At 37.9% G+C, this 144,179-nt stretch overlaps 7 protein-coding genes, 1 non-coding gene and 1 pseudogene across 15 annotated transcripts; 6 read left to right on the top strand and 3 right to left on the bottom strand.

The window, feature by feature from the left end:
• Nucleotides 1-4,526: 4,526 nt before the first annotated feature.
• On the top strand, nt 4,527-9,836 carry LOC131348284 (reticulocyte-binding protein homolog 2a-like). Of its 3 annotated transcripts, none has more exons than XM_058383097.1 (10): nt 4,527-4,830; nt 5,409-5,422; nt 5,551-5,585; nt 6,722-6,753; nt 7,289-7,486; nt 7,570-7,754; nt 8,150-8,201; nt 8,339-8,967; nt 9,347-9,380; nt 9,492-9,836. In XM_058383097.1, exons 3-10 carry the CDS (start codon nt 5,569-5,571, stop codon nt 9,524-9,526), a joined length of 1,182 nt encoding a protein of 393 aa, XP_058239080.1. In that variant the 5' UTR covers nt 4,527-4,830; nt 5,409-5,422; nt 5,551-5,568; the 3' UTR covers nt 9,527-9,836. The 3 variants fall into 3 exon arrangements, with proteins under 3 accessions (XP_058239080.1, XP_058239079.1, XP_058239081.1); XM_058383096.1 differs by lacking the exon at nt 4,527-4,830 and adding an exon at nt 4,975-5,002; XM_058383098.1 differs by lacking the exons at nt 4,527-4,830; nt 5,409-5,422; nt 5,551-5,585 and adding an exon at nt 5,786-5,803 and having other exon boundaries at nt 6,723-6,753.
• A 1,161-nt stretch (nt 9,837-10,997) lies between these two features.
• LOC131348267 (microtubule-associated protein 1A-like) lies at nt 10,998-17,673 on the top strand. Of its 2 annotated transcripts, none has more exons than XM_058383064.1 (11): nt 10,998-11,883; nt 12,046-12,083; nt 12,492-12,505; nt 12,623-12,657; nt 13,848-13,879; nt 14,443-14,640; nt 14,788-14,909; nt 15,469-15,520; nt 15,645-16,273; nt 16,359-16,398; nt 16,496-17,673. In XM_058383064.1, the coding sequence occupies exons 2-11, from the start codon at nt 12,071-12,073 to the stop codon at nt 17,056-17,058; spliced, it is 1,698 nt and encodes a 565-aa protein (XP_058239047.1). In that variant the 5' UTR covers nt 10,998-11,883; nt 12,046-12,070; the 3' UTR covers nt 17,059-17,673. The 2 variants fall into 2 exon arrangements, with proteins under 2 accessions (XP_058239047.1, XP_058239046.1); XM_058383063.1 differs by having other exon boundaries at nt 14,725-14,909.
• Nucleotides 17,674-31,269: 13,596 nt separating this feature from the next.
• On the bottom strand, nt 31,270-35,752 carry si:dkey-17o15.2 (UAP56-interacting factor). Its single transcript, XM_058383111.1, has 9 exons — nt 35,452-35,752; nt 34,031-34,189; nt 33,743-33,828; nt 33,477-33,571; nt 33,302-33,371; nt 33,136-33,185; nt 32,952-33,026; nt 32,285-32,402; nt 31,270-31,948 (listed from the first exon to the last, which is right to left on the bottom strand). The coding sequence occupies exons 1-9, from the start codon at nt 35,528-35,530 to the stop codon at nt 31,721-31,723; spliced, it is 960 nt and encodes a 319-aa protein (XP_058239094.1). The 5' UTR covers nt 35,531-35,752; the 3' UTR covers nt 31,270-31,720.
• A 1,487-nt stretch (nt 35,753-37,239) lies between these two features.
• Nucleotides 37,240-93,196, top strand: lrch2 (leucine-rich repeats and calponin homology (CH) domain containing 2). 5 transcript variants are annotated; one of them, XM_058383044.1, is made up of 24 exons: nt 37,240-37,561; nt 53,697-53,841; nt 54,420-54,546; nt 54,967-55,072; nt 55,323-55,459; nt 57,322-57,452; nt 57,967-58,054; nt 58,142-58,238; nt 58,655-58,752; nt 58,931-58,995; nt 63,006-63,113; nt 63,781-63,849; nt 65,218-65,277; nt 65,985-66,033; nt 66,897-66,935; nt 67,184-67,324; nt 72,031-72,078; nt 72,527-72,590; nt 74,786-74,898; nt 83,082-83,219; nt 84,415-84,492; nt 86,144-91,889; nt 92,804-92,922; nt 93,060-93,196. In XM_058383044.1, the coding sequence occupies exons 1-22, from the start codon at nt 37,324-37,326 to the stop codon at nt 86,261-86,263; spliced, it is 2,259 nt and encodes a 752-aa protein (XP_058239027.1). In that variant the 5' UTR covers nt 37,240-37,323; the 3' UTR covers nt 86,264-91,889; nt 92,804-92,922; nt 93,060-93,196. The 5 variants fall into 5 exon arrangements, with proteins under 5 accessions (XP_058239027.1, XP_058239026.1, XP_058239028.1 ...); XM_058383043.1 differs by having other exon boundaries at nt 92,800-92,922; XM_058383045.1 differs by lacking the exon at nt 66,897-66,935 and having other exon boundaries at nt 92,800-92,922.
• Nucleotides 41,570-41,642, top strand: trnam-cau (transfer RNA methionine (anticodon CAU)). The gene has a single exon. It is a non-coding gene; the product is annotated as a tRNA-Met (tRNA).
• il13ra2 (interleukin 13 receptor, alpha 2) lies at nt 92,916-99,669 on the top strand. Its single transcript, XM_058383807.1, has 7 exons — nt 92,916-92,922; nt 93,060-93,211; nt 95,070-95,223; nt 96,568-96,688; nt 96,879-97,063; nt 97,204-97,355; nt 99,493-99,669. The coding sequence occupies exons 1-7, from the start codon at nt 92,916-92,918 to the stop codon at nt 99,667-99,669; spliced, it is 948 nt and encodes a 315-aa protein (XP_058239790.1).
• A 6,050-nt stretch (nt 99,670-105,719) lies between these two features.
• On the top strand, nt 105,720-108,604 carry si:dkey-111e8.4 (uncharacterized protein LOC793802 homolog). The gene is made up of 2 exons (XM_058383141.1): nt 105,720-106,320; nt 107,842-108,604. Exons 1-2 carry the CDS (start codon nt 106,175-106,177, stop codon nt 108,221-108,223), a joined length of 528 nt encoding a protein of 175 aa, XP_058239124.1. The 5' UTR covers nt 105,720-106,174; the 3' UTR covers nt 108,224-108,604.
• A 22,763-nt stretch (nt 108,605-131,367) lies between these two features.
• LOC131348671 (GTPase IMAP family member 4-like) lies at nt 131,368-133,563 on the bottom strand (annotated as a pseudogene).
• Nucleotides 133,564-136,403: 2,840 nt separating this feature from the next.
• Nucleotides 136,404-137,540, bottom strand: LOC131348304 (trichohyalin-like). The gene has a single exon (XM_058383126.1). The coding sequence runs from the start codon at nt 137,421-137,423 to the stop codon at nt 136,767-136,769; it is 657 nt and encodes a 218-aa protein (XP_058239109.1). The 5' UTR covers nt 137,424-137,540; the 3' UTR covers nt 136,404-136,766.
• Nucleotides 137,541-144,179: the final 6,639 nt, after the last annotated feature.

Genomic DNA, 144,179 nt, shown 5'->3' with positions numbered 1-144,179 from the left:
ACATTATTGTATTTCTAATTAACTGATTAGGAGATTTTTTTTAGCATGTTACTCATAGTCCTCATATGTATTTCTATTTAATTTCCACTTAAAATGTCTTAGCTTTATTACAAACAAAATCTCTGTTCCGATTGGCTGCCCTGTATCACACATCCTTAACCCACTAATCAAAGATGAGTCTACGTTTATTATCACTTCAGTGTAAATGGCCGCTGCTGTGGACTAAATCACAGTGATATGGAAATGTGGAATCATTAAAACATGGACTGTAATTACTGCGGTAAATGAAATTTTGACTATGTTTACATTGTACATCAACATTTTATGAATAAAAAATGTACCTTTTTTCTCATCTATCATAAAGAATACAGTCAGTCTACTTCCTGTCATGAATTTGTTTTAGCTATCATAGAAGAGAAGAGCTGGGAAAGATTACATACGAAAACTTGAAGTGAGCTGCTTAAGAAGAAACAGAAAGAGAAACAGAGGGCTGAATAATACATTACACCCCATCCATGTAAAGTACAAAGTGGTTTTAACATCTATCACACTTTTTTATATAAAAGTTTAACGTGTATTTTAGCTAAAGAGTGTCTGTGTGATTTCAGTCCTGGTTTATTGTGTATTAATATTTAGATTTTTAATCGTGTGTGATGTTCCCATCATTTGATTTGATTATATATCATGCTGTATAATTGTTCTGTGATACAATCCATACAGTCATTCTGAATGGTAGTCTTCTCCACAGGAGAATAAAATAAATTAATATATGTATATGTGTGTGTGTGTGTTTCTGTTTGCGCACATTGATCGGCACATCACAGACAGGCAGAGAGCTGCGAAAGTGAAACCCTCCCTCCCTTTGCAGTTGTGTTTGTATTGGTGTGGAGGTGAGTCGTAATAAACAAAAGACTAAGCTACCTGTGCCTTGAATTTACAGCTAATTATCCTATTAATTAAAGGCAATTTTTCTTTCTAACATCCATGACTCATGAGCTACCATGTAATAAGTTAGCTAAAGTTTAGCAAAGACAATATATCATGGGCATAAATGAATGGAGAAACGACAGCTGAATGCACTAAAATTAATAATGTCATCAGAATCGCCACATTGATATGCAAATCAGGCATTAAGTAATTAAAATACACTCATTTGCATCCATTTGACACAAGGCATTGCAGATGAATAGGATAAACAAAATAAATAAAGCATATAATCACAGAATTTCCCCAATTTATTAGTTAATTGCTTACATCAAGGGTCTTTTCCCTTTGTTATGCTATGTTTAAATATGCAGATAGAATAAGCAAACAGACGAGGGTAGTAGGTTTAATACAAACACCTTAATGTGTATTTTGGAAGTTTCCTTTTCATTAGAGCAAAAGAAGACATGGAAGGAAAATAGAACAAAATCTCAAAATTGAATAGTACATGAAGTATCCTGCCTTAAACAATAACTTCATAGTTTTAAACTCAGGCTCCTCATCTAATAACTATCCATTTTATTAGTAATGTTGTATGCTGATAGATCCCTCAAAACTGAAACAACGTTATTGTCACCATCTGTTTGTGTGTGTGTGTGTGTGTGTGTGTGCGCATGGTACAGTGTGTAATTATAACAATAATCTTTCGGCTGCTCCCTACATGTGTGAGGGGTCACCACAGCGGACCAAGTGTGAAGCAAGAAGTTGAAAACAGAGCTCAGGGTTTTTCATGCCTCTTTCCCAACTGCATCCACCATGCAGGAGATGTTAAAAAACAACAATAGACAGGATAGCTTCCCTTCTACCGTCTACCTTATTTACTGGTGGAAATAATAAGAACTAAGAGATGAAGAGCTTCAGGAGAAAACACTGCTCAAACAGACAAGCGCTGAACTGGACAAAACAATTAGGGAATTAGAGTGAGTGTGTACAGGTGTGTGTTTTAGTCATGTGGTGTGTGAGTGTGTACAGGTGTGTGTTTTAGTCACGTGGTGTGTGAGTGTGTGTACAGGTGTGTGTTTTAGTCACGTGGTGTGTGAGTGTGTGTACAGGTGTGTGTTTTAGTCACGTGGTGTGTGAGTGTGTGTACAGGTGTGTGTTTTAGTCACGTGGTGTGTGAGTGTGTGTACAGGTGTGTGTTTTAGTCACGTGGTGTGTGAGTGTGTGTACAGGTGTGTTCGAATTAAAGCGGCGCTGTGCAGACTGATAGGTTTCACGATAGTCGCGATAAGTATCGCTAGACCAGTTCTAGATCATATTCAAGCGCACACGTATTGCATGTGTGTGTGTGTGTGTGTGTGTGTGTGTGTGTGCACACGCTTGTGGAGAGAGATTCAAAATCGCCTACAGTAAACGGCAACAGTGCTCAACTAAACCGATCAAAATTTACTTAATTCCTCTACACTCCGTTGGCAAAATTTGGGATAAAACATTCGGGGCTAGATTAGACGCCCCTGTGACAAATCATGGAGTAATATGTACAAAGGTTGGTTACATGTCTAAATAAAACATTAAAAATACAACAGAATTTATGTGTATACGTATAGACGGGATTATTTATTATACATATCCAGAGGTGGACGAAGTACACGACTTCCTTACTTGAGTGAAAGTACAGATACTACTGGTCAAACATTACTATATTACAAGTAAAAGTTGTAAAGACAGATTTTTACTTATGTAAAAGTACAGAAGTACTTGTTTTTAAACGCTCTTAAGTATCAAAGTAAATGTCAGTTATTGTTGCATTGTTGTATGCAATACTTACAGTACCTTTTGTAGCAGCCTAGTGAATATACTAACCAGTTTGTAGTATCTGTGGAATTAAGAGCTTTTAGAATGTTACAAAACCAATAGAAATTAAACAACTGAATTGACAAAAAAGATATAATCATTTTATTTATTTTTTTTTTATTTAACACTCCTACCACCCCCTACAAATAAGTACACATTTACATGTATCCATTCATGGACATTTGAATCAAGTGGTCTGTAAACGCAGACTGATCAGAAAAAAAAATCCAACCTGCTTTAAAACCCAGCTACACAACTGTAGCTGTATAACTGTCCAACAGCAACACAGCTTTAACAAAGAGCAAAACAGAGAGACTTATTTGCCATCAAAACAAAAAATTTCAAACCATTAGTTGTGGGCAAATATTACCCGTTAGACTGTGCATCGTTCTGCACTTTGAATTTCTCCCAGAAGTAGAGGACCATCTGAGAATTTTTTTGGAATACTCTTTTCAGCATACTACGATTTGGGGCATACTAATTCTATTTTCGAATACTATTTTGGACAGATAGTATGAGAATTTGGACGCAGCATACGTTTTTGCGTGTTAACTGACATCATTGCCGATGTGTTGGTGGTGTATATGCAAAGCTATGGCAACTATGCAAACAAATACATAAAAAATAAAAAAAAACATTAGTAAAAAGTACAATATTTGTCTTTCAAATGTAGTGAAGTTAAAGTAACAAGTTTCCAGAAAAAAATAATACTCAAGTACAGATACTCAAAAAGTGTACTTAGGTACAGTACTCGTAACTTCATTACTGTCCACCTCTGTACTGTCCATCCCAAAATCTAAGCCCTAATAATGGAAAGCAAATCTTTCTTTTTAACTAGTAGTGCATGATGTTACCTTTCCTTACTTTCCCACACAAAGCTGTACATAATCCCTTTTGAGGCTTGGTCCATTTTCTACTTATGTATATACAATGATGCTTAGCCGATATTTCCAGTCAGACCTGCTGTCTGATAAATGCACGGTGTGACTGGGTGTAGAATAACAAAGTGAAAGCAGTGGAGTTTTCCTGGTTGAAAACTAATTTTAAAAAGTGTAAATTAAAAAAATTACACTAAATAGGTGAATTGAGTACAGGAACCAGGCTGCTACATCTACAGTTACATCTACAGCCATCCATCAGAGTAAGAGCACACAGGAGCAGGTGGCCGGAAGGAAGGTGACTGTGGTGGACATTCTTGACTTTCACTCCTGGAAGTTAAGACAGGACGTAGGATTCTGTGTCTGTTTGTCTACTCCAGAACCCCAGTTTTGTGAAAAAGTGAAAAATAAATAAATAAATAGTTAAGGATTAATTCCTGAGGCCTGCACACTTCTACAGTAAAAATTCTACAGTAATTGCACTCTAAGAGCATAATACTGACTTTACTTGGTTCCTCCACAATGGGGCAGAATTTGCACATGTATGGGGAAGAACATCTGCCATAGAAGAAAAGGTAAAGGAACAGCTTCATCTCAAAGTGTCCATAATGCTGGGAACTACTACCTGAACTTACTAACTAACTAAATATCTAAATAAAGACAGAAATAAGCAAAGAAATAAAGAAATAAGACCTACTATTTATGTACATGGTTACAATGTCACCTTTACTCTTTAGTCTGCAGTCTGAATCTATTGTTCAGTTTATATAAAAATCAGTGCTGTACTGCAGCCTATGGGACTCAGGCTTCCTAATTCTAACCACATTTCTGCCTCCTGACTTCTGAACATCAACATTGAATTTAGAAACTTAACACCAGTCTCCAGTGTCCTCAACACAGAATGTGGACCTTGCACCAGGTTCTTCATGGTATTAATTATACACTGTAGAGGAAAAAGTAGACGTTTTAAATTAGTGAGGTTTAAATTCAACAACAGCAACATACTAAAATCAACAACATACTAAAGTTAATATGAAGCCTCTTAGACTAGAACAGGAAGAGAAAGGGGCAGAGCTTTCATACTGAGCCAGCGAGTGCAGTGAAAGTGTAAGGAGTTCAGCTTGAGTTGCTCTAAAGCAAAAGATCAAGAAAAGCCTAAGGAGAAGTAACAAAGGTATGAAGAAACAAGTATAGTCTTGTTAAATAATTGATCTAGACAGAAAAACATTTTATTAGAGCTGCATTTTATTATAGACATGACGCTGAATTCTCTCTCTCTCTCTCTCTCTCTCTCTCTCTCTCTCTCAGTCTGAACCTATAAGAAGATATAAAGATGTCAATTTCCAGTAAGTTAGATATACAGAGGTTTAATGACTGCCATTTCTGACCATAAGATGGTAGAATCGATTTCTACTGTAAAAAAAAAAAAAAACGTAAAAGTGAAAAAGTGAAAGTAATAAGTAAAAACAGTAGGACAATATAAAACAATACAAAAATACAAAACCATTATTTACTATTTTTGGGTATGACCATTCAGTCAGAGGATTTTATCAGTTGTCACCAGCCAGTTAACCTTCCAGAAGAAAAGTGTGTGTCTGATAAACTCACTGGATTCCTTTTGCACAAAACAGCATTTTAATCTAGCATTCAATGCCTTCATTTTTAAACTGTTGCTCCGTCTACAAACATAATAAAAATGTTTTCTTCATGATGTTCTCTTAATATAATTTTTCTTCCTGATGTTTTACACAGGTGTTTCTTCAAGGGTAGGTTTATATTAAGATTTTGCTTTTTTATTGATGGTAATGATAGATTATTATATGTTTGTCAGATTACATTTTAACAGAGAGCAGAGAGAAAGAAGTAATAAAATTTACACTGTATTATTCAACAGTTCTGGAATCTTTGGGGGATGTCTGAAGAGTCAGGTGAGTATTAGACTGTCTAATAGAGAAAACTCTTTATAAAGGTTTATAAATCTAAAACTTCATAAGACTATACATTCTACAGATTTATATAGGTTACAAAACTAATACTATTCTATACTTTACTATTGTTTACTTATGGTGTTTTTCCATTGTCTTCTTTTGCTCTGCACATCATTACAGGGGTAAGTGAATAAAACTACTATTTTTCTCTTTTGAATGGTAATTTACTTAAAATGATTTTATACACTTTTTAATCTTTTACATGAAAACACTATCGCATTTCCAGACAATGGTATATACCATATTTAAACAGATATTGTCATTCATTTTTGCAGACGTCATTATCCAGAGCAGCTTAAATGTGTTCAGTTGAGTAGTTGAGTAGCATTAAAGGCCTTGCCCACATTTCTCTGTAATACTCCAACAGGGTGTGAGTGTGTATCTCAGAAAGGCATTTATGTGTCATCATGAAACTTGATCTGTGTCTTCAGGACAGATCCTGAGTGTAGCAAACAAGTTTTGTGACTGCGCCTCCATGTGGTCAAGAACTGTAACATCTTTATTTTTATCCCCTTATATCATAATTTGTGCTCAAATTTTCTGGAGTATACTGAAGTAAACACACAACATTTGAAAATCAGGTGTTCTTCCTGTCAGACATTTTTTTTTTTTTAATTATCTTTAATCCTCCTAAGACTTTTGTCCAATATTTCTTCATTGTTTATTCAATTTTATCTCTCAAATGCTGATTAAATCCTAGATAACAAAAACGTTTTGATGAAAATATTTTAATAACAGTACAGCAAACACAGCTGAATACACAATCCACAGATCAATATGACTGTCACTGGTTTAAAAAAATAAGAGATCAAAACCAGAGTATATTTTAATCTTAAAAACAAACTCCAGTTAATGGGGTAGGGGTAAAACATATGAAGACAGTCAGGATTTACACAACAGTCAATATCATCAAGACTTCACATGAATATCCATGTTCTTTTGTAGAGGTCAAGCAGGAAGAAAACCAGAATTGTGTAACAACAGAGATTTCAGTAAAGTGTGACCTCTGCTGGTGAAGAGAGGAAAAATCCACCTATACACAGAAACATATTAACTTAAGTGTCATTTATTTCCACAGGGTGCCTCTGCATCTAGGAATGAAAAGCCAAGTGAGTATAAAAAAATCCTAAATATTCAGTGAAAGCAGACACAACATTGATCCTTTTATAAAGATCCTATAGAGCATTCTTCCTCTGATTTCTGTTAAGGAAAGAAAAAAAGCATAAGCAGGTTTCTCTGCCGACAAAGTTGAAGAAACCTGCTATAATCATGTTCAATTAGATGTTCAACTAGATTAGCCTGATTTTTATTTGAATATGTGGTTCACAGCCTTTTAACTCTTTCTTTCTTTCCTAATTCCTCTTTATATAAATATTTAGCTACAACAGTCCTATTAGGAAGCTCTTTTGTTGGGCTTTTTATTAAACTTTTAATTTTCACTGGTGACTTAAGCAAAAACAAGTTACATTTGTTTACTGGTGATCATGTACCAGTAAATATTATTAAAGTGCAGGAATTTATAAAAATTATCGTCAGTATTAGACCTAAATTGCCCACTTCATCTGTTAACAACTGAATCAAGAATATAATTATTCTTTAATATATAATAAAATACAATAAATGTTTTTTGCTGCTTCTTCACAGATATAAAGTGTTTGGTTTATACAACTGGAAAAACACTGGGTTCCCACAACAACTTCATAGATTGTCTTAAACAACAAGTTCACCTGCAGGAGGTGTCTACAGAGGATGAGTGTGATTTCATTCTGTGTTTCTGCCCGATTGTGTTACGAGCTGGAACTGACATTGAAGCAGCAATGAAAAAGCTGCACAATATTCCAGGTATTCACAAAATATTCATTAAAGTTATGCATTCTGTATGTGGAATTATTCTGTATATAGTAAATAATTTTTTTTTTTAACAGACACCAAGCCTGTAGTCCTGGTGGTGCTCCATCACACGTTTAATCCAGAGTGTGTTGTATCAGACAGCAGCAGATCTGTAAACAGAGAGAATATGATCACAGTCGACTGTCTGTTCTATGAAGATTCTGGATTACTGCAGTGTCAGAAGAATAATGAAGCAGTGACCAAAACTTTACAATATCTGGTACTTGTCATTTTTTTTAACTTAAGCAAATATTATGTTTTAGATTTATTCACGATTCAGTCATGTTTGCCAAAAATAAAGGCATATATATATATATATATATATATATATATATATATATATATATATATTATATTATATTATATTATATTATATTATATTATATTATATTATATTATATTATAATAATAAGATAATAATAATATATAATAAGAATAATAATAATGTGTTTTTTTCTTTACACGCACAAAGAGCACTTTATTGATTTGTCAGCATAGCTGCTCTAAATTGTGTATAATTCACTTTACCTGATTGCACTAGTACAAGCAATATCTACCCCACATGTATGTAATTATTTGCCCCTGTGTATTAAAGTCTTCTGCTTTATTTAACAGGAGAAAAAACTTCATATAATACTGAAAGGGCAAGTGGAAGGTGAAAGGTCAGGTGAGTGTGACAGATTTTGTTTCTTATCACCAAGTTGACTAAGCTAGTAATGTAAAAAAAAAAGGTATCAATCAATCAATCAATCAATCAATCAATCAATGTGTGTGTGTGTGTGTGTGTGTGTGTGTGTTGTATAGAACCGAGAAAGAGTGCAAGAAGCAATGAAGCGAAAGATGAAGGAAATAAAGATATAAATATGACACATATGATACAGAGTAATGAGGCACAGGAAAGCAAAAATACTCCACATAAGAGAAATCACCAACTAAACCAAAAAGACATTTTTGAGAAAATTGTGAAAAGACTTGAGATGCAGAAAATATTAGTTAAGGAAAATGAAGAGGATTTAAAGGATTTACAAGCATGTTTTAACACTGAGCTGCAGAACAAGAACGAGCAACTACAGGAGATGATGAACGTAGTGGAGCAACAGAAAAGTGACATAGCAGAAAAAAACAAAGAGCTTGAAGAGAAAGAGAGTCTTCTAACTGAGAGAGAGACACAGCTTCAGGAGAAAGACAGACTTCTGACAGAAAATACACAAAAACTTCAGATGATGGAGAAGACACTGGAAGACAAGGAGAAACAGCTCAGAGAGATAGAAGAAGAACTGGGAATAACACATAAGAAAGTGAGACAACTGGAGAGTGACCTGATGGAAAAAGATGAAGAAATTCAGAAGAAAGACAGACTTCTGGATGAAACTGCACAAAAACTGCAGATGAAGGATGAGACCCTGGAACAGAAGGGCACACAGTTCAAACAGGTAAAACATAAAGTAGAAAAAATAGAAGTGAAAAGAGAATTAGGCACAGATGAAAAGTGTATACAGTGTGTTGAATGATTATCAATCAAAAAAGATTATTATTATCATGCTTATGAGCCATTACACGATTGTCTATAATGCCGAAATGTGGAATGTATAATGTTTAGGTTTGTTAAGAATTTTGCTACTCTATCTCCTGCCCACTTTAATATTACTATAAATAATTCATTATCAGTGCATGTGTAATGGTGGCACACCACTGGATGAAACATTAAGCAGGATAGACAAAAAGTACATTTTTGCATATCCTGAAGACCAAGCAAGCAATCTAACCAAAGTATATGTATTATTATGTAATTATGTAACTGTATTTTCACAGGAGACAGAGCAAGAAGAAGAACGTCCAAACCAAGGTAAGTGTGAGAGATTCAGTCAATCAATCAATCAATCAATCAATCAATCAATCAAGCAATTAGTGTTTAAGTTTATATTTTTGTTAAGTTTATTTTTATTTCATTTTTTAGGGATTGCAGAAATACATGGTTCAAAATCTTACTGAAAGTAGAGAGTAAATCACGGGAAAATAAAGACCAACAGAAGGAGATTAAAAGAAAATGAAAACACAGATGAGAAAAACAATGAAAATCTCACCCAAGAAAAAGACACATTATCTAAAGATACAAATAGAGAATTAGAGAAAAATATATCTCCATATGAGCGACATCAAGGTAGTTCAGAAGGACACACAGATACAGAAATCACAACCAAAATTGGAGGAAACAAAGAAAAATGTGGAGAAGAATAAAGAATTAAATGGGAAAAAAGAGCATCAGAAAGTCCAAGGCCCCCAGGTGAAACAGAAAGAAACAGTTCAAAATGAAGGATTATTTGTACAGAGGTTTACAAACAAGCTTTCTGACGCAGATGCGATGTTAATGGAAAAATAAAGAACAGCTTAAGCCTGATACTCAAAACCAACAGCCTGATAGGAGGAGTGGAAGAGTCTAATCTAAATGAACATGAGACACAGGAAGAGGAAAGTGACAAACAGAATGAGGAGAAAGACAGACCTCGGTTAGACAATACAATTAGGGAAAACAACCAAGGAAGTGTAGGAGACACCGATGGAGAAGAAAGAGCAACAGGCTAAAAAAAAATACATACTTCAAAATGAGCAACTGAAGCAACTGATTCATCCAAAAGTAACAAGATCATCACTTTCAAGATCATCAGTCATGCTTCTATTTCTATGCCACTGCAGTATGATGATGATGATCATTATTATTATTATTATTATTACACCTGATGATGTGGTTACTGACTATATCTGTATCTTTATCTATAATCATTTAATCTGTAATTTTAAGGTCTGGTGAGAAATTTCTCTCTTTGGTCTATCTATCTGTTCTGTAGCTTTGCTATAAATATTTAATTGTTATTCACACTGGAATATGATGAACCACTATAGAATGAGACGATTGCGAAAAATCTAAGCTCTAATAATTGAAAGCAAATCTTTCTTTTTAACTAGTAGTGCATGATGTTACCTTTCCTTACTTTCCCACACAAAGCTGTACATAATCCCTTTTGAGGCTTGGTTCATTTTCTACTTATGTATATACAATGATGCTTAGCCGATATTTCCAGTCAGACCTGCTGTCTGATAAATGCACGGTGTGACTGGGTGTAGAATAACAAAGTGAAAGCACTGGAGTTTTTATGGTTGCTTTTATGTTCACAACAGATCATCCGCCCCAGAGAGAGCTAGAGTTTTTCTGGAAAAATCAGTGGGTAAAATATGATTATTAAGTATGATGTTTAATTTATGATAAATAAACTCATTTGAAAAAAGTGAGTCAAACATTTTATTGCGAAGACGTTGCAAAGACGTTGTAGATCATTTGCCTTTTCACTGATTTTGGGTTAATATGATTATTAAGTATGATGCTTTAATTATGATAAATAAATCATTTGACTCTCTTCTGTTGACCTCTCATTCCTGCTAATAGCAGAAAAAAAGTGAGTCAAACATTTTATTGCTAAGACGTTGTAGATCATTTGCCTTTGACTCTTGACTGGTTCTGTAGTGGAAGTTAAGAAAGTACGTAGGATTCTGTGTCTGTCTACTCCAGTACCCCAGTTTTGTGAAAAAGAGAAAAAAGACTTAGAGTAAATTTCTGAGACCAATTCAGAAGATTCTACGGTAATTGCACTCTAAGAGCATAATACTGACTTTACTTGGTTCCTCCACAATGGGGCAGAATTTGCACATGTATGGGGAAGAACATCTGCCATAGAAGAAAAGGTAAAGGAACAGCTTCATCTCAAAGTGTCCATAATGCTGGGAACTACTACCTGAACTTACTAACTAACTAAATATCTAAATAACGACAGAAATAAGCAAAGAAATAAAGAAAGAAATAAAGAAAAAAGACCTACTATTTATGTACATGGTTACAATGTCACCTTTACTCTTTAGTCTGCAGTCTGAATCTATTGTTCAGTTTATATAAAAATCAGTGCTGTACTGCAGCCTATGGGACTCAGGCTTCCTAATTCTAACCACATTTCTGCCTCCTGACTTCTGAACATCAACATTGAATTTAGAAACTTAACACCAGTCTCCAGTGTCCTCAACACAGAATGTGGACCTTGCACCAGGTTCTTCATGATATTAGCTGTATAATGTAGAGGAAAATTTTGAAATTTGAAATGGGTGAGGTTTAAAGTAATAAATAATGTTTTTACTAAATTAAATATGAAGTCTGTTAGACTAGAACAGGAAAAGGAAGGGGCGGAGCTTTCATACCGAGTCAGTGAGTCCAGTGAAGGTGAAAGTGAAAGGAGTTTAGCTTGATGTGCCCGAGTTCCTCTAAAGCAGAGGATCAAGAAACAACCTTAGGAGAAGTAGAAAAGGTAGGAAGAAACAAGTCAAATCTTTAAATAATCGATCTAAATATACTATGAAATCATGTTTTATTAGCCACGACATAGAAAAGCATTTTATTAGAGCTGCATTTTATTATAGACATGACGCTGAATTCTCTCTCTCTCTCTCTCTCTCTCTCTCTCTCTCAGTCTGAATCTATAAGAAGATATAAAGATGTCAGCTTCAGGTAAGTTTGATATACAGAGGTTTAATGAATGCAATTTCTGAACATAAGATGGTAGAAAAAAATTCTTTTGTACAATTTCTACTGTAAAATAACGTAAAAGTGAAAATAATAAGTAAAAACAGTAGGACAATATAAAACAATACAAAAATACAAAACCATTATTTACTATTTTTAGGTATGACCATTCAGTCAGAGGATTTTATCAGTTGTCAGTTAACCTTCTAGAAGAAAAGTGTATCTGATAAACTCACTGGATTTTTTTTTGCACAAAACAGCATTGTAGATTTAATCTAGCATTCAGTGTTTACATTTCTAACCTGACGTACCCACTTCATCTACAAACATAATAAAGATGTTTTCTTCATGATGTTCTCTTAATATAATATTTCTTTCTATTGTTTTACTCAGGTGGTTCCTCCTGGGTAGGTTTATACTAAGATTTTGCTTTTTTATTGATGGTAATAAATAAATACATTTTAATAGAGAGCAGCAGAAGATGTAGAAAGAAGTAGAAAAATTTACACTGTATTATTCAACAGTTCTGGAATCGTTGGGGGAAATCTGAAGAGTCAGGTGAGTATTAGACTGTCTAATAGAGAAAACTCTTTATAAAGGTTTATAAATCTAAAACGTCATAAGACTATACATTCTACAGATTTATATAGATTACATATTATAAATTTTATTTCTGTACCTTAAATAGATGTTGGTGTCCTGTCTGTTTATAGACAATATTGTAGAAAAGTAAATTTGAAATATATATATATATATGTGTATATATGTGTGTGTGTGTGTGTGTGTGTGTGTGTGTGTGTGTGTGTGTGTGTGTGTGCTCATCGAATTTCCATTGTCTTCTTTTGCTCTGCACATCATTACAGGGGTAAGTGAATAAAACTACTATTTTTCTCTTTTGAATGGTAATTTACTTAAAATGATTTTATACACACCAATCTTTTATATGAAAACACTCATGTATTCACTATTTCACATTCAGACAATGTTATTTACTTTATTTAAACAGATTTACATTTATTTTTGCAGACATCATTATACAGAGCAGCTTAAATGTATTCAGTAAGGCATCTGTGATCATCTGAAACTTGATCTGTGTCTTCAGGACAGATCCTGAATGTAGAAAAAACAATTATGACTGTGCCTCCATGTGGTCAAGAACTGTAATATCTTTATTTTTTTTCCCCCTTATTTCATAATTTGTGCTAACTAGCCCCCCCCAATAACTTTCTGCAGTATTCTGAAGTAAACACACATTAACATTTGAAAATCAGGTGTTCAACATTTAATAAATAAATAAATAAATGAATAAATCTTATTCATGTCCACTGTTTATTCATTGTTGATTACATTTTATCTCTCAAATGCTGATTAAATCCAAAAAAAAAAATGTTTTGATGAAAATATTTTAATAACAGCAAACACAGCTGAAAACACAATCCACAGATCAATATAACTGGTAATGGTTTAAAAAATAAGAGAGAGAGATCAAAACCAGAGTATATTTTAATCTTAAAAACAAACTCCAGTTACTGGGGTAGGGGTAAAACATATGGAGGCAATCAGGATTTACACAACAGTCAATATCATCAAGGCTTCACATGAATATCCATGTTCTTTTGTAGTGGTCAAGCAGGAAGAAACACAGAATTGTGTAACAGAGATTTCAGTAGAGCGCCCTCTGCTGGTGAAGAGAGGAAACGTCCACCTATACACAGAAACATATTAACTTAAGTGTCATTTATTTCCACAGGGTGCCTCTGCATTTAGGACTAAAAAGCCAAGTGAGTATAAGAAAATCCTAAATATTCAGTGAAAGCAGACACAACACTGATACTTTTATAAAGATCCTATAGAGCATTCTTCATCTGATTTCTGTTAAGGACAAAAAAAGCATGAGCAGGTTTCTCTGCTGACAAAGTTGAACAAACCTTCTGCTATAATCATGTTCAATTAGATGTTCAACTAGATTAGCCTGATTTTATTTCAATATGTGGTTCACAGCCTTTTAACTCTTTCTTTCTCTCCAAATCTGTTAGCATAATTTCTCTATAACCTTTCCTCTTCATATGAACATTTAGCTACAGCAGTCCTATTAGTTGGAATTTTTAATAAAGATCTTGCAAACTTTTAATTTTCACACTGGTGACTTAAGCAAAAACAAGTTACATTTGTTTACTGGGGATCATGTACCAGTCAATAATATTAACGTGTAGGAATTTATAAAAATTGTAGTCAGTATTAGATCTAAATTGCCCACTTCACCTCTTAACAACCAAATCAAGAATATAATTCATCTTTAATATATAATAAAAAACAGTAACTATTTTTTGCTGCTTCTTCACAGATATAAAGTGTTTGGTTTATACAACTGGAAAAACACTGAATTCCCACAAGCACTTCATAGCTCATCTTAAAAAACAAGTTCACCTGCAGGAGGTGTCTACAGAGGATGAGTGTGATTTCATTCTGTGTTTCTGCCCGATTGTGTCACGAGCTGGAACTGACATTGAAGCAGCAATGAAAAAGCTGCACAATATTCCAGGTATTCACACAATATTCATTAAAGTTATGCATTCTGTATGTGGAATTACTTTTGCATATAGTGAATAAGGTTTCTTTTAATCAGACACCAAACCTGTAGTCCTGGTGGTGCTCCATCACACGTTTAATCCAGAGTGTGTTGTATCAGACAGCAGCAGATCTGTAAACAGAGAGAATATAATCACAGTCGACTGTCTGTTCCATGAAGATTCTGGATTACTGCAGTGTCAGAAGAATAATGAAGCAGTGACCAAAACTTCACAGTATCTGGTACTTGTCATTTTTTTTAACTTAAGCAAATATTATGTTTTAGATTTATTCACGATTCAGTCATGTTTGCCAAAAATAAAGGCATATATATATATTTGTTATATTATATTATATTATATTATATTATATTATATTATATTATATTATATTATATTATATTATATTATATTATATTATATATTTCATATATAAATAGCACATACAAAGCACTTCATACTCGGTAGTGAATTACTTGGTAAAAAAAAAACTATGAGTAGAGGAATAAACATACATTTCTGGACTTATTATATTGCATAGATAATTACAAAACATTATAATAGTATTATATATTATATATATTATTATATACTACTACTAATAATAATAAGAATAATAATAATAATAATGATGTGTTTTTTTTCTTTACACGCACATAGAGCACTTTATTGATTTGTCAGCATAGCTGCTCTAAATTGTGTATAATTCACTTTACCTGATTGCACTAGTACAAGCAATATCTACCCCACATGTATGTAATTATTTGCCCCTGTGTATTAAAGTCTTCTGCTTTATTTAACAGGAGAAAAAACTTCATATAATACTGAAAGGGCAAGTGGAAGGTGAAAGGTCAAGTGAGTGTGACAGATTTTGTTTCTTATCACCAAGTTGACTAAGCTAGTAATGTAAAAAAAAAAAAAGGTATCAATCAATCAATCAATCAATGTGTGTGTGTGTGTGTGTGTGTGTGTTGTATAGAACCGAGAAAGAGTGCAAGAAGCAATGAAGCGAAAGATGAAGGAAATAAAGATATAAATATGACACATATGATACAGAGTAATGAGGCACAGGAAAGCAAAAATACTCCACATAAGAGAAATCACCAACTAAACCAAAAAGACATTTTTGAGAAAATTGTGAAAAGACTTGAGATGCAGAAAATATTAGTTAAGGAAAATGAAGAGGATTTAAAGGATTTACAAGCATGTTTTAACACTGAGCTGCAGAACAAGAACGAGCAACTACAGGAGATGATGAACGTAGTGGAGCAACAGAAAAGTGACATAGCAGAAAAAAACAAAGAGCTTGAAGAGAAAGAGAGTCTTCTAACTGAGAGAGAGACACAGCTTCAGGAGAAAGACAGACTTCTGACAGAAAATACACAAAAACTTCAGATGATGGAGAAGACACTGGAAGACAAGGAGAAACAGCTCAGAGAGATAGAAGAAGAACTGGGAATAACACATAAGAAAGTGAGACAACTGGAGAGTGACCTGATGGAAAAAGATGAAGAAATTCAGAAGAAAGACAGACTTTTGGATGAAACTGCACAAAAACCGCAGATGAAGGATGAGACCCTGGAACAGAAGGACACACAGTTCAAACAGGTAAAAGATGAACTGGAAAAATAAGACAGAAGTTTAAAGAGAATTAGACACAGTTGTACTGTAATGTCCTCTACTAATTTTACAGGAGAAACAAGAAGAAGAAGAAGAAGACCATGCAAACACAGGTGAGTGTGATAGATTTAATAAATAATCAATCAGTCTGTATGTCCTATGTCTGTCTGTGTATTAGTGTGTCTCATATACATTTATATTTTGTTCTAGGGATTGGAGAATTACAAAGGACAAAATCTCATCTGGAATTAGGGGGTAAATCACAGGAAAATGAACACCAACAGGTAGAGAAGATTAAAAGACAACAAGGGAATGAAAACACAGATGTGAAAAACAATGAAAATCTCACCCAAGAAAAAGACACATTATCTAAAGATACAAATAGAGAATTAGAGGAAAATAGAACTCCATATAAGGGACATCAACAGCTGGTTCAGAAGGACACACAGATACAGAAATCACAACCAAAGGTGGAGGAAACAGAGAAAAATGTGGAGAAGAATAAAGAATTACATGGGAAAAAAGAGCATCAGAAAGTTCAAGGCTCCCAATCGAAAGAGAAAGAAACAGTTCAAAATGAAGGATTATTTGAACAAAGTTTTACAAACAATCTTTCTGATGCAATGTTAATGGAAAGTACAGAACAGCATAAGCCTGACGTGGAAACGTCTAATCTAGCTGAGCAAGAGAAACAGCATGAGGAAGACAGATCTCAGTTAGGCAATAGGGAAAACAACCAAGGAAGTATAGGAGACACTGCTGGAGAAGAATGAGAGTGAAAGGAAATGGAACAGGTTAAAAAGGTTAAGGAATTTTCCCCTGGGATTAATAAAGTTCTTTGAATCTTGAATCTTGACTCTTGAAACTGAAAAAGACACAGCAGGTTCAAGAAAAAATCCATAATTCACAAAGAGCAACTGAAGCAACTGATTCATCCAAAAGAAACAAGATCATTACTTTTTCATTTTAGATTCCATTTATTACTATTATTTATTAATTAATTAATTAATATGCCTGATTATACCTTGTACTGACTATATCTTTATCTAATCTGTAATTTTAAGGTCTGTTGAGAAATTTCTCTCCTTGGTCTTGGTGAAAACTGTACTATCTATCTGTTCCACAGCTTTAATATAAATATATACTGTTTTCCACACTGGAATATGATGAACCATCACTGAATGAGACATTTCTGACAGAAGATAAATTAGTAGCTTTGAGCAATATTTTTATTTTATGTGTGCATCATGAAAATATTCTTGTTGCCTCAATTTATTAAATAAATATGGCAAGGGAATGTTTGGCATTGTGATCTCGTTTGATTAAAAGATAACAGAAGTTCATTTCAGCGGCAAATAATCTAATAAATCCATCCACTTGTAAACAAACTCAGTGTCCTTTTCTTTCTTTCAGTATCATTTAACTGCTCCAGCATTCTGTACTGAGAGTTAGCGACACGCTCATGCTCACTTTAGAGAAAGAAAACATCTTGCAATTCCACCATTTGTGCTTGAATTTTCATCTGGTAAACCACGTAATAATTCAAACTCGATTTATAACATAAAAATTACATAACATTTTAGTTGTATAGAGCTTATCAATAAACATTGTCACAAAGCAGCTTTACAGGAATATGAAAATCTGAATATAAATTACAAAAATGTAAATTTATCCATACTGGGCAAGCCAGAGACAATGGTAGGAATGAAAAGTCACTGAGACGATATGAGAAAGAAACCATCCTCATCTGGGTGACACTAGATTACTGTAATAATTTTCATTCTGTAACTGTACAGTATTGCAATTGATCTTTTGAGCAACTTAAGTATGATCCTCAGAATAATATCTGAATTCATTAAAGTTTTTACATGAGTTCCTTTCATGATTCCTTTCAAATGTTCAACGATGAGCGCAACAATAATCATGAAAATAGCATCACTTTTTCACCTGTAGTGTGAAACAAAATGACGTGACATGAAAAAGCTCACTGCAGTGAAAAATGAGTTGGTGCCAATAAATTGAGATTAAGATTTCAAACACTTTTTAATACAGTTAAATGAGCTTAACTGTTTAGTGCAAAGTGGAGATAATTTATTAGTCATTATTATTAATAACACTAAACAGATTATGTAGCTATCTATAATAACAAAACTATAAGAGTCAGGGTTAAAAACGGAAAACAGACAGAGTCCGGAATCTCGCAGTAAATACACACGGCTTGGATCACTGAAACGGAGCGTTTACCTCACAGAGATGAACTGAAAACAAAGTGTTAAAAAAGGGTGAGTACAAACACATGAACAGGGAACTGGTGATCGTGATTAAAGGTCCAGTGACTGAGACTGAGGGAGTGCTGATGCATGCTGGGAGTTGGAGTTCATGACGGCAAAACGGGAGCTGTGACGTTACGTGTGAAAACAATATATTAAACAGACTCAATTGTGAAAAGTACTTTTAAGTATTTTAATTATTAAAAAGTACTTACCTGATTGCATTAACACAAGCAATATCTACTCTACATCGATGTAATTGTTTGCCCCTGTGTATTGAAGTATTCTGCTTTTTTAACAGGAAACAAAACTACATCTAAATCTTAAAAAGCAAGTGGAAGGTGAAAGGTCAGGTGAGTGTGAGAGATTTTGTTTCTTATAGCCAAGTTGACTAAGCTTGTAATGTAAAAAAGGAGCAATGAATGAATGAATGAATGAATGAATGAATGAATGAATGAATGAATGAATGAATGAATGAATCACTCACTCATTGTGTGTGTGTGTGTGTTTTGTATAGAGCTGAGAAACAGTGCAAAAAGCAATGAAGAGAAAGATGAAGGAATTGAAGATACAAATATGAAAACAGAGAAGATGGTACAGAGTAATGAGTCACAGGAAAGCAAAAATACTCCATATGAGAAAAATGAAAAAAAAACCGAGATGAAATTTTTGAGAAATTTATGAATTCTCAGGAAACATACGTTAGGGAAAATACACAGAATTTAAATTATTTACAAGAATGGTTTAACACTGAGCTGCAGAACAAGAACAAACAAGTTCAGGAGAAAAACAAACAGCTTCAGGAGAAAGACGTACAGCTTCAAGAGAAAGACAGACAGCTTCAGGAGAAAGACAGACAGCTTCAGGAGAAAGACAGACAGCTTCAGGAGAAAGACAGACAGCTTCAGGAGAAAGACAGACAGCTTCAGGAGAAAGACAGACAGCTTAAGGAGAAAGACAGACAACTTCAGGAGAAAGACGGACAGCTTCAGGAGAAAGACGTACAGCTTCAGGAGAAAGACAGACAGCTTCAGGAGAAAGACAGACAGCTTCAGGAGATATACAGACAGCTTCAGGAGAAAGACGGACAGCTTCAGGAGAAAGACGGACAGCTTCAGGAGAAAGACGGACAGCTTCAGGAGAATGGTGGACAGCTTCAGGAGAAAGACAGACAGCTTCAGGAGAAAGACAGACAGCTTCAGGAGAAAGACGGACAGCTTCAGGAGAAAGACGGATGGTTTCAGGAGAAAGACGGACAGCTTCAGGAGAAAGACCGACAGCTTCAGGAGAACGGTGGACAGCTTCAGGAGAAAGACAGACAGCTTCAGGAGAAAGACAGACAGTTTCAGGAGAAAGACAGACAGCTTCAGGAGGAAGGCGGACAGCTTCAGGAGAAAGACAGACAGCTTCAGGAGGAAGGCGGACAGCTTCAGGAGAAAGACAGACAGCTTCAGGAGAAAGACAGACAGCTTCAGGAGAAAGACAGACAGCTTCAGGAGAAAGACAGACAGCTTCAGGAGAAAGACAAACAGCTTCAGGAAAAAGACAAACAGCAACAAGTAGAGGAGATTGAAACACAGAAAGACAATGAAAACACAGATGTGAAAAACAATGAATGTCTCACCCAAGAAAAAGGCGTCATATCTAAAGACTGAAACAGAATTAGAAAAAATAAATCTCCATGTGGGAGATATGAACAAGTGGATCTGAAGGAGACACAGACAAGAATCACAACCACAAGTGGAGAAAACAGGATAAAAAGAATAAGAATAAAGAATTAAATGAGAAAATGTTATTGGACAATCATGAAAAACCTCAGTATGATACTGAAAACCAATAGTGTGATGTGAGTCTAATCTAACTGTTCATGAGACACTGGAAGAGGAAAGTGACAAACGGCATGAGGAGAAAGAAGAAAGAGAGTGAAACAGGTTAAGAAACTGACACGGGAGGTTCAAGAAATATTATTACTATTATTATTACTATTGTCATTATTATTATTACTATTGTTATTATTATGCATGATGATGTGATTACTCTTGTCCCTGTTCTGCAGCTTTACTATAAATATTTAACTGTTATCCACAATGTAATATGATGAACCTCTACTGAATAAGACATTATCTATATAGATTACAAATTTGATTACAGATTTGTTTTAATCACTGCATAATGAAAAAGTTCATTTCAGTGGCAAATAATCTAATAAATCTATCCATGTGTAAATGAAGACAGAAGACAAAAGTGTATTTTCTTTGTCAGCTTTCTATCAATATCATTTAACTGCTCCAACACTCTGTACTGAGAGTTCACGACACACCTCATGCTCACTTTAGAGAAAGAAAACATCTTGCAATTCCAGAGCTTGTATCTGAATTTTCATCTGGAAAACCAAGTAATAATTATAACATGAAAATTAAATAAAAGTTTAATTGTGAACGAGGCGACCGGCCTCGTCTTGTAGGGGAAATCGCTATGTAACCTTGGAAGAGCGAAAGGATCCTAGTCCCCACTTTTAGTCTCAGTATGCACTGTGTGTATATGTTTTAGCTTACACTATGGTGAACTATTGGACTGGGAAAAGCAGGCTTCAGGCAAGTGAATGTCTGTCCGGTGGCTTTCTGAAGTGTGTTCACGTGAGGTAGATCATTCAATCATTCACATTCCAACCCTCCTAAACCTAACAGTGTAAGTGAGGCACCCCTACTCCAAGGCAAGTTACACTAATAATATCGTAGACTGTCAGGCCAGTTAACAAATAGTCATTTATTCTTTTAAAGAATTGAGTTGGGTTAAATAAAAGAAAAATAAAACAATAATTAACAACAGATTATCTGAAATTGCAATTAGCTTAAAAGAACCGTTCATCCCTCCCATTTATCCTCTGGTTAAACTGGACTCAAGAGCAGCCAAACTTCAAAGACACATCTCTATAGACCTCATTAGAGCTGTGGAATCAGTGATTGAGAATTTAAATGTCACTTCAATGAAATGTGGTGACCTGATGGAAGACACAGTGGCAAAAGCATGCGACACATTTCATGATCGAGTTCAGGACTTTCAGAAATTCTGTGTTGAGTACAAGCAAGATTTCATGAAAAAACTGGAATCTGTCCTGCCAGAAATCTGTGGAGGTAAAACAGATATAAAAGACCTAAGTGAACTTCTAGAAGCCCATAAGAAATATCCATTTAATAGCCGTGATCTTCAGCAGTGGATAACAGTGAAAGAAAAAAAATCCAACCAGATGAAAGCACTGCTGATGCAGCTGCAGGAACTTGGAGCAGAAGTGGACGCTGACAGAGACAAATATCTATTAGACTTGAAATTGGAGAATTTGGTTTCTTACACTTTCACCTGTCTTCATCACCCAGAGCCTCTCCTGACCAAACAAGAGATCTACCTGAACCCTTCAAAAACAAACGATCCCAGTGAAAATACACTTGGTGAAGATTTTCAGGAAAAATCATGGACCTCTGAGGAGCTCATGTGCATGAGGAAAAATTTGAAAATCTTTAAGGATTTGATCACTTTAAATAAAAATAACAAAAACATGAAGTTTATTGTAGAGAGTGTGCCTCAAACACCAGATAAACCCTGTTCCTGGATCCTAATGTATGAGAATGGATGCAGTGAAGCTACCTGTTTTGTTCCTCCATCAAAGCCGGCATGTCCAATCATTGAACGTGTCACAGATAACAGCATAACAGTACAGCTGAGGTCTTCATGTGCTGCTACACTGAAGAGGCAACTGCTTTACAAAATGAAACAAGAGAATGACTGGAAATCTCAGACTGTCACTGAAGATAGAGTTACACTGACAAAGCTTAAAGAAGGCACTGATTATGAAATAAAATGTGCAGCAGTAGGAAAAATGGACTACACCGTTGAAAGTGATGTAACTTTAACTACAACTAGGAGGCAGGTGGATGGTAAGTATACAAAAAAATCTTCAAAAAATGATTTCAATTCATATGAACCTTTAGGTACAACAATCATATTTAGAAGCTCATTGGCTGAGCTGTTTATAGAGTAAATTCTTTGACTTTATAAAACCCCTGAATAAATATATTATGCCTCAAAAGGCCTTAATGTTGATCTTTGGCTTTTGTCCTTACAGTAAACATTATAGTTTGGATTAAACAAACGTTTGTCTCTATTTGGTCAGTTTTGTTACATTATTTTAGGAAGTTGTTAAATATGGTGTGAGAATTCATCATGATACTTGTACCTATCGGTGGAAAGTTGTAAATCTCAATTTTGTCAATGGTTACTTAAAGAAATAATTTTGTTTATTGTGGATCATGTATTAGTGAATATTATTAAAGTGTAGGAATTGATAAAAACTGCAGTCAGTATTAGACCCAAATTGCCCACTTATCTTAATTTTCTTATCACCAAGTTGACTAAAGCTATTCCATCAATCTATCAATCACTCATTGTGTGTGTGTGTGTGTGTGTGTGTGTGTGTTTTGTATAGACCCAAGAAAAAGACAGGAAACATTACTAGAAAGTTTTATTAGAATACATGAGGAAAATGAACAGGATTTAAAGAATTTTCAAGCACATTTTAACACTGAGGTGCAGAAGAAGAACAAACAACTACAGGAGAAAGACAGACTTCTGACAGAAAATACACAAACACTGCAGATGAAGGACAAGACACTGGAAGAGAAGAAGACACAGCTCAGAGAGATAGAAGAAGAATTGAGAAAAACAAATAGGTTGTTAGAAAAAAATCAGATACATTTGGAAGACAAAGAGAGACAACTGGAGAGTGTGGTGAAAGAACTGGAAACCAGTAAAAAGAAACTAATAGAAAAAGATGAACAGCTTCAGGAGAAAGGAAGATATCTGGTTGACAATGCACAAACATTGGAGAATATGAGTAAACTGCTGAGGGAGAAAGAAACACAGCTGAAGAACACAGATAAAGAGCTGGAAACCAGTACAAATCAACTGGAGACACTGGGACAGGAGCTGCAGGACAAGCAGAGACAACTACAGGAGATGATGATCGTAGTGGAGCAACAGAAATCAAAGAGCTTCAGGAGAAAGAGAGATTTCTGACAGAAAGACTTCAGATAAAGTATTTCAAAAAGAGCAACTGAAGCAACTGATTCATCCAAAAAAAAAAAACAAGATCATCACTTTTTCAGTCTTTTTCCATTTCTATGCAACTCTAGTATAATGATAATGATGATGATGATTTTTATGATTACTCTTGTGCCTGTACTGACTAAATCTGTATCTTTATCAGTATTCTGTAATTTTAAGGTGTGGTGAGAAATTTCTATTGTTGGTCTCAGTGAAAACTGCGCTATCTATATTTTCTGTAGCTTTACTATAAATATTTTATTGTTATTCACACTGGAATGAGACATTATCTGTATCCCTGTAGATTATAAAAAGGTCAATTCTGTAATTGGTAGCGAAGCAATAAATGTTAGAAACTATGGGCTAAACCTGGAAATTGTTGGCAGGTGGAGAAAACACTGATAGTTTAGAGAGATAGAGGGGAAGTTAGACGAATGAAGTTAAATTAGTAGCCTTGAGCAATAGTTTTATTTTTACTTTTATTTATTTGTGTTAACCACTGCATCATGAAAATATTCTTCCTGCCTCAATTCATTAAATAAATATGGCAAGGAAGGGTTTGGCATTGTGATCTCCTTTGTTTAAAAGATAACACAAGTTCATTTCAGTGGCAAATAATCTAATGATTATAATCTATCTGTGTGTCAATTCTTTTCTTTTAGTATCATTTAACTGTTTCAACACCCTGTACTGAGAGTTAACGACACGCTCATGCTCACTTTAGAGAAAGAAAACATCTTGCAATTCCACCATTTGTGCTTGAATATTCATCTGGTAAACCACGTAATAGTTACATTTTTTTAGCTGTATAGAGTTTATCAAAAAACATTGTCACAAAGCAGCTTTAGAGGAATATAAAAATCAGAATATAAATTATAAAAATGTAAATTTATCCATACTGGGCAAGCCAGAGGCAATAGTGGGAATGAAAAGTCACTGAGACGATATGAGGAAGAAACCATCCTCATCTGGGTGACACTAGATAGTGTGACTGTAATAATTTTCATTCTGTAACTGTACAGTATACAGTCAAGTGCAGTTGATCTTTTGAGCAACGTATAAGCATGAGCGCCAGCATAAGATCTGAATTCATTAAAGTTTTAACATGAATTTCTTTCTGTTGAAATGATCAAATGTTCAATGATGGGAGACTTAAGCACAACAATAATCGTGGAAAGTGCATCACTTTTTCACCTGTAGTGTGAACAAAATGATGTGACATGCGAAAAAAATTCGCTGCAGTGAAAAATTAGAGTTAGTTCCACCATTTTGACATTTTGTTTTCAAACGCTTTTTAATACAGATACAACAAAGCAATCGGAGTCAAAAGGCAAGGTCCATGTTTTCTAAATGGTTACAGTATGAAGTTTACTCTTTATTATTCTTTTTAGTGTATAAAAATGAGTGCTGTACTAAAAAATTTGTGATTCTGTATTATGAATTATAAACATTATACCAGAGGCCAGTATCTCAAACATAAAATATGGACTTTTGGAAACCGTAGCTATTGGGTATACTTCACACTGAAATGAGAAGAAGAAGAAGAAGAAGAAGAAGCAGAAGAAGAAGTATTATTCAGTAGAAAATAGGGATTAAAATCACTGAAACATAAGTACTAAAGTAAATTATGAAGAAGCATGTTATACATTAACAGGAGAGGAGAGGTGTGGTCTCTTTCTCAGCTTTTTAGACTGGGCCAGCAACTGCATTAAAGCTGAAAATGAATGGAGTTTTAGGGTGAAAGGTCCCAATTCCTTGAAAGCATGAGAAACAACCTTTGCGAAAAAATGAAAGGTAGGAAGAAGCAAGTAGTAGGAACAGAAGATGGTAGAACTTGAACAGGATGTTCTCTGTGGGATTAGTGATTATAAATGGGTTCATTCCCATAAATAATAGATTTTTGGAATACAGTGTATTGTAATTTTATTTTTTATATACACTACCGCTCAAAAGTTTGGGATCACTTGCATATTTCAGCTTGATTTCAGCTACGGAGGAAGACTCCATCAGCCAATCCATCTTGTGGGAGATGCTCCAGGAAGCATGGGGTAAAATCTCATCAGATTATCTTGAGAAATTCACAACTAGAATGCTCAGGCTGTAATTGCTGCAAAAGGTGTTTTTTTTTGGTTTTTTTTGATGAAGGCAAAGTTTGAAGAAAACATTCATCATTTCCATCAAAATCTAAATATTATGTAAAACTTAACATGGTACTGTGCAAAAATCCTCAGTTTATAAGTCAGTTTCAAATCAGTTTGCTTTTTATACATAAAGCTTGCAAGCCAATTTCCTTATGAAACTGAGCAAAATGTATCTTAAACTAGTTGTCATTTTAAAAAGTCAAAAGATTTGCACAGTATGTTTTAACTTCATCACTGTTCATCACTCTTTACCACTGATTATAGCTGAATTGCATTTTCCCCCATTATATAGATTTTAAAATATGCTTAAATATCATCTACTTTAATTAATCATCTACTCATAATTAAAGGCCTACTACCTAAGGCAAGGTTAAAAATAATATAGAAGATTCACAGTAGGTGAAAGGTCAGACATCTATAGTCCACAAATCTAAAAAGGGGGTTTAATTCATTTATTCATGATGTCATCTTAAAGTAATGTTCCGTTTTTTGATGTTTTATAGAAAGTGGTTCCTCAGGGGTAGGTTTATTCAATAAACATGCTTTCTTTTTTCATTGAAAATGAAATCATAATCCTGATCGTAATCATAGATTATATCAAAGATTTACAGTATATGCTTAGCAATTTTTTTTTTTTAAATAGAGAGCACCAGAAGATGTAGTAGAACAGTTTACACTGTATTATTCACTTCCTTAGAGGAATTGGAATTTATTTGGAAACAGTAAAGAGAGTCTAGAGAATAGAAAAACACTACAGAGCTCTATAAATCTATACACACATCATGGCTCTATAATGTCTGAGGATGTAAGTTTTCTTTTCAAATTTGTCTTGATATAATATAAAAAAGTACTTCTTTAGGCTAAATAGATGTTGGTGTCCTGTCTGTGCATAGACTCACTAGTCAATATTATAGAATTGTGTTGAAAGTACTAAAATTGCTTACTAGTTATATTTTGTTTTAAAATACTAAAATACTTTTGTATTTTACAAAAAAAAAAAAAAAAATTATACAGAAAAATTGTATACAACAAATATTGTTTTTCCATTCTCTTCTTTGGTCAGTTTTTGCAGGGGTGAGTAAATGACATTACTGTTTTCCTCTTTTGGATGATAATTTACATGTGTGGCGTTATCCAGAGCAGCTTACATTTATACAGCTGGGTTTTGGATAAATTACATTAAAAGAAGAAATAAATGGCACCATATATCCTGTTTAACAATTATCTCTATGCCATTATGGTAATTATTCCTTCTTCTAATAATATTCTAATAATATCCAAACTTTTGATAAGCAACACACTAATGCCAATTATATATTTATTATTTTACCCTGTCTGCTTAGATGACAGTTTTATGCTCTGACATGGCCGATGAGTTCATAACATAAATTAATCTCAATTTTCCTTGATGTATTAATTTAAACATCATGTGGCAGAGCACAATATAACAGCACAACCATTCTCATATTCTGCCACTACAAAGATCAGCTGAGGCCATCTGTAAAAGCTGTTTAAATGAATAAATCAGCTTATATGGACACAAATAATGTATCACTAGTAGTAATACTACTACTACTACTAATAACAATATTAATATAATGAAAAACAGTGCCACTTACTGGTCAAAGGTTACAATAACAAGGCAATAATGTTTCAAAGTGGCATAGTGTGTTTACAGAGGATAAATGTGATTTCATTCTGGGTTTTTGCCCAATTGTGTCACGAACTGGAACTGACATTGAAGCAGCAATGAAAAAGCTTCCATATTCCAGGTATTCACAAAGTGGTCTTTAAAATAATGTGTTACAGGGAAAACAGGAAATAAATGGTTTTTTTTTGTTTGTTTGTTTTTTTACAGACATCATTACATGTTTTTACAGACACCATCACACGCTCTATCACACCTTTGATCCAGAGTGTATTGTACCAGACATCAGCAGATCTGTAAATTAAAAAAAAAAAAAAATACGATCACGACTGTCTGTTCCATGAAGACATGGGGCTACTGCATCAGTCAGAAGAATAATGAATCACTGGCTACAACTTCAAAATATATATATATAAAATGCATACATACATAAATCATGACTGAGCATGTTATATATTTATATATATAGGTTATATATGTTTCCAAAAAAACATATGTGGCACATTTTTGTACGTCTGACACACATTTTTGTATGTCTACAAAAATTACTGAACAGATTAAAGAGAAACACTCTGAAGTGACGAATCTGAACAAAGAGAAAAGGAACACAGCCGAAGAACACGGATAAAGAGCTGGAAACTAGTCGTAATAAAGTGGAGACACTGGGACAGGAGCTGAAGGACAAGCAGAGCCAACTACACGGAATGATGATCATAGTGGAGCAAGAGTTAACAGGAAAAAAAACAAAGAGCTTGAAGAGAAAGAGAGTCTTCTAACTGAGAGAGAGACACAGCTAATGGAAAGAGACAAACAGCTTCAGGAGAAAGACAGACTTCTGACAGAAAATACACAAACACTGCAGATGAAGGACGAGAAGGAAAAACAGCGAGAGAGATAGATGAAGAATTGAGAAAAACAGATATGACGTTAGAAAGGAATCAGACACAGCTGAAAGATAAAGAGAGACAACTGGAGAGTGTGGTGAAAGAACTGGAAACCAGTAAAAACAAACTAACAGAAAGAGATGAACAGCTTCAGGAGAAAGACAGACTTCTGACAGAAAATACACAAAGACTGCAGATGAATGACAAGGGCACACAGTTCAAACAGGTAAAAGGTGAACTAAGAAAAAACATAAATTAAAAAAAGAGAATTAGATGCAGTGGAAACATCTTGTAGACATCAAGAGTGCCTACAAAGGCTATGTGTGGAATATATAATTTTTAGGTTTTAGGGAAGACATTCTCCTTTTTTTTCCATCTGAGGAAAGGAAGCTGCTTTATCTCCTCTACACTTTAGAATAGTTTACTACTTCTACTACTACTACTACTAATAATAATAAAACTATAATGATAGATACATTAATGACAGCAGGATAGATAAGAAAATTACAGACAGTACAAGAGGAGTATGATACAAAAAACATAAGCCTGACACAATGGTTTATATGCAGCAGGATAGTTATACAATCACAAAATCAGCATTTTTGCATATTCATGCAAAAGAGCAAGCTAGATCTGACCAAAGTATATATAATTAATATAATTTTATATATAATAATGTCCTCTAATATTTTCACAGAAGAAAAAACAAGGACAAGAACACACATAGGTGAGTGTGAGAGATCATTCAATCAATCAATCAATCAATCAATCAATCAATCAATCAATCAATCTGTGCCTTACCTAAGATTATGTTTTTTCTAGGGATTAGAGGGACAAAATCCCCTCAGGAAGTAGAGAGTAAATCACAGGAAAATAAACAGCAACAAGTAGAGGAGATTGAAACACAGCAAGACTAAAAATACAGATAAGAAAATGTAAAAGGCGCCATATCTGATGATAATAGAGATAAATAGAGCTCCACATTAGGGGCATCATCAGGTGGTTCTGAGAAATACAAAGACACAGGAATCACAACCACAAGTGGAGGAAATAGAGAATATGGGAGAAAAAGAAAAACAAGAAAAGGAAAAGAAAAAGACACACAGCAGGTTCAAGAAAAAATAAATACTTCAAATTCATCCAAAAGAAAGAAGATCACTTTTTCAGTCTTGCTTCCGTTTCTATGCAACTGGCAGCAAACCGATAAATGTATGTAACTATTGGCTAAAACTAAAAATTGGAACTGGAAATAAATATTGCGAATATGGCATATCCTTTTCTTTCTATAAGTATCATTTAACTGCTCCAACACTCAGTACTGAGAGTTAACAACACACCTCATGCTCCATTTAGAGAAAATCTGTTGTGTTATTTATAACATGAATATATGCCCGAGGGAGCTTCTGTGTGGTGTTTTGGTTGAGGATGTTCAGCATGGAAACACAATTATAGGGCAGCTATCAGCGTATGAAGAGGCTTGTTATTATTGTTTCTACTGGAACTGTAACCTTTGGGATTACAAACAGCATTAATGACATACCTCATGTTTTTTTTTTACAGAACTGTGTCACTTTCACTGTTTACTCTGCTGCCTTTTATGTATGTGACATATGTTGTTTAATTCATACCCAGCTGTAACAGGAATGCAGAACATGAATCCTGAATTTTTAAACATGCTCCTAAAGTTCAAGGTCCAAAGAAAATATTCAATTATTATTAATCGGACAATATAATTATGCACTAATAATGTTGATGTTATCAGAACAGTAAGTTCTTTCAATGAAAGAGTCTGTGTGTGCTCACAATAATAGGAATATGTGACAGGCTTTTTGGGGGACATGAGGCTAATCACCATGAGGCCCTCATTCCATTCCATTGTCTGTACCTCTTATCTGAGATATCATCAGGTCACAGGGAGCCTGTGCCTATCTCAGGCATCATAGGGCATCAAAGCAGGATACACCCTGGATGGAGTGCCAACCCACTGCAGGGCACACACACTCAATCACACTATGGGCAATTTAGAGACTCCAATCAGCCTAGAAGCAAGCACACAGTGAGCAGGATCGAGACTCAAACCCAGGATGCTGGAGGTGTGAGGCAAACATGCTAACCACTAAGCCAGCATGCCGCCGTGCCCTCATTCCATTACTCCCAAAACATGTGACCAAGGGTCTTCTTCTTCTTCTTCTTCCGGCTTTTCCCTTCAGGGGTGGCCACATCTCTCTCCACCTATCCCTATCTTCTGCATCCTCAACACTTACACCCACTAGCTTCATATCCTCATTTATTACATCCATATACCTCCTCTTTGGCCTTCCTCTTTGCCTCCTGCCTGGCAGCTCCATGTCCAACACTCTCATACCAATATACTCACTCTCCCTCCTCTGAACATGTCCAAACCATCTTAATCTGGCCTCTCTAACTTTGTCCCCCAAACATCCGACATGTGCTGTCCCTCTGACGTACTCGTTCCTAATCCTGTCCAACCGTGTCACTCCCAAAGAGAACCTCAACATCTTCAGCTCTGCTACTTCCAGCTCTGACTCCTGTCTCTGTCTCAGTGATACTGTCTCTAAACCATACATCATGGCCGGTCTCACCACTGTCCTGTACACCTTCCCCTTGATTCTCGCTGAAATTTTTCTATCACACAGAACTCCCGACACCTTTCTCCACCCATTCCTGCACTCGCTTCTTTACCCCTTTCCCACACTCTCCATTACTCTGGACTGTTGACCCCAAGTGCTTAAACTCCTGTACCTTCTTCACCTCTTCACCCTATAATCTTAAAACATGTGACCAAATGTAATCCTGCCAATATGACCATTATCTGCACATTTATAATCATGAAGCTCAGTGTTGTTGCATGTACATTGAATGTAAAGTAAGATTTCTGAGTATCCTCCACATTTAGGACTCACCAGAAAAAAACATTTAGAATTTTATTTTACAATAGCTTACTTTAATGGAGGTTGATATGACTTTAAACCATACCCAACAGCATATTTACATTTTTTTTGATTTGTATACAACACTTTTGTAGGACTGGTAACACCCAAACATTAACCATTTAAACCAAAAATGTATTTACAGTAAGCAAGGCACTTTGAATTGTGAGGCTTTGAGGTGTGATGCAATATAAAAGAACATTCAAATCTGAGCCCAAATACAAACCTTAAAAATCAGTGCTTAAAATTAACATTTAAAAATGTTTCATTTCTGTCAATTTTTTTTTAACACTGTGACTGTGACTTGCTTCTTCAATCTCATTAAAATAGAACAATCTTCTAGGCTGTGATTGTAAAGACACATATGTCCTACGTAGGGCTCTTTCCTCCCCTTGAACCTTAGTGTGAATGAAATATTGCTGCATTCAGGCCATGCGATTGGATTCACTGCAGAAAGACGGTTCGGCCTGAACCTCTTGCTCTTCCTCTAGCTCTTCCTCCTCTCGTCATAGCTGGCCCTTCATTCATCACACCCCTTCCTCGACCTCTTCCTACGCTAACTTCTCCTCTTCCTCGTCCTCTACCACGGCCTCTACCACGTTCTCCATTTAACCTCGGCCCTCGTCCTCTCACCCTCAAGCTAGTGAAGCGCTCGTTCAGGGACAGGTGAGTCTGCAAAAAATGTAAAATTTAACAAGAAGGAACAGATTTTTTCAGTGAAAAAATACTTTCTAAAATGGTTCCACTACTGAAAGTGCTATCAAAGAGCAAAACTGTGCATGCAGCTGGTGAGACTAGGGCTACGGTGTTTAATGGTGAAAAATTGTAATAAAGATTTCTCAAGTATACAGTTTAAATTATAAAATGACAAAATCAGAAATTATTAACATAGAAATCATGGTATACATATGCTTCATTATACATTGTTCTGCTTTACAGAATGCTATACTTAGTTTTGGTGGTGGTGGGTGTGTGTGTGTGTGTATGTATATGTATATGTATACATACCTGGTTGGTGGTTGCTTTGTAATTGAAGTGCAGTGGGATGCCTTTGGGTGTTGGTCTACTGCTCATTGCCTCAGATGACCTGCCCCTCAACACTGTACCACCCCGCTGAGGCCTCACCCTTGCAAGGAAAAGAGAGTCCAAATAATCTTAGCAACATAACTTAAGTTTAATGGGAAAACTCACAAAAAATACATAAACGATCATTTAGAGTGCATTTCAAGAAGTCAGGTTTAGAGAGAGCTTCAAAAAAGAGGCTGGATTTGGCAGAAGGATATTACTGCACTTTGCTGTTTGATCTGTAATGGACTCTGAACCTAGCTCATCCATATGACAGCATGCTAACAGAGACTTGGATAATCCTGTAAATCTCTGTTCAGAGACCCTAATCGAACATCACTGCCATTTCCAGTCAATGCCAATCAAGCATGGAGGTCACCTGTTGGCAAAAAGGGACTGCACTGTGTGCTTAAGTTCTACAAGGTGGCAAAAACACACAGATCTTCGTCTGTATTCACGTCTTTCCACTGATAACACTGCTTTATTTCTAATTTTCTATTACAGTTATATCCATATATTGAAAACACACATTTATCCTCTACATAACTTTACAACTTAGATGTTCAAACATATTAAAAAATGTAAAATGATAAATGATGGAGAAACTCACTGAGTCACAGGTGGTGGTTTTGAATTGGGCAGCGACACTGTTAACGTTGTCCCAGGAGTAGATGGAGTTCTCTGACTTGAGAGAGAGCGAGCAGGAAGAAAAAAGATAGAGAAAAGTGGAAGAATTATGCCTTTGTGTGCACTAACACCTTCCATCAGATTTGCTTTTGTCTAAATATATATACCTTATTTTTTGATATCTTTCCAATTTGCCAGTGCCTCTCGCAGCAGAAAACTACAAACAAATATATATATATATATAGTTATTGGGATCTACATCAAGCCATCAAATCTAATTGTTTTTATTAGTGTAGAAAACTCAGATTAAGCAATCAGCATGAACCAACATACTCCTCTGTCTAAGACAAATGGTCTTCCACCTCTCTGGGGAACTCGCTGACCTCTCGCTGACAAAGCTCCTCTACAACATTATGAACAACACAGTAATCAATATTTAGTTCAGTGTAACACAAGCTTTTGCTGGACAAATGAATTGAAAGGCGCCGTATATGAGTGATGGTGATACCTGCTCAACCCTCCTCGTCCTCTCCCTCTTCCTCTTCCTCGACCACGAAATGAACCTCTAACAGAGGCCATGCTTTCATTTTGCTGTTCTCCTGCCTGAATAAAAAATAGTGGGCATTTTCATGTAATTGCTGTTTTTACAGCGATGTTAATGTAAACTTTCTATTGTTTTATTCATTATGTTCATACAACCTTCTCATCCATATTGTTTGACAATGTCATATAAAGTTTGTATTTTTCAGTCCATGATATAATACAAATACTTACCTCTGTACTAGCTCTGTTTAGAGGACTCAGGCCGCTCTGTCTCCCCAATCCTCTACCCCTGTTTAGCCCACGTGACCTAATTGGGCCTGAAATAATACAAATAATGAGCTCTTAGACTCCTTTCTGATCTTAAGACTCCTTTTCCAGTCAAAAAAATTAAAATGGGCACTCAATGGTGCCCATTTTAATTAGAAAAAAATAGCAATGGATAGGATAGGTCAGATGATATACATTTAGAAAGTTTGAAAGTTTCATAAGTTCTTAAACATAGACAGACTATTTCATTACCTTGGTACTGAAGTGAACCACGTCTGAGGCCTCTCCGTGCCTGTGCTGTCTGGTTAAGCTTTTTCAGTACATTATTCCTGTTCATAACACGCCGGCTTCTTGCCCTGTTCGCAGCTCTGTTTGCTTTCTGCTCTTTTTTATTCAGCTTGATGATCTCATCTGGACGGGTGAAAGAAGAAAACAAGTTAGTCTGTCTCTCAGTTCACATTAATCACTACATTACAGGTAAACGTGGTGCAAGATATCTGCGTAAAAAAAAGACTTGCTCCTTAACGCGAGGAAGATCTAGAATCAGGCAACACGTGTAAAATTGTAACGTAGTCAAGAAAATGCAATGCAATATGCTCTAGACAGAGCAGCAGTGAAGAACCTGGACAACACCTCCATTTCATCACCACCTGTCACTCACACATGCAAATAATAAACAAATGCTTGCAGGCATTTCCCAATCAGACATTTTTAACTTGTCAACAATGTAATGTTTTAACACCACCTTCTGTGCACACAGAATAAACCTGCTAAACTTGAAAACCGGTCGTTTTAGCCATCTCTAGATATCTAGTTGTTATGTCAAGGGTTGTGACCTACAAACAGCTGAGTCGTGGACAGTTGTTGACTGTGACAGGTGCTGGCCATATTGCAGCCATCAGAACATATTTAAAACCCCTGATAGGGAGTGATAAAAGCGTGGAGATGTAACCTTGAAGACACTTGGTGTTACACAACTACTGTTTAACGCAGCAGTAAATATACTCTCATGTAAAACTACGTAGTTTTGGGGGAAAAGAAAATGCAATGAAGCGTGAAAACAAATGTGTTCTGGGTTGAACAGCTGAGTCACAGAAAGCTTCCAGTTGTTGACTCAATGCACTGGGACAGGTGCCGGCTGTAGTACGCGGATGACAGGCCGGAACTACGCAAATGGCGTATTCAGGATATGTTTTGAAAGTGTGTGCTTAAAATTACAGCAGTTAAAAGTTTTTTTAATCCCCTCTCAGCCTGAGTGGGCGCATACAGCTCGTGCTACTTAGCCCGTACACTATACTGTAAATAACCATGACATTTTTATAAACTTTTTTTTTTTTTTTTTTCCCCCCCTTTAGAAACACTCGGAGTAGCTTTCTTCCCTTTCAGCCACACAAAAGCTTCATTATTCGGTCGCACAAATAAAACGCATCGCGTTCAAAACGAAGAGTGAAAACATGATCATGCACAATGAATTAAAAGAAAGAAAGAAAGAAAGAAAAAAAAAATGCAGCGCGTGCTTTACCGAGCGTAAGGGGATTAATGACGCTCTATCTGTCTCGCGCACAATGCGGAAGCGAACGGCGATTTTTGATTGCGGAAACAAACTCGTGACTTTACTTATGGCGAAAATAAATAAATAAATAAATAAATAAACAAATAAAAATCGCTCTAACCCAGTGACATGTCAATTTTGTCCGCGCCCTGGTCCGCTTGAGACTCTTCCATCGGCTCTGAAAACTCGCTGTCTCCCATTTCTGCTCCGGTCAGGCGCGCGCGCTATTACTTAAGCAACTTTCTCTCTTTTTTTGCGGTCAAAAAGCACGATATGGTTTGTTTGTTTTTTTTTTACAGACTAGTCAAACCGAGAGTTCTACCAGGGTGTAGCTCACGTATCCTGGCGTCACGTCATTGAAAGTGGACGTGTTGAGCAAAAATGTGAACGCGGCTGTGGAAATGCTTCGCCCTCATGTGGTGTGAATTAACGAGCCAGCGTGCCTGGAGCCCAAAATAACTCATGCTCTAACAGCTGAACTGTCCAACAGAGGAAACTGTGCCTATATATATATATATATACTGTGTGTACAAAGAGACGCTGAAAAGTGTTTCATGAGAAACTGAAACAAACAGGAAGTCGCTGTACCACAACTCAATTTAGTTACTCCTATAATGTGTACAAGACACAATCTCCTAATTGCTGAAGGCTAAGCTGTCTAAATTACTAGGATAAACACACTTTTTTTGAGAAATTGACTTTAGCATGTGAATATCATTTCTAGGCATCAACCTCTTGTCGTTTTTGATTCAATAATTCCATCCATTCAGTGTTACGGTTGTATGTCTTGAGTTGTGTCAGCCATGATAAAATTAAAAGCCAAGCTCAAGGGCCCATCTTGGTAGTGCTGGGAAATGAACCCCCCACTTTGTAACCCAGAGGCTTTAACCACCAGGGCCAACACTGAGTTTGACATTGACATTCAGCTGACATGACATTTTTACTGGAGTCATGGAGCTTTCAAATCCTAAAGTTTTTCATCAACATTACATACAAGTATATTATATATAGCCGCCTTTCTTTCTTTTTTTTTTTTGAGGTATTGAGTTTTGCTGTGACCATTCAAACATGACAATAAAGATCAGAACTCAAAAAGTAAGTGTAATAAATTTGTTGTGTGGTGATTTCCAATGTAAAAAAATAAAAGGAGTGGCATTGGCAAGGATGCCTCTGCAACCATGAAGTCTAGTCTAATTGTTCCTCCTAATTTGCATGTCAGAAATAGATTTCAATAAACTTCAAACATGCTATTGAATCTATTTTTGACATTTGACCAGGGATATTATCTGCAAAGGGCTAGTGTGGCTGCTTGTTTTCATTTTAACTAAATTGGATGCGCTTTGGAGAGTGGATAGAAAACAAACCTGATTAAACAAGTGAAATGTTTGTTGTATGTTTGAAATAAAAGCCTGCAGCCACTCTGGCCATTGACAGAGGACCCCTGCTCTAGGTGTCCCCTGACCCCGCGTTGAGAACCACTGCTCTACAGCGCCACACGTGGTGACAAAGTAACAGTGGATACTGTAATTGCTGTAACATTTGCAGCCACCAGATGTCGCCAAATCGCCAGTGCGGGTTTCTTTTTTTTTTACTTTGTTCGCGAGCCACATGAAAAGGAATTAAACTCCTTTCCACTACACCGCGGTAGGTGTCATTAAAATAGCATTTTGGGCTACACAGTGAGAAACACATGCACTCTAACACTATCAGAGAAAAACTATACGTCCATCGAGTGAGCAAAAAAAAACCAAAAAAAAAAACCCGGACGACTTGATGGAAATTCATGCAAAAAAGACACAAGCCCATGATGCATGGCAAAGAAATCCTGCTTTCTTCCACATCACCATCCACAGCACCTGTCTCCCTTCCCCATCCCTCCCTCCGCCCCCATCATCCTCCAGCCCCCTCCCCGTTCTCTGCGCGCGGGGCGGAGCGGCTCAAAAAAAAAAATACCCCCTCGTTATTATCTTGAGCATATATTTCTTTTAAGAAGATGGCGGCGAGTCAGGGAGGAGCGGCAGCCGCGGCTGTCCTGCAGGGCCATCACTATCCGGCCGGACCGCACTGGAGCGCGAACGGCGCGCCGCCTCAACCCCAGGCACCGCACACCGCGCGCAGCCTGGACCGCGCGCTCGATGACGCCGCCAGCTCCGGGGTTCTGAACATCAGCGGGAGGAAACTGCGCGACTACCCGGGGCTCAGCTACGATCTCACGGACACCACGCATGCAGGTGGGTCCACCACGTTCCAACTCCCCAGAACCGATTAAACCGTGCATGTGTGATTTTTCCGGTTTTCCCCCCATGTTAGCATGCTAGCATGCGTGGCACAATAGGTTTATGGAAAACCATTAATGTCTTTATTTCATAGTGTCTCATTGGGTGCAATCTGGCTAAGATTTAATCCTAGATCCTAGGAAAAAAAAAATGTAGCTTGGGATTTCTTCAGTTCTGCTGGGCTTACAGTAAACCGAACAGCCCTCGTGTGCGTTATTTCTGTCGCTTCCGAAATGCTTACAAAACGTAGGCGCCAGGCATGAATGAAGCGCTGAAAAGCGCGTGCATCGAGTGCAATCGCATTTGCGTCCACATTTATTATCGATCATTTTTAATGAGGTTTAATGGGTTGAAATGCAAGACTGAACGCCGCGCGCGCTTCCAGACGGAAGACAAAAGATGCTGCTGCCTCTATAACGGCATCCAACGGGCCATCAGCGCCCTTTCCTCCACTAACACCACCAGCACCACCCCCTCCATCTTTAAGCCGTGCACGGATGCATCACACACACGCCACACGGTATGGGCGATCAAAAGCCTTGTGGTGAATTGTAATAAGACTTAAGCTGTCGCGTGACCCTAATCCGGGTTAATAGACATGTCTGATACTGGTGAAAACCTAGATTCAAAGATTTTTTTTTATGTGTGGAAATTTCTCCCCTGTATAATAAATGATTTATTACAGAAAAGCAGACTGAGGGAATCTAAAATATCAATTCTCTCGGTTCATATGTGTTATAAACATACTGATGATACAAATAACACATGATTGTGATGCAGTTTATCAGTATTGTTACATTGTTATATGTAAAGTCAGTCGTGATCTGAGTCGTGCAGTCGGATCGTGCCATACAGTTGCATACTGTTAAATAAATAAATGGTCACAAAATGTTTTTAGTATATCATGCACACTTTCACTACATTAAATAGCTAACTGCATGGAGCTAGTTTAGACTGATTTATTTCATATCACAACGCTGTTGAATTCTCAATTCTGATTGGTCGGAAGGTGTTGATTACTTTTCTACTACAGCAGTTCTGACAGTAGTGCCAGGTGCAGATCACATGTATATGAATGCACTCGTTCTAAGAGTTTATCCTCTCTATGGTAATCTAAGACTCATAATAACACGTTAAATGGCTTCTGTGGAGAGATTTATTTATAGAAGGAGTCTCCACTGTCACTGATGTCAACTGCAAGTTTTCCAGCAGCAGAAAATCCTCAGGACAGAAGTGTTTTGAGTTTCTTGGTAACGTGAAAAAGTCTCCTAACTTTAAGAGAGAGGTACTTCAAGAGGAGAGAGACTGGTGAGGGAATTGAAGGGTGTATATCTGCTTTGACATAATGAAAGAGTTAACTTGTTTTGTAACTATGAATGGATAAAAACATAGATTTGTTTTTAAAACAAATAAAAGACAGGCTTAGGGTTAGGCTGTTCAGGGTTAGGCCTCTGACCAAGTCTTAGCTGCACCGATAGACTAGGTAGTAACAATCCAAAAGTAATAAGGGTTGTAGCTGTTTGTGTGTGTGTGTGTTTAAAGGAATTGATGATAAATGTCTCAGTAGACCAGACTACCAGAAGAGGAAGTGATTTCATGACAGAGAAGCAGACTGATGCTGACTCAACAGCTGATTTCACACACTCACACTCACACACACACACACACACACACACACACAAATACAAATACAAAGGCATTGACTTATGTTAAAAACATGTGAAGTGTACTTTCTCTGTGTGATTTCTTTTGTGTAAGTGTTACTCGAAGTGTTTGTGCTCCAGAGGATTTCAGACATAGTTAGACTGTGTGTGTGTGTGTCTGTGTGTGTGTGTGTGTCCCAGTGACCTACTTAGTACTCCTGGATAGTGGGAGACAGTGTTTGGACAACAGTTAACACTGATTAGTGAATAAACACTCACATAGCTGACCTCAATGTGTCACTAAACAGCTGCTCTTCATCTCGAAGTTATTAATTAAATTGTTGGAGCGTCTCAAAAGAATTAAACAAAGTGGCTAATCACCGTAAATGCTGATGTCTTAATTTGTGTGCCTGCTTTCATTACAGTTGGACTACATTGCTCTGTAAAGTGGACACTTAAGTTTAATTAATCACACACACTCTGTTCTTAAGGTTTTAGAGATCCAGTTTGTGTGAGTACCAAACACATGCCTTCTCATGGCTTTAAGCACAATTTTGCCCTTTATCATTATTTATTATATTACAGCGATCAATTATACAAAACTGCTAGAAGGTGTTGGTATTTGTTTTTATTACAGCAGCTGACTGTAGTTTATACTATAGGTTTATATTAATGAAATAATATGTTATTGTGTCAATGGGAATAAATTACTTCAATGAATGGATTAAAATACATGTAAACATTACATGTACATTACATACAGTAAACATATTGCTGGTTACTCTAAATGTTCATCATTCAGGTACATAGTACAGCAAAACAACATGTTTATGCCACTGTCTAGTAGATTTTGTATTCAGAGTAATATTCTGTCGGTTTTCTTGAACAGATGTCCTTTCAGTGATTCAGTGCTACAAAAGAAGGCAAAAGAAGTTTTGAGGAAGTGGTCATGGACTTGACAGGAACTGCCCATGTCTATTTATTCTGAGGGGATGTTTCTAAGTTTTGTTTCTCAGACTGCGCACATGCTAACACTGTTTTAGTCTCATCAGTATTATAGTTTAGTATTGAGTTTCATTTTATGAAACTAATTCTAAATGACCAGTGATGATTGACTTTAGACAGAAAGTCAACTACTATTGTTTTTTTTTTTAGCTAGCTAGCTAACTCCTTCCTGTCGGGCTGATTTTGCAGTCTGTTGGAGGCCATGTCTTTCCAAGTGTCTCTTTCAGCCTTTCTTAGTGGAATAATCACTAGCATTGTTGACAAAAGCAGGTTATGTCTTTGTGCTGTCATTTTGTCATTATTCTCTAATCTCATAATAAGAAATTAGACATATTTATTTGTATTCAAGACATTTTTACTTGCCAAGAGAGTATTTAAAAAAAAAAATTTATTTTATTTTCTGCAGCATACCCATACACAGTGCAGTGTGTGATTGTGTAACAGGATTCCAGTATTCAAGGATTTTAGACTCCAAAATTGTTAATGGGGTTTAGGGTGAAGTCTTGAGGTAAAGAAATGTTTTCTTTTGTTAATTCTGCTTCAGTGACAGCAAGTTTGGGTTTACAACAAGGTTCAGCTGCTAACTTTAACCTTTTACTCATAAGTGTTAATCCTTAATCTTTTATATAGATGATAGATGAACAGTATTGGAACATTGAGGATAAGGATGTGCAGGAAGGCCGCATTTTTGGCAGTATTTACATTCCTGAGGTAAAGATGGTGTTGAAAGCAGCTTATTGGATGTCGAATGGAGCTGCCACTCCGAGTCCAAACTGGCTGGCTGGCATTAGAATATTAATACATGACGGTAATAGCCACATATTAATATTTCCAGTTTTCCTTCATGGTAAAATGTACAAAACATTCATTGCAGCACAATCCTTCTTCCCATGCACTTTAATAAATTCTTTTTTTTTTCTTTTTTTTACAATCATGTATTCTTGTCCAGTAAAATATCCGTCTATACTGTAGGGATGGTTAAAATCTCCATTGTCTTTATGTGGACAATTTCATGGTAGACTTGCCTCAGCTGTGGCCTGTTTGACCTTCATGGGCCAACACACACACACACACACACACACACTGTGTGGGGGTCTCTAGAGACTGAGGTAATTACGCTCAATCAGATATGCTTAGCCATTCTATAGCACATCACCTTTGAACCCCAGCACTGTGTGTTATGGTTTTTGTAGTTGATATAGCTGATGGATACAGACGGCTGTTATTTTTAAACCTCGGCAAAGACAACACTCATGTTATTCTAGTCACTGGATGAGCTGAAAAGCCACTGACTATTTTCAGGGTGTCCTGTCAGGCCTCGTTGGCGCAGTAGGCAGCGCGTCAGTCTCATAATCTGAAGGTCGTGAGTTCGAGCCTCACACGGGGCAGAAAGTTTTCTTTAATGTACTTATAGTCAAAACAACATAATCATTATGGCCACATCTCTACTGCATGTGTGAAAAAGACCAGATGCAACCTTCTGTCTTTTTCCATCCCCATTACAGTTCTCCTTTTAAAAACTAAACTTCCCCCCAGTGTGTAGAAAATAATCGCTTTTTATTTGATTTCACTTTGTAAAGGACGATAAATGTCTTGAAATGTTCACTCTGCAGCAGCACTGCCACAGGGACTTCCTGCTGATGTCAACACAAAATGCCATAAATCAAAGAAAATTTTGAAATGGATTTCCTCCCCCTCTCTCTCTCTCTCTCTCTCTCTCTCTCTCTCTCTCCCCTCCTTTTCTCTTGTTTTGGGAATATAAGCTTCTGTTTGCAAGCTGTGTGTCTGGGAAAGGCTATGTTGACATGTTTTGTAATAATGAAGTACAGATGACTGTAGAAAATATGTTTTACCCACACACACCCACACACACACATACATACACACACACACATGTAAAATATATTAGATTTGAAGCTAAACTACGTTCTCCAAAGTTCTCTGATTACCCCAAGTGCAGGTACTGTAAATCCTTGGTAAATACCCTTGTTTTCAGTGTCTGCTTTATTAACATGCTAATTAATCCCACACTTTACCTGAACTCTCTTCTCACAAAATGGAAAAAAAATCTCAGCTCTCAAATTCAAATTTGTGTTTCTCTGATTCAGTACTGACTTTATGTATATATTCACGGTATGTAGAAAAAATATGCAATTGGATCTGAGCGGGAAATATGTCATATACAATTCGATGTTAAATCAGATATATAACGATGGACATTTAGTTAAGTTGCATGTCAGATACGTAACAGTTCTCTTTCATAAAATTCTTAAAGAATTCTGTGGAATTCTTTTTGTGACTTGACTTTGGAATTTCAAATTACATTTCAAATTCCAATTTTATTGGTCACATGCACAATCATACAGTACGGCCTCCAGCACAATACACTCTCCGTATAATAAAACAAATATCAAATAGAGTATGGTCAAAAAAAGAATTTTTAAAAAATTAAAATGAAACACAACACAAAGAAAATAAATATAATAAGGTAAAAGCTAAAATAAGGTCTAAAGGAATTGCCTGTGCAGAATAGAGTAATGGAAAATGAAATGAAGTGGATTCACCAGTGCAACATAAATAGACTAAATATTTTTTATGCAGCATATGAAAAAGATACAGTGACTGATGAAATCAATTTTTTTGAGATTCAGTGCTGGTGTCTCTATTACACTGCAGTGAAATTCTTTTTGACTAAATGGAATTCTGTTTATTTCTTACTTTTGGATTTCTTTGCAAGTTGTTGGAATTTTGGCACATTGGAATTTCAGTATATAAGATCATGTTGGAATTCTGCGTAATCGTCCTTGGCATACTGACATGGAATTCTGAGGAAAGCGTTTTATGACATACTAGCAATGTGACTCTTGTTATGATATAAGCATCTGTCAGGGTACAAGGCAGGTATACATCAAGACTCTTCTCTTTTGTGGCACAGAGGTGGTGGAAAGAACTTCCCCTAGATATCTGAACAGCAGAGTCACTGTCTGTCTTCAAACAAGTGAACACCTACATCTCTTCCTGAAGTACTTAAACTAGCCCTTTTTTTGTTTGTTTAAGAAAAGATGTGTGCAATATTTCCTCCCAACTGAGTTTTAGGCTCATGGTATCCTTAGTCTGTGACCAAGAGACCCAGTATCGATAGAGACTGAAATAGAGAGACAGAGCACTTTTGTACACCGCTTTGTATCAGGGCGTTTTCCAAATGCCGAAAATGTAAATGTAAATGTAAATCACAGTAAAATTGAGTGGAACAATGGGGTTTCTAGTAATGCTGTAAATGGTAGACTCCAGAATTGAATCTAAAAATATAGATCCCAGTTAGCAGCTCTTGAGTGGTACATTAAGTACTTGGCTTGAGGTTTGCTGGAAAAATAATTACATTAACCAGCATTTCTCAGGCCTTTTCCTGGAGGAAACACATTTAGTGTTGTGTTTCCTGGACTAACACACCCAGGCAGCAAAACACACAGGACAGGGAAACACTGTTTGTAGTAGTTTTGCTTCTGTCTTGAGAGGAGCTGCCAGCTGGATGGGGATCATCTGAGATTTAGCTGAGTGTGTGTGTGTGTGTGTGTGTGTCACAGAAACTGACTGTGTTAATTTAAGAATAAGTGCTTTAATATGGCCTGTTGGAGCGTGCAGTCTGAAAAGAATATTCACACACACACAGAGACACACACACAAAGAGCACAGTGGATTTATTCAAATAGACTGAATTGGTTTAAAGCATCTAATTCCAAAGAAGCTTTTGATGCTGATTCCTGACTGAATTCTGAGCTTTTAGAACTTTTTTTTAAAAGAAAATGTAGCATAACAAAACTCTGTATAAAGCTCCTTTATGTGGAATGAAAGATTTTTTTAGTTGGTCGGCACTATCACAAAATTCTTTGCTGTTCAGTCCACCATTCAGTGACTTACAAGGTTTATTGGCATCAACCATTAGAACATGTTTTTTTATAAACATGTTGTTTTTTGTTTTAGAAGTTTTTACAGAATTCATGCATCACAAAAGGTTTCCTTATGAATGCAGACTTGCTGATATATCAAATGCAATCAGTGAAACAATATTGCAGCCAATGTTTGATATAAAATCCGTGAATCCAGAGATAATAACGTTGACATTTAGTTTCTCTTTATGACATCAGAAGAATTATATAGTAGAATTCAGTGAACGTCTTGTAGTAGCAGATAAATTCAGTGAAATTCTTGTTATAACATCGTTATGGGTTCAGTACAGTATTTATTATAGTAATGGGATTCAGTGCAAGGCTTGTTATCAGAGAAGAGTTCAGTGAAATTCTGGTTACATTTCAATGAAATTCTCTTTACAACATTAGTGGAATTTAGTGAAATTCCTTTTTAGGACCCAGTAATGAAATTCAGTGAAATTCTCATTATGACAGAATGTCAATAAAATTCATTTTATGATAAGATATAACAGTAGAATTTAATATAAAATTAAGTTTGACATCAATTAAATTCAGTAAATAAAATCTTTTTATAACCCAAAATTGAGTTCAGTGAAATTCTCTTGTGGATTTGGTAGATGGATTTTCTGTAATGTGCAGCGATTACTGTTTCATTTTCTTTGGTTAAAAAGGAAACATTGAGCGATGTCACCTCATTTAAACCATATATATAGGAATGCTTTACTGATCGTTCTTTTCTTTGAAAAATCTACTTGTGTGAGGACTGTAACTAACCAGTATTATTATTAAAGCCACAAAATATACTCATATATTAGTCAATACGCAGGGATCCTATTATCTTGTTTATAACATTGACTTACTTCTTAGGGGTTATGTCAAATTTGGAGAGCTAATATAATTTATATATTATACAGTACAAGTCCAGGGACAGTGTTGTGTTGGACTAGTTGTGTGTGTGTGTGTGGGTTGGTGTGTGGGTGGGTGCATGTGTGAGCTGATTTGGGGTGCGATAAATAATGTCTTCATGTTATCTTTTGCAATAGGAGTGTGGAGACTGAAGGAACTGGCAGCAGGGTAGACCATGTGTTCATATTCAAATCGCTTCCACACACACACACACACACACACACACACACACACAAGCCTAAACCAAAACAGAGGGATGAACACAAGAATAAATGCAGGAAAATGGATACAGTCCCAAATTCAAAGTGACAGCCAGACATTGTGTGTGTGTGTGTATGTGTGTGTGTGTGTGTGTGTGTGTGTAATCAGCAGGTATGAATTGCTTCTGAATTGTAAATGCCAGTAGTCCCAAAAACGACTAACAAATCCCCTCGCCTCGTGAACACTTAAAGATGCAATAACACACACCCACACACTCCTCCTCTCTTGTGTCTGCACAGTCAACTCTCCTTTATGTCTTTCTTTCCCTCTGGCTCTTCTGTCTTACCAAGCATGGAACAAAATCTGATTCCTAGCATTTACAAATGATCAAATGAAGCCTGGAGGGCTTCTGTTGTTCCGAGTCTTACTTTCACTATTAAAATCATTAGGCCTATTTGGGCAGCATGAGCTTCACATAATGGGGTTTCACATTATACTCCTTCCTTTATTGGTGCTCCCCTCTGATTTTGAAGTTTTACATTGAAACAATTCCTTTATGTTTTTTGGCCAAATGGCTGTCTATTGCTGCCTGATGTTGGAAAATGTATTTAGTAATTTATTTTATAAATCATGTATGAAATTTAAATATTGATAAAAAGTGTGTCCTAAAAAACGTCATGTAAATAACAAATTTCCAGAAGGATGCTTATTGGAGTCTTTTTCCGTGATATAGTGATCATAAAGCTGTATGGGATTTGGCTTCACTGTGTTTAAATGTTATGATAAGATAATATTCCTTTTTATGACATTGACACAATTCCCACCTTCTGGGATTCGTGAGAGTACAGTAATCCCCCGCTATATCGCGATTCATATATTGCGGTCCCGGTATATTGCGGATTTTTATTTGGAACATAACAAAACATTTTTGTGGATTTTCCCGGTATATCGCGTTATCCGCAAACCTTATAGTGAATTGTTTTTATGTTGAAATAGGGTAATTTAGTAATAATTACAGAATATAAACATTAATTAAAATAAAGTAAAATGTTAATAATATATCTAATACTGTACAGCGTAGCCTTGTTTAGGAAAGCGCGGTGCGGGGATGTTGAAAATCAAAATACAGTACAGCTGGAGGAACGAGTCTGGCCAATCGGAATGCCCCTTTCATTTAATCACAGTTGTGGCTGTGCATACAGCTGGGGAATGGGAAGCAGAATTCTCCATCATCCCAGTTCTTCACGTGTCACTGTCCCGAGTGTTCTGTCAAGAAGAAAAAACATACATACAGTACTCACTATAAATGTGCTATTCTACCAATTTACCCCAAATTCATCTCGCTATATGCTTGCAAATGTTTTCTGTGTGTGTTTAAAGATTGTGGGAGGGTCATTTACGGCTTAAACAATAAAAAAAAAAAAAACATTTGAGGGTGGTGTCCGTGTATCGCAGATCGCAAGGATTACTGTACAATATTATAGACCATGATTATGAAATCCTTGTATGATATCCTAATGAAGTGTTGTAAGTGAATAGAGTTGGACTGCAGATTCTAAAACAATTTGACAGCCATACTCCGGTCAGGCATGTGACTCTAGCAAATCTTGCTTTGGAAAACATTTTTAACCTCATTTGCCATGGGAATATATTTCAGTATAGTAGCTTTATACAGGCTGTTAGATAGTAATATTTTATTGTGGTTTGTATGCTGAATAGATTCTTTTATCCAGCCACATGTCTGATCTAACCGCATTTCTTTGGCTTTGACCATTTTATCGATTGCTGAATGGACTAGTCGGACCGCTGTCTGTATGTATCCTTTATACTGTATGACTTTAGTCCTGTATCTGATCTACATGTGGTTCAGTTTGTTAGCTTTTTAACCCAGTGTATGGATTATCTGTAATAAGGCCTGTGCCTCAGTATAATAACTGAAGTCTGAATTTGAGGAATTTGGGAAACTCTCTAGATTGATGTCTTAATTTGGGGAGCCGATGTCTATAAAACTCGGAGATATCCATGATGTTGATTGAGTTGCGCTTGATGTCTAACAGTATCTGCATAAGTAAATAACCAAACAAACAATCAAGGTTATTATATAAAATTGAGCAAAAATACTTAAAATCCAGTTGATTGGCAACCTGGAATAAGCAGAATCTCAATTTGTCTACTATTGTGTATTGAAATCTAAAGCTTTTAGTGTGAAATGATCATCGAGCAGGTGAGGAACTAGATGGTATAATGTTACAGGAACCAAAACCATTAAAAAAATATTACTAAACTTTCTTCTTCTGGTTCTAGATGGTATTGAATAAAAGGAGTTATGTTGAGAGATGAGACTAGCATCTGCTGTCTAAACACATCCATCATTAGTTTTACTTTAGCTAGCACTGATTCATCCCCACTGAGAGGAGGAGAGGATGGACAGTCAGTATCAGACCTCATCTGGATGTAACCCATGCATATACTAATATTCTCATGTTTTTTTTTTGTTTTTTGTTTTTTTTAGCACAGTTGCTATGGTTCCATCACCAAAATGCTAATTTTGAATCAAGAAGGTGTAATTTCATTGGCATGACAATTTTAGTAGGTTCTAAATAATATTTAAAAATTAACTATTGAAGCAACATGAACATCTTGAGTGGTGCAGCACTTGGTCTTGGGTCCAAGATAGCAAACTAGCTATGGTGAGCTGGGAAGGATGGTGTCAAGCAGCTGAAAATATGCAGCGTAGCTTCACGTTTACAATTATGGAAATAGCCTTCATCTTGTCTGATTGGTAGCTGTTGTGTGATGGAGTAGAGGATAGGAATTGGCAAATGAACAGAATTAAGAGAAAACGAAGGTAAAAGAAGACACCCAACATCCAAGTTCTGGAGATGAAATGACATTTTCTGACGAATTAACTGAATAGGAGATCCCTTGCAAATACTAATAAAATTCCCTTGAAGCTAATGAAAATTTCTTTGTTCTGAGGAATGAGGGGTAAAGGATGAGGGAGGGCAGAGTAATTGTGAGAAATGTGAGAATAGTTAAGTGGATGTTTGGTGGGAATGGAGTAATTACTAGACTATCCTTCTCCCACACTCTCATTACCAACTTCATTAAGTGTGTTTACATGCGTAATATCTTCACTACCCTTCAGGCGAATGCAGAAGAGTGATTTGTTGTGGAGAACTGAGTAGTGGCCAGTTTTTTTTTCTGTACAGTCTCGGGTGTCTGTTCCTCAGTAAACGACAAGATTCTGTTTGCCCGCACAATCTTTCACATCCTCAGGCTTTTTAAATACTGTTTATCTAGTTGGTCATACATTTCTAATTGATTTTCAAATACTCTGTTTTTGTCTACACCATTCTGGACAAATTGTTTTGATCTGACTGTGAAAGTTGCCCGAAAGAAGCTGAGTATAAATATCATATGTAGAATATCGAATGATGTAGGTGTAAACATATTTGCTATGGAGAGAGATAATAAAGATGTGTCTCTGCACTTTCAGTTTCACTTTCACCCAGGTTCTCTCTCATCTTGCTAAAATGCTGAAATTTTGTAGCAGTTTAATCTGCGTTTTTTTGACAAAAAACAAAGCAACTTACTTTTATAAAATGTGTGTGTGTGTGTGTGTTATCAGGCCTGTAGCACCTTCTCTCCTATCTTTAATTACCTTTTTACTCTCTGATGATCAATCAGCCGTAGCCATGGCAACTTGAGGACCCCATGGGGTAATTAAATTCAGGCACCATAAGGGACACTCCGCCCACCGGCTGCTCACTCTGTGTGTGTGTGTGTGTGTGTGTGTGTGTGCACATGCTCCATCCTAAAACCCACAGGTTCTTCTTGGAACTCTTTTTACATAATGCAACAAGGACCACTTATGTCCTGTGTATCTGTGGATTTTTTTTCCAAATGCAGGGGCAGGCTGCTACAGAGAAAGGGTTAAGCAACAAAAGCAAAATTCTAGCATATAGTACAGATTATGGCCTGTTAACAACAAATAGGTTGAGTTTTATTTACATTGTACTGCAGTCATATAGATCTAGATCATTTTCAGAAATTCAGTGTCACACACACACACACACACACATGTCTATTGTTGATTTTTTCCACACTGCTAGTTTGTTACAGCACCAGACACATGGGTTTAGACTAATATTTTTGACTTGCCTTTGAAATATGGCCCCACAGTAAATTTCTTTTGTCTGTAATATTAAATAAATGTCAGTATATTGCAAATTATACGATTGTAGCAGAGCTGCAGCAAACTTTCGCTGCATGATATATTGTATAATTTACTTAACAAATCACAAGCAAATTGCAAGTCCTCGATTAAAACTATATTTATTATATTTATATGTATTTTTACATATATATATATATATATATATATATATATATATATATTATTATTATTATTGTGATAGACAATATCAGAAAAGTGCACTGTGACATTATTGATCACTATATCAACGTTATATTATATCCCTGTGCCTTAGAGTGTAGATAAACACCCAAGCCTTAAAAAATATCCTAGTTAAGACTGACTAGCAGACAGCACCTTAGGATTCATGAATCTTGTTAATATTGGCACCCACCCGAGCCGACTCGTTTATACTCAAGTGGGTTTGTAAAAGGCTCATTTGAATAAGAATAGCAGCAGAAATATATACAGCAGGTGTGCGATAAAAAGCCCAGTCTGATTATTCATAGGCCACATGTGTGACAGCATGGGTGGGTGTGTGTGTGTGTGTGTGTGAGAGAGAGAGAGAGAGAGAGAGAGAGAAATGAGTCATTCTCTTCTGACGAAGACATTAAGGGAGTCTACTGACATCTTATGTGCTCTTCTGTGACCTTCAGTACACACACACACACACACATACACAAAGATTTAAATGGTTCGATCGATTGTAGTCCCTTAGACAATACATATCCCATTTTATGATCGGTGATGGGTGAGTGGTTGTGTGCGGTCTTGCAGCTTTTATCTTGTTTGTTCTCCTTCAGAATGACAGATCCACAATTTGCATCTCCATCAGTTTGATCCTCCAAATATCTGTTAATACTTCTAATTTTACTCTGGTTTTACTACATATCTAGCTTTTTTTTTGTAGTGTGTCCAAAAGAAAATGTGAGAATTTTAGAGTGTCTCATGTGATCACAGATACACTCTGATGCTGTATAGTGGAAACATTGCTGTCACTTTAAATACTCATCAGTTAGCATTCGCTTGGCCACACACACTTCAAATTCATTCCATCACTGCCTTTATATAGCTGTTTTCTCAAGTCCAGTCGCTTTATCTGTAATCCATCTCTGCGTTAAGTACAACAGGAAAGTCACCTTTACACGATGTTGACGCACAAAAGCACAAGAACTGTACTGCAATTAGATTTATGGGTTTTTTTTATACATTAAATATATAAATGATGGCATATCATAAATAAGGAGGATTATATGGATCTGAGTGCAGCTCAGACAGTATTTTCAGCTGCAAGGCTGATCACAGGTTTTTATTAAGGCACATGATTTAACATGTTATTGCTGTAGTAAATGCATACTGGCATTTGCATGGTGGAGGCTGTACATAAATGGATTGTAAAACATGTGAAACTTTCATTAGTTTTCTGTATGATGGCTTTTATTAAAAATTTAAAGAAGGCGTATCCAGGGTCAGTGCTTTGACACTGAGGTAAACCAAGACCCAAGAAGGACAGAAGATTTTTGCAGTGTGTGGATTTTTGGCAACAACGTGATATTTAAGAGAGACGACCAAAGTGCAGAGCAGACAAGGAGGACGAACTGAAACCTCCAAAAAGGAAAACAATTTATGAGTTAAGGTCAACAAACCGCACTGGTATTGGAGTAAAGCAAGTTAGATCACCCAGAGTCAGAGTTAAACTCACAACACCTGGGTAATAAAGTGAGCACATAAGCAGTGAATCACATGGAGGTCTGAAAGCAAAAAGAAAGGGCTTAAGGACTCTCAGGCCTGACATTCAGGAAAACAAAACAAAGAGTGAGAACAAGAACAAATGACAAAAACGGAAGAAGGAGCTCAAGAGAAGTTATGAGAGGATGGCTAGGTTGACAAGGCAAGGCCAACCACGCACAGAGAACGGGGCTAGAAAACAGCTCTAGTTTTCAAAATACCAGTACCAGCTTACTCTTGCTCCCACGGAGAGCACTCAAACCTGAGCTGTAAGCAGCTCTGCAATAAATCAGCCACAGATGGCGCTGGTTGCTACAAAATGCCGAGATACAGCTCTTTGTCTGCCTCTGGTGGTGGTGGGTGTTTTGTTTCTTCATCATCATTATTTTATTTCTCCATCATTGTTTTATTTCTTCTTTCACATCATTTTAACACTATTTCTTGGTTCGATCTTCACCAACCTTTAGCTGACACACATTTATGTTCTGAGGTATAGCCTCGGGTCAGGTGCCTTACATTTTATAAATCTAAATGTAGATTTTGAAACTCAAGTAATGAAATCTTGTGTAGTAAAACACTGGAGCCCCACTCTGAATGCCATAATACACCGTAAGATGCATGACATTTCTGTACTCACGGAATGTCATTTTTTCTGAAGTACTCACAGAATGTCACATGTTCCCTCGGATGCATCATTGGAATTTAACAGAATTCCATTCATTGCACAACACCACCAGCTTCTCTTCCTCTTGAACAAAAGAATTCCAGAAACATTCCCGACAACACAAATGGAAATAAATAACTCAGGCTGTCATACTTTCACATGCTGTCAGCAATAATGTTTTATGATCATCCACAGATCTGGTTGCACCCAGTTTATTTTACTTGGTTTTTTGTACTTTGAATTCATGCGGATATGTGGACCATGAGGCAATTTTTTGGGAAAAAAAACAACAAAAAAACCTAAAGATGATTTCCACGAAAAAAGACAAGAAGAAAACGATTGTCAAAAGTATGTGGACCCCTGACCATCACAACCATTTATAGATTCCAATTCCATGTGCATTAACATAGAATTGGTTTCCTCTCCACTCTTCTGGGAGGGCTTCCCAATTCAACATCGTCTCTACAGTCTAGAGATAATTGTTAGAGCGTTATATGACAAGGATCTCTATGGGTGCCATAACATCAATAATGGTGTAGCTGAAGACATTATTTAGTTCTAAAAATGAGCAGATAGAAAAGAAAACATGAAGACAAAAACATGCTTTCTTACACAGGCATCACTTACGTTCAGATTTTTAATCAAAGCCAGCCAGTAGGATTCATTTTCAGCCTTGATATAAGCATCCTTGAATCTGTTCACAAGATGTATTTGAACATGGACTGTGCAATTCAGATAATCTCCTAGATCCTTACACAGTCATCTTTAAGCTGCCTGTCTTTTAACAGAAAGGATCGATTAGATGTCTTCTCACTTTATACTAGCCGATGATGTCACTGCCGAAAGCCACAGATGTGCACTTAGCTGTGTACCATAATCTGCAAGTTCTCGGATTCGTGGGAAGCTAAATAGTCGATGCCTGCCTAGCATTAATTGGTGTATATGTGTGGGAGAGCATGTGCATTTGTAACATGACACACATTCGCACTTTCATCGCTAGTCTCTGGAGGTTTGTCCTCCCTGAAACGAGGAAGGATGAAGAGCCGCAACTTACATAAAAATGATTGATTAGTCTGAGAAGGGAATCAATCAAAAAAAAGCGGTAGTTCAGCAAATGAAGCCTGCACACATGCAGAGATAAACACACAACTATAGAGGGCCTAACATCGATCCTGTGGTATTTAGTATGCTAAAATAAATAAATATATGCTTCAAGTATGATACAAATATTGTTTCACATAAATAGCGTACATATACATAGCTATACATAGTTAAACAGTCAGTGGTTTATTTTGTCTCGTTAGGACTTTTCTGACAAAGGGTGGAAATAAAAACAAAAAACAGGAAAACAGAGATTTATGATTATTTATTTCATTTCAACTTAAAACACTTGAAAAGAAAGAGAATGAAAACATGTAAAAGTATTGTGTTTCATGAATTTCTTTATTCATAAAATTGTAAATGAATATTTTGTGATATTGCCCCGGTATGTGATCAATTATTAAAATGAGCACTCTTATTTCTTATTTATTTCTTATTTCACTCTTATTAAATAATATTGAGATTATTGGACTTGTATTGGAATTGGATTATTGTAATAAGTGCTGATTTTGGATTTTAATACCATGTTTAGAGGAACACTTCATTGTTTTAAACACATAAATCTGGCAACCCCAGTCACAGTCCATTTCCTGTTTGTTTATGACTCTCCCCCTGGCAGCTGGGACCATGAAAAATTCCTCAGGATGTTGATGAAGTGCTACTGACTGATGACAGACCAATCTAACATGCTGTATTCCAATGTGTTTCCATTCAGATTTATCCAAGAACCGTTTTGGAGAGATCCCTCCTGAAGTGTGTATGTTTGCCCCGCTGGAGTCGCTCAACCTCTACCACAACTGCATAAAGATGATTCCCGAAGCCATTGTTAACTTACAGATGCTTACATACCTCAATGTCAGGTAGGAAGTGATGTTAACATAGCGCAGCTGGATATTTTAGATATATTATAAAGAAACAAGAGAGACTGGTAAGAACCTGTTTTGTTGTCATTGTTTAATACATTTTTTTTTTTTAGTGGTGGCAAAAACACTCTTTTTGGAAAATAATCCTTGGAGTGAAACTTGGCTTTGAGTTGCATCACATGAATAATTTATTCCTTAGCTAAATAAGCAAAGTTTGGCTATGATAGCTGTGGTTACATTAGAGACGTGATAGTATATTAAAATGTTAAATGAGTACACAACTGGCAGTAAAAACAACATTTTTGTAGTGGTTATGTTTTGACATATTTTGAACAAACTAGTGCTAGCATGTTTTGGCTGTCATGTCTTCCACTTTCTCTTCAGAACCTTAAAAGCAGTACTGATAGACTGATACCCATTCTCCTGAATTTCCTTAAATGCATTTAAACTTTGCAAAATGTTACACTGGGAATATATTTTGTGAAGATGTTGTGTTGGGTGCCATCTGCCTGGAGTTTAATTTGTGCTCCTGATGTAAATAACTGATGAAATGTGTCTGCTGTGATGTTTTCCAGTCGGAATCAACTATCCGTGCTGCCCAAGTTCCTGTTCAGTCTGCCACTCCGAGTCCTGGTGGTCAGCAACAACAAACTGCTGTCCATTCCGGACGATATCGGCAAAGCCAAAGACCTCATGGAACTGGTGTGTGTTTGTGTGTATGAGTGAGAGAGATATTCTGGCTGGTAAACCATTCCCATCTTTGATATAATAAATGTGCTTGATAGGGACACAAATATCCTGGGATAGTTAGCTTGTTGTAAAGAGGGTACTTCATGTAGCCAGTTGGTCAGCTTTACCAATGACAGTTAAAAACGTTCATGAATATGACTTAAAAATACCCTCAGAAAACTTGTTAGTTTAACACATGATAATGTGTGTGTATGACTAACTTTGTCTTACTTAAACACATCCATGTATGGACTCAATGACATAGTCCTTCCTGTTTATGGTCTTAGAGGCAGAACTGCTCTGAGCAGTTCCTGAATTTGTACTTGGACCCAAAACATGCCTCTTGGAGATGGCTTTACTTGACTGTTTGTGTGTGTGTGTGTGTGTGTGCAGGACATAAGCTGTAATGAAATTCAGGTGCTTCCTACTCAGATGGGGAATCTCCATGCCTTACGAGAACTGAACATCAGAAGAAACTGCATACAAGTCCTTCCTGATGGTACACATTCTACTATTGATTGATTATATTGTCACACTGTATAATCTCAGAGAGAGAGAGAGAGAGACTGATAATTCTAATACTACACACATATCCACATAGCACTAAGTGATATTTTCCAACACTCCAGCAACTGTATACGAAAGTATTCATGAATTGTACATTATTATACTCACTATGAAATTATTCATGAATTATATTTGTTCTCTCTCTCTCTCTCTCTCTCTCTCTCTCATACACACACACACAGAGCTGTCTGATCTGCCATTGATCAGGTTGGATTTCTCCTGTAATAAGATCACAGAAATCCCCACATCTTACCGTAAACTGTGTCAGATCCAGCACATCATCCTGGATAACAACCCCATGCAGTCCCCTCCTGCGCAGGTGTGTGTTTATTTGCCTGATGATTTCTCTATGCATGTCTGTGTTTCTCACTGGCTGATGAAATGATGAGACTGTAGTTTGACACCAAAAGCACTTCCTAAATGCTAGAACAAATCCTGTATTCAGCGCACAATCCAATGAGTGATCCTTCAGCGCTGTGGTGCTTTGCAGAGATGCTTCTACCCCTGTGCGATGGTGTTACCTGATAGTCTTATTGTTTGGCTTCACAAAGTCAGGCAAGCTTTCCCAAAAGGTTCAAGGTTATCAGTAAGATTTCGAGTGAAGAATCTTTCATAATGCAGCGTGATATACTGCCACTTTCCCTTGGATCACTTTGAATCTTGTCAATACCAAGGACAGCCTTCCTCACGTTCCATCAGACTGATCAGGTGTCTTATGAAGTTATATAAGCAGCTTTTCAAGCCTCTCATGTGTCAGAGGAAACCCATCCACCTGCCCAGACTGGAGAACTGGCTAGATTCATTTTTCTCTCACTAAAGATTTTCTTTTCCAGTGCAGTAGTAAATATAGCTCTAGAGTACCATATTCAAAGTACTATACTAAAAGGATACTTTAGAGCAAACTCAAAACTATTGATTTTTTAAACTTTTATATAGTATACACTTTAAATCAATAAAGTATACATTTTCTTTGGAAATACTTAAAGCGTACTTACCCCAAATTTGTCTGCAGCGGATACAGAACATGTACATACATAGACATTAAATACACAATAAAATATGTATTTAACGCAATTAGAAGTTACTAATTACAGTAGCATTGTCTTGAAGTTTTGTTTCTTGTATACCATAGCGATGAATGCCCCACAATTTAGTAAAGACCATACTTTTTATCCGTTTATTGCTGTTTAATGTTTTGTAATACACACCCAACAAGCTACATAACCAGAAAGTACTCTTTCCTGAAGACTTCCTATGTCAGAAAAATTACTGACTCTTACAACGCAGTGACACTTGAGACTCCTTCCATAAATGTTGAATAAACTTCTCCTTACGAGTGTCATTATATCAACTATATGTTGTTGTTTTTTTACATATTTAGATTATTTTTATTAGGCATAAATTATGGAGAATATCCCATGCAAGTCGTGAATGAGCCGTTACTATAGAAACAATAACATTAGATCAAGTGCATTAATTTAAACCTGTGATTTGAATTACAGCCAGCACCACTGTGTGTTCATAAATGAACACTTTTTATCAGTCACATTGCTGTGGAATAATAAATGATTAAAATATAATCATAAGATAACATGGTATCGCTACAATTCAGATATTACAACATAACCTTTAATGACACCATGTGCATCAGTTCCATTTTTTTTTTGGTATGGGTTTTTATAAATACATTTTGCATTTGACCAGCAGATGGCCTCAAAGTGCAGTAAAGCATAAAGGAATAAGAAAATGAAGTCCATTTACCTGTCTTCACTAAACACTTTATCCTGGTGTGGGTGGCACTGGATCTCGAGCCAGTCCCCCTGGATGGGTTTCATTCAATCATTTAATGTAACCACTGAACATATCTGCATGGTTTGGACAATAGGAGACGTGAGAATCCAGAGGAATCTCAAACACAGACAGAAACCCAAGCTCACAACAAAAAAAAGTATTAAAACCATACTAGGGCATGATAAGCAAACATTACGTCAATACAGAATACAGAGGAACGTCAAGGTGCGTCAATACAATCCAACAGAGATTATGAAGTGAGATTAGAGTTTCCGCCAAGGAATCGACGAGAGACAAACATTGCCTGTACAGGGGACAGACTTTGGATGGTCATGGCAGATTAAAAAGTACTCCTCACTAACACTTGGCTCTGTTCTGCTTTGCTTTCAGATATGTCTGAAGGGAAAGATACATATCTTTAAGTACTTGAACATGCAGGCATGTCGGCTAGAGAAAAAGCCTGATTCACTGGATCTACCCTTGCCAGGCAAACGGTGTTTAGCACAGCAGCTAACAGACAGGTATGCGCACGTGTTCACTTTATGACTCTGACCCAAAAGTGCCCTCTTTTGTATGTGTCATGCAAGATGTCATTGCCTAATCCTAATGACACCAGTACACCACAGTATTTGTAAAGGTGAAGTGTTCTGTATTAAAATAATACAAACAAAACACTCTATCCACTATAATAACTGCTTTAATTTAATAATTTAATAATGGCTAAACATTCATTTTGAGTTGAAACTCAAAGTACATAAACCTTCTACTATATATTATATTAATACAAGCTATAAACGAAGACAGATCTATAGTTATTTATTTATGACAACAGAGGGTTTCCCTGTCAAAATATTTTGACATTACTTTACAAATATAAAATCATAAACTATTATCATTTAATATCATTATAATGTAATATCGCAAATATAAAACAGTTCCTTATAATGAGCTCAGAACGAACATGTAAATGAATATGTCAGGTTTAATCCAAGGTGACAATTCAGTGTGTGTGTGTGTGTGTGTGTGTGTGTGCAGCATAGAGGATTTTTACCCTAGCAAGAACCACGGACCTGATTCAGGTATTGGCAGTGACAACGGTGATAAGAGACTATCTACTACAGAGGTATTCAAACAAACAAAAAAAAAAAAGAATTGCCCTGGTATACGCAGGAACACTAAGCAACTTACCCCCCATCTTTCTCTTTATCAGCCCTCGGATGATGACACTATCAGTCTGCACTCTCAGGTGTCGGAGACTGCGCGGGCTGAAGCCCACTCTCTCCTCTGCAAACTGGACTCAAATCGAGGTATATGTTTAACATGTTTACATGAACCATACCTACAGAAATATGAACCTTGTTATTGGTTAAATGACACATAATAGGAAACATAATATTGGTTATTCATCATAAATGACAGTATGTACACAAAGGTGTGATGTTTGCTGTAGATTTCCATCAGAGTTACAAGACTATTGTGTCTAACAAGTTATACAAGTTAATCTCCTCTAAAATCTGTCGTGTAAATTTTCACCCTTGATCCACATACAATTGTTAAGGGATGTAACACAGATGTGCTGTTGTGGTTTGGAACACAGTAGAACTTACTGTCATTTATAAACATGAACTAGACTTCACTGTGTAGCGGATCTATGTTATGAGACTGAGTGTTGTATCATTATGTGACAAAATTGCATGTACATTGTGTGCATGTGTGAAACCAGATCAGGACCTGTATGACTTTGACCCAAACCCAGATGATGATATTGCTCTCTGTGAGGCCGACATGCAGCAGAACACACCCTATATCACCTGTATAAAGGTCTAATAAACACACACACACTCCCTTATTCACACTGGATGCTTGTTCTCATTCTGTTCATCTAATTCACATTTTAATCCACATTTGCTTTAATGGCTAAATGGAAAAACGAAACCATGTTCTCCAAGATGAACATATTATATTAACTTAATCTCTATTACTCTCTTTCTTACTGTAGGAGCTGGAGAGGGTTCTTAAAACACACCAAAGCAAAGACAAGGAGAACTGGAAGGAAGAGTCTGGGTAAGACACACACACACACACACACACACATATATATATACATAAATTGTAATGGAAATCTCAGCTGCTGTTGTTATCATGATAACAGGTACAGTGCAGGTCAGGTACCACTTGCCTCTCATTATTTCTGTATGTACCTTTTTCTCATTCTCTTGATGTTTATCTAATCACTTTCACCTATTTTGCATCTGTCAAACCTTCCATCTCTATTTCTTTCCGTTTCACTGATGTTCTTCTCTCTGTTTCGGTCTGTCTGCAAACACACACACACACACACACACACACTAAACTTACAGTATTACTAAAGCATGTTTGAAGATGCACTTTAAAGCTGTAGCTGTGTATCAAATTACCACACTTCTGTACTGTTGTAGTGTGCCAACTGTATTTAATGTGTGTTTACATAAAATAACACTTATATTGTCATGAACTATATTTGGCTGTCAGATGTGGAGTGTGGTGTCATAACTAATTTTGCACAAACCTGCCCCATCATGAACTAATGAACATAATAGCCATTTAAATCACATGTTGTATCTCTTATTATGAAGTCTCAACTTGTAAACACAGACATGTTTCTTTCTGATTTTAATTAACCCGAACTTCAACAGAATGGAGCAGGGAACGTTTGGCTGTTGGGCCACAAAGACCTCTTTTTTTTTTTCCTAGTATGTGAGACGGGGAGGGAGGAAACACAATAAAGTGTGCACAAATACCGCTTTTACATTTCATTCTCATTACTTAAAACAAATTCATTTTTTTCTTTTCTTTAACAGTTAAACAGATTTAAGTACATAGTTTTGCCATGCACTTTATTTAAACGTGCACAGTAATATTCTGGCTAATTCTGATTTTTCAGCCAGAGCTTTATATTCCTGAACTTTCCTACCCTTTCAACTGACAAAATACATCAGTATTTTTGACATTATTTGTAGACCCGCTTGTTTCTGAGTTTTGGATCAAAGCCATTCGATGCAAGCAACTTGTCAGTCAAGATAACCGACTATAATAATTATAGGAAAATATCAATTTGAACATTTAGTGCTTTGTGGTTTCCATTGAGGAAAACTTATCTTTTACACCTAACTGGTTTGTTCCATATGAATTGGATTTAAATGCAGTTTAGTTTATTTCATATAGTGCAAAACCACAAACAGGCAGGCAGTCACCTGAGCTGAGGCTTTACAAATGGAATTACTAAAGTGTTTACACACTACGCAAGTTATCAAAGGGTTTGGGAAACTCGTGTTAGTTAAAGAACATTCTTATGACCAAGATAATGAAGTACTTAGCTTTACTCTCATTTCTGGAAACCAATTCCTGAGAGTTTTAAAGGGACTTTCAAGCCTCCTGCAGAAAACATTAACATTTTATTCACAATAGGCCAGTGTGGTTGCATTATGGAGACATATCTGATTGTACCTTTTTAATCAGTTCATCTTGGCCTTCCGGTGGCTCGTGATTTGGTGGAATGTAAAACCTTCAGTCACAGCACTCGCAGCGCAGATCACAGTAGAACTTCTAAACTCACTTTTAGCCCTTCTTTTAAAAGTCAAGAAAATATAAAAAGGTTGTGTGCAAGAAAGTGTGTATGATATAAAATGTTTGCATAAGAATTTGAACGCTTCCCTGCGTGTATGTGTGAGTGTGTGTGTGTGTGAGAGAGAGAGAGAGAGACATGCACAGACATGGGAAATCAGACAGGATGACGCATCCTTCCTAAGAAATGTTGCTCCTTCATTTACCTGGAACACTTACAAGAAGTATGTCACCTCAGGCAGCATACACACGCACACACACACACACACACACACACACACACACACATGCACACTGTCTGTGGGTAAAACAAAAAGACAAACTTGACAGGAAGTGATAAAGAAACACAAAGTGGCAGATTTTGGTATGGAGTTAATTTTCTGTTAATTTATTAATTCCCTCAATTCAAACGGCAGGTATAACATGTGTGCACTGGCATGAAAAGGCTAACAACTAACATGTCAAGAAAGCTTATGACCAGATTAGCCTCATGCAACCTCCATTTCAAAAGTACACCTCAAGACAAATGTCTGGTTGTTCCATATTTGATCCAATTTGATTTGTATTTGATTTGCATCTAAAATCATGTATATATTTTTTTAGTTTATGAAACTATTCATGTCTTTTTGCACCAGACAGGTTCTTGTTGGCTACATTCACCTCTTACTTCTTTCATGTCTTAATTGGCCTCATTTTTGGTCAAGATTTCATAGGTGTCATTTTCAGTTTCACTGGTCAGGTGTTAATACTTTTTGTTTTGCTGTATCTGGTATATTAGTTAAATAATGCTTTATATTAGCAATCCATTGGATTTGTAATTGTATATGTATGACAGTTTTATTGTCCTAGCCACTTCAGTAGTGCTCACGCACCCACAGTTTAATTTATTTAATTTATTTAAATGACATGTATTTGATCCCAGTAGGAAAAGCCACTATACAAAGGCTCAGGTAAATGTGCAAGAAACTAAAGATCGCTTTGAGCTAAAAAGCTATTAAGACATCATATAAATAACTGATCATTAATCTAAATCAGCAACATCATTCCATTTTACAGACTCCTCTGAGAGTATTTGAAAGGCAAGATCAAATAACTTGTGTTATACATATGTTAACTAAAGATATTTGGATTTGAGTTCAAAAGATGGATGTTAGTCGGCTTGTTCCAGAAGGAGCTATGCAAGACCAAGCTGCCACAGTATCACCACCATGTTCACAGATGAGCTAGTTTGAGCAGTGATTCATGAACAGATTTTTTCCTCCTTTACACTTCGGACTTTCCACCACTGGTAGATGTTAATCTTAGTTCCAGAACCTTTGACGCTAATCTCTGTGCTTCTTTGTAAATACCATTCTGGCTTTCTGATTGTTACTGACGATGAGAGGTTTGCATTTTGCAATATGTCTGGTTATTAACAAGTAGCTAAATGGTACTACAGAGGTTGTATTTCATCATACTGAACAGGAAAACACATGTACTACAGCCTTGTTGTGTTTCTACTCACAGTCTGGAAAACTATTTCAACTCAAACATTTCATTCATTCAGATTTCTCCCCACAATCCCAGCAACGCATGCAGTTCTGTGTTGTGCAAGTCAGTTGTTTTTTTTTTTTTTTTCATGCATCTTACTGAAGCTCGCATTAAAAAGGACCATCGGAACACATATAAGACTGGAAATGAAGATATAAGAATAAATAGTAATTTCAAGAACATTTCATAGTTTTAAATAATGACTTCTTGAGTAAGAAACAAGAAAGTACATGTAAAAAAAAAAAAAAAAAAAGATAAACAAGGGACCCTGCGGGATCCTTTTGTAGATTACCACCATTTTTATAGCGATTCAAGGGTGTTCCATCGATGCATCTGTTCCAACTGGATCACAGGTAAACTCAAGTCAGTAATGATGTATTCCAAAGAAGTGAGGGCCACCAGGAAATAGAGGTACCACCCATGACTTTCCCCAAATTACTCATGTTCCATGGAGTCCTGCAACCAAAAATATTTACCACAGGCAAATTACCTCACCAAGCATCATTTTCGATCACTTGTGTGTGCCACAAAAGTAACATGATACGGTTGAGTGCATCACGCACATGTCATACATGGTTCCAATAAAATGGCGAACTTCCTAAGAAAAGGGAGGAGCGCCGTGGATTGTTGATAAACATCCACCAATGAGTTTACATTTCAACTTCCATATAACCAGCACAATTTCTTTCTTAAATCAACTTCTAAAACCTCGCCGAGATGAAAAAAAATAATAATAATGTCTGTGTAAAACTTATGTATATTGTGTACAAATAATATTTGTATTGTGTGATATTCGGTTCCATTTTGTGGAGGCTCAGTACATTAAGCCACTGTATATATTATACACAATGGTAATAAAATGGTTGTATTAATAGATGTCATCATGGCGTTCTTTTTTGTCTCTCTTATTATATTTATGTCCCTCTCTCTCTTTATCTCAGCTCAGAGAAAGAGCAGCTTGCCGAAGAAGAAGATGATGATGAGCTAAAGGAGGTTTTGGATCTTAGGAAAATTGCAGTGCAACTGCTGCAGCAGGAGCAACAGAACAGGTGAAACACATGTAGACGCACACACGGGGTTCCATGCATCCTATTTAGAATGTTCATCGTTTTACCTTTTTCCTACTTTCCTACCATCACATGTAATTTCACTTTTTAAGTTCATTTTTTTCTCACTGAACAAACCCTTTTTTCCCAACGGCAGTAGGCCACTGCTGGATTATGAAGGCCCCTATATTTGTGACATTCCCTTTTATGTTTTCCCCAGTTTAAGAAATATGGTGTAATATCGTGTGTGAGCTTACTGATTAATGCGTAATATCAAAATAATGATCACATTTGTGAGGTTTACTGTGAGCTTCTAGACATTTGCTCCTGATTCAATCCTGAGCTCAGCTTAGTGTCTGTGTGGAGTTTTACATGCTCTCCAGCATCCTCCTATATCCCCAAAACCTTTTTGACAGTAGCTGGATAAACTGATAGCTCCAGCCCCTGATATCAGTTATTGGTTACATAATAACAACTTTTTTGTTGGCAAAAAATAAAAACTTTTCATGTGAGAACTTTTCACTATTCTCTTACATTCACTTACTAACAAATGTTACATGCTTTCCTCTTTTCTATCCTTTTATCTTTTCTTCCACGTCTTTGTTTTTTCCTGCCCTTGCACCCCAATGCTGGAACATTATCACTGATCATACATGTCATATAACCTCAGGAGGCGCTCCTTAATTTGTAGAGCAGAAAGCCTCATCCACCGAAGGAGGGCTGCAGGGAGAACACACAGGTAGAGAGAAAGAGAGAGAGTAAATGCATGTACATCTGTTTGTGTTTGGAGGTGGTGACCAGTGTGTGTGGAATTGTGCGTGTACACACCTGCATGAGTGTACCTGTGTGCATGATCACGTTTTTGGATGTGAGGGTGGGATAATGTTATCATTATTAGCCCTAGTGTATCTGTGTTTGTTGCTGTATCCACCCAAAAGCATGAATGTACCTCTTATGTTATTGCATGAACCCATACAGACACACACAATTGCAGCTTCAACACACAGGTGATCAGTCCTGTTTAACAACCAGCATGAGTTTAAATTTAGGTCAGTTATGAAACACCTTTTGGAGCAGGAACCAGAAGCAGTTATGCTTATTAAAAACAGTGTGTAATGTTTGGAATTTTATGAAATTGGCTTCTTGTGGAAGAACATTTTGTAACATGGGTTTTCCTTTGAGCTTCCTCCACTGCATACATTAATCGCATGGCTGCACATGAACACTTTCAGGTAGAATTTAAGGCTGGGTTCCAAAAACACAATACACAATAAGTGTGCATAAACTGTACTCCCATCAGTGGTGTACAGTTATTTGCAGTTTTGCATGTAGCTCAAGTGACTCAAGACTGCATGGTATAAATGTTATGAGAAAAAACCTTTATTGTGCACATCAGTGTGACTGCCGAGTCCCAGAGGAATGGAAGTACTCAACAAGAGCTTGTCGTTCAGGCCCTCATCTCGAGGGATCAGGTCAGGAGTGGGACGCCATAACACAAAGCTGTTTATACCTGCCATTTTAAATTAATCTACAGTCACTATTTCAGATTTCATAAATCTGATTTCCGCCGGAGGAAGTGTGTCAGGCACATTTATAGTGGTGAAATGGTTATAATGCTGCCTTCAGGTCTGGAAGAAATGTTTCTTTCCATCAGAAATATCATATTTTAAGTATATACAGTCTTAATACTAATTCTTCTGTGTTATGATAGCTAATAATATCTGATAAAAAATGGATCTGCATGCATGTGTTTGTGCCAGTCCATGTGTGTGAGCAAGCCTGTTTGTAAAAGCTTGTAAAAGCATGTTCACACACACCCGCATAGAATATATAGGATGGGTGGGGTCTGTGGCTGCATAGTTGCACATTAAGAAATAGGTGCACATAAAAAAACACACACACACACCTGCTATTTATACACACAGTTGGCTGATACAACTATACCAGGACAACACCACATTTGAATTTGATTTAGGTATTGAACTCACACAGTGTTATTGTGGAATTTAGATTTAGGTATTGAACAGTATTATTGTGGAGCCTTTGCTCTGTGTGTGTGTGATATGATCATGGCTATGTGAAAGTTGGGTGTTTTTTTCCCCAACAGATTTCTCAGTCATTCAGGAGGAAGCAGCAAACAGAGATCTCCATCACAAACTGTTAGGAGGTACACACACACACCTAACTACTTCAGCAGGTAGCATTATTGTGCTGCTCTTTAAAAAAGAACAAGTGAAATGTATAGCTTTGGCATAAACTTGATCAAGGCAAAGCATTAGTCTGTAAGCTCTCATGGTTATGTCTTGATTGTCTCTGCTGAAAGAACAAGAAAATAAGCTGTGCTAGGATGACAAAATTTATGTTTGCTGTCCACTATAGATTTATGTCATTATTCCATTATCTATTTAATAGAAGAGAATTTAATAGGGTAACAAATTGTGCATAACAGATACCTTGGTATGGTATGTTTACCTGATAAAATATCTAGTGCGGGTAGCTACTATGTGGGTATACCTAAATACTTGAACATTTAGTTTATACAAGTATATAAACAGGCATAAACCCAGACCTTGACATGCATGGATGCTCATTTCTAGCAGCTCAGTGGGGTTCCCAGCAGCAGAGCCAGCTGTGTGACTGGCCTAGGAACAGCCCAATTCTTAGAAATCTGATGATTCTGATAAGAAAATACACGCAAAAGTATAATCTGTTTAGATCTTCCTTGTTCCTTGTTGGATGTGAATCTGATAAATGGATTTGTAGATTGCATTGTTCCTTTGCTAGCCCTAATGAACAGAAATACATTAATCTGCACCTGGATTGAACCTAGGCCTGCACCTAGACATGATGATGCTTCTTGTATTTTTCCTGCAGTGCATCACTGGATGAGGGAAGCAGTACATCTTCAGCAATGTGTGGACAGGTAAAACATACACACACACACACACACACACACACACAAACACACATACACCAATCCAATCTATGGGTCCACCAACTTTTCCACTGTGCACTCAAAATGTATTTGAATTTAATGCCAATTTCTTTAAATAATAATAATAATAAAACAACAGCAGATTTCATAGAAATTAGTTACTATAAGAAAAATATTTAAAAGACAAACAACATTAACACATTTTTGATAAAACCAACAGCTTTCATGTTTATCAGGGTGAAATATTATCTCAAAGGACATACTGTACATTACAAGTATAAGTAGTCATTTTTGTCTAGAAGGTAAGTTTAGTACGTCTGTAATGAGATGTGTGTGAGAACTTATACGCAATGGAAACAAGGCTAGGAACCACAATCAAAAAGGCAGAGCTTACAGCAAATTCAGCTAAATAAAAATAAAAGTAAAATAAGTGTGTTGTAAAATGTAAGTTTACCAAACCTGACCAGTTATATCAGCAGCTATGGACTTCTAGGTTCCAAAATATTTCCCACTGCCATTACACTGGCTTAGACGGCATATAAGGGCAGTTGTTGCAGTTTGTTAATGGGCATGTTGTAGCTTCAGGGAAGAGAATTTTGTCATGCTCTGGTAAAGTTTGGCTGGACACTTTGCTCAGCTTACATGCCTTGATTTGCAGATCTCACATATCTATCATATTTCCATGCTCCCTGAAACAGCTTGATGTCAGTTTTCTGCGTATTGTTCAGCTGCTCTTTAACTCTCCCTTTAACTTTTCTGCCCTTTCCTGCTGTCATATTTCTTCATAAACCTCTCTCACATTCTCCTGTTTGATTATTTTCTCCTTTTGCATGTACATGTCTTTTCTGAAGGACGGCGGCCTCACAGATGAAGATGCCACATTCTCTGAGGTCTCATTACCATCATCATCAATATCATCATCATTATAGCCATTATTATTTTATTACTGCTATTAACCAAGAGCCCTGTTGTTTATCATCATGTCATAATGGTCATCACTTTAAACTGCAACCTGTTACCATGAGCATATGCCCAAACAAGAGAACTTGTCCACCAGCAGATTATTTTTTTTAAAAAAAAAGCAGAATAAGCCTGTTTGGAGTGCAAGGCTGAACCATCATGTCTTTTTTACTCTAAGCCTTCTTTATCCTGCTCGTTCGATGGGAGTCTGAAGTCGGAGAATGGCGAAAGTCAGCCCAAATGGCCAGAGCTTCCTCCAATTTTAAACCAGAATGAAGAACGGAGACGAAACAAATACCTGAGGAAGGACTACCTCAAGGTACACATTCACAGGAACACACAATGGCCAGAACTGAGAGATAGATTTATATTATGGTCCAGAAGTCTAAATTCAATAGCAAGACCAGTGTCTGTTTTAAACGGAAAAAGAAAAAAAACATATTATGACACTTTTTCACAAATATTATTCCAAAAATTTATTAGTAAGTTTTATAAAAGAAAAAAAAGCTCCACTGCAAGTGAAAAGCAGCTCAACCAATCTACCTGTTAATGACCAAGTGATGGAGCTAAACACTTGAACTTTTCATTTTCCACATTCCTTCATCAGTTGATTAACAATGCTTCCAGCTTGCTGTGGGAAACACGGTTAATTTTATAGTTTCCTTATGACCACTACTGTGCAAAGAGTGGTGATAGCCTCTGCTCTCATTCAGTCACTGTTGCTGCTGAAAACTGATATGAAAATACACATAATGCAATATTTCATTGCCTTTAAAAAAAAAAAACCCTGAACATGACAAATGTCATGAGTGCAGAACTGAGTGCAGACATGTGTTTTCAAATCAGTTTGATCTCTCTTGATAAAATCTGTATGTTTGGTCTAAACCTTTTTAATAGTGCTGTGCTGTCATCAGTGGAGGAGTAGCAATCTGCTGTATGCATGTTCCCTTTTAACCTGCGTCTCAGTGTTTGAGCCAAGACAGGTTTCACAATCTGAGAGAGGGTGGATACAATGGGAAGACTAAAAGGAAACTGGGTGGTTGAGGGTGGAGGAATTTAATGCCGTTATATATACACATACACATACGCACACACACACACACACACACACATACACACACTGTTTGCACACACTGACAGAATAATCTTTGAGTGATTGATTCTAACATTATTTACTTAGCAGTGTGTGAAAATTGGCTATGAAATGAAATGTGTGTAACTGTGTGTGTGATGACTGAATAATGAGTAAACAGTTTAGCAATTCCCCTAAACTAAATCTTGATGGAACAATGAGACATTTTGACCTACCTGCAAAATCATCTGGCCTCAAGCCCATTTTTCAGTGGAGCAGTGACATGCTGTTACAAATAATCCCACAGTTTTAGAGTTGCAAACAACTCTGACAGAAAACATAACACACACAGAATCTGTAGCTGACACGATTTGGGCTGTTATCATAGTCAAGATTCATATCTTAGTAGCAGAAAAGAAAAGACAGAAAAGTAGTCTGGGGAGCTTAATTAGCCATGGGGAGCTTAATTAGCCATTTCCCATTAAGGTGTCCCATCCTCCCTTCCTCCATACTAGACCCAATTCAGGTCTTAACTTGGACTATATGTTATATATGTAATCTGATAACTAATGAACTGGTAAACTGGTGTAGGGAACCTAACCCATTTAAAGAGTGCAGGAAGAACAATACTTCCTCTTGAGCAACAATGAGGAATTTGTCATTTAATGGTGGGAAAAAAGTACTTTATCCTTTCTCATCATCTGTATGGCACCTGCATTAGAATTGTATCCAAGTTGCACTTTCCACCATGTGCACAGAAATGAAAGAAAAAGCAGATAGAACATGAGATTACAGGGCCATGTAGTTACACGTTTTATCTGTAATATGCTGAGATCTCTTATAGACTTATGGCTATTTACTATTTTAATTTATTAGCTGAACCTATATATATATATATATATATATATATATATATATATATATACACACTCACACACCCTGATCAGGCATAACATTATGACCACTGACAGGTGAAGTGAATAACACTGATTATCTCCACATCATAGCACCTGGGTGGGTGGAATATATTACGCAGCATGTGAACATTTTGTCCTCAAAACTGATGTGTTAGAAATAGGAAAAATGAGCAAGCGTAAGGATTTGAGCGAGTTTGATGAAGGGCCAAATTGTGATGGCTAAACGAATGGATCAGAGCATCTTCAAAACCGCAGATCTTGTGGGGTGTTCCCGGTCTGCAGTGGTCAGTATCTATCAAAAGTGGTCCAAGGAAGGGACAATGGTCAACCGGCGACAGTGTCATAGGCAGCCAAGGCTCATTGATGTATGTGGGGCCTGGCCCATGTTGTCCGATCCAACAGATGAGCTACTGTTGCTCAAATTGCTGCAGAAGTTAATGCTGGTTCTGATAGAAAGGTGTCAGAATACACAGTGCATCGCAGTTTATTGAGTATGGGGCTGCATAGCCGCAGACCAGTCATGGTGCCCATGCTGACACTGTACACCACCAAAAGTGCCAACAATGGGCACATGAGCATCAGAACTGGACCACGGAGCATTAGAAGAAGGTGGCCTGGTCTGACGAATCATGTTTCCTTTACATCATGTGGATGGCCAGGAGGGATGCCACAATACTCAATATAATATTGATCCATTCGGTACGACCTCCACGGTTCAATAAGTGTATGTTAATCACGTTTTTTTCAGTTTTCGTTTAAATCATTTCCATGCGTTTTCTTACTCCCTGCACTGCCTGTTTGTGTTTGCCTGTACTGTATGTCTATGCGCTGAGACAGATAAACGAGTAAATATCCAATCTGTAAGTGCTAAAGTCAGGGGCGCTTAAACATGCTTGCGATGCTGGTGTCAGATTTCAGACTCTAACCATGGCGAGCGGTGAAGCGAAGTTGGCAAAAATATGAGGATATGTGAAAATATGAGAATATGAGAAATCTTTCAGATCTGTGGTGTGGGGACATTTTGGATTTGTTGTAATGCCGATGAAACAAAAACGGTAAACAAAAAATGACTGTGTGCAAGCACTGTTACACATGAGTTAGATACTCACATGGAAATACTTCCAACATGACCACACATCTGCAGCTCCATCACCCAGAGATATCACTGTGTGGAAGCAGGAGGGCAGAGCAGGTAACACAGGCATCCAAAAAGCAACAGTTCCTAGCTCATTCCTTCCAGCATTCAGACACAACTGGTTATGAGAGAAACAAAAAAAAATAAATTCAGTAGGGGTGTTCATTGCTAAAGATTTGCAGCCGTTTTCGGTGATCGGTGATGTGGGCTTTCGGCACCTTATAAAAGTGCTCGACCCGCAGTTCACACTACCGTCACATCTATTTTTATCTCACCGTGACGTCATTACAGAGAGTTATCTCACTGTGACTGGTCATTACAGAGAGTTATCTCACCGTGACTGGTCATTACAGAGTGGATTGGGAAATAAAGAGCGCCGTACTCCAAACCCGTCTCCTGTAGTAAAGTCATACAAGTGCTAATTTTTACATCTCACTATTTTCAGTACACTTTGAATGTGTACAAGTTGATTTTTGCATTTAAGTAAAATAAAGAGAATTGCAACTAAAACCAGTTTTTTTTTCTTCTTAACATACTTACTGTTCCTGTCACCTAAGCAAAGAATAATGGAAAAAAAACGGTTGGGGAACACATGGCATCTGGATGCACTATGGGAAGAAGGCAGTGCCATGATTTGGGCAATGTTTTGCATTCAGAAACCTTGAGTCCTGCCATCCATGTCGATGTTACTGACATATACCACCTACCTAAGCATTGTTGCTGACCATGTACACCCTATCATGGAAACGATATTCCCTGATGGCTATGGCCTCTTTCAGCAGGATAATGTGCCGTGCCACAAAGCAAAAATGGTTCAGGAATGATTTGATGAGCACAACATTGAGTTTGAGGTGTTGACTTGCCCTCTGAATTTCCCTGATCTCAATCCTGATCTCAATCTGTGTGATATGCTGGACAAACAAGTCCAATCTATTGTGGCGCCCAACTTAGAGGACTTAAAGGAACTGCTGCCAACATGTTGGTGCCAGATGCCACAGCATACCTCCAGGGATCTAATGCAGTCCTTGCCTCGACGGGTCAGTGCTGTTTTGGCAGCAAAAGGGGGACCAAGGCAGGTGGTCATAATGTTATGCCTGATCGGTGTATATAATAGGTATAAGTGTTAGGCATTACATTATTGACTATCCTTGTTCATCAAAGGAAAAAGACCATCATAGGACCGGTGCACACTAGATATGATTTAGGTGGAGGACTACCCACAGCACAGCTGTGATGCTAACAGTAGTATATGATATTAGAATTTTTGAAAATATTTCAAAGCACTCCATCTCATTTTCTCATTTGCTGGTAGTTCAGTTGAGGGGACATCTGTAATGCCAGCCTGTTTATTTCTTGATTTTTAGTCTCCACCCCACAGCCAGCAGTGAACCTGTGCAGCCAACTAGCACATCTTCTCGAGCTGCTGCTCCTGCTGTTTCACAGGGCAGCATGACATGTTCAGTGAAAAGTGAGCAGAGAATGCCTTCTCTCGTATCCAGAGAGTGCTGTTTTATGTCTGACCATAATCAGACAGTCCTTGTCCTTGGGCAACCTTCTGTTTTTATTCCATATTGCATATTGTCATATTTTCAGATATGCCTTGCTGTTAGATTATGCAGTAGTGGCAGCAACAGTAGATGACATGCTGATGTGGAAGTTGGTATTCAGGGCTGGTGTCATTATCAATAGCAGACACAATGACATTCCATCTGTATCTGCACCTATATGTTCTGATTCATCAAACTTTGGTTTATCAACACCATCTTTTTTCTTCTTCCCATACACAAAATATACTCATCTTAGTCCCTGATGTAGTATTCATATTTTGGCTGAGGTCCAGTGAGGTGTTTGGATGAACTTCAAAATAAAGAAAATTCTTGTTCTTCCTTTTTTTTTTCCAGTACAAGTGCCAAAGCGCACGAAGAAACTCCACAGAGAATGACTGTGAGGTGAGATTATGTGTATGATTGTGTGTTTGTACAAATTTTAAGTCAACCACTGTTTGGATATCTTTAAATACCTTCAACGTTTGCACCTGATTTGTTTGCTGCACTTTTTTGTAACCTAAACAATAAATCACAAATGTATAAAACACATAGATACAGCGTCCAAAAGAAGAGCTAATACGCATGATAGATAAAGATAAAGATGATTAGTAATCAACTCAGTCACCTAAATCAAACAGACAGCACAGAGACAGGAAACAAATATGACTTTTATAAAATTGCTAATAAAAGATATGAAAGTATTGTTCCGTGATTATGTGAATAATCCACATTCAGACTCATAGCACCAAAGGACATGTTAATTGTTTTGATATAAATAAAATATGTGTCTGTATTGAAAAAGTTTGCAGAGAATGTCATGTGAATGATTGGAATATTCTTTTTGTTGCAGGAGGGAATGCATTCCCCAGACTTCAGCACAACATTGACTGTTTTTGGCTTGAAGCCGAGATCAGGTATAGTCTTTCTATTTGTGTATATCCCACAGTACTGTTACTGAGAATAGCCTCTACTCTTCTGGGAAGACTTTTAACTAGACATGGTGATTTGTGCTCATTCGTCCACAAAAGCATTAGTAAGATCAGCCACTGGTGTTAGGCTTGGAGTGCATTCCAATTCATCCTAAAGGTGTTCAGGGGTTGAGGTCAGGGTACTGGGCAATACATTCAAGTTCTTTCCCTCCTAACCATGTCTTCATAGAGCTTATTTTGTGCACATGCTGGAAAATATTTGGGCCTCCCTCCAGTGAAGGGAAATTAAAAAAAAATTTTCTACAGCTAGAAAAATTAAAGGCAACTGTGAAAGTATCCTTATTTTCTGTAGGAGTAGTATTGGAGCCTGTCTGTGCATGTCCCAGTGCTGTAGTGTCATCTTCCAGAGGAAACAAAAGTGCTTTAGGTTGCCTTAATATTCCAGGCCTTCCTGAGTACTGAAAGAAGAGAAGCTCACCACTAATGATGCGTTGCCAGGGCTGTCCAAGATTATACACAAAGCACTGGTGTGGCGCAGATTTTTAGTCCAAACAAGGAGGAGCCACACCTGATTCCACTTGTTTAGATGACTGATATTGACCTACAAGTAAAATTCAGGTGTGGCTGCTGCTTGGATAGAATGAAAAACTGCTGTCAAGCAGACCGTTTATAGAAAAATGCGCTGGACAAATATTGTCTGTAAATTTTTTTAGCTGAGCAGTATTTTCCCAAAATATCATGTAGCTACTACTTAAGATGATCTCAATGATGTGGCTATAAAATGACCTGAGGACTGAGGGGCATGTCTGAGGGACATGTCCTAGACATGTGGACTGAAGAATTTATAGCCACTGACCCTATATAGTGTGTTTGTGAGTCCTTGTTGAGGTTCTTGGTTTTTCTTAATATTTAGGGTGCTATTATAGTCTGCATTTTAGCCATTTAAAACAGTTTCCTGATCTAAAAGAAAATATTCCTATCAAAATGGAAACACTGTACACCACTATCCTTGCAAAATATGACAGTTAATTCTTTTTATTCTTTTTATCATAAGTAACACAATACCTGCTTTGTGTTGCAGGAGTGTAAGCACGGACATCTGCTGTAGTTGTTGCATGTTGTTTTAGCTGAAGCCATAAAAGTAGTGCACACCCACATTTGCCTCCGTGAAATTAAAGTCATGGCTGCTGAAGAAAAAAAACTTGGACTAGTTTGGGCGATTTATCTGAAAGTGCAGGATGAATGCTTTATGTTGAAACCTGTTTGGAAAGTTCTGTGGAACTCACTTTTAGTTATAAATGGTTGACCAAAACATCAGTCCTGCTCTCCTGTTGAGTGTCAAAGAGAATAGCATCTTTGGCATTATGCCATTGAAGCTATGGTTCAGAGGTTAGCTACTGTATTGTTCTTTATCACCTTGTCATCATATTTTGGAAATTCTAAGGAAGACGTTACAGAAAATGGAACTTCCTATCTTAGGTGATGTTTTCCTGTTTTTATATCATTCAGATGTCAGTATGCATTACCTTTTTAGTCCCCATGACATAGTTCCATGTTTATTAACCTTAATGGCAGAACAAAACTCTTCTGTTAGTCATTGTGCTATTAACAAGGGCATAAAAACATAAAGCAGGAAAGGCAGGAAAGTATGTAAAACAGATCAGATGCCCTGCAGTACTGGTGTATAACGCAGCATTCAGCAGACACCATTATTTAGAGTGACTTATATTTCTCATCTCATTTATACATCTGAGCAATTGAGGGTTAATGGCCTTGCTCTAGGGCCTAGCAGAGGTAGCTTGGTGGCCCTGGGATTTGAATTCACAGCCTTCCAATCAGTAGTCCAACACCTTAATTTAACACCTTAATTGAACTACCAGTTCCCTGTAGTTCCTGTGGAATTGATCTGTTTCTTTGTGTTAGGTCAAATAATGCATGAAATATTTCTAAGAATAAGCTTTACATATTAACAAAACTTTATTCAATCCAAGAATAATAAATAAATAAACCATTTTCAATCAAGGACTGAACCTCTTCTAGTGGTGTATGCTACCAAGAAGAGTATATGAAAAATGATGCATACATTGTATATTCCATAGTTATCCAAGCCTGCACTAATGTTTTATTGATATTTAATGTATTTAAAGTTGTTAATATCAATTAATGTCTCCATATTTCAGCATTTTCCCGCAGTAGTCGTCAGGAGTATGGTTCGACAGACCCCAGTTTCACAATGAGGAGAAAGATGGAGCATCTCAGAGAGGAAATGGAGCAGATAAGGCTCTTGCGACAGGTCAGCAGTCCAAAAATAGTGCTGCAATAGCCAGTTTGACCAAATAGTTTCATGCTAAAAAAAATGAAAATGAAAAAATTACATATAGTTGCTTTATATTCTGGAGTACTCTGGAGTAAAGATGCATTATATTACATTCGTTATGCATTGCTTTGTGATGCAGAATTCTTGTAATGCAGAATTAGGCTAATTCATTTTTATAAAATTGTTATACAGTGTGTCTCACTAAAAACAAAGATGCTGATTGATTTGCAGCCCTCTGCAATGAACCATCAAAAAGTTACAGAGAATTTGCAAATCCTGTCTGTATGTCATTATAATGGTATAACAGTTTTATTAGCCCACAGGATTTAATTCCTTGGCATACTTACTTTCTCATTCTAACATGCTCAGTAAGACACAATGGAGGTTATGCATAGTTTAAAATGCTTTAAAATTCCTCATTCATACATTGTTTATTTGTTTAAAGGAACACTTTTTTAATCAAAGTATAGCATCAATTCAATTAAACTCCTGGGATATCGATCTGGTCAGTTAAGTAGCAGAGGGGGTTGTTAATCAGTTTCAGCTTGTTTGGTGTTAATGAAATTAACAACAGGTGCACTAGATGGGCAACAATAAGACAACCCCCCAAAAAGGAATGGTTTACAGGTGGACATTTTTTTTCCCTACTCATCTTTTCTGACTGTTTTTCACTAGTTTTGCATTTGGCTAGGGTCAGTGTCACTACTTGTAGCATGAACGGATACCTGGATCGTACAGAGTTTGAACAGGCAGTCCAACTCCTCCAGGATGGCACATCAATACATGCCATTACCAGACGTTTTGATGTGTCTCCCAGCACAGTCTCAGGAGCATGGAGGAGATTCCAGGAGACGGGCAGTTACTCTAGGAAAGCTGCACAAGGCCATAGAAGGTCCTTAACCCATCGGCAAGACTGGTATCTGCTCCTTTGTGCAAGGACAAACAGGATGAGCATTGCCAGAGCCCTATCAAAATACCCATGGAGGGATGCACAGACCTCTACAGGCTAGAAAATGGCACCCTGACTGCCATTAGGTATCGGGATGAAATCCTTGGACCCATGTGGCGAGAGTATGTAGGCAGTTCCTGGAGGCTGAAAGAAAATTAATAGCATTGAATGGCCCCAACGCTCACCTGACCTAAATCCAATGGAACACCACTGGGACATTATGTTTCAGTCCATCCGACACTGCCAAGTTGCACCTCAGACTGTCTAGGAGCTCAGTGATGCCCTGGTCCAGATCTGGGAGGAAATACCCATCCATCGTCTCATTAGGAGCATGCCCGATGTTGTTAGGCATGTATACAAGCATGTGGGTGACATACAAACTACTGAGGACCATTTTGAGTTGCTGCAGTGAAATTTCAGCTGACAAGCCTGCTGCATCATTTTTTTACTCTAATTTTTGGGATGTCTTCATCAAACGATGTGGCATCCTTTCGTTCCCAACACATTACCCTTTCCATATCCAGCATGATATTTTTCCCAACTGAGATCTGATGTGTTCCTTTAATTTTTTTGTATATTTTTTCATTAACCTGTCACCATGCTTTTCAAAACTGACCCATGGGATTCATTTTGTTCTGTGAACTGCAGGAAAGAAGCATTAGACGAAATATTATATCTAAAAATGACACTTTCATTATCAGTAAAATTAATGCAATCATCTGTTTCAATACTGTCCTCAGGAACAGACATTTTAACCAGTGTTATGGACATTTTAAACAGTTCCAGTAGTCACAGAATTATAAATGCTTTACAAATCTGTTTTATATAGTTATAATATAGCACTTTTTTGTTATGATTTACATTACTTGGGAGCCTGTTTTCAGGAAGAAAATATGCTGGTAGTTCTGGTTGGAAGGCAAATCAAAGATTGTTGCAGTGCAGCCCACTCAAATTCTTCCATTACAACCTTGGCAAACCATGTCTTCATGGACCTTACTTGCTGCAAATGTATTGTCATGCTGGAACTTATCTGGGCCTCATTTACATTTAAGGGAAACACTTGTCAAGTCAGGTCAAGAAGCTTTAATTGTTATTTCAAACATATTTTTGAGGCAGTACATTTTACCATCTCCAGGATGGTGCTACATAGAACAACACAGAACTACATAAAACACAGACCTAAGGACTTAAAGTAAGTTGTCTTAGTCACATAAATTGCATGTTGTGCAACCTAATGCAGACAGTGCAAGACAAAAACAGTGCAGACAAAACAATACAGGACAGACAAAACAACACAGGACAGACAAAACAATACAGGACAGATGCACAAAACAGCATCAACCAGTGTAAATTCTGTATATTGTAGAATAAATTGTGCAATAAGAGGGTTCCTGTAAACATATATACACATATATAATTGCAGCAGCTGGTTGCAGCATTGAAATATGGTGTGTATAAACTACACCAGGTTACTCATGTAAAACGGTTCCCTAAGGGAATGAGACGCTGCGTCATGGTTTACGCATTTGTCTGAAGCTCTGTGTGAAATCACATTGACTTATCAGCTAGTTTAGATCATGATGAAGCACAGTGCACCAACAAGTCCATAAAAGCCCATCTATGTCACATTACTCCAGCTTCTATTTGCCTGAAGGAAGCGCGAGTGCACGCCCAGGGTGTGGCTAGCCACACAGCGAATCATTCCCATCTCAGGGAAGCGGGTTACATACGTAACCTGTTGTAGTTCCCTTTCGCTACGTCATGGTTGGGAACGCCAATACTAGTGGAGAGGACCAACCCGCCACAGCACAAATATACTGGAGGGGAACCCCCCCCAGCCAGAGTGCTGGACAAGGCAATACACCTAGTGGAGTGAGCCATAATCCCTAAAGTCGAAGCCTCACAGTGCACCTCATAGGCCACTACCCAGCACAAGGTGCTGCTTGGAGACTGGAATGGTTTTGAAGCGGGAAAGACTCTTGACACACCCTAAGAGTGGGACCCAAGGTGAGAAACTGGGGTCTGTCTACATAAGAAGGGTATGAAGCTTGTGACATGTAACCCGTATGACCCTAAAAAGGGTGTTTCCAGGGGTGAAAACCTCTGAGCCACATGAGGGTCTCGTGTAGCAGACCCAAAGGAATAGCTTTGTTCACTACAGTCATGAGCTGAGCACCCTCTGCGCCTGTGCGGCAGAGAGGCATTGGCCTAGTCAGATGTCCTTTACGGCAGAAAGGATGGAGCCCCTCCGAAGTGGGAGATAGAAGTGCCCACATCGTGACTGTATCCCAAACTATCCCCAAGAAGGTGATTCTAAGAGAGGGAGAAAGCAAACACTTTTCTGGGTTGAGCCTAAGGCCTGGGTACCTCATTTGGGCAAACATAGCATCTTAATGCATTTATATTTACATTTCTGGCTGTGACAGAGTAACCTGTCCTTGTTGGTTAGTGCAGCACACACACACACATCGCATCTTACGTTACTTCTCCTCCGTAATCCCCTGCTGAGGCGTACTGCATACTGGTTTCACAACAAACACAAACATATCCACTCCATTTCCAACCCCGACAGTAATCAAATTACGCATAACACACTATGTTCTGTAATGTATATGTAATGTTTTAAAGTTGTCTTTCATTTTGTATTTTGTACATTCTTTTGTAAATACTTACCTGTGTTCAGTGTAAGTTTTTCAAGGTACATACTTACCTTTTACCAGTATGCGTGGTCAGTTTACCTGGCAATCATGTAACTGTGGTGCCGTGAGCAATTACTTTGCATTTGAATATATTCATTGGTTGTCTTGTTTTTTGACCAGTGTTACTTTGTATACCTTATTCACCTGACATCGGGCCTGTGAAGACCCATTGTCTCACGCTGGCATCTTATCCAGAGTGACATTTTATCTCACATCTTACATCTTACATCCCATAGCGTCAGTAATTCCCTCGAAAGGGAACAGCACTTGAGTGAATATGCAAATATAGCATGTGCAAAATTCATGTAAATAGTGTTTATATGGGTGGTGCTGTAGCCATAGATACTGAATGAGTGTTTGAGTGTGTGTGTGTTTGTGTGTGTTTGTGTGTGAGTTCGGTACAGTTCAGCTGGTCTCCTGAAGTCAAAAACCATCTCTTTAGTTTTGTCAACGCTCAGACAGGTTGTTGGCTCTACACCAGGCTGTTCCCTCTTTCACCCCCTCTCTGTATGCTGACCTGTTCTTGCTGACGAGACCATTGGCGACCCTGAAGATGCAGTTTGAGTTGTGCATTGCTACACAGTTGTGAGACAGCAGAGTGAGCAGTGGTGGGCTAAGCACACAGTCTTGAGGGGCCCCAGTGTTCAGTGTGATGCTGTTCCTGATCCGGATTAACTGAGGTCTCCCAGTCAGGAAGTCCAGAATCCAGATGCACAGAGAGGTGTTCAGGCCCAGCAGGCTCAGCTTCTCAATCAGGTGCTGAGGGATGATTGTGTTGAATGCTGAACTGAAGTCTATGAATGGTATTTGTACATAAGTGTCCTTTCTGTCCAGGTGCATGAGGGCCAGATGGAGGGTCATGGCAATGGCATCCGTGGATCGGTTTAGACAATACACAAACTGCCAGGGATCCAGTGAAGGTGGGAACAGGGTCTTGATGTGCCTCAAGCCTCTCAGACCACTTCATTACAATGGGTGTGAATTTGGTGGGACGGTAGTCATTGAGACAGAACACTGTAGACTTCTTCAGCATGGGGACAATGGTGGTGGACTTTAAGCATGTAGGAACAACAGCACTGCTCAGGGAAATGTTGAAGATGTCAGTGAAGACATCCACTAGCTGTTCTGCATGTTGTTGGACCAGCTGACTTCTGTGGGTTAACTCCATATTGTCACCGCTGTCAGAAAGGTGGCTGTGGATTCTCTTGCCGTGGGCACACTTTGCACCTCTGATGGCTCAGGACAGTTTTGAGTTTCATTTGCTGTTCTTAGGGCCGTCTCGTCCCTTGCTCTGATGGCGCAGCCTCTAGACTTAAGCAGTTCAACCACCTTTGTGGTCAGCCATAGCTTCTGGTTGGAGCATGTCATCAATGCACTTGCCAATGTATTTGGTCACTGATGCTGTTTACTCCTCCAAGTTGGTGGAATCGCTATTAGTTACAGCCTCCCTAAACATGTTCCAGTCAGTGCACTCAAAACAGTCCTGAAAGCCAGATATGGCTCCTGCTGACCAGGTATTCACCGATTTAGTGCGTCTGCAGAGCAGCCTGTATGCTGGAATTAACATAACAGAGATGTGGTCTGAGTAGCTGAGGTGGGGGACAGGGCCCCACGCAGTACGTGTTGGGATTGTTTGTGTTGGCAAGATCCAGTGTGTTCACCCCTCTTGTTGCAAAGACCTGGGATTTACTGAGTTTTTAATATTGGAATAAGAGGAAAAAAGTTTTTATGTTAGAAATTGGGTTTTATTTGTCTTGCCATTAATTTGGGATATGTAGGACTGGTGTGAGATAATCATAATGAAAATACAGCTAAATCATTTACAATTTTTTTTTTTCAATCACATTCATATTCATTTAAATCATTCATTCTATAAGGTACTTTAGGTCATTTAAAAACTTAAAACTTAAAAACTAGTTGATGATGCTGACTGCAAAAATAGAGTATCGTGTTGCAAATATATCGGCAGCATTCACAAGGCTTAAACATTTTCTCTTGACTCCATTTGTCTCCAATAGTCCACATGACTCCAATAGTCAGTGGAAATTTTGGATAGCAGTTATCAACATACAGAATGTTATTTCACCCTACCCTGTCTTTTCTTTGTTGCCTGTCCGGTCAAGCCAGATGTTAGTAAGCAGCAAACAGTCTAATGTATCGTTATATATCAAACCTTTTGTTACTAGGCAATTGTAACATTAAGCAATACCAGCTTCTTAAATGCATGCAATAGAACCAGTAACAAATTTAGATTCTAGTGACTTAATCTGCACAGTAGTTTTTTTCTATGAATATCATGATCACTTTCATGTCTCTTAGATTTATTTGTTTGTTTTTTTTCTGACTGTTGCCTGTCCTCATTGGGATTATGGCAGGAAGTGAGTAGTTTCCAGTACATTACTATTGCTATGTGATTTGGAGCTTCCATGACTGCAGGGGGCGCTAGAATAATTAGAATAGCCACATGCACGAATGTGCTGAGAAACCGGTGCTGAAGAAGAGATGTTTCTTAGAGTATATAAACAGTCACACGAGGGCTCGTCATACTACACACTACAGAGTATATTTATTTATAGATATGCAGTCTATATTGAGTGTCGCACTTTGAAAAATTACGTTATTTAATTTAATGTGAAGCTGGACTACCTGACTGGGATCATGCTACAAGTAGTGGCAAGGTTCCTAACAAATCAGTCAGCATGATTAAGGAGTGAGCAACTGTCTGTGACCACCACCTGCAAAACCATTCCCATTATGGGGCTATGGTTGTCTTGCTGTTACCTCTCCAGTGCACCTGTTGTTACATTCATTTGCCGAAAGCATGTTAAACTCACTTATGCTTCCTTCCTTAGACAGATTGATATTCATAAGTTTTCATTGACTTAGAGTTATACTGTGACAATTAAGTGTTCCATTAATCTTTTTCAGCAGTGTATATTTTCAGCATTTCTCAGTCAAGGTCCTTAAATGAATAGAGGATCTGGCAGAGCAGCTGAAAAGTGACTCAGGGCAAAACGTCACTGGCTCTGTAACAAAGCTCTTTGAGTAATACTCTGGAAATGCAATAAATAGAAGGCAGGCATGCTGAAAGCATGTCTGTACAATAAAACTGATTGTTTTGGTGACATGCTTGTGAACAAGTCTCTATAATGTCCATCACTTGAGAGGTTACTGAGGTATGTGTATAAGCTTTGCACCCTATACCATGTCTGTGTGTTAGGCCATGCTATATTCAGTCTCCTTCAATCATTGTTTATTTTGTTTTTCCTAAGAAGCACAGCTAGGTTCATTCAGATTATTCAGCTTCATATTTTGCCTTTAAATCTGTCTAATTGCTGAGCAATAAAGGCAGTTTTTTCTTTGCATGTCACGTATGAAACACAAATATCAGGACTATACATAGGAATGGTTGAAATGGAATTTTACATAACCTGTGTGCAACAAGTACTTAATGACAACACAATCTATTATAACCTTATAACTGCTTTTAAGTCAAAGAAATTTTAATCCGCAACTCATAAATTATATGACCTAGCAGACATGAGTTTTTGAGCCAGACGCAGACACACACATGCACACATAATAAAAAAAAACAAAGAGACACAAACAGGAAACATAGAGAAAGGGAAAATATGGAAAACAGGAGTCCTCAAAGGAACATCCTTAGAAGACAGCAAAACTTTATGATGTAGCTGGTCGTTGGCTGCAGGAGTTCAGTGGTGGTCAGCTGAGTGGAGCTCATCAGCGGTTAACAGAATCATAGGAAACGTAGTAAACCTTTCATGGTGGTGGGTCTGGGCCACTTGGCAACTGACCAGATGTTTCTGGGGTAGGTATTTAAACATCCACACTTAATGTACCATGACTTGGCTTGGAATGCACAATTCCCCACTTTTACAAACAGCCGGTTCTCCAGAAGCTATTAAAGGACTTGACAAAAATGGATGTGTTGCATGGTGGTATGGGAGGATTTATATTGTATACAAAGCTATCCTGAAACACTCAAGTCTCCTGTTTTGTCTTAAAAATCTACTTTTGATGATTAGAAGTCCTTGAAAGTAATTGATTTTAACTAAGTGATGTACCCTGTATGAACCCTGCTACTCCAAATACAAGTCAAAAATTTTACAGACACAGACAATTTTTTTTGTATACTTGTAGCTCATTGAAGCAATGCTTACTTTCGCCTGAAAATGCTGAAATAAAAAGCAGTAGTTTCATGTATAACTGCATGCCATGGAGCAAAGCAATGAAAGTTGAAAAGAGATTATTGCTCATTCTACAAAGATATTGTAAAACAGTCTGTACAGATTTGTTGGTACTCCTAGAAAATTAAGATTATATAAAGCTGACACATATGCGCAGTGTATTAAAGTTCATGTTTGTCAGTTGAGGTAATTAATACAATGCTGACATAATGCTGTGTGAATTAATCATGGTTTAGATTAATGGAATCATGGAATTATGCTAATTATGTTGGTGTGGATGTGTTCCCACTTATGGATTTGCAGAACCTGGAGTCAAGACTGAAGGTTTTGCTGCCTGATGATGTGGGTGCTGCTTTAATGGATGGTGTTGTGTTGTGCCATCTGGCCAATCACATTCGACCTCGGTCTGTGGCCAGCATTCATGTTCCCTCACCAGCAGTAGTAAGTCCGACCCCATTTTAATTGAACAATGTCTATATAAAAATGTATCTAGGCAATAAAAAATGCAGCATCAAACAAAAAGTTTCAATTGCTGTCCAGGCAAAAAGATAGCTCGAAGCTGTAGGAGGTGAAAACAGTTTATGTTAATAATGGAACATTGGCAGCCCTAAATTTGGAGAATGTTGATGACGTCATTCTCCTTGTAGAGTGTCATCTTATTATTGCCATAGCAGCAACTGGCACTGCGGTGCTGTGCCCATTCGTATTATAAGTGTCTTTCATTCTAATGATGATGATCAAATTTTTCAAATTTTATCTTGGTTTCCACAACATATAGACGATTGCATCTTTTCCAGGAGACACAATAAACAATTGTGGTGATGAACAAAGATTGATGGATGACTAATACAGAGCATGACATGACAATGCTAGCAAGCATGAATGCCATAACTCTATTTGGCACATAATTTATTTCCTCAAATACTTAGAACTGTTAAGCATTTATAAAAAAAAAACAAAAACAAAAACAAAAAAACAAACGAACAATCATGACATCACTCTACTTTTACATCAGATATTTTCACATGATAATGGATTGAGAGCTGTAAACTATTTTATCATGCAGTGATGAAAAACAAGTGGCTTAAGAATACCTTTTATGAACATGTCAGTGATAAAAGCAGATACTTCTTCGAAAACGACAATTCATTATAAACCTCTAGACTCTCATCCATTCTAAGAATAAAATAATTCCCAAATACTACAAAGATTTCATTCCGTACTCTCAGCTACAGTGATTTAAACACATCCCCAGTACAAATAAAAACATGGAACAATGCCAGTATTTTCATACCTGAGAAGAAAGGAACGTTGTAGATCATGAATTAAAAACACACACAAGCATGATACAATTTCAGAGAAATAAAAAAATTTACATAAAAAAAGCTTTGTAGAATGCCACTAAAAATCAAGACTTAAAGAATCAGTTTGATGTCTAAAACATCATGTATTTCCAGAAACATTGCCTATTACTTTGCTGCAGTTCACAGTTCATATGTTTTTCTTTCACTTAAATTTGGATTCTACTAAATCTTATAGTGTTTAGTCATTTCTGTAGCATGTTACTGCAGCAAAACAAATATAAAATTACTGGCTTCAAACATAATAACACATGAACATGGGTTTCCCTCCGCAGCCAAAGCTGAGTATGGCAAAGTGTCGGCGAAATGTTGAGAATTTTCTGGATGCATGCAAGAAGCTTGGTGTACCACAGGTAGGTGTTAAAATTTAGTCTTCTTTTACTTGCACTCATTTTCGGTAAGTGTTTTATCATAATCAGGGTGGGTCTAGAGCCTATCCCAACACTGGGTGTGAGCTCTGAATACACCCTGGAGGTAGTCAATCACAGGAAAATATTCATATTCACATTCACATGCTCATTCACTGTGGTTGAAATTAATATTCCTAAAATCACCCACACCTCTGGTAGTTACTTCAGTATTAAACAAAATGACACATGATTATTTATTTCCTGTTGGAGTGCACAGGAGCTGCAATTCTTTCAACAGCAACAAGCAATAATCAAACAGATTTGTCAGCCTTCTATATTTCAGTACTTGTGTGCTTCCTTGGGTGTTTTCTGTGCTACTCACAAACATATATGCTGATTACATAATGAGAATGTTGGAAAAAAGTAACAAATAATGGTACTTTTTCAGTTCGTAGAAATTTGTAGGAATTAACTGATCATGGGTGGTGAAAAACTTCACAACAAAAATGAGGCATGCTTGAAGGTGGGGCTTGCTTTTTTTTTTCCATGAATCAGTCTAGTGTCTCAGACCAAATAAAAACCAATCACTCATGTTTTGCTAGAGGATGTTTTCTCTGTACGGCATACCAATTCCTTAACACCTCCTGAAAACTACTTTAACAAAGCATGCTCTGTGAATATCCAATAATGAGCCAACATCATGACAGCTCTCAGATAAAGCGTCAGAGAATGACATTGTTGTCATTTCAGATCATATAATCAGAGTTACTGTGGCATAAAATTCACAGAATTCATTGTTTAATGACGGTTATGAGAGGAATGTGCAACAACATACAATGAGTCACACCCTACTTCATAGTGGCCTGTGTGGCTACAGACCATTCAGTGTGTCCCTGCTAACCTGTCTACTAGCAAAAAGAAACTACAATCGGCAGCAAGCGTTGGAATTGTTCTCTGGAGCATTCTAAAATGTTTATCCGGTCCATTGTGTTTTCTGTTACATCACTTGGACAAGGGTACAAGGCACCAGAATGCATGCTCTGGGCAATGGTCTGCTGGAAATCCATGGGTACAGGCATTCACTTGATTTTGTCAGCAGTCACAGCATCAATAGGCACAAAGAAACCACTGGCAGCCATATATGTCCATGCCATAAAATGAGGTGGTATTCTTTGGAACATGAGCAGTTCCTTTACTCTTTAAATTCTTCCCTTCCCATCAGTCTGGTAAATGTGGATATTTATCCTGTCTGTCCACAGGATGTTGTTGTTGTTGTTGTTTTTTGGCATACTCTAATCTGGTCTTCCTGCTTTTGAAGTTTACATCAATAATTTACACCCAGTGGACAACCTTCTGTATTTCCTTAGGTGAAGTCACCTCTTAATTGACTTTGACACAGGCACACCTAACTCCTCAAAAATGGTCCGTATCGGGTCAACTGTTGTGAAGCATTTTTTATTCAGGCGGAAAAGAATTCACTTAGAAAAATGAAATAAATAAATAAAAAATCCACCATTAACACTCTCCAGTTACAGCTGAACAACATAAGGATTAGTTCATATTAGTTACTTTTTTGGATGTGGTATGAATGTTTAAATAAATGATACAGATGATTGCAGGAGCTTCAACTCTATTGATGTGTTTTCTTCTGCAGGACAAGTTGTGTTTGCCTCATCACATTCTGGAGGAACGAGGTTTGGTGAAAGTCGGTGTTACTGTTCAAGCCTTGCTGGATTTGTCATCATCCAAGCCGACTCAGACATCCACCATGTAGCAAACCATGTACCCCCCCACCCCCACCCCCCCAAAAAAGGATAAACAGGCATTCTCTAGCATTGTCCATCCTGCCTTATGTTCATCTGAGCAGTCTGCTATGTACACTCCTTTAGCCTCTGAATTTTCAACCACAGGAAAGCTTTCTCGGAGCAGACTTAACAATCCCTGCTAGAGGCCACAAAATTATGTTCTAGAACCTTCTAACCTTAGTTTAATGCCACACAAGCTACTGAGAGACTGGTCAGAGGCTGAACGAGAGAAATGGAGAAGAAATGAAAGTAGCCAGATAATATTATCCAATGAGGTAGACGACTACCTCATATAGGATAGTGCATTTTTTTTCTGTCTCTGGTTCCATAAAACATTTCAGAAGATGTTACACAAATCAGCATTCATTTTTGGCTGCTTAAATGCTTATTCGCCAGTACCACTTGTCAAACACTGTGTAAAACCAGCAGCCTACTATTTTAACAGTAGAGAGTGGTAGTGAGTTTTAGATTTACCTATGGGAAAAGTGGCTATATCATTATTAGAAAAATGTTATCATCACTCTCTTTCATGTTTCATTTAACCATAGGGTGCTATGCTACCACAACAAACGACAAACTTATTTAGCCACTCTCATAAAGGTGAATGGAAGCTTTACTTCTCCCTTCTACCTCTCACTATCTCTCTTCCTCTATTTGGTCCTCGTTCATTTCATTCTCTGCTAGACCAGGGAGCCCACAGAAATAAGACCAGGAAGAATTTTTGGATAGCTGACTGGCTGATATGGAGCAATGGGCAGACATTATCACATAGAACAGAATGCTCTCCTCCTGCTTGAAGCCACTAAATTGGAGAAGTACTTTGTGTGTTTGGAAGTATTCCTTGTACACATTTAAGTAGAACACAGATTTTAAGCTGTGGACAAGAGAAGAGACAGTCAATGATTAGTGTATTTCACTGAATGCACAGTGCAACTGAACAGACAGTGTGGAATGTACTGAAGAAACTGTTTATGGAGCAACATACACTCAAAAAAGGATAAACTGAATTTCTATTTTTTTTTTTGTTTTGTTTTAATTGGATACATTATATGAATTGCTTAAAAGGATCATGCAAACTATTATGCTTTCATTGACTTAGGTTAAATACATGGATACCCTGCATCATAGTTTTTTTTTTTTTTTTTTTTAAGTCTAGTTTTCATTTTTATGATTTGTAGGTGTTATGCATAATGCATCGGAACCCTCAACATCACAATTCTTACAGTAGGAACTGCAACAAGGCATTAAAGTAAATCAAACATAGCACAATTTATTGCACCTTATATGCTTGTGAGCTATACTAGTTTAAGGAAAGACATTTGAATCCAGTCACGATAGGGTCGTACCTTTCTAAGCTGTTCTAGTTTTACATAACCTTATCACTTTAAATTCACCAATCTTTATGAACACTTTTTTTTTCTTTTTATTTATTTATTTTTTGTTTTGTTTTTTTATCTTTAAGCTTCTGTCCTGTGCTGTAAACATGAAGGAGTTTTAGACCAGTGATGTGACTGGCATCAATCCCTAACTACTAATTGTAAAGAGAGTTGTCCAAGAAATTATTTATGTATTTATTGTATATTTATTGCTTTTTTTTTCTACATGCATTTTTTTTTTTTTTTTAAATCTGGTTTTTATTTCATTATAATACTCAGGTGAGATGTGAGGTGGGATTGGTCTTAATTACATACTTGCATACTGACAAGGCATGATTCCAGTCAGTTGATCATGAAATAGTCTTATGTACTGGAGAATAATTTTACTCTGCTTGCCCTTAAATCTAGCCCACCCCTAGAAAAAAAAAAAACCCAGTATGTTTCATCTTAATACAGGACCAGCATGCAAAAAAACAACATACAGTGACCATACAACTGTAGACAGCCTAACACTTAAATCATGATATCTGATTATACCTTTAATTTAATACTATAAAAACATTGGTTCAGTTGTACTCCAGGATTTGCAATTATTGTTTTCCTAGGCCTACAATCAACACAAATGCCTGTACTAATACAGACCTTTTGGTGCGGAATCTCGAGCTATCAGTTTTTATATGAAGTTACCTTATGCTTATGGTGTCACCCTGTTCAATCGCTTACGTATATATTCAGCTGTGAGGTCTAGACACTGGTTCTATGCATTTGTTTTTTTTTACTTTTTGTGCAAGCCATAACATGCAGAACACCCATTGGCCCATGTTCAGTCATAACACTTAAATGTATTAAATTGCTCATGTATTGAGCAGAAAGGTCTTTACACAGATTTTATATATTGTTTATGTGAACCATAGCATGCAAAACACATTATTGGCCAATGTCCAGTGAACACATAAATGTACGGTGGGGGTTATGGTTTATTGGTTCTATACATTTAGTACGTCATCCTTCATACAAGCCATGGCATGCATAACACCTTACGGGCGTTTTTTTTTTTTCTTTACATGTTCAGTTCAAGTTATATTTGTCTCTTGAGCTATTTACAGTAATGATTCATATATCTATGTATATCATATATATATGATATTCACTATCCCAGTCCTTAACAGGCTATGTGCTCAAATATCTTTCTTTGACTGTCTCCTAGCCAAAATTCCCTCATGCTGATTGAGTACACATATGTCTCTTTGAAATATCAGGAATGTGTCATCTGTTTTTCCATCCCTTTTTTCCTTGTTTTCCACTTACCAAAACAATGTTTAACTTCGAAGGGGAAATATATGTTAAGGAGTACCAGTTGACTGATGTTCCAAAAGTACAGATGACCCCATAATCCTCCCAGAAAAGCATACGTGAGATCATTTTATTATGACTGGCAAGTCGTTTTCCACTTATAACTCCTTGTTTCAAATAATTTCGGGAGGACACCTAAAGTCTTGCTTTTCTCTTTTCCATCTGTATAACAGCATTGCTTTGTTACACTGTAAAGAACATATTAATTTGTACATAACCTGTGTATTGCAACACTGAATTGTGATTATGATGTTGGTGCATTATGCAATTGCAATAATGCAGATTTGTGCCAGTAAGAATATCTTTTGCCCCAAAAGGCCAAGCTATAGACTGCCATTTTTTCTTCTTCACTTCACTAACATTCCCTATACACTTTCACTATTCCTTAAATCAACATTTGTCTGTTTTTAACCTCAGTCAAGTGCTGTTCTGTTAACTCCTTTTCTTAGAAAATAGTGTATTGCACAGTAGCTGATCTACTGTTTTAGCATGTGAGTCATGGCTCACATCATATTAAGATAATAGAGAAATGGTTTGGAGATCAAGCATGTGCAGTGCATACTGGCTTTTTAATTTCCTTGCAACTCTGTAATATTCTGTAAAAAGTGGGGGTCAATGTGCACACATTTTTGTCAGGACAGTATGATTTCTACAAAGATGTGTGTGTAGATAGATGTTTTGTATGAAACATGACTTTGTTTGCATGCTTGGATCCTCTGTGATCAACTTTCCATTCCTGTATAAAACTCTGTATAAAAGTATTAGAACATTTCTTAAGGAAACAAGGAAATAAATGAATGGCTTCAAAGGTCACAAGAAGAAAAAAGTTCAAATACAAAGACCTTTTCCACTTATGTACGTGTTAATTTATTGTTGTTTTAGAATATGTGATGGATGTTTACTTCTGATATTTTCGGTTTTCTTGCTGTTTCTGCAAGAGAATATGATGAATAGAAGAGAACTTTTGTTGTTTTTGATGGTTTCAAGTTGGATGGCATAATTTGCAAGTGCAATGGATCATTGCAAGTCTGGAGAATGAAGTCTAGATTACTCTTTTTTGCTGCCTCTTGTTAATGACAAGTATTAGACTGACCTCTGCATTTCCAGAGAAACTGTATGAACCAGTTCCCTGGAAAAAGGGAAATACATAACATTCTGGAAGGAAGGAAGGAAATCAAAGGAACAAAGAACATAACCAAGATGCATGTTAGTGCTCCAAAGTGCTCCCAACAATGTCAGCACTTTACTGTAGCCTCATGATCCATCCCATAAGGAATTACCTTTGACATTATGTAAATCCAAACATTTAATTTGGTTCCCAAGCACAGGTTATGTGCATGACACCCACATCACAGGTTTCAGAGACTTCTTATGAAACCATATGTTCATGATTGTTCCCTGATAGAAATGTACGCATTAACTATATGTAAAAGTGACAAGTGGCTGGTGGTGCTCATAAAAGCACTCATGTGAAACTCAAGGTTAAAATTTAAATGTTCTTGGTTAGAGAGTGCGCCTTTATTTCAAGATTCATTTTTAAGTAAGATGAGTCTTTAGTCTGCATTTTGTGGAAGAAAGCTGATGAGTTACAGTGAGTTTGGTTGACTCAGCTTGCTTGCTGACTCAGCTTGCTTAGTTTTACAGTTTTGTCCCATCGTCTGTTCCTCTTTTTTTTTTCTTTTTCTTTTTTATTATGATTGTGACATGGTTTTGTGAGTTCCACCATGAGTGTTATTAGTAAGAATATCTCAAACCTGACTCACATATCATGGAATTATGCAATAATGCAAACATGCAGGAATTTGCAAAATAACAAGACTCTTTACAACAGTCCACATACAAGTTTGTGACATGGTCTGGTTGAATGGGCGATGCTAGACAATTCTTTGGAATAAAACCCATTTAAGACCCTTCACAGCTAACTTGTTAACTGGGCACTGAATGGCTCTGGGTTGCCTGTTTTACAAATATGTAAGCTTAATGATGATGAGAGCTACTGCTCTAAACATATACAATTTTTTTCAGGTTTGCTCGAGGAACATTTAATAATAAACACAGAACATCTACTAAGTCAATCAGTCATCTTCAGTAAATGCTTTAATATATATGAATATACCCTGGATGGGTGTTCACCAGGGCACCATGAACACACATATTTTCACACTAATTTAAAGCTCAGAGGCAACATATTTGCCAGCTGCCCAGAGGAAACCCACACAGACACAGCAAGGTCATGAATAGATATAACCCAAGCTCAAAAATGAAATGGCATAAATGAGCCGGAAATTCATGCCCAGACACTGTATTGCTTTCGGTTTTCAAACTTCTAGATAAGTCAGTCTGATTAGCTGTGGTGTGCCAAACAGATACAAAAGATTAGAAAATTGTCAGCTTTCATCTACATGGTGAATGTAAGATGTAGATATAAAACCACAAGAAAGGTTATTTACGATCCATGTCTCTATCACCTAAAATTTCAGAAACACTGATTCTAGCAGCTTGACCATAAAAAAAAAAGGCAAGAAAATACTTGGAAATGTAATTACACAATTTATAATATGATAGAGTGAAACTCCTATGTAGAGAAAATTCAAACACACAGTCACACACAAAAAGGCTACAAAAGCTAATTTTGCAGTGTGTCATTTTCCTCAAACAGTTCATACAACTGCCTGATTTATGTCAAAAAATTGGTAAGGCATTTTTGCTCCCATAGACCTGTAGGGGGAGCTGTATTCTGCTTTGAACAAAAAGGCGATCTCTGGAAGCGGTGTACATTCAGACTGTTTCCAGAGGAGAGTGTGTAAACGCACACCAAGAGCATCCCTACACAGAAGTGCTCCGTCTTGCCATTCAAGAACATTAAGTGAGTTATTTTGCTTGTGATTTTTGTACACCTGCCTTTATGTAACTGGTTTCTACTTTAGATTTTTTTTTTCTTTGTTGTAAAAAGAACTGATCTACTCTCTTGTTCTCTTTTTCAAACTTATCTTCTAGTCTTAGACACTACATGTGTTCAAGTGTGCTGGGTGTAACCTGTTGAAATGATAGAAGAACTATAATCCTTAAATAGGTCTTATTAGACTGAAAAACAGTTTTGATGGCATGTCTTGACAGCATTAGTTTATATGCTCTTTTGAATGTTCTGAATTTTTTCTGAGGTCATTGGCTCTGATGCACGGGTGTGGGTGAATAGTTGGCGGTAACTCTCTTAAGCTTATGACGTGTGTAGGTGTGTTTCTAATCACTGTTAAAACAATCATGACCACTATGCTTTGTTTGATTTACATTCACCTTTGTTTGATTTGACATGATTTTCTTGATTTAGCTGTTTATAAGAAAAATTTAACCCTGGCCCATATGCTTAAAATACTATGTCTACTGTGAAGATAAGCTAGCTGGGGGCATACAAACTACTACATCGCTGTAGTAAAAGTTCCTTTAGCTGCATAGATTGCATAGTTTGTATAAATATCTTGGCTGAATAACATTCTAGTGTCAGTTTCTGCTCACTCAGTGTGATTGAAGTATTTCAAATATTGTATTAAAATACTCTCTAAGTCTCCTGGAAGACTTCAATAAACTTAGCAAATTAAATTACAATACAATATATCACATCATTATTGTTAAGGACAGACCTGGAAAGTGTGGGTGGATTATAACTAGAATGATGTTAAAAATGAATAGAGGGTCACCCAACTGTAAAATCTGAATGTGTCACTATCAAAAACGTATCTTTTACATCACAATTTAACTGCCTCTTCTGTTCATCCCAGGAAGAACGCAAATACATTACTGAAGGATGATTTTGTGCCACACAATGCCCTGGATGTATTCAGTCATCTTTGCTTTGTTGACTAATCACATGTCACACTCAGTCACTGTAGCAGGCATGTCAGGTAAGCTGTGTGATTGGTCAATGTCATCTGTCTCAATTTTGACTTATAAATCTCGTAAATGTTTCACGGAGGACTTAATGATGATCAAGTAACAATCAGTGTTTCTCACTGCATACAACACTTTTTCTTTTCTTCAGTGGATCCTCCAGAAAACATAAAGATCATCGATCCAGGTCATCTGGGTTACTTGAACATTGAGTGGAGTCAACCAAGCAGCTTGAATAACCTCTCAAACTGTAACATTCGCTACCAGCTCCGCTTTTATGACACATATACAGAGAGATGGAAGGTATGCTTCAAAACACTAACACACACATTTTCTGTGCATTTTCATATCTCAATAAGGGCACATAACCTATAATAATTTTCTTTATTAATGCTGAGTCTGAATGTAAGCATGAAGAAATAAAATTATGTGACTATATAAGTTACAAGAAAATATTAAATTTATGATAGATAAATAAATACATAAATAAGAACTATACAATCTTTATCGTTTTTTTTTTTTGACTACCCTGTAGCTGCTCTAGAAAAGTTCACTTCCTTGAATATCATACACCTTGGAAGCTTTGACTCGAGGCATTTCTCTTGAACTTATGTGATAAGATCATTGTTGTCTGTTGTCATCTGTTGTTCCAATCAAAGTCATGCCTATTTTCCATTCAATCATTTACCACACCTTTCAAGTTACAGTATTTCTTTTTTAATTCCTCCTTTGTCATTTACAAACTATGATATTTTAGAAACTGCCAAAGAGTGAAACATGACCTTGACATTGCTTTACAAGTTTAAAAAAAAAATGTTTTATTTTTGCTTGCTTATCTATGGCAGTCCAAAGGTGTGGCTAAAGAAAACATACACAATAGTTTCCAATTGTAGCCCCTAGTTTCAGTTGAGTATTGTTATGTCAACTTATGTGTTCACATGCTGTAACTTTCACATTTATGCAGAAATGTGATCAGGAGACAGTAAATGTATACTCTATGATATAGAGATACTGTATCACCAAGAAAAATTGCTGGAGAATACAATATAAGGACTCTGTCCTAGCTTTTTTTGTAGCTAGATAATATCCTGCAAACTAATGCATTACTTTACTGTACACTATTATATATTAGGGAGCTAAAAATAAACTTAACTCAGCTACACTAGCTAAACTGCAGCACAAATCAAGTTTCACATGCAAGACCTTAGAAAAAGTTTCCAAATATTTCATGCATCTGCAAGGTATGACAGCACTTATGATACTGACTCACAAGGCAGTAAGCATATACTATCTTGTGGAAAAACATACAACTTAATTGAGTGTGTGTGCCACACTTCGATGCTCAAGTTTTTGGGGTTAAATTTTCATTCAAACTGAAAAAGCTTGTTTCATGGCATAGTAGTTACAGAATGACATTAGGGCGTTATCTCAGCTGGGAACATATTATGTTTTTGTTTCAGTGGCCTGGATAGCATATTTGAAAGCTGTGTAATTTTGTATGTCATTTATCTAGTGTCATGTCAAACATACACAATATGTTCCTTAGTTTATGTGCGAAGATTGACCAGTAAAGCATTTCTTGACATATTTGTCCTGCTGACTCTGAGCAAATTGTTCACATCATCTGCACTGTTTATTTTTGGCCCTATTCATAGTTTCTGAGTTACCTAGAATCCATTAAGATTCTGTTCCATAGAAACCTTCAGGCAGACAAAATCCATTACTTCAGCATGCAAAAAAAAGAAAAAGAAAAAAAAACCAGCTAAATATACTATGTTTTTTTTTTTTTATAAATAAAAAACTGAAAGTTTACAATATGTCCCTCATGGCTATATAATTCTACAGTATATGGTTTGCAATATGTCAATATATCAATCAATGTGGTGTGGGCCTAAGCCCACATACATACATATAAATTTTTAGACCCACAGTTTGTGCACCTTTGTTAAAAAAAATCCCCATCCACATAAAGTGTTTTTATTTAAAAAAAAAAAAAATCTATCTATCTATCTATCTATCTATCTATATATATATATACTATATATATATATATATATATATATATATATATTTGCTCTATTTGCAAGATATTAATCTTTGTATCTTTTAATTATAACCTGATTTTTGTTTGTGTGTATGTCTCATGTCTCATGTGTGCCAGGGTGTGCAGACGAACAAGCTATTCTATGCAGCCCAGTTTAACCTGGAGAAACCCATCCGGGTGAGAATGCTCACCCTGCTTAAGGGTTTGTGCACCAATGGGACAAACATTCTTGGAAAAGAAGTCGAACTTGTGCACACATTTGAACCCAAAGGTATGCTGGAGTGACATGCACCAAGATGATTGATAAACTGATTGATAATCCAAAGGCCTTGTTTAAAGGCCCAACAGAGGAAGTTTGGCAGCGCTGGGGCTTAAATCCTTGGCTTTCTGTTCGGAAACCCAGTCTTAATAGTTGAGTCACCACCTCCTTTTAGTAAAATATACAGTAATGCCTAGTAAAACAGTCATGTTTTACATGATTTTGGAAATTCCTGAACCATTCAGATGAGAAATTTGTTCCCACAGTGTTATTTTTAAGAGTAAAAGTCATCCTTTCTTCATTCTTGTATGTGAAGATGAAAATATTTATGGTTGAGGTTCCTTTGAGGGAGATGAATCAGACCATTACATTAGGTTGTAACATAACGGTTATTTCCTAAGTACTAAGGAACTGCCTGAAATAACCTCTTATCATTAAACACATTTTAAGATTTGTAAGCCCTACAATTTGAAAGGAAACTCTAGGTGCAGTTTGCCTTATAAGCATTATAAGCAGCCTAAGTGCAGCAAAAGAAAAAGAAGGAAAACTATGTGGATATGAAGCTTTGTGGCACCCCCCTTCAATTATGCCCACCAAACAAGGAGGTTTGAGTGCAAACCAAAAATGGCACATTGTTAGAACCTGTGCTTTTGTAATATAAAGGAGCTTTGTAAACCTTTACTGTTATATGGAAACTACATATGATCAAATTGTCTTTAGATTCTAACCCCTTCATTAAATTAATCAAGTGTGGTCCTTGTTCAGTTGAAAATGAAGCCACAGTGACCAATTGTCCTCCTTTGGATTGAATCCAGTTTGGCAAGAAAGTGATGCATTTTTTCAAATATTCCCACAGTTGTATTAGTTAGTGTAAAGGTCATAATGTTTAGTCAGGTTTTGGCATATAAAATGTTTATGCTGTAAGGTTATTTGAGGAGAAGTGAATCATGAGGCTACTTTAAATCTTTTCTTTGAGATTAGTGAAGTTTACTAAAAGTCATTCTTTACTTATAAAGTCTGAAGCACTTCAATATATTATTATTCAACACTTCATTTAAAATACCTGAAAGACCAGTCATGCAGCATACATCAGAGGAATCTAGATGATCAACCCAGAATAAGAGGGGAAATAAGTTAACTTTCTTTATCACAAAGAAGGCACTGAGGATCTTCTCTTGTGCACTCTTGAGGGTGAGCAGAAAAACAATCATTCCTTTCATAACGGCACTACACAGTGCACGCTATGCCAAGTGCATTCAGCAAAGGCCAAATAGTTTAAACTGAAAGGTACAGAATGACGTTATTATTCTGTGCAGATGAGCGCATGGTTTTAATACTGAAATTAATTTGTCTCAGGTTTAGCTGGCTCAAGAATAAGGGATTTCAACTGCGTTTATTTTAACAAAGAGTACATGGAGTGCAAATGGGAGCCTGGAAGTGCTGAGACTGCCAACTCAAAATATTACCTCTATTACTGGTAAATACATCATCCTTAATTTAACCCAAGGCATCTGTGACAGGCCTGATACAAACAGACCGACATCCTAAATAAAGAAATAGTCACATAAAATGCATGCAATTTTTTTTAATAGCACCACAGTCAGTGTGGTCATTGGTTGAATTAAAAATGTGTTGTAATGTGTGTCGTACCTGTCATTTTTGTCCAGGCACAGGGAAATGCAGGAAACAAAGGAATGTCCAGAGTACGTCCCATCTCTTGGGCACCGTAAAGGATGTAGATTCCCTCGAACATCTCTTTTGGATTTTTCAGAGTTTAACATTTGTGTGAATGGCTCTTCTGAGGTTGGAGATTTACAGCCGGCCTTCTTCTCCCTGTCAATCCAAAACCATGGTAATTACAGCTCAATACCATAATACATGTTGCAATGTATTATTTAACTTAAAAGGGGTCTTTATCTAGACTAGACAACTTGGATGGCTTGGTACATTTCTAAAAGATTCCTAAACATCCGGTTTTCTCTGTCCCACCAGTCAAACCTGGGGCAGTGTCTAATTTGCATATGACTCATAATGACACCCTGGTGCATGTTAAGTGGGACCCACCATCAGGTCCCATTCCAGAGCAATGTCTGGAGTATGAGCTTGAAATAACCACAGTGAACCACAATGGCAGCAGGCAACAGGTGAGCACAAACCATTTCACACGCATTACTAGGGGTCAGAATCATGGCTTGCTTCAATATTTGAATGAATTTGATTATAAAAATGATTCTCAGTGTAATTCATGCATTGATTTACTGTTCTACTCTTGGATTCTTTTCTCCTCATTAATCCAAATGATCAAGTGATTTAAACAAGGATTATCTGGTTAGTCACAACAGCGTTTTCTGCTAATATTAGATCAGGGTGAAAATGCTGGATGTGCTTTCTCACATTAGATGCATTATGAAACTCTCTTTGCATTAAAGGTCTTGCAAATTTGCAAATGTTTGTCATGCTTTTTGTTACCATCAACCCAGATTGTTTACAAATGGCTTGACTCGTATTTGTGCCTGCTCTGATTAGATTTCTCCCTTTTTCATATTTTTAAATGTGAACAAGTCTTTCAAAAATTGCTCAGATCAGCATCTATATAGTGACACAGCTTCTGTAATCGTCTTAATTAAAAAAGAAAGAAGCTTAAATAATTGTTTTTAATAGTCAATTCTTAAGTTTCTTACATTAATGTAGTTTCTTTGAAGAAAGCATTGCAATTCATCATACAGAAAATTTTTTTCTCCCCACACCACTCCTTTTAGTACACACCATTAAAACTCTAGAATATCTGATATAAACGTCATAGTTGTGTGCATTCATAGAGATGTTGTTAGTATTGATGTTATGTATATTTATGAAAAGGCTTTTCCACTGCTTAGACACATACTTCCTTACTTATTGATAATCAAGATTGTTTATGATATAGCAGATTTATATTTATATAATTATGTGAATAGACACATAGCAAGGAAGTCTGTCATCATTTGGCATTGATTCCCAATCCCCCACCCCCCTTTCCATAGATCATTGTCATTGAGGAGACAGCATTTATGTTGCATCAGAGTCGTGAAACCAAGAGAAACTGCTTCCAGGTCAGATCTAAAGTGAACATTTACTGTGCTGATGATGGTTTCTGGAGTGACTGGAGTCAACCAAGATGCTTTCCAGGTACATTACAATAAAATGCTTTCCACATGCTGGTGTCCGTGACCCACACATGAAACCTAAATCCACTTCCTTTTTCCACAGAGACTGAACCAAAAATAATTCGATCCACAACATGCTGGAGCCCTGTGCTACTGATTGCCATTATAGCCAGTGTCACTGTTTTGGTCGGCACCATCTCCCTCATACTATGGGTTCTCAGGAAAATGTAAGTTTATGACTGAATGATTGGTTGGTTAGTGGTTCATTAAACTGAGCAAGACATGAAATACAGCCAGAACTAAGGCTGCGATTATTCTGATAATTTCATTAGCAGTTGTTACCTATTGATTTTTTTTAGCAATCAATTATTGTTTAATTTTTTTAAATCACAAATATTTCAAATAAGCATGTTGATTAATTAAGGCTACTGAAGAATTAAGAAATAAATATCTCTTGCCTCCCTAACTGAATCACAATGACGCTAAACACTCAGCATTTTCATTGTGTGGAATTGACTCCTAAGCATTGGGGTTTACTCTTAGCTTTCAGTGCCTGGAGTTAATTAATCAAACTGATGACTTGACACACCAGCCTATATGGTGTTTACTAGGAAAAATAAACAATGTAGTTTAACAGGTTCTAAGCTAATTAATTTCCATAGCTAAGCTACTTGCTGCACAACATTCTATAAAGAACATGCATCATAACATTTGAATTTTAAACTAATCATTTATCTAAGACCACATGTCTTGGCCAAGGTACTGCAAGATAATATTTTCTAATAGGACAGTAAAGATGAGTATGACCATAAATGTGTGATACAGATAGAAAAGTATTCAATTCATGGTAGCTAACTGTGGAACACACCCACAAAATCCCTTTATCTGTGAATAATAATCAGTGTTCTTAGTTAAATCAACTCCATCCCATTTCATCACTACATCCCTTGTTCATTGTGAGAGCACAACAGTTAGCCCTAACCTGTTTTGTTTCTCCCATAACATACAGGACAAAGAGTGGCGCATAAATACAGCACAGGATAGAGCCTGAAATTTACTGATAGATTCCTGGTTGAACCCACAGTTTAAATGATCCTATCAACTAATTGTTTTAAGTGGTCTTTCTGTTTCTCCCCAGGTGGAACAACAGAAACGAACAGAAGCATATTTTCTGTGCTTTGTACCAGGAAAAGGTCCAGAAGGTGATCCCTCCTATATTCAGCCCTATGATTTAAATGCTAATTTCTCAGCCATCTGCAGCTTGTTCAAGTACAAAGCCACTGTCAGTTTCCAGCCAATCTGTTTACAGTACTGAACAATTCAAGGCTGGACACTGGTTTTGATGTATAAATCCTGCACCTTTTTTTTTTTTACAGAGAATGCAGTCACTCTCTGTAAATATCAAAATATCTATGGCAGCATAGCACTACCGAACAGTGTTTTCTTTCTGAATGTATTTCCTGTATTGTTTACTTACCATTTTTATTAATACACTGTACTAATATAAAGTTACTCATTTAAATGCCAGAATTCTTGCCAACCTTTAAACAACTGAACACTATGTTTTACTGAATATTTTACCATGTTATTTGTTTTATGAAACTTACTATTATTTCATTGTCTGTTCGATAATGTATGTTTGTGAACAGGACATTCACTGTCTTTTCACTGTCTACAGTTTACAGCTGTATGTTATACACTCAGAAAGTTATAAAACCTCATTTTTCTTCTTTGTATGCATAGCCAATTCACAATAAAAGCTTTGTCCTTCACTATACCACTACAGCTACCTGGGAGAAAGCTAACAGGTGATTCTTTAGAAATACACTTGTGACAGGCTTCACTCTGATTGAAAGGGTAGTGAAAAAGGACATACTTTTCAAACTGAGCCAATTTTTTTTTTTTTTTTTACAGCATTTACCAGACAGTAAAATTTGTCTGTCATTTTCTCCAGATGACATTTAAAGACAACATGACATTTCCAGGTGATGTGAAGTAAAAAAAGAAAATAAGGAAATGAGTGAAAAAAGGAAATAAGACTAAAGCAAATATGTGAACCTACGTGTAGCTTTGTTTGGCTTGATGCCAAAAGCAAATTACTACGTGGGTTTTCCAAAAGCACAAACAGAGCTTTGAGATTAATCCTGTACTCAAGCACACAGCTTTTTTGCAATCCTAGCCTTCTTTTTCAACCTCAGATTCTCCCTTATTTTTCTTCCTATTTTTATCCTTCATTTCATTCTTGTTTTAAAGATGTAGTTTTGGAAGAGCAAGTTGGATGGTGGATGAAGAGATAGATCAAGTATTTTGGTGCATGAATTTAATATACTTATATGTTTTTCTTAGGCACAGATGCTCTGACTTTGAACATAATTCAGTAGGGTGTATCATATAGTATAGTTTGCTACAAGGCTCTCAGTTTTATACTTCTGCATATCAAACAAAACATCCAACAACTTACATAATATAGTAGGTAATATATCATAAAATACAACTGATTTCCCTGAGAGACAGAACTCATATTACTGCAACAACCAAAACATGTTTGAGCATCAGAGAGCTTTGTGACTATAATTTGTCAAAAAAAAAAAAAGCAGACAAGTTTCAGCCACCCTTTGAGTCATGCCAAGATGACTTGCTAGGGTTTTTTATGTCAAATTGGGCTAGGTTTGAAACAACAAATCAAAAACAAGTGAACTTGTTTCCCAAGCAAAAAGTTTTAAAAAGTAAAAAGATAAATCTCCTCTTTCCTATGACCAACATTTTTGGGGTAGGCTGGCATTTTTGGGGGTCTTTTGGAGCAAATCTTTATATGTAATTTGATTGGACATTTTGCAACCTTGCACACTAATGAATACCTGGCTAATGTTTATTTATGTTTGTTACATTCTATTACATCACATTTGTTACATCACAAACACTACAAAAACAATGTCATTGCTCCATTTTACTTACTGTAAATATTCAAGAAATTATTATTTTTGCTGTTATTTTTGCTTATGTCTATTTTTCTCAAATGCAGGTGGTTAAGGTTAGTTAGACTTTCAGGGGTTAGTGCTCCAGGTGCTGAGGATAAATGAAAACATAAATATATTTTACTTAAATGAGGGAAATCAACTAGAAAGGTTGTAGTTTTTGCATATTCTTTACTGTGAGTAAGATGTTGTGTGACATTCAAAGAGCTTAATCTAAATTGTTCAGAGTGACAAACTGCCTTGTCTATCCCCAAAGTTTGATCGGGAAACCAAACAAATCAGGTTGAGCAGTTTCAGCATCTTAGTCTGGGGTGCCCCCTGCTGGGTAATGTGCTGAAGCATGGAAAAGACAACCACGACCTGACCTTGCATGCTTCTGAAAAACAACGGTAAATACAGTTTGTCCAGACCAATAGTCTGGAAAGTACTTCCATATCTTTTACTTTAAACTAGCTGTATATAATCATTATTTGGAAGTGTTAAAAGTTTCTGATGAAAACTCAGGTAAATAAAGTGTATAACAATGATATACAACAGAAATATCAAACTCACCATCCTGTAACACTCTGAAAGACTTATGAAAACAATGATATAATGTCGGGATGCCACAGCAGTACAGCGGGTTCTATAGCTGCTTCAAAGGTCTGCAGTCCCTGTTCGAGATAGAACTCATATTACTGTACAATGCAACACTCAAAAACACATATGAGCTTCTGAGAGCTTTGTGACTTTCATTTGTGAAATAAAGCGGCCATGTTCCAGCCACCCGTTGAGTCATGCCAAGCTCAGGACTTGCTAGGGTTTTTTATGTCAAATTGGGCTAGGTTTGAAACAGCAAATAAAAAACATGTGAACTTGTTTCCAAAGCAAATATTTAGGAAAAGAAGATAAATATATCCCATTTCGTATGGGCAACATTTTTTTGGGTAGACTGGCATTTTGGGGGGGTCTTAACAAGCAAATATTTATATGTAATATAAAAATCCTTAGATGGCTTAGTGTTTAGCACAGTCACCTCACACCTCCAGCATCCTGGGTTCGAGTCTCGTTCCTGCGCACTGTGTGTGTGTGGAGTTTGCATGTGCTTGGTGGGTTTCTAGGTTGATTGGAGTCTTTAAATTGCCCGTGGGTGTGTGCCCTGCAATGGGCCCCTCTAGGGCATAGGTGTCAAACCGTATCCACAAAGGGCCGGTGTGGGTGCAGGTTTTCATTCCAACCGAGCAGAAGTCACACCTGAGGCTACTGAAAGCCAAGATCGGTTGATTAAACATTTGGAATGAACACCCACACACACCGGCCCTTTGTGGATACGGTTTGACACCCCTGCTTTAGGGTGTATCCTGCCTTGATGCCTGATGACACCTGAGATAGGCACAGGCTCCCTGTGACCTGAGAAGTGGTCGGATAAGCGGTAAAGACAGTGAAATGAAATGAACATAAAAATCCCTATTTGACTCAGGGCATTGGAGTCTGGGTGTAGTTTCTGTGAGTTTCCTCTAGGTGCTTTTCTTCCACCTCCTAAGGTGTGAATGTGTTTTTGTAGATGGTGTTTGACAGACTGGATAAAAGGTTATATTTCTGACTCCTGGGATCAGCTATGATTTTACACATAAAATGATTTCAGATAAGACCCAGACAAAGTAAAGTGGTTACTCAAGAAACCCTAACTGTCTGGTAGCAAACAGCTAGCTACTTAACTGAGGTAATATTTTAGCAGTGGTGTAAAGTAACGAAGAAAAATTACTTCGTTACAGTACTTAAGTATTTTTTGAGAGTTTTTGTACTTTACTTGAGTTTTTCCATTTCTGTCAACTTTTACTTCACTACTTTTTTGAAACAAATTCTGTACTTTTACTCCGATACATTTTCTGTTCGGCATTTTCGTTACTTACTACAAAAAAAAACCTGCATCCAAATTTGCGGTAAAAAAAGTTTTGTGGTGAGTGATGACTTGGTATGCCTGATACAAGCAGGTCATGAACGCATAGCTGCAGCATGGCAGCCGCAACATCATGTAGCTGTAGTGACGCTGCCCCAGCACTCAGTACTGCTTCTCCAACGCCTCCGCTATCAAATAACTTAGAAGAGGATCATCCATGGCCATATCTACAAGACATGATTTCCTTTCTTGGCGTGAAGGATTCTTCATACCGAATGTTGTGCCTCTTATGTGTGCCGAAAGAAACCGAAATACTGGCACTCAAAAACTCACCGTCAAACCTGAAGAAACACAATGAGGTAAGTTTTAGTTTAGCCAAAACAGTTTTAACTTATTTTATAAGTTATGTGGTTAATATGCTGTATTTAGTACTTATTAGCTAATGTGTCTGTGTCTGCCTAGCCATGCTGTATAGGTTGGCTGATGTAACGTTAAAGTTAGCTAACATCGTCTTAAGCTATATTTGTTATATTACCGTTACACAAAGCCGACATCACTTGTTACACGGCTAGCGTGGTATGTAACATGGCGTTAGTTAAACTGTCACTGGATAGTTGTTCTGTTTTTCTGTCACAGACAGCCAAAACCATTGTCGATGCATTTGTATAGTTGAGCTTTTCTCTAAAATATCTTTCAGTACATTTTTAAATAAGGTTAAGTTACATGAATCATGTGCCCTAACACAAGTTGGGTAATGCTTTGATATGAACATAATGACACTGATATTCCCAAGGTAGAATCTACATACCTGTTAACTTTACACACATTTAGGATGAGGAGTAAAAAAAATCTGAATTCACTGATTAGTATATGAGACTTGATTGGATATTGTTAATCTCAGTAAAGGAAATCGTGAACAATTTATTTTAAATCTCTCTCAAATTTGACTATTCACTTGACTACTCTTTCTTGGGCATACTTTTTTTCACCTTGTCTTATGATGAGTTGCATGAAACGGTTTTATTTTGATAAAAGTATAAATATTGTTTTTATCACAGGTTCAATCCGGCTGAAATTGCATTTCTCACAGAGTATGCTGCTGTCATGACTCCCATTTCCCAAGCAACCAACATCTTGCAAGCAGAAACAAATGTTCACATGGGTTGGCTGCTGCCAACAATCAACCTGCTGACCACCAAACTTGAACGTGTCAAGTTACCACTGAAATACTGCAAGCCTCTGGTGGATGCCCTACTGGTGGGAATAGAAAATCGTTTTGGCCACATGTTTGGGGACCCAGTGTTGATAGCAGCTTCAATTCTTCTTCCCAAATTCCGGACAACTTGGACAAAGAATGATGCTATAATCGGAATGGGTAAGATCATTAGTAAAGATGTGTGGGTGTACATTTTGACTCCAGTTAATATTGTCAAATTTCCTGTGAATTATGGATGCATAGCTCAACTCAACACACTTAAGTTGGGATCAAGAGCAGAAGATACAAAAGAAAATTGCAATTCTATCATTTCTTTTTAATCTCCTTTGTATTTCAGGAATGGACTACATCAAGCAGCACATGGAAGAACCCACCCTAGGTGTTGCAACTAGGTCCAGCTCATCTGATGAAGATGACTTCTTCTCTGCCCTGCAAACATAATTGCACAAGACAGCTCCAAAGAACTGGATGGGTACTTGTCCTGCATAGCAGACCACACAGACTTACTGAAATCCTTCCCAGCTGTCTGCAAGCTATCTGTGAAGCTGAACACACCTCTGCCTGCCTCAGCAGCCTGTGAAAGGTTATTTAGCTGTGCAGGACTTGTCTTCAGCCCAAGAAGAGCGAGGCGGGATTCTCACAAATTTGAAAACCAACTTCTTTTGAGGTTAAACAGGAAGTTTTTCAGCTTCAAATAATTGCATTGTTAATGTGGGGAAGAAATGAAACAGAGGACTGAATGGGTTTAGAAGTAAGAGGGAGGGGTTTAACAGATGGACACAATGCAAAGACGAGAAAAAACTGGATTTTGAATTTGCCAAATAGAATATGTTTATAATTTCTAAATGTCACAGGCAGCATATTGTTTATATATGCAAATTATTTATTGTTATATACTTATTATGTCTGCTAATTATTTGCACTGCGAAATGCACTTCTGGTTAGATGCTAACTGTACTTCGTTGCCTTGTACCCACATGTGCAGTTTATTAACGTCATTTACTTCTACTTTTACTTTCCATACTTGAACACATTCATGAACATACTACTTTTGATACCTAAGTGCAGTTTATTTCAGATACTTTAAGACTTTTACTCAAGTTTAACTTTTACTTGAGTCATTTTCTAACAAAATACCTGTACTTTTACTCAACTGTGGCTTTGGGGTACTTTACACAACACTGTATTTTAGCTAGCTGGTTAACTGCGCTGAGGTAATTTTATTTTCAGAAAATTGTAATGAAAATATATATTGATGTTATTGTTTAAGTGAAAGTTACAATAAATAAAAAAAAAACAATTACAGGATGAAAATGTAAAAAGCGGACAAAACAATCAAGCCAACAACTTTCTTACCTTATTCATCTTTGCCGTTTTTTCTCTGAGGAGAAGATGGAAGATTCGGTTCTCTGAGTCGGCTCTTCGAATCGCCTTTTTGAGTCTTACGCTGGGAGTCGGCTCGCAGAGCCGTTTGGTGATCGGTTCGCCGAAAATGAACGCTTGAGTTTGTTTTTGAAATTGCGTGCGCGAGTGTCTTACAGTGAGTACGGAAGGCTTATGTAGAAAGGTATCTTTTCGCTGGTTACTTTGATCGGGCAGTGGAGGAAAGCTAAACTTGTCAAACGGATTTATACTTGAGGTATTTAGAAAAATTCACGAAACACGTATTCATTTCTACCTCGTTTCTATACACAGTTGGTGGTATGGTATTGAGGTTAAGTATTACGTGTGTGTGTGTGTGTGTGTAGGTATGGATGGCACTAGGGTGAGCCCCATGTCCGATTGGCTAAATTCTGATGTTTTCATCATATTTGTGGTTGTCCTGCTGCTCACAGTTATTGCCATCTTTGCTGTCTGCTGGGTCTTAAGGCGTCGTCGTACACGCAAAACAGCAGAGTACTGACGCAAACACCTACACATATATTAAAATATGGAATAAAATCACAAATGTCAAAAATAATCGTACGGCCACATGCACAGGCATTACTATCCGAGGGAAGATGAATCGATTCCACGAAGCGCGCAAACCACTGGCGCCCTGAGAGCTAATCTTGTTTTTTATTTTTTTCCAAATTCGGACATGTTTAAGGGTTAGTTCTCACTAATAACAGAGAGGAGTAATATTACAGAGATAGTTTAACTACAGTAGGTAAGATTAGCCCTCAGGGATCACAGTACTTTTTGTGGAAAATCTAATATTCATTGTGATTCCAAGCAATATAACAGGGTATTGAACTGTATTCCAAAGGCCTTCGTACTGATGGTCAGTAATACAGTGCCCAGTGTAACTGAAGCTCTTCATTTACCTTCTTTAATAGTAAATGGGCAAGAGTTTATTAGGTGTAGCCTGACAAATAAATTAATAAGAACTTTATTGACCCAAGATAAATTTCCAAATCAAGTCGAAATAATGACACACATTTTTCCCAAGTGCTCTATTTTTAAATTAACAACCATGTATCTCCCCTTTCCCATACCTCCCAAAGCCGACACTTTAAAATTTGTAATGATGTATATATCTTTAGAGTTTCTTAGATATAGATTTAATAGATCACAATAATTGTACCTTTTGTGATGTTGATATTGAAACGACTGTACATTTATTCACTGACTGTTCATTGAGTAGAGGTCTGAGACATTCGTGGCTTAAAGTTTCAGTCAAGCTGTCTTCAGTATTTTCTAAACATGATATAATTTTTGGTTTGTTAATGGAAGATGTACATACTTAATTTGTACTGAATATTATTTTCATTTTGGGCAAATTTTATATTCATAAATGTAAGTGCCTTAAAACAAAGCCATTGTTTTCTGTTTTTCAAAAGGAATTTTGGATGTACTGTAAATCTGTAAGATTGTTAAAATGTAAAACTGGAAGAATACTGTTTGGTTTATTGCAGAAATGTAAACTTTTAGAAGACCCTAGTGTGTCATTCGTTTTCTTTTTTTTTTCTCTTAGTTTATTTTCATTTTGATTGCTGCTCTGTTCTTAAGGATCTTCTTATGATCTTGTATTGCCTTATTGTATTTGTGGTTTTTGCAATAAAAAAAATCGATTCATCTTCCCTTGGATAGTAATGCTTGTGTCTGTGGCCTTGATGACATATTTTTGACAGTGGGTTAACACACTACATTCGTGGGCATAATTTCTCATGTGGTGTGTGTAACAGAGGTGTTGTGAAAACTAGCGCTGTGTCTGTAAACGTGGTCGTAGATTTTGGAATCCAACTCTGACAAAACAGAATTATATACAATACTTTTACAGTACGCACGGGTAAATTAAAATTACACACAAATGTTCTGAATTACGCACGATTATTTTTGACAGTGATTTTATTCCATACACATACACATGACCAAACATGCGCACACACACACACCTGACTGGCGCTTGTTTTCCTCTCTTGTTCTATCTCTCAGAAAAATGGCAGAAGTTGAGATCATACCTTTTACCAATTCAGGTAGAAGCAGTAGACCTAGATTCACCCTGAGGGTCATCACAGAGCAGAAACATGCCTCAGAGATCGTTCAGATGTTAACAGGCCAAATTTGCTCCACTGTAGACCCAGTGTGCGCCACTGATGATGTCTCTGCTGTAATTGCAGAGGTTATTGATACTTCTCAAGATCAGTCTCAGATACACGCTTTGTCTTCCTGTCGCACTGAAACAGACAGCACACTCCACACTGGACAGCAGGTCAGCTCACTGGACTTGCAAACTGCCAATCCTAATGAACATGTTGACTCAACTGGGATTACTGATAATAATGAAGAAAATGATGCTAGTAATAATGGAACATAGCTGTAATACCCGGCTGTACAAGCCATCATAGAAGCCAAGTTTACTGAGTTAACGATATACATAAATGTTAAACTGCTTTTTTTTTCTGTGTTCCTGTTTAATAGCCCCTTACATACATATGTATATATACAGACACGTGTGTGTGTGTGTGTGTCTGTTATAAAGAAAAGCAAATGATCATTAAACTTAATGAAAGGAGTCTTCAGTGTCACCATTTTGTAGTGCATCACAATCAAGGGTTAGTCTGAGATTCCATTGAAAATATACAGTGACAGTTTCCAATTTACCCAAGCTAAAGGCAGAGTTTGAGTATTATGAAACAATCATGTCTATTTTTAATTCCAAGTGTAAGCATTCTGACGTATTAATAAGCACTTGATAAAAAAATACGATTTTATTAAAATGTCTCTTCAGACAATAAATGACAAATGCATAAGTAGAGTGCATTTTTTTTTTTTTTTTGCCTGTGAAAGGGAATAAAACAATTAAAATAATTTGACAGGGTGGTGTAATGAGGCTTGTTACTGTCATCCTGTAAAATGAATACTTTTCTAATGATAACACATCTCAAAGCATTTTATCTTTCTTATGTAACTGTAATAACATATTTTTGAAATTTAGTGATGAATAACATCTCTTTCATTTTATCCCCTTAAAGTTGCACTGAATGTTGTGGAATGTCCATGAAGCAGTTTAGTTTGTTTTTTTTTTGCTTCTTTTCTAGCTTGAAGCAAATAAGTTTCTGAAAACAACAACTAAGAAACAAAAAATTTAAAACAGACACCAAACACATATTGACTGAAGTTTTATTTCATAAATACTTACATATAGCAATGGCTTTCCTTTCCTTTGTGTAGCTGTTCTGTGTCCTGTTTGTCATAATCCCTTGCTAGTGTTTGCTTTTAGATGACCGTCAAAGCACCGGTCAAACTAAGATTTCAGTTAAAAATATTTTCTTACACTGTGAGAATTTTGACGTCATTTGTTTTTTGGCCACAGTGGCACAAAAAAGTGAGCATTTCAAGTTATAGTGGATATAAGGACTAAAAAGCCCTGTTAGATTTTAAAAATAAATCTAAGATAAATTACATAAGATCCTTTTCCACCTTTAATGTGATACAACCATCAACTAAAGTAAAGTAACATTTAAATATTTAGAAACCTTTAAGAAAACATTTAAGAAAATTTTACATATACATAATCAAATCATGTTAGCTGTATATAAACAAATGAAGCAAACTGTATCATTTATTTCAACTGGAACAAAACAAGTTGTAAATTGTAAAAGATTAATTTATTATGTATAACATTAAATTTGTGTGGAACTGAAGTTTTATTTAAACCAAGTAAATTCAATTAACTTTTCTCGGTGTAAAGATTCAGATAATGCTACTAAATTATGTAATGTAGAAGATTTGTGCATATGAGCAATAACATCAATCATAACATCAATTCAGTCGATCACAAAATACTAGAATAAAAGCATTTTGATGCTATTCTACATACATGAAATGCTCTTAAAAACAAGTGAGACTCTACATTACAAAATAAAAACCCAATCATAAAAATACAGTAATACAGTAAGTAAAATTAAATGTGCCGTTACACTGTGTGCAGGGCCCAAAAACTGAGGGTCAATCCAGACTCAAATCCTCCACTAAGTAAGGCTCTTTCTCCTTTAGGACTTGATAGGCTTCTGCTTTCACAACTCTCCCTCCTGCATTGAGAGAACTGTACAGAAGCCTCATTCACTCACATGATGTTGATTCTGCATGAATTTTTCTGTAATTTTCATCACTAATCATCTTCTTGCTTTTTAGACAGTCTGCTATCTCCATTACTGCAGAAACTCTCTGAATGAGCTTTTCTCTGTATCGATCCATAAAGTCAGCACCTAAAATGCAGATGTTACAAATTTTAACAATGTACACAATATTTATATACTATTTTTTTAGAAATGCATTTCTGTTACATTGCTAAGACAAAAAAGTGCTGTGCTGTGATTTTGCTAATGTCATGCAGGGATGGTGGCCTGTGGTTGCCCAGGGCTACATACTGACATCTTGAGGCAGAGCCCTCAGGTACCAGTCTATGGCTACCCTCTCTGTGACCTCAGTGGCAGTGTGGGGGCAGGCTGGAGCCACCTTCTAGTGGAGCACAGCAGGGAGTTCATTTGGTTGTGGAGGGTGGCTTCTGGGTGATTGGCCTAGCTCTGGGACTCATGGTGATGAGTCCTTTTTGGGCCAGTCACCATGTGGAATCCAAGGGCTAGCTCCTGTGTCACAGTCCGCTGCTGGAGGCTACTATTAAAAGATAGAATCTGTTCCATGGGTCAGGAGGGAGCCAGGGCTGAGATGATGCCTGCTTTCTCCACCAGTGTAGCAACCAGTATAGTTTATTTTTATATGCATAAAGCATGTGTGATGGAAAATTTTAGAGGAAGAAGTTCTGAACTTCTACGTATGTGACTAAAAGTTGTTTGTGTGAATTGTTAGAGGGTCAGAATGTGCTGGAGATGAGAAGGCTAAGAATTAGCTTAGGGAGACCTTGGTAAGGTTGTCCTAATCAGGTGTTGTAATGTAGCCAGTGAGTGATAATGATTTTCTTTCTTTGCTTCTGTGTTTGAATCAGGGCCTTTCCTCTTTAAGATTTTCTCTGAGAGCATTGGGTCCTGTTGCGCAGCAGTACAAATAAATTGTGAACCTGTTTTACCAGTCAGAAAGACATTCTTCAGAAGGTAGAGTTAGACAGATGAGATCATGAAAGTTATGTCTTATACACTATAACTAAATTACACTTCCTTATATTTGAAGAGCTGCACTATTAAGTATCTTTGCACTATATTTTATATACACTGACCTTCTGCGAAGTGTCTTATAATTCTTTAATTTGACAACTTACTTACTATTTGGAGGTAACCCATCCATGCTGTTTCTTCTCCTGATGGGGGCTGATGATTCTGGATCTGTTTGTTCCTGCAGCTGCTTTGTTTTCTCCTCCAGAAGTCTGTCTTTCTCCTGAAGCTGTTTTTCTCTTTCCATTAGCTGTGTCTCTCTCTCAGTTAGGAGACTCTCTTTCTCTTCAAGCTCTTTGTTTTTTTCTGTTAACTCAGTTTTCTGTTGCTCCACTACGATCATCAGCTTCTGCAGTTGTCGCTGCTTGTTCTGCAGCTCCTGTACCAGTGTCTGCAGATTATTATTAGTGGTTTCCAGTTCTTTATCTGTGTTCTTCAGCTCTGTTTCTTTTTCCCTCAGCAGTTTGTTCAGATTCTCTAGTTGTGTGTTTTTCTCCTCCATGTGTCTCTGACTGTCTTCTAATTCCTTCATTGTTTTGTCCAGTTCAGCTCTTGTCTGTTTGAGCAGTGTCTCCTTCTCTTCCAGTGTCTTGTCCTTCATCTGCAGTGTTTGTGTATTTTCTGTCAGAAGTCTGTCTTTCTCCTGAAGCTGTTCATCTCTTTCTGTTAGTTTGTTTTTACTGGTTTCCAGTTCTTTCACCACACTCTCCAGTTGTCTCTCTTTGTCCTTCAACTGTGTCTGATTCTTTTCTAATGTCATATTTGTTTTACTTAATTCTTCTTCTATCTCTCTAAAAAGTTTCTCCTTCTCTTCCAGTGTCTTGTCCTTCATCAGCAGTGTTTGTGTATTTTCTGTCAGAAGTCTGTCTTTCTCCTGAAGCTGTTTTTGTCTTTGTTTTTTTCTGCTAATTCAGTTTTCTGCTGAATCTTCAGTTCTGAGATTTCCTTTTCTTTATTTTCCAGTGATTTTGATGCTCCATCCAGTTCTTTAAAAGATTAGGCAGGAGAGTGAGCTGAATGATTAATGTGGTCATAACCAGTGATTAGCTACAGAAACAGCGCTTGTTATGACTAAAGCCAAAATGACTTTTTCTAATTATTTGACATGAAAACTGAAGTGAGTAAAGCATTTAATAAGTGCTTAATTTACTATTTTATTTCAGTAAATTTACTGATGTATTTTAAACATTTATTCATTATAACATTTTATAGACCTAACTGTAGTTCCCTTTTGTGGTAACTCGATGCTGCGTCATATGGCTGATGCTATGGGAAGGCTTCTTGTGGAAGTTGTGTCTGAAGCTCTGTGTGAAATCACGCCAAATTATCGGCTTGAGTAGGTCATGCGACAAAGTGGAGCATGCCAGCAAGACCATAAAAGGGCATCTACAGTGAGGGAAAAAATTATTTGATCCCCTGCTGATTTTGTTTCCCACTGACAAAGGATTGATCAGTCTATAATTTTAATAACAGGTAAATTTGAACAGTGAGAGACAGATTAACAACAAAAAAATCCTCTTTGCAGATCCACTCCAAGTCATTTAGGTTTTGAGGCTGACATTGGGCAACTCGAACTTTCAGCACTCTCCACAGATTTTCTATGGGATTAAGGTCAGGAGACTGGCTAGGCCACTCCAGGACCCTAATGTGCTTCTTCTTGAGCCAGTCCTTTGTTACCTTGGCCATGTGTTTTGGGTCATTGTCATGCTGGAATACCCATCCACGACCCATTTTCAATGCCCATGGCCCCATCCATCGTCCCTTTGATGCTGTGCAGTTGTCCTGTCCCCTTAGCAGAAAAACACCCCCAAGGCATAATGTTTCCACATCCACGTTTGATGGTGGGGATAGTGTTTTTGGGGTCATAGGCAGCATTCCTCCTCCTCCAAACATGGCAGGTTGATTTGATGCCAAAGAGCTTGACATTGGTCTCATCTGACTATAACACTTTCACCCAGGTCTCTTCTGTTCATTGGCAAACTTCAGACGCGCCTGTACATGTGCTTTCTTGAGCAGGGGGACCTTACGGGCACTGCAGGATTTCAGTCCTTCACGGTGTAGTGTGTTGCCAATTTTCTTGGTGACTATGGTCCCAGCTGCCTTGAGATCATTGACAATATCCTCCAGTGTAATTCTGGGCTGATTCCTCACCATTCTCATGATCATTGAAACTCCATAAGGTGAGATCTTGCATGGAGCCCCAGACTGAGAAGAGTGCTCCTAATCTCAGCTTGTTACCTATATAAAAGACAACTGGGAGCCAAAAATCTTGCTGATTGAAAAGGGATTAAATACTTATTTCACTCATTAAAATGCAAATCACTCATTAAAATGCAAATCAATTTATAACTTTTTTTGAAATGCTTTTTCCTGGATTTTTGTTGTTATTCTGTCTCTCACTGTTAAAATAAACCTACCATTAAAATTATAGACTGCTCATTTCTTTGTCAGTGGGCAAACGTACAAAATCAACAGGGGATCAAATAATTTTTTCCCCTCACTGTACATCACATCACATTACATTGTCTTGTCTGTCTACACTAGGGAAAAAGAAGATACGTACTGCTCTGGAAAAAAATAACAAACCACTGCAAAATAATCAATTTCTTTTCAGTTTTTTTTCTTACAGGTTCATGTATTGGTGAGATGAACAGTTTTGTTTCATTTTTTGTAAACTGCTGAAAATATTTCTCCTAAATTTAAAATATAACTATTGTTATTGAGGGTGTATATTTAAAGGAAATGACAACACATCAAAATAACCCAAGATTATACAGTATTTGGAAAGCTTTAATAACTCAAATAAAACAAAATGCTAATAATTTGTAAACAAATTGTGTTAATGCTTTGGCTAAATAACATTAAGAAATCAGTATTTGGTGGAATAACCCCAATTTGCATGCGTTTTGGCTCCATGCTCTCCACCAGTTTCTCACACTGCTGTTGGGGAACTTTATACCACTCTTTTTGCAAAAAAGCAAATGGCTCAGCTTTGCTTGATGGTTTGTGACCATCCATCTTCCTCTTGATGACATTCCAGAGGTTTTCAATAGGGTTCAAATCTGGAGATTGGGCAGTGGTCTCTTATTTTTTTCCAGAGCTGTATATAAAAGACGGCATGTTCAGATAGTGTGTGCATCTATGCCCCACTACATTTTGGGGTATGACTCACACTTATTCTGCGTTGTTTGTTTGATAGAGGAGCCTTCATGCTGTTGAGTTATGTGTGCTGTCACAACGCTCATTCCACGTTCACTTGCTTGTATTTCCAGCCAAGCGCTTGTGCCGTGTGGCTCAAGTCCCACGTCTGTTGAGGCAGGAAGCCTGTTTCGGTCATTGTTTCACGACTTCATGAATCTCTTTCGTCCTCTCAGCTGACTCTAATACCTCTGCCTCAGCTCCGGGAGCTTGCTTTGCGATTTCTCTCGACCTGGATATAATGCTATCTGCATCCGACTCTGAGGAGCTCAATGTGGGCAACAAAGTGTGAACAGCATTCGAATTGCCACTGCATTCTGTGGTGATCGAAAAGCACCTGGAGGTGATCACACATGCTGTTGCTAAGCTTAGCTTTGTTTGGCATGATGAAAGTTTAGTGTTGTCCACTATGAGCTTGACAATCTCTGAATAACTTCACACCACCTTTCACCTTTATGCAGGTGACTTCCCTTTAATTTTTTCCCCCATACCTAAACACTGAGGTGTCGAGGTTGTGGAATACTCCTTACTGCTTGACTGTTCTCCTCAGCCACTGCTGACTATTCAGCCATTGTGGACATCTCTTCAACACTAGGCATGATGCAACTGATTGCCTCAAAACTTTTAAGTTGATGAACTTAAAACTCAAGTGTCCTAAAAACTTAACAATGTTGATTACATACTACATGTTCCTTTTGAATGCAGTTAAGTTAAATTGCTCATTAAGTCAACTCAAATATTTTCATTTAATATGACTCAAAGTTTTCATTCACGTCTCCCAGTTGGACTAATTTAACAGAACTTAAAAAAATTAAGTACAAGAACACACAATTTTAAGTTAATAAAACTTGATTTATTTGTTCTCTTACAAGATTATTTTTAATTATACTTAAGTCAAACAATCTGACTTAAAAATACTCAAAATAATTTTGCTCAAAACTTAAAAAATTTGTGGCAACTAATTGCCTCAATAAATGTGACTACAACAAACTTTAACCGCTTGAGTAAATGTCTGTTATTGAACAGTATTTTCTTTAATTTAAAAACACTATATTTAAAAGAATAATAAAGTGTATATATATATGGGTTAGCCATGCTGGGTTAACCATGTTGCTAATCAGAATCACTTCACAGAGGGTACATTTGGGGTCTGGATTCTATTCGCTCAGAAGTTTCCATAGAGGTGTAAATCATCCAAATCGATCAATGGGTTCCAGGGATATGAGCATGTGTAACAAAGAATGCCGAAAATAATTTTAGGTAAAGGGAAATATAATTATCACCTCAATTATGTGACTGAACCATGCGGGGACATCTATTGGCAGAAATACACTTTATGTATATATATATATATATATATATATATATATATATATATAAATATTATACATACACACACACACACACACACACACACACATACATATATATATATATATATATATATATATATATATATATATATATATATATATATATATATATATATATATATATATATATGTATGTGTGTGTGTGTGTGTGTGTGTGTGTATGTATGTATAATATTTATATATATATATATATATATATATATATATATATATATATATATATATATATATATATATATATATATATATACAAATTATATTGCCAAAAGTATTCGCTCACCGCTCACCTGCCTTGACACACATGTGAACTTAAGTGACCTAATTCCTAATCCATAGGGTTCAATATGACGTCGGTCCATCCTTTGCAGCTATAACAGCTTCAACTCTTCTGGGAAGGCTGTCCACAAGGTTTAGGAGTGTGTTTATGGGAATTTTTGACCATACTTCCAGAAGCGCATTTGTGAGTTCACACACTGATGTTGGACGAGAAGGCCTGGCTCTCAGTCTCCGCTCTAATTCATCCCAAAGGTGTTCTATCGGGTTGAGGTCAGGACTCTGTGCAGGCCAGTCAAGTTCATCCACACCAGACTCTGTCATCCATGTCTTTATGGACCTTGCTTTGTGCACTGGTGCACAGTCATGTTGGAAGAGGAAGGGGCCAGCTCCAAACTGTTCCCACAAAGTTGGGAGCATGGAATTGTCCAAAATGTCTTGGTATGCTGAAGCATTCAGAGTTCCTTTCACTGGAACTAAGGGGCCAAGCCCAGCTCCTGAAAAACAACCCCACACCATAATCCCCCCTCCACCAAACTTTACACTTGGCACAATGCAGTCAGACAAATACCGTTTGGCAACCGCCAAACCCAGACTCGTCCATCAGATTGCCAGATGGAGAAGCGCGATTCGTCACTCCAGAGAACGCGTCTCCACTGCTCTAGAGTCCAGTGGCAGCGTGCTTTACACCACTGCATCCGACGCTTTGCATTGCACTTGGTGATGTATGGCTTGGATGCAGCTGCTCGGCCATGGAAACCCATTCCATGAAGCTCTCTGCGCACTGTTCTTGAGCTAATCTGAAGGCCACATGAAGTTTGGAGGTCTGTAGCGATTGACTCTGCAGAAAGTTGGCGACCTCTTCGCACTATGCGCCTCAGTATCCACTGACCCCGCTCCGTCAGTTTACGTGGCCTACCACTTTGTGGCTGAGTTGCTGTCGTTCCCAAACACTTCCACGTTCTTATAATACAGCTGACAGTTGACTGTGGAATATTGAAGAGCGAGGAAATTTCATGACTGGATTTGTTGCACAGGTGGCATCCTATCACAGTTCCACGCTGGAATTCACTGAGCTCCTGAGAGCGACCCATTCTTTCACAAATGTTTGTAAAAACAGTCTGCATGCCTAGGTGCTTGATTTTATACACCTGTGGCCGTGTGATTGACTGCATGGCTGAATAAAGAAACCTGCTTCTTCTCATCTGCTGACTGAGATCTCTGAGATTTTGGCTAAGTATTGGATAGTTTATTGACTTTATGTGATAAGATTATTGAAATAATAGATATAGGTACAATTAAAGATTCCACCCTGTGATATGTCCACTCGGACGGGACTCTGAGTTCCGACACTTTCCATTATGATTGACCAAATGGTGTGGTATATATCAAGACTCCCCTGTTGCAGTGCGTCCATCTGTTGGGAGTTTAGAAGCTGCACCATTCAGTTCCAACTTCTCTATCTCTGTGTTGTATATGGCTGCTTTCTCCGGGGTTTGACTCCATATTCCTGAGGCTTGGCATCACTGCCTCCTTCGGAGCCTGAAAAAAGGGGAATCCCTTTTGCGCAGCAAGGGTGTTGTATAGCGTAATATTCCATTCAGATCAGCACGAGACATCTTGGTCTCTAGGAGGTCAATGGCTTGCCGATCCTCCCTGGATCTTGTGACCTGCTTCTCACATCTGAAAGGTAGAACATCGAGTTGCCACAACTTCTCAACATCTTGTTTGAGTTCCAGTTCCACAGGGGTAAGAGACAGGAAAAGGCACTGATGTGGCTGCAACTGAGTCTCCAGGAGCCTGACTGGTCCCTGCAGGGTCCATCCAAGTTTTGTTTTGTTGGCGGCCGGATCACCGGGTGGGCCTAAACGTACTGGTGCTATTGGTGTTTTCAGGTGGGTATTATCAGCCCCAATGAGCAGTAGAGGACGTACCTGTACAAAGGCCTGCAGGGGAAGATCCTTTAGGTGCTTGTATTTCTTAAGAATGCTCAAAGGATACGAGTGGTTGGCCAGCCCAAGGTGTTTAGCTGTAAAGGCAGCTGCAATCTTGAATATCTTCTGAGACTGATCTGCTGGAGATATGTGGAAAGAAAACAATGCACCACTGAACGTCTGCACCTCTTGACGAATCGTCCGCAAAACTATGCTTTCAGCTTGGCCTTGTATTCCGAGCTGATGGGCAGCATCTGGTAGGAGTATAGTTTGCTCAGAACTGTCATCCATGACAGCATAGATGTCCAGCATTTTACCTCTGTAGTGTAGCTGTCAGGAACAGCTGGACAGTTCCCTGCCAGGCCCAGAGAGGGCGCTGGCAGGTGAACCTGGGAAGCCTGCTTCTTTGTGAGTCTTTTGTGTTATGCCCTTCCCATTGTTCTCATTCCTGGTGTGTCACCTGTATCCCATTAGCCCTAATGTCTCTCCCTATAAATAGGGTTCCTTGTGTTCATGTCTTTGTCTGTGATTGTTAACTGTGCTGTGGTGTTATGTCAGGTTTAGGTTAGTTATGTTTAGGTTTTGTCTTTTGTTTAGTTTTACACCATGCCATGTCTAGTGTTAAGTTACAGTAGTTGCCCTCTGTCTTGTCTTTATGTAATAAAAGCAGCGCTTCACTGAATCCTGTGTATGGGTCTCTATCTCCACAGCGTGCAGGCACATGCACGCAACACCACAGCAGTCCGGGTTCGAACCCGCACAGGGCGGGGGTCCCGGACGTGACAGAAGCAAGACTCTGATGACTTTCAGGAGAACCCATCTGCAGTCAGTGGGCCTATCCAAGTACAGAGTCTCTGCTGTTGAGCTAACAAGGCAGGTATCTTCTCTGGCACCTTTGGTGTTGACCTCATGCAAGATTTGCAAATCCTTACCCTGGCAGCTACTGCAAGGCTTCTTAAGTGTGCACTGAGCTGCTTGGTGTGTCCACCCACAACACCAGCACCGGTGATTCATTTGGATCCAGTCTGTCATTTACTGAAAGACTTAAAGGTGGCACACTGACTAAGATAATGGTCCTCTTTATCACAGTATGGGCAAAAGGCTCTAGGTGGAGCTTTAGTCTCCGTTCTAGCTGACTTGGCTTGAGGTGACTCAACAGGTGCCTTAACGATGATGTCATCAGCTCCATGAAGGATGATGGCAGAACGGGCAGCTGGGTTTGTTGTTGATTTCCACTCCAATCTCTGGCCTTTGTACCCGACCTGTGCTTCACTGCTCTGGCAACAGGCCTCATACTGCAACCACTCACTAAACTCACGAAGGTTATACACTGACCCAGGATGGTGGTACATCTGTCTTCAGAATCCTGATCTTACCTCAGCAGGTAACTTGCTCAATAGTCTCTCTGCATGTGACCCACATTGAAGCTCAGCTTCATCTTCATCACCCAGAGTCTCCAACATACTAACAAGAGCCCTTATCTGCAAAGCAAACTTGTTGAATGCCTCAGTATCTCCCCGCCTGATGTCTGGGGAATCCATGACTCTGGTGATCTTCTTAAGTGCCAGCTTGTGTGGTTGACCAAACCTTTTGTTCAGATCAGCCATGGTGTCTGAGTATGGGGTTGCTGAATTGAGGTAGGAATCTGCCACCAGGCAAGCTTCGTCCAGTCTCAGATGATCCAACAGGATTTGGTATCTAAACAGTTTTGTGGCATCTGGTGGTAAGAGGTTCCCAAGGACTATCCCCAACCATGTAAACTCGCTGGGGTCTTTGGTGCTGAACTCTGGTATGGTTGGCATTGGACCCCAATATGTCATTTCCTGTCCTGCAGGATTCATATTCAAGGAATAAGGAGCTCTACCAACTGGATTCGGCCTATCGGTCTGCTTGGACTGGAAACGCACCTGCTGGAGATGTGTATGGTTCTCTTTAGAGTGCTCATACGATGTTCTCGAAGACTGCCGAGAGCCAGAAGTGCTTCTCTGATAAGGTGTGGAACTGGTTTCCTCAAGACGCAGCAAAGGAGGGGGACCTGGGTAGTTGCACTCACCCCACTGGGCTGAATACATCTGTGGTCTAGTAGGTGTGGAAGCCAGGATCTGCTTTTTCATGATTTGAAGTTCACTCATCATCTTTCCCAAAATGTTTAGCATGTTACAGTTACTTTGATGATCTACGGTGCTTTCCTCTGCTGGGTTGGGCAGATTTTGCTAGACAGTCCCCTGATGCAGACTATGTGAGAAGTCTCTAGTCTCAATAGGAAAAGATTGGGGTGGCCTCACAGAGGGCACTATTAAACAGGCTGTCTGTGGTAAAGGAGTAGGCTGCTGTACTTCCCATGGCCGGTGGTATGGAGATGGAGGATAGACTGCACTGGGGCGTAACTGGGACAAGGCAGCTGCAGGTCAGTACCTTCCGCATTCTGGAAGCAATGTTCTTCCTCGTAGGAAACACGCCATTCATCCAAGGTGTCCCATGGACTTTGGCTTATCAGACTTAATACTCTTGAAGACTGTGAAGGGAGTTTCTCTGAAGCGTCTCCTGCCTGTGTATGCTGTGTTGTGTGAGGGAATCCTAACTGACTGGCTCATCCTCGATGTACAGTTGCAAGATCATAGTCTTGAAGGTAGGCAGGAGGCTGAACCTGACATTTGGGCCTCACCACCTGTGCAAATGCTTCTGGTTGCATGTTGCTACTGATCAGTTCTTTATCCATGAGAAATGCCAGATCCAGCTTGAAGGACCTTTTTGTCGATGAGTGTTACTTTAAGGACTGTATTAGGTGAGGTCTGATATCTAAACTTCCTCAAGGGTGTCAGTCAAAACACAGGGTCTGATCAGTTCCTTCAAAGGGTTTAATCTCTCTTAGCACAGGAGTAATTTACAACCAAGGTGCACACAACACAGCTGAACACGGGCATTACAGATGATCAAATAAGTGTTTGTTTGTGTATGTGTGGTCTACAATAGAAAGGAATAAAAGATGGATTAAGTTACATGTTTCAAACTGTAAGACATGCACATGATATTCTTAGTTCTTATTAAATTCTCAGATTAGCTATATAAACAACAATGAACTTTATAACAACACTACCACCCGGTGGTTAGAAATGGCAACAGCTTTCATATTCAAACCGCTTATGAGGTAATTTACATAAACTGCACATAAACATGAACATCAGGTACATAAACTTCAAATAAACAATGATTCAGTTACTAATAAGGCAGTAACATATAGGAAAATAAGGATCTGACATTTGTTTATGTTATCACAATCGTTCGGGAGAATTATTATGAACTCTAATGAGTTATGACCCTAATGGCGAGGCATATAGAACTGCTCGCCAATGCATGATGCGCGGTTAACACTAATAACTGCGTGAATCACTCGATAACAGGATAATACGAAATACACATTCATAATGGACTGTTTAACTGGCAATAATCAGATAACCTACTTTCTTTCATGGATGCACACATCAACATGCACAGTCTTCTTCATTTCCTGCCGAGTTACGCTTGCTCCCCTTGCGCATGCGCACGGGTTAAAGGTACTGCATGTGCTCAGCCCCGGCCTTTCTAACAGTCAAGCTGGTGCAAAACTGCTGCAAAACTGCTGCAAACCCGCCCATCTCTGTTTACCATGGCCCAAACCAAGATTAGTACAAAGCCCCTGCTTTCTCACACCCACTCTCTGTACGTCCCACACCATCACCTGCGCGAAACTCAATAAAATAGCACCTTATTTGTCCATTATTTCTGCCTACTTAAATCACCTCTTGGAGACAATCCTCCAACAGAAAGCAAATTTAAATATAGCGGCCTGATAACATGTATTATGCAAAAATGCGATAGCAGCGGTTGAGGTAGTGTAACATAAATATAACAGCGGATGAAATATTAACAGGGATGAGGTAGTGCAATAAGTAATGAACAATATAAGTTTGTTCACACAGGTGAGAGAGAGAGAGTGTGTGTGTGTGTGAGAGAGAGAGACAGAGAGTTTTGTGCAGTTCTGTCCTGGGTGTAAACAGTGTAAACATTTTATGCATGGAATGTAAATTTACAACAATGTACAAATGTGAAAAACTAAAAAGAGGAAAACTAGACAACAATCAGTCATCACACACAGTAAATCTGTATCATGTAGCATTGTGCTAATATACTGCTAGTTACCCTTAATGAAGAGAAATATCTTCTGATTTCTGATTCTGATCTATGTATGTCTTTACCAATATACAGTATGTCAGTATTTGTGCATTTCCTCCTGTGTATTTTAAATATATAGTGAAATATTTTGTAATATATCTATGTGCTATTTTTTACATGAAGGAATATACAGAATATCAGATTCCCACTTCCTTTAATTAAAAACACAGACATTTATCAATGTAAATCAGATTACAAAATGATGTGTTTTGCTGCTGCTACGTCTATATAATGGTTACGACAGCATGTGATATGTCGCAGTAGATTTAGGAAGATTGTGATCTTGTTATGTTTTTCTCTCTTTCTCTTCCAAATCACTCTCTGTTATGAAGAAAGTTTAGGGAAATGAAGTGAAGGACTTCTGTTCTTAGTTCATTCAGGTTGTCTTTATGATGTGTGCATTCACACACCTTATTACTCTTAGCTTAAAGACACTAAACGCTAGGCCAAGCCAATTTTTTTAAATATGGTGTAATTGTTATGCAGTGTGGGTGACTGAAGACAATTATTCTGTCTACAAGCACTGAAAACTGTTAAAGCTGTGATTTATGTTTATTGTGAAGTGTGAGTTCATGTTTTGCTATTTTAGGAGCAACACAACACCGTTTCAAGGGAACTCGAAGCTGTGTCATGGCTGTTTTCTTCAGCGAAGCGTCTGTGCCTCATGGCTCAGGTCCCATGTCTGCTGAGGCAGTGCACTGAATTAGATTATGGGTCTCACAGGTCAAGTTAGCAGAGATGGAACAAAAGACAGGTGATCTCCTTTCTCTTGTCCTCTCTCCCAACTAATACCGATTTCCCCATGGTATGTCAATAAATTGCTTCCTGAGGGAAAAACATCGGTGGCATTTGTGCCATTAAGTTTCACATGCTGTCACTATTCTCATTCCATGTTTGCTTGCCTATATTTCCCGCCAAGCACTTGCATTGCATGGCTTAATTCCTGCGTCTGTCAAGGCAGAACCCTGGTTTCGGCCCAGGCCAGCCTTCATGAATCCCTTTCTGTCATCCTCTCAGCTGACTCAAATACCTCCACTTCGGCTCTGGGAGCTCACTTTGCAATTTTTCCCGACCTGGATGGGGATATAATTCTGTCTGCACTGGACTCTGAGGAGCTCGATGTGGGCAAAAAGAAGCAAGCAGCAGTCGAGCTGCCACCAAATTCTGTGGTGTTTGAAAAGTCCTGGAGGTGGTCACACATGCTGTTGCTAAGCTTAGCTTAGACTGGTCTGATGAAAGGTAAGCATTGTCTGTGCTGAGCTTGACAATTACTGCCTAACTTCACGCCTCCATGCAGGCATCTCCCATTATTTCCCAGACGTCCAAACTGAGATGTCAAGGTTGTAGAATAATCTATATTTTGCCTGTTTGTTCTCCTCAGCCACCGCTCACTATTCAGCCATTGTGGGCCTTCATAAACATGGGTATGTAGCGACGCCTAGGGTTGAAGATACATTTGTGCATTATGTGCATACAACATACAACAATAAATAAAATAAACAGGGAAAAATAAGAGCTAGTTTAAGTGCTTCCCGAAGAGGTAGATCTTCAGCCGTCATTTGATGAGAGTCAATGACTCGGCTAGACGGACATCTAGAGGAAGTTCATTACACCATGTTGGTGCCAGAACAGATTAGAGTTGTATATGTTTACCTACCTCATACCCTGAGAGATGGTGGGACCATTCGAGCAGTGCTAGTGGATTGGAGGGAGTGAGGTGCATTGTGAGGAGTAATAAGAGCTTTGAGGTAAGAAGGTGCTGGTCCATTCTTGGCTTTGTAGGCAAGCATCAGTGTTTTTAATCTGATCCGTGCAGCTACCAGAAGCCAGTGGAGGGAATGCAGCAGTGGGGTGGTGTGGGAGAACTTAGGCAATTTGAAAACAAGTCGTGCAGCTGCATTTTCAATCATTTGAGGTAGACGAATTGCATTCAGTGGTAGACCTGCCAGTAGATAGTTGCAGTAGTCCAGTCTCAAAATGACAAGAGACTAAACAAGCACCTGAGTAGCCTGTGTGGATAGAAATGGCCAAATACTTCTGATGTTGTACAGAAGAAACCGACATGAGCGTGTGACATTAGTGTTGCAATTTATTAGTTGCATGTGATTGCTTTAATGTCTGTGACTGATGTTAACCTTCACAATATATTCAAACGAATTACATTTCCCATGAGCAGCAGCACGAGAGACGAGGAAGAGGGGTATGCTGGGATCGTTGGCCTGCTGCAAGCCATCTATGTTTAGTTAATTCTTTTACCGTCACTTTGTTTTTTCATAAACTTTATTTAAGAAATACAGCAAAGCTGAAAGGTTCCTGTCTCATCTTTTCGCTCCAAACTACATCAATTAGTAACATGGGAGAAAAAGGACAGTTGACTGTCCATGGTTACCCCAAGGTTATGAGCAGTGGCTGAAAGGGAGATGGAGTTGTTCAGAGTTAACACAAGATCCTGGGCTGGGGATGAATCACCTAGGATGTCCAGCAGTTCAGTTTTGCTGGGATTGAATTTCAGCTGATGAGCTGCCATTCAGGATGAAATGTCCGGCAGAGATGCAGAGATCTAAGGAAAAGTGATGGTATCTGAAGGAGGGAAGGAGAAGGGATTTGATCCAGTGCGTAATTGGTAGGATTGTGGGCATGTCTGTCTCCTGCTTGGGAGGATTCCATCCTTTCTTCTATAAAGGTCATTTGACAATGCCAATGCTTCTCTGCCACCCGGCCTTAGATAGTGATCAGCTCATGACTGTAGCGGCCAAAGTTATTCCTTTGGGTCTGCTAAACAGGAGACCATTTCAACTCTGGCTCAGGAGCAGGAGTTTCACAGACAAACTTTTCAGGGTCACAAGGGTTACACATCACAAGCTTCATACCCATCTGGACAGACCCCCATTTCTCACCATGGGTCCCACTCTTAGGGCGTGTCATTGTCATAAGACTCATTTGACAGACACCCACATTCTCTGGTCTCTCACCTCCTGTGCAGTGCCAGGTGGCTGAGGCTTTCCTGCAGACTGTGTCTCCCCTCCTGAGATCTCTCAGTCATCCTGTAGGGGCTTCTCTAAGCTCCCTTTGAGCCAATGGAGTCAGCCTCTGAGGAGTTTCTGACCCTGGAAATGACTTTGCTATAATGTGTGGACTTTCTGCGGCCCTACGAGTCAGCAGAACAGAAGATACTGCACCTGCTGTGCCCAGTTCAAGTTATCAGCACTTACGGCAATTGCTTGAGTGCATGAGGTAAGTCCTCTCCCTTTTCATCTGCTTTGGTGGCTGCAACAAAAGCAATTCGGTCTCCAAGCCGCACCTTGTGCTGAGTAGTGGTAGCTATCTCCTAGGCTTGTTAGGTGCGCTGTGCAGCTTCCCCTCTACAAATTACAACTCACTCCACTAGGTGTATTGCCTTGTCCAGCACTCTGGCTAGGGGTGTTCCCCTGCAGAATATTTGTGCTGCTGGGGGTTAGTCCTGTCAGCACACCCTTATCAGGTTCTATACCCCAAACATCGACTCCAATCATGGGTCCTGGGTCTTACAGGGATAATGGTGCTCTGCTCCCAGCTCGTTTGTGCCCTTTCATCTCCCGGCATGTGGCAGCATTGGTATTGGCATTCCCATAGTGTCTCAAAAGGGGACTACACCAGGTTATGTATGTAACCCAATTCCCTGAGAAAGGATCGAGACACTGTGTCACTAGCCACACCCAGGGCATCCACTCGCACTTTCTTCAGACAAGTAGAAGCTGGAGTAATGTGACGTAGATGCCCTTTTATGGTATTGCTGGTGCGCTTCCCTTCATCACGGCTTACCCAAGCTGATAAATCGGTGTGATTTCACACAGAGCTTCAAAAACAAATTTCGCTAAGAAGTGTTCCCATAGCATCAGCCATGACACAACATCCAGTTCCCTTCTCAGGAAACCTGCATAACATACGTAACCTGGTGTAGTTATGAGTCATACTGTAACTATTCCTTTAAGAGAAATCCTGAAAAATGTGATATTTTTGTTTTTTATGATTTTGTGTAAGATTCTAAAGGTGTCTGGCAGTGGTGTGTGTTATGTTACATGTAAACGTCTCTGTCTACATTATTACACTGCAGTGGGGTTATGTACAGATGCATTGTCGGAAAGAAGCTGACTGATGGAAGTGGAATCTCACTTACTGATCAGACTCCTTCACGTAAACATGATCTGAAAATGCTTTTTATGCTTCTATTTGATTCCTGGATTAGAATTTAATATATGTGATAAGTTTATAAAATATCAGCCTTGACCATTAGCTTGAAGTCGAGTTATTTACTTACCAATCCTGAACATCCTATGTAAAACAACAGAGAGAAATGTAATGCCAGATAAAACACAAAAACTTATGATTTACAGTCAGAACAGCTATTAAACAGCTTTCAGCACAGAGCACCAGTGGCGGACCTGCCAATGCTGGTGTTCAATGACAAATGCCAATCAAGGTACACAGTGCCAGGCAGTGAGCACAGGGCCCACTAGAGGATGTTGGGTGCTCAGGCCACCCTCATGAGACCTGATTGTTTGGTCAGAGACTTTCATACCAGTAGCCTGCTGGAGGTCATTTTGTAGGGCTCTGGCAGTGCTCATCCTGTTCCTCTTTGTACAAAGTAGCTTATACCGGTCCTACTGATGGGTTGAGGACCTTCTATGGCCCTGTCCTCTCCTAGAGCAACTGCCTGTCTCCTGGAATTTCCTGTATGCTCTTGATACTGTGCTAAGAGACACAGCAAACTTTCTGGCACTGCCAGAGCCCAACAAAATGACCTTCAGCAGGCAGCCGTAGAGAATGATATGCTGCCTGTAACATCATTCAGCATTACCAGTTTGGTGGTGGGTCAGTGATGGTCTGTGGAAGCAGATCCATGGAGGGATGCACAGACCTCTACAGTCTAGACAATGGCGCCCTGACTGCCATTAGGTATGAGGATGAAATCGTTGGACCCATTGTCAGACCCTACGCTGGTGCAGTGGGTCCTTGGTTCCTCCTGGTGCATGACAATGCCCAGCCTCATGTGGTGAGAGTATTAGTTTAGTGAGAAATCTGAGATCTGGGAAATCTGGGATTACAGCAATTATAGAGTCACAGTATTGTCAAAGCAAAAATATTGCGCCAAAAGATGTGTGTGTGTGTAGGGGTGTGTGTGGGTGTGTGTGTGTGTGTATGTGTGTGTGTGTGGACTCCAGGGTGTTGCTGCTTTACTGCATGTACACTATCTGCTCTGTTGGTGTACTTTGGCCTTGTACTTGTACAGTCTTAGGTCAGATAAAGACAAAAGATTTATTAATCCTGAAGAGAGAAATAAGTCCAAAGATCTTATTAGAGTAAATCCATAAATCCAAAAACCAAAGAACAAAGAAATATCCAAGAGAGCTCAGGAACATAAACCTGCACAATCAGTTACAGTCTAGGTGTACAGAGATTACAGCAACATCAACACTCCACTGACTTCAACTGACTTTATGACCGAGAAAACAGGGCATCTTACATAGACTAAACAGAGAACAGGTGAACAGTAATCAATGGAACATGACTTAAAAAAAGAACACAGAGAACAGAAAACACAGTGAGGACATCTAGTGGACAAAACAATAACAAGGACAGATACTGACAGTTGTGATAGTGTAGTGCAATGTTAGTGCAGTGTTGGTGTGTTAGTGCACAGCTGGTGTGTGTTAGTCCACAGTTGGTGTGTGTTAATTTACTGGTAGTGTGTGTTGGTGTGTGTTGGTGTGTTTGTACACATCTCCTGAACTGGAGTGAAATCAGAGATACCCTAGTTAAAATGTTACTCCAATAAAAGTAGAAGTCCTCAGTTTGAATTTCAACTTGAGTTAAAGTACAAAAGTATGTGTTACAAAAGGTACTTAAGTAAAAAAAAAAAGGTACTACATTTATCCTACCTTTAATGTTGTCATTTTTTTGTAATTAGCTATTCATTTTATGTGAGAAGAATCTGTCACTCTACTCACACATGCCTGTTAATACAAGTTCTTAGAAATGAACATGATACAGATGTCTGTTAACATTATTCTGAGCTGTCACTGTGTGCAAGGGGAACATGGGGGTGTAAAATAGCAGGATTTGAGAACAAATAGGTTTTCCTGTTAATATTTATGTTATATTTAAGATAAGGACAAATTAAAACCTGCTAAAACACTTTAACATGCAGATGTTGAGAAACACGTGTGTGTCTGTGTGTGTGTGTGTGTGTGTGTGTGTGTGTCAGTGTTTACAGGACACAGGTATTTGTACACGGTCACTACACAAGGAAAATGACCATTATATAAAGACAGGGTCTGTGGCTTGTAAATTGTTTCCTAAAGTGCATTAAACTGAAGAAATTTGTTAGTACTACAGCGGGACAGTCTGACCTGGTAACTCTTACAGAGTAACGAATGTGTGCTGGACACACCTGTGTCCTGGGGAATCAGTTTTAAACAAATCACAAGCAAGGATCTAAGCAGATTAATGTGTGTTGGTGTGTGTTAGTGCAGTGTTTGTGTGTTGGTGTGTGTTAATGTGTGTTGGTGTGTGTTAGTGTGTGTTAGGGCAGTGTTCATGTGTGTTGGTGTGTGTTAGTGTGTGTTAGGGCAGTGTTAATGTGTGTTAGTGTTAAGAAAAGAGTAATTATATATTTGTGCAAAATGTGTGCATTATGTAAATTGTATGTACAACAGTAACAGAGGCAGTATCCAGTTTATATACAGATAGTATATATTTAGAGAGAGATAAATAGATAAACTTGGTGTAGTCTATGAATTTACAATATGTACATTATAATTATATTATACAGAGAAAATGTAGCAGAATGTACAGAGTGAAGCAGAACTGCAAGGTGGTGAAGTGTAGTGAGACATGAGTGTCCTAGTGGTGTAGTGTAGAGTTCAGAAGATTTATGGTTGAGGGGAAAAAACTGGCCCTGATACTGCTGGTTCTAGTGCAGATGGTCCTGTATCTCCTCCTGGACAGAAGGAGGTTGAACAATGTGTGTTGGTGTGTGTTAGGGCAGTGTTAATGTGTGTTGTTGTGTGTTAGGGCAGTGTTAATGTGTGTTGGTGTGTGTTTGGGCAGTGTTAATGTGTGTTGTTGTGTGTTAGGACAGTGTTAATGTGTGTTGGTGTGTGTTAGGACAGTGTTAATGTGTGTTGGTGTGTGTTAATGTGGGTTGGTGTGTGTTAGGGCAGTGTTAATGTGTGTTGGTGTGTGTTAATGTGGGTTGGTGTGTGTTAGGACAGTGTTAATGTGTGTTGGTGTGTGTTAATGTGTGTTGGTGTGTGTTAGGGCAGTGTTAATGTGTGTTGGTGTGTGTTAGGGCAGTGTTAATGTGTGTTGGTGTGTGTTAGGACAGTGTTAATGTGTGTTGGTGTGTGTTAGGACAGTGTTAATGTGTGTTGGTGTGTGTTAGGACAGTGTTAATGTGTGTTGGTGTGTGTTAGGGCAGTGTTAATGTGTGTTGGTGTGTGTTAATGTGTGTTGGTGTGTGTTAGGGCAGTGTTAATGTGTGTTGTGTGTTAGGACAGTGTTAATGTGTGTTGGTGTGTATTAATGTGTGTTGGTGTGTGTTAGGGCAGTGTTAATGTGTGTTGGTGTGTGTTAATGTGGGTTGGTGTGTGTTAGGGCAGTGTTAATGTGTGTTGTTGTGTGTTAGGACAGTGTTAATGTGTGTTGGTGTGTGTTAGGGCAGTGTTAATGTGTGTTGTTGTGTGTTAGGACAGTGTTAATGTGTGTTGGTGTGTGTTAGGACAGTGTTAATGTGTGTTGGTGTGTGTTAGGGCAGTGTTAATGTGTGTTGGTGTGTGTTAATGTGTGTTGGTGTGTGTTAGGGCAGTGTTAATGTGTGTTGGTGTGTGTTAGTGCAGTGTTAATGTGTGTTGGTGTGTGTTAGTGCAGTGTTAATGTGTGTTGGTGTGTGTTAGGGCAGTGTTGGTGCAGTGTGGGGTCCAGTAGGGATCCTTCCTTACCATCCAGATCTCCTGTGTATGTGTGCATCACTGCTGCAGGTCAGTTGATTTGGACAACAGACTGACATTTCCAAAGTGAAAATTTTAACACATTATGACCCACACTAATATTTTACACTTACATCTTTCCTCAGTCACTCTTTCAGGATTTAATTCTAGTAGATTGTAGGTTCATGTTAAGAATATTTTTGCTCTTTAAGTTACAGTGTTTATTTGATCATACTTCAGTTTAGAGAGAGGATGAGCTGAACAGGAAGAAGAGTGTTTCAGTGATTATGCCTACTTCATGGATCTCTACTGATAGAAATAATGATCTCATCCGCCTTCCATAATAAAAAATGAAAAAAAACAAAAAAAAAAACAAGAGACTCGTTGACATCTATTGGTGGAGGGATTTATTACAATTATTCTGTACATTATCAAATACAAAACATTCCATAGAACTTTCATTAATAATACATTACACATATAGAGTTGAAATATGTCACTCATTCAGCTGCTCCGTTTCTATTATAGAAATGAGGCATGAATTAAGAAGCAGAACCAGACACCAGGTGAAGTGAGATTAGTGAAGTAAAAGTAACACTAAAACATTATTAAACACTGGAAAAGTGTCACTACATGATTTCACTTCCTGTGTTTATATCATTATATCAACTAACACCATTATGGGATAAAACACTTGGGGGCATCCAGACAAAGGAAAATTATTAATGATCAGGTTACTGTTTTGACTTTTTCACTGTTACAAAAATTCGTAGTGTTTTTTGATTAAAGAATGACACACGTTCCTTTTCCCCATTTAGTTTAACATGTAATGCTGTAGTATGTCTCAGAAATTCCTTTATAATTTGTATTTTTAAGTCTTTTTACATAAAATCCTACCAGTTTATCATTATCCTTACACTAAAAATATTTTTTCATGTGACATTTGGTATAATCCAAAACCCTTCTGTTGGTGAGATTTAGATGAGTATCACAGCAGCACTCACACTTACATTTTAACAGAACATTTCTCACAATGTCAGAATTTTATCAGCAACTGTCTTTCTTTACAAATCTCACAAAAATGTCCTCTAGTCATCATGTCATGTTATGAAATATAAGGCCGCTGATCTCAAGTCACAATAAAATAATTCTGTCCCGATGTGTGATTTTTCCCTGCAACAGCAAAACTGAGCCCAAAGTCATACATGCAGTGTAAACTCAGCTTAAACCTGCTGCTGGTTCTGATACGTTAAACTCATCACTGTTGTCTGATAGACTTCTTCTCTCAGTCTGAGATATTCTGTGAGCTTTGAATGCTTCTGTTTGTCTGCTTCTGGCAGTGTTGATGTTACATTCTTGGGGTTTGTAATGTCCTCTCCAACCATCTCAGTCTAATGAGAATCTCCTTCTCATTTACTAAATTTACTCCTGTTCTGGTTCTGTCAAGCTTAACACAGTTATATTATACGCTTCTCTTAGCAGACTGCGATATTCTGTGACCTCAAAAAGTCTGTGGTGAAGAGTCTTTAGCTCTCTGTTCTTCTCCTCCATCTGTCTGCTGAAATCTTCCTGCATCTTTGTTTTTGAGGCCAAAAAGGTTTTCCAGAGTTCAGGCAGGATGATCTTCATAAACTCTATTCTGATCTCTCCTTCATACACCTCCCTGATCTCCTCCAACTCCTGTTTGTGTCTCTCCTCCATCCGTCTCCTCTCTCTCTCTCTTCTTTTAGTTTCTTCAGCTCTTCTTCCATTTCTCTCCTTCGTTCAACCTCTTGTTTCAGCTCCCTCTCAAGTTCTTTCTTTTTTTCTTCTTTCCTCTCTTCTCTCATCTTTCTCTCCAGTTCAGTTATTCGGTCATTAAGTTGTCTGATGTCCCCATCAAGCTCCTGGATCACTCCCTCTATCTTTCTCAGAGAGTCCTGCATCTCCTCTAGTTTTTCTTTCATGTCCATCTCCTCTCTCTTCCTTTTGTCTTCTCTTTCCCTCAGGATGTTTGTCTCCATGGCTTTAATCTGAGATTCTATCTCCAAGTAGACCTCACTGCTGTAACATTTCTCTCTACTTCCTTCGAACATCTTCTCTATCTTCTCCAGCAGTTCTGAGACCTGAGAACCATCTCCACTCTCCTTAATGTTGAGACAGTGAAACCTGTTCCCACATTTCTCTACAAGTCTCTGGACCTCCTGGTCTCCTGACTGGATAAACTCCTCAATGTTCTTCTTCTGAAGTTCATCAGTAACACTGAATATGATCATGGTGTTTCTCCAACATCTCTCTCCAAAGATCTCCTCCATTTTCTCCAGCATCCCTCTCTCCTCTCCTGTAGGCTGCTTTACAGGTATGACCAGGAGGAAGGCGTGGGGTCCTGGAGCAGAGAGACGGACACAGAGTCCCATGTCCTGTCTCAGCTTCTCCAGAGCGAGTTCAGGAGAGAACCAGTCAGGAGTGTCCACCACAGTCACCTTCCTCCCAGTCACCTCCACCTGTGTGCTCTCACTCTGCTGGGTGACTGTAGATGTAGCTGTAGATGTAGCAGCCTGGTTCTTCTCCTCTCTGCCCAGGATGGTGTTTCCTGTTGCACTCTTTCCAGACCTCGTCCTCCCCAGCAGCACCAGCCTCAGTTCTGCTACAGGAACCGACACTGGAGAATGAGGACTAGACGATTCTCCACCCACTGAAAATGAACAAGATTTAATATTATTACAAACTGTATTAATAAAATTTTAATACAGAATCACTTACTGCATTATGGTGATTATGCTGTTCTATGGAGTATGGAGTCCTACTCTCTTTATGTAACTCATATTCAAATCCATCCATCCTTCTCCAACAACAACGACAAACTCACAATAGGCCAAATGCTTTTCTGTAACGCTGCTCAGACTCCTGAGATATTAAGCAGATTTTCATTTTTACTGTTAGATATTGTTTCATTATTTCTTTTTGTCCATGTTTTATATCAGCTTTACAATACTGATATTTTAACTGTAATTAAAATATAAAAATACTTTATTAAAATATAAAAAATTCTTTATTAAAATCTAAAGTATAAAAAGTGCCTAAATCTGTCTGCTGCCTCTATTTATATTTTGTTTCTTTTACCCTCAAACTCCTGTTGAGTTACACACTAAACATACAACAATCATTAATCACTGACATGTTGGACGATATCCCTCCATACTGTTTCTTCTCCTGATTGGTGCTGAGTCCTGAGTCTCTCCACTCACTAGGAAATATCAGAAGCAGACAGAATGAGAAAGACATTCTTCAGAAGGTAAAGTTAGAGAGATGAGATCATGAAAGTTATGTCTTATACACTATAACTAACCCCTGTCACTGTTTAAATTACACTTCCTTATAATATCTGAAGAATTGCACTATTAAGGATTATTACAGTATATTTTATGTAATCTAGCCATGGGGTCACAGTCCAGTGACTTCTGTGCCGGTCCCAAGCCCGGATAAATAGAGAGGGTTGCGTCAGGAAGAGCATCCGGTGTAATACACTGTCAAATTTAACCATGCGAATCGTCAGTACTCTAAATTTCATACCAGATTGGTCGAGGCTCGGGTTAACAATGACCGCCATCGGTGCCGTTGACCTACACGGCACTGGTGGAAATTGGGCTACTGTTGGTCGAAGAAGGAGAGTGCGTAGACAGAGAGAGAAGAGGAAAGGTAAGAGTGTAGCACTGAGAACAGGAACTCTGAATGTTGGTACTATGACAGGGAAAGGTAGAGAGCTGGCTGATATGAGGGAGAGAAGGAAGGTGGATATACTGTGTGTACAGGAGACCAGGTGGAATGGTAGCAAGGCTCGTATTATAGGAGCGGGATTCAAGCTGTTTATTATGGTGTGGATAGTAAGAGAAATGGGGTAGGTGTGGTCCTGAAGGAGGAGATTGTGAGGAATGTTCTGGAGGTGAAGAGAGTGTCAGACAGGGTGATGAGTCTGAAGTTGGAGATTGAAGGGGTGATGTTGAATGTTGTTAGTGGTTATGTCCCACAGGTAGGTTGTGAGTTAGAGGAGAAAGAGAGATTCTGGAGTGAATTAGATGAAGTGATAGAGAGTATTCCAACAGGTGAGAGAGTGGTGATAGGAGCAGATTTTAATGGACATGTTGGTGAGGGGAACGCAGGTGATGAGGAGGTGATGGGCAAGTTTGGAGTTAAGGAAAGGGACCTTGAAGGACAGATGGTAGTGGACTTTGCTAAGAGGATGGACATGGCTGTGGTTAACACTTATTTTCAGAAGAGGGAGGAGCATAGAGTGAATTACAAGAGTGGAGGTAGGAGCACACAGGTAGACTACATCCTATGTAGAAGAAGCAATCTGAAAGAGATTAGTGACTGTAAAGTGGTAGTGGGAGAGAGTGTAGCCAGACAGCATAGGATGGTGGTGTGTAGGATGACTTTGATGGTCTGTAAGCAGAGGTCAAAGATAGAGATGGAGAAGAAAACCAAGTAGTGGAAGCTGAAAAAGGAGGAATGTTGTGAGTAATTTAGACAGAAGTTGAGGAAAGCTCTGGGTGGTCAGGTAGTGCTGCCAGATGACTGGGAAACTACAGCAGAAGTGATCAGGGAGACAGGAAGAAAGGTGCTGGGTGTGTCATCTGGAGGGAGGAAAGAAGATAAGGAGACTTGGTGGTGGAATGAGGAAGTTCCAGAGAGAGGATAGTATTCAGAGAAAGAGGTTAGCCAAGAAGAAGTGGGACATGGACAGGACTGAAGAGAATAGACAGGAATACAAGGAGTTACAGTGCAGAGTGAAGAGGGAGGTGTCTAAGGCCAAGCAGAAGGCGTATGATGAGTTGTACACTAGGTTAGACACTAGAGAAGGAGAGAAGAACTTGTACAGGTTAGCTAGGCAGAGGGATCAAAATGGGCAGGATGTGCAGCAAGTTAGAGTTATTAAGGATAGAGATGGAAAGGTGCTCACAAGTGAGGAGAGTGTACATAGGAGATGGAAGGAGTACTTTGAAGAGCTGATGAATGAGGAAAATGAGAGGGAAAAAAGAGTAGAAGGGGTGAACTCTGTGGAACAGAAAGTAGATAAGATTAGAAAGGATGAAGTCAGGAAGGCTTTGAAGAGGACGAAAAGTGGAAAGGCAGTTGGTCCTGACGACATCCCGGTGGAGGTCTGGAAGTGTCTAGGAGAGGCAGCAGTGGAATTTTTATCTAGTCTGTTTAACAGGGTTTTAGAGAGTGAGAAGATGCCTGAGGAATGGAGAAGTGTATTAGTGCCGATCTTTAAGAATAAGGGTGATGTGAATAAGAGAAGAGAAGTGAATAAGAGAAGAGCTGTGGTACTGTATGAGGAAGTCAGGAGTAGCAGAGAAGTATGTCAGAGTGGTGCAGGACATGTATGAGAAGAGCAGGACAGTGGTGAGGTGTACTGTAGGTCAGACAGAGGAGTTCAGAGTGGAGGTGGGACTGCATCAGGGATCGGCTCTGAGCCCCTTCCTGTTTGCTATGGTGATGGACCAGTTGTCAGAGGAGGTCAGACAGGAGTCTCCTTGGACAATGATGTTTGCAGATGACATTGTGATCTGTAGTGAAAGCAGGGAGCAGGTGGAGGAAAACCTGGAGAGGTGGAGGTTTGCGCTGGAGAGAAGAGGAATGAAAGTCAGTCGTAGTAAGACTGAGTACATGTGTGTGAATGAAAGGGAGGGAAGTGGAACAGTAAGATTACAGGGTGAAGAAGGTAAAGGAGTTTAAGTACTTGGGGTCAACAGTCCAGAGTAATGGAGAGTGTGGGAAAGGGGTAAAGAAGCGAGTGCAGGCAGGTTGGAATGGGTGGAGAAAGGTGTCTGGAGTTCTGTGTGATAGAAAAATTTCAGCGAGAATCAAGGGGAAGGTGTACAGGACAGTGGTGAGACCGGCCATGATGAATGGTTTAGAGATAGTGTCCCTGAGACAGAGACAGGAGTCAGAGCTGGAGGTAGCAGAGCTGAAGATGTTGAGGTTCTCTTTGGGAGTGACACGGTTGGACAGGATTAGAAACGAGTACATCAGAGGGATAGCTCATGTTAGACCTTTGGGGGACAAAGTTAGAGAGGCCAGGTTAAGATGGTTTGGACATGTCCAGAGGAGTTAGAGTGACTATATTGGTAGGAGAATGTTGGACATGGAGCTGCCAGGCAGGAGGAAAAGAGGAAGGCCAAAGAATAGGTATATGGATGTAATAAATGAGGATATGAAGCTAGTGGGTGTAAGTGTTGAGGATGCAGAAGATAGGGATAGGTGGAGAGAGATGATTCACTGTGGCGACCCCGAAGGGAAAAGCCGAAAGGCAAAGAAGACAATATATTTTATGTGATAATTTATTAAGTAAATATTTACCTTTTGAAAACACTGACCTTCTGAGAAGCATCTTATAATCGCTTAATTTGACAAATTAAATTTCAAAAACAAAAACAAATTTCCTCTTTGGAGGAAACTCTTCCTTGCTGTGTCTTCTCCTGATGGGGGTTGATGATTCTGGATCTGTTTGTTCCTGCAGCTGCTTTGTTTTCTCCTCCAGAAGTCTGTCTTTCTCCTGAAGCTGTTTGTCTCTTTCCATTAGCTGTGTCTCTCTCTCAGTTAGAAGACTCTCTTTCTCTTCAAGCTCTTTGTTTTTTTCTGTTAACTCAGTTTTCTGTTGCTCCACTACGATCATCATTTCCTGTATTTGTCTCTGATTGTCCTGCAGCTCCTGTCCCAGTGTCCCTAGTTGAATTGTACTGGTTTCCAGCTCTTTATCTGTGTTCTTCAGCTGTGTTTCTTTCTCCCTCAGCAGTTTGTTCAGATTCTCTAGTTGTGTGTTTTTCTCCTCCATGTGTCTCTGACTGTCTTTAAATTCCTTAATTGTTTTGTCCAGTTCAGCTCTTGTCTGTTCTGAAGTGTTTGTGTATTTTCTGTCACAAGTCTGTCTTTCTCCTGAAGCTGTTTGTCTCTTTCCATTAGCTGTGTCTCTCTCTCAGTTAGAAGACTCTCTTTCTCTTCAAGCTCTTTGTTATTTTCTGCTAATTCAGTTTTCTGTCGCTCCACTACGATACGCTCCATCTCCTGTAGTTGTCTCTGATTGTCCTGCAGCTCCTGTCCCAGTGTCTCCAGTTGTCTCTCTTTGTCCTTCAACTGTGTCTGATTCTTTTCTAACATCACCTTTGTTTTTTTCAATTCTTCTTCTATCTCTCTGAGCTGTGTGTTCTTCTCCTCCTGTTTCTTGTCCTTCTTCTGAAGTGTTTCTGTATTTTCTGTCAGCAGTTTGTTCAGATTCTCTAGTTGTGTGTTTTTCTCCTCCATGTGTCTCTGACTGTCTTCTAATTCCTTCAATGTTGTGTCCAGTTCAGCTCTTGTCTGTTTCAGCAGTGTCTCCTTCTCTTCCAGTGTCTCGTCTTTCATCTGCAGTGTTTGTGTATTTTCTGTCAGAAGTCTGTCTTTCTCCTGAAGCTGTTTGTCTCTTTCCATTAGCTGTGTCTCTCTCTCAGTTAGAAGACTCTCTTTCTCTTCAAGTTCTTTGTTTTTTTCCAATAACTCAGTTTTCTGCTGAATCTTCAGCTCTGAGATTTTCTTTTCTTTATGTTCCAGTTCTTTAAAAGATTGGTCAGGAGAGTGAGCTGAATGATTAATGTGGTCATAACCAGTGATCAGCTACAGAAACAGCACTTGTTATGACTAAAGCCAAAATGACTATTTCTAATTATTTAACGTGAAAACTGAAGTGAGTAATGTGTTTAATAAGGAGCAACATTTACCATTATATTTCAGTAAAATTTTTATTTATTTTAAACTGTTACTTATTATAACATTTTAACATTTTAAAGATTCAACTGTAGTTTATATCTGAGTTTTTTCTTGTCCATAAAATAAACTTTCTCTATAAAGTATAAATTCTATCTTGAATGGAGAATGTGACAAGCTGTGAATTTCAGACTACATTCTTACTGGAGATCTCATTATTGAACACTTCAGACTGTAAAAATGAACAGGAGTGTTTACTTTTGTATCTCCTTCCATACTCACCAGTCAGTAGAACAGATTCCTCCATTTTCTTTCTCTCTTCTTCTGTCCATTCTCTGTCTCTCTGTGGAAGTGAATAAAACAGTGTGAAGGTTTTATACATGACTCCATACTGTATGTAAATAAAGTGTTAAATAAACATGAAGTGTTTCTCTGTTCAGATCACTGTGTGTGTGTGTGTGTGTGTGTGTGTGTGTGTGTGTGTGTGTGATATAACAGTACACACTGAGGTGATTGAGGCTGATTTAAACTGATATTGTATTCAGTAACACACTGAGTTTGAATGCAGCTGAAGAACACAATCACTAAACAGTAAACTGAACCTTACAGGAGGGAGAAAAAAATCCTCTCCAGGAGAATCAAGATGTTTGGGTTCATGTCTGTTGTGGTGACGTCACACAATATCACAATAAAGTCATGTTCTTATGCATCTGATTGTGTTTAATGTTATTTTTAAGTTATATTTTCATGATCGTCAGTCAGCTAACAGAATTCCCAGAAACTATGAGCTATATATAATATTGTTTTTTTATTCAAAAAGGATTGACAGCTTGTTTAGTTTACAGTTTCTTTTGGATTCTTCATCACAGCTGCCAGGATTTTGCCCTTATCCGAGTAGTTATGAAGCTTAATCGCGGGCGTGCGCAGTTGGGTTTAAGTGGACGAAGGGTCCTGTGGGCTCGGTCCATTTTTACACAGCCATTCTTTATTTCCATTTCTAACAGCTTCGGCAGTAAAGTTTGAAAGAAATGAACAGGCTGATGACCTTCTGTGCCTTCCTTCAGGCCAATGATATGGATATTGTCCCTCCGGTTTTCAGTGTCCTCCGCTCTCTCAGTGAGGGTTTGCACTCTAATTTCCAGTATGTTACCTTGTTGTAAAGTTCAGCAACTTTGTCCTTGGTCTGCGGAATGTGGATCCCTGCCTCAGTAATGCGTTTTGTATTTCCCTCCAATCGGGTTGCAATTAAGTTTATAGTAGACTCAAACCGAGTGAACTTTTTGTCCAGAAAGGCACTCAAATTGTCGGTTACAGCCTGTGTGAGACTGGCCTGTTCAGATAAGGGACCACCATTTTTGTTACCATGTCTGGTGGCCAATTGGGCTTTCGCAGTGGCATGGCCCCTTCTAGTTTTCTAGAAGCCGTAGGACCAGTCACCAGCATATTCAAGAGATGTTTAACGGAATTCAGTCATGAAACAGCCACAAAGTTTGATATAAGCTCGGTGAAAACATACCACTCAGCACGAGAGCATCATGTGACCCCTAAATTAATTTTGTTCCTGTTGTAGGATGTCTGCACCGATCATCAAGTTAAACTGAACACGTGGTCAACCTTTTCTATGTCACTTTAAATGGAATTTAAGACAAAGTTTGCAGATGGACTTATATGCATATGGACAATGTAGTGAAGATTATCATTTTTCTTTCATTTAACTAAGTCTACATGTTATCTTTTATTTTGTTTCAATTTCCACAGTGTTTACACTAGTAAAAATAATAATTATATAATAACAACAATAATATCAGCAACTTGATGAACAGATCAATAACTGTTTCTAGAACAATAAAATGTAATTTTTTTTTAATCCAGAATAAACCATCACTGGGAGCGGTTACCATGGTAACTCATTTACCCCTCACTGAGCACTGGTCTAATTTTAACATAATTTAAGATTATTTATACTGCTATCATCAGTAAGACATTAATGAATTTATCATATTTTATAATAGTTTACTCACCTGATAAACACAGACATCTTTATATAGAGGAGGATGTGGAAAAAAGCAAAGTAAGATTAGAAATGATTAAAAACTCATTGTAATTTTCAGTATTTCTGTATTTTATCCTATAGTATTAGCTATAAACATTCTGTAACTGTTCCTAAAAGTCTGTTTTTATCCTGTACTGTATTGTTTCTCTCCTCTTTCTGCTGATTAAAAAATCTCTTCAGGATCTTTCAGTATGAATGCAGTAAGAAACAAATTGACCAGATCACTTGCTTCCATTCTGTAATAATCTCTTTCATGTAGCATTATCCAGTGTGACTCTCTAACTCACATCTCTCTCTGTAGTTCTACACACTACAGTAATGTTAGCCAGTCTCAGTTACTTTCAGAGAGAGTTATTGCTATGAAATCACATTCAAACAAAAACATTCAGCTTTTTAGCTCTCAGTATCAGTGTGTAGGTCAGATTTCTGTGTCTGTACAACACTAAATGATAAACTAGACAACAGCATGATGAATGTTCTGCCAGAGATCACAGTCTGTTGTGTTCACTACACTATGCTCATGATGCTCATATATCTATGTGCTATTGCACTCTGAACACACAGCACAGTCTAATCTATTTCATCTGTACAATAAATATATTATTCATGCAGCATCAAGACATCACTAGCAGAGAAAAGGGATTTATACTCACATGTCCACTGTGAAAGTAAATAAAACAGTGTGAAGATTTTATGCATGATTACAAATGTGAATTGTTCCATGTGAAAATGTGAAAGTAACTGTTACTCTGGTTAAAACACAGCTGATGTGTGTCTTAATAAAAAAGAGGAAAACTAGACAACAATCAGTCATCACACACAGTAAATCTGTATCATGTAGCATTGTGCTAATATACCGCTAGTTACCCTTAAGGAAGAGAAATATCTTGTGATTTATTAGAAAGTTCTATTTTCTGATCTATGCATGTCTTTACCAATATACAGTATGTCAGTATTTGTATATTTCTCCCTGTGTATTTTAAATATATAGTGAAATATTCTGTAATATATCTATGTGTTATTGTAGTAGATAAAGGAATATACAGAATATCAGATTCCCACTTCCTTTAATTAAAAACACAGACATTTATCAATGTAAAAACTGAACAGATTACAGAATGATGTGTTTTCTGCTGCTGCGTCTATATATTGGTTACGACAGCATGTGATATGTCGCAGTAGATTTGGGAAGATGCGTGATCTTGTTATGTTTTTCTCTCTTTTACTCCCAAATCCCTCTCTCCTATGAAGGAAGTTTTAGAAATGAAGTGAAGGACTTCTGTTCTCAGTTCAGTCAGGTTGTCTTTATTCTGTGTGCATTAACACGGCTTACTACTGTTAGCTTAAAGAGACTAAACACTAGGCCGAGTCGACTCTTCAATGCTTTTTTGTTACACAGAGTGACTGATGACAATTATTCTGTCTACAAGCACTGAAAACTGTTACTGAAAGTCACTGAAAGTGGATTTTTTATATTTATACACTACCAGTCAAAAGTTTGGACACACCTTTTAATTCAGTGTTTTTTGTTTAGGGATTTATTTTCTACATTCTAGAACAATACTGGAGATTTCAAAACTATGAACTAACACACATGGATTTATGTACACATGTAACGACAACAAAAAAACACCAGTCAGTTGTTATTTTAAGACACGAAGGTCAGGTGTTCTGGAATAGTTCTTGCAAGAACAGTATTGTCAAGTGCATTTGCAAAACCCATCAAGCACCATGATGAAACTGGCTCACATGAAGACCATCCCAGGAAAGCAGGACCAGAACTTACCTCTGCTGCAGAGGAGAAGTTCATTTAGAGTGACCAGCCTCAGAAATCACCAATTAACAGCACCTCAGGTTAGAGCCGTTATGAAGGCTTTACAGAGCATCAGTAGCAGACATATCAAACACTTCCTGTGTTTGAAGCGCTTACCGCAAGTTCTTGCTGGTGTCGGCATTTTTCATTCGAAGTTTATATAGTCTAATTTTTTTATCTTTCGCCTGAATATTTTATGCTGTCAGGTTTCGTTTTCTAAATCTTTACTTGCATATTGCAGTTAATTGTTCTTTTGTTTTCTCTTGGGAGAAGCCATATTTTCCAGTTTTCAAACAGCAATCGGGGGAAAATCCTCTCCGGATCTCTTTATTTTCCAGGATAAATTCACTCAGAGGTACGTGATCATACACTAACTTTCAGCTTGTACATTGTGTGAGCTGCAGGATGTTTAGTAATTCTTCCTCCATCGTTAGTGTTAATTTTACCTGTGATAAGTGTATGCTAGTTAGTTAGATATTAGCTTTAGAGGTGTGCATCCAGAGAGGGTTAGTGATAGCGAGAGCAGTGTATTGTCTGTAGCAGGAAGTCTGGATGCCTTAGGTGGAGTTAGTAACCCCCCAACTCCGGCATTAGAGCCCTCACAGCGGGGCGAATGGGTGACGACTCGGCGGCCTAGTTGCATAGCCAAGGCTAACGCTAAGGCTCGCCCACGGGAGCACCACTCCTCTCTGCTTCACATGTCCAACAGGTTTGCTCTCCTCACTGAAGCACCTGCTGAGAAACCTGAAAGAGCTCTGGTTATAGGAGACTCCATTTGAAGGCACGTGAAATTAGCTAGGCCTTTAGGGGCTCCAGCAGCACAGGTTAGGTGTATTCCGGGAGCCAGGGCGCCGGACATTGCAGGTAATCTTAGGGTCCTAGGCAAGCACAGGTTCTCGAAGATAGTTTTCCATGTAGGAGCTAATGATATACGCCTTTGTCAGTCTGAGGTTACTAAAAGTAATGTTGTAGAGGTGTGAAAATTAGTCAAGGCGATGTCCGATGCTGTAGTATGCTCTGGCCCCATCCCAATACGATGTGGTGATGTAGCTTACAGCAGGTTATGGTCGCTGAACTGCTGGATGTCCAAGTGGTGCTCCAAAAACAATGTGGGCTTCATAGATAATTGGAGCTTTTTTGAGGGCAATGCTGGCCTGTTAGGACGGGACGGTGTCCATCCCACTCGGGAGGGTGCTGCTCTCATTTCTTGCAGCAAAGCACATAGTCTTAGAGCAGATCTAGTTAATCGTGACAAGCCAGGGCCAAGGAGCAGACAAGCAGGTTAATCCGACCATCTGCTAGCTGCAAAGAGTCGTCACTCAGGGTTCATAACATTGAGACTGTGTCTATTTCCCGAGCCAAACGAAAATGTTTTAACAGAAATCAGAAAATTTGTTTTAGTAACCTGATTAACATTAAACTAGATGATAGTGAATGCACAGCCAGCACCTTTGATCTGAAGCTAGGACTGTTAAATATAAGATCTGTGTCAACTAAAGCACTTATTATTAATGAACTGATTACTGATCAGGAGTTCAGTGTTCTTTGTTTAACAGAAACATAGATTAAACAAAAAGAGTATGTAGCATTAAATGAAGCTTGTCTGCCTGGTTTTAGCTATATACATCAACCGCGTCTAACAGGCAGGGGAGGAGGTGTTGCAGTTATTCATGCTAATAAGCTAGGCGCCACACAAAAACCCATACATCAATTCAACACATTTGAAGTTCTTTATACTAACCTAATATATGCAAGTACTAATGATAAGTTCACAGAGTCAATTCCACTTTTGTTCCACAATTGTTATTTACAGACCCCCAGGGCCATACTCTGAATTCCTCAGTGAATTTGGAGATTTTACTTCAAACCTTGTTGTTTCTTTAGACAAAGCATTAATAGTAGGAGACTTAAACATTTATTTTGATAAACCAGAAGACCCTCTGAGAACAGCAGCTGTGTCCATATTAGATTCATTAGGTGTTAATCAAAATGTAATAGGACCCACTCGTAATGGAGGTCACACTCTGGATCTCATTTTTACATTTAGATTAAATATAGTAAACATAGTCACTCTTCCAATCTAGCCATGGGGGTCACAGTCCAGTGACTTCTGTGTCGGTCCCAAGCCCAGATAAATAGAGAGGGTTGCGTCAGGAAGGGCATCTGGCGTAAAACATTGCCAAATTTAACCATGCGAATCGTCAGTACTCTGAATTTCATACCAGATCAGTCGAGGCCCGGGTTAACAACGACCACCATCGGCAGCTACGACAAGGCTCGTAGTATAGGAGCAGGATTCAAGCTGTTTTATTATGGTGTGGATAGTAAGAGAAAAGGGGTAGGTGTGGTCCTGAAGGAGGAGTTTGTGAGGAATGTCCTGGAGGTGATGAGAGTGTCAGACAGGGTGATGAGTCTGAAGTTAGAGGTTGAAGGGGTGATGTTGAATGTTGTTAGTGGTTATGCCCCACAGGTAGGTTGTGAGTTAGAGGAGAAAGAGAGATTCTGGAGTGAATTAGATGAGGTGATAGAGAGTATTCCAACAGGAGAGAGAGTGGTGATGGGAGCAGATTTTAATGGACATGTTGGTGAGGGGAACACAGGTGATGAGGAGGTGAAG

This window comes from Hemibagrus wyckioides, linkage group LG28 (genome assembly GCF_019097595.1).
Source record: "Hemibagrus wyckioides isolate EC202008001 linkage group LG28, SWU_Hwy_1.0, whole genome shotgun sequence".
Lineage (NCBI taxonomy): Eukaryota > Metazoa > Chordata > Actinopteri > Siluriformes > Bagridae > Hemibagrus > Hemibagrus wyckioides.
The sequence above is the reverse complement of the archived record's forward strand: the minus strand, read 5'-3'. Positions and strand labels throughout refer to the sequence as shown.

Coding starts and splice junctions, on each gene's coding strand:
- si:dkey-111e8.4 (XM_058383141.1), top strand. CDS start 106,175: ATGGATGGCACTAGGGTGAGCCCCATGTCCGATTGGCTAAATTCTGAT. Junction 106,321..107,841: donor CGTACACGCAAAACAGCAGA/GTACTGACGCAA, acceptor TCTATCTCTCAG/AAAAATGGCAGAAGTTGAGA.
- lrch2 (XM_058383044.1), top strand. CDS start 37,324: ATGGCGGCGAGTCAGGGAGGAGCGGCAGCCGCGGCTGTCCTGCAGGGC. Junction 53,842..54,419: donor CTTACATACCTCAATGTCAG/GTAGGAAGTGAT, acceptor GATGTTTTCCAG/TCGGAATCAACTATCCGTGC. Junction 58,239..58,654: donor CAAACTGGACTCAAATCGAG/GTATATGTTTAA, acceptor GTGTGAAACCAG/ATCAGGACCTGTATGACTTT.
- LOC131348304 (XM_058383126.1), bottom strand. CDS start 137,423: ATGGAAAGAGACAAACAGCTTCAGGAGAAAGACAGACTTCTGACAGAA.
- LOC131348284 (XM_058383096.1), top strand. Junction 8,202..8,338: donor AGTGGAAGGTGAAAGGTCAG/GTGAGTGTGACA, acceptor TGTGTTGTATAG/AACCGAGAAAGAGTGCAAGA. Junction 8,968..9,346: donor AGGGCACACAGTTCAAACAG/GTAAAACATAAA, acceptor GTATTTTCACAG/GAGACAGAGCAAGAAGAAGA.
- LOC131348267 (XM_058383063.1), top strand. Junction 12,658..13,847: donor GGGAAATCTGAAGAGTCAGG/TGAGTATTAGAC, acceptor TTTATTTCCACA/GGGTGCCTCTGCATTTAGGA. Junction 16,274..16,358: donor AGGACACACAGTTCAAACAG/GTAAAAGATGAA, acceptor CTAATTTTACAG/GAGAAACAAGAAGAAGAAGA.
- il13ra2 (XM_058383807.1), top strand. Junction 96,689..96,878: donor AAATATTACCTCTATTACTG/GTAAATACATCA, acceptor ATTTTTGTCCAG/GCACAGGGAAATGCAGGAAA. Junction 97,064..97,203: donor CCTGTCAATCCAAAACCATG/GTAATTACAGCT, acceptor CTGTCCCACCAG/TCAAACCTGGGGCAGTGTCT.
- si:dkey-17o15.2 (XM_058383111.1), bottom strand. CDS start 35,530: ATGGGAGACAGCGAGTTTTCAGAGCCGATGGAAGAGTCTCAAGCGGAC. Junction 33,372..33,476: donor GGACGAGGAGGGTTGAGCAG/GTATCACCATCA, acceptor ATAATGTTGTAG/AGGAGCTTTGTCAGCGAGAG. Junction 31,949..32,284: donor ACAAAGCAACCACCAACCAG/GTATGTATACAT, acceptor CATTTTTTGCAG/ACTCACCTGTCCCTGAACGA.